The sequence below is a fragment of the Solanum verrucosum genome, unplaced genomic scaffold (genome assembly GCF_900185275.1).
Source record: "Solanum verrucosum unplaced genomic scaffold, falcon-dt-bn FXZP01000060.1, whole genome shotgun sequence".
Classification (NCBI taxonomy): domain Eukaryota; kingdom Viridiplantae; phylum Streptophyta; class Magnoliopsida; order Solanales; family Solanaceae; genus Solanum; species Solanum verrucosum.
The window spans coordinates 606163-749699 of record NW_026020129.1 but is presented as its reverse complement, the minus strand read 5'-3'; the positions used below and the strand labels follow the sequence as shown (position 1 = coordinate 749699).

At 33.3% G+C, this 143537-nt stretch overlaps 15 protein-coding genes and 1 pseudogene across 17 annotated transcripts; 7 read left to right on the top strand and 9 right to left on the bottom strand.

Moving 5' to 3' along the window:
- Nucleotides 1-12232: 12232 nt before the first annotated feature.
- LOC125826097 (trifunctional UDP-glucose 4,6-dehydratase/UDP-4-keto-6-deoxy-D-glucose 3,5-epimerase/UDP-4-keto-L-rhamnose-reductase RHM1-like) lies at nt 12233-15459 on the bottom strand. Its single transcript, XM_049505400.1, has 3 exons — nt 15292-15459; nt 12845-14393; nt 12233-12765 (listed from the first exon to the last, which is right to left on the bottom strand). Exons 2-3 carry the CDS (start codon nt 14363-14365, stop codon nt 12322-12324), a joined length of 1965 nt encoding a protein of 654 aa, XP_049361357.1. The 5' UTR covers nt 14366-14393; nt 15292-15459; the 3' UTR covers nt 12233-12321.
- A 3329-nt stretch (nt 15460-18788) lies between these two features.
- On the bottom strand, nt 18789-21311 carry LOC125826096 (exocyst complex component EXO70A1-like). Its single transcript, XM_049505398.1, has one exon. It carries the CDS (start codon nt 21007-21009, stop codon nt 18994-18996), a length of 2016 nt encoding a protein of 671 aa, XP_049361355.1. The 5' UTR covers nt 21010-21311; the 3' UTR covers nt 18789-18993.
- A 2362-nt stretch (nt 21312-23673) lies between these two features.
- Nucleotides 23674-24651, top strand: LOC125826260 (mitogen-activated protein kinase kinase kinase 20-like). Its single transcript, XM_049505578.1, has one exon. The coding sequence runs from the start codon at nt 23674-23676 to the stop codon at nt 24649-24651; it is 978 nt and encodes a 325-aa protein (XP_049361535.1).
- Nucleotides 24652-28642: 3991 nt separating this feature from the next.
- LOC125826259 (uncharacterized protein At4g14342-like) lies at nt 28643-31875 on the top strand. The gene is made up of 4 exons (XM_049505576.1): nt 28643-28648; nt 28917-29071; nt 29164-29287; nt 31623-31875. The coding sequence occupies exons 1-4, from the start codon at nt 28643-28645 to the stop codon at nt 31668-31670; spliced, it is 333 nt and encodes a 110-aa protein (XP_049361533.1). The 3' UTR covers nt 31671-31875.
- Nucleotides 31876-33797: 1922 nt separating this feature from the next.
- LOC125826258 (mitogen-activated protein kinase kinase kinase 20-like) lies at nt 33798-34775 on the bottom strand. Its single transcript, XM_049505575.1, has one exon. The coding sequence runs from the start codon at nt 34773-34775 to the stop codon at nt 33798-33800; it is 978 nt and encodes a 325-aa protein (XP_049361532.1).
- A 6159-nt stretch (nt 34776-40934) lies between these two features.
- LOC125826257 (mitogen-activated protein kinase kinase kinase 20-like) lies at nt 40935-41988 on the bottom strand (annotated as a pseudogene).
- Nucleotides 41989-45124: 3136 nt separating this feature from the next.
- LOC125826112 (beta-1,3-galactosyltransferase 7-like) lies at nt 45125-50272 on the bottom strand. The gene is made up of 11 exons (XM_049505416.1): nt 50046-50272; nt 49704-49812; nt 49553-49599; nt 49105-49316; nt 48957-49020; nt 47101-47173; nt 46902-47022; nt 46703-46790; nt 46469-46594; nt 45750-45859; nt 45125-45663 (listed from the first exon to the last, which is right to left on the bottom strand). Exons 1-11 carry the CDS (start codon nt 50135-50137, stop codon nt 45515-45517), a joined length of 1191 nt encoding a protein of 396 aa, XP_049361373.1. The 5' UTR covers nt 50138-50272; the 3' UTR covers nt 45125-45514.
- A 4555-nt stretch (nt 50273-54827) lies between these two features.
- On the top strand, nt 54828-63835 carry LOC125826092 (ubiquitin carboxyl-terminal hydrolase 18-like). The gene is made up of 11 exons (XM_049505392.1): nt 54828-55278; nt 56945-57107; nt 57186-57274; nt 57371-57456; nt 57552-57714; nt 57869-57992; nt 58890-59047; nt 59521-59605; nt 60829-61041; nt 62144-62205; nt 62308-63835. Exons 1-11 carry the CDS (start codon nt 55019-55021, stop codon nt 63194-63196), a joined length of 2292 nt encoding a protein of 763 aa, XP_049361349.1. The 5' UTR covers nt 54828-55018; the 3' UTR covers nt 63197-63835.
- A 387-nt stretch (nt 63836-64222) lies between these two features.
- On the bottom strand, nt 64223-65996 carry LOC125826115 (peroxidase 45-like). Its single transcript, XM_049505418.1, has 4 exons — nt 65385-65996; nt 65045-65245; nt 64785-64950; nt 64223-64710 (listed from the first exon to the last, which is right to left on the bottom strand). The coding sequence occupies exons 1-4, from the start codon at nt 65619-65621 to the stop codon at nt 64304-64306; spliced, it is 1011 nt and encodes a 336-aa protein (XP_049361375.1). The 5' UTR covers nt 65622-65996; the 3' UTR covers nt 64223-64303.
- A 2454-nt stretch (nt 65997-68450) lies between these two features.
- On the bottom strand, nt 68451-84714 carry LOC125826108 (delta-aminolevulinic acid dehydratase, chloroplastic). The gene is made up of 13 exons (XM_049505413.1): nt 84666-84714; nt 83676-84001; nt 82436-82547; nt 82286-82359; nt 80838-80906; nt 80672-80755; nt 80502-80571; nt 72360-72415; nt 71020-71141; nt 70523-70594; nt 70346-70427; nt 70161-70238; nt 68451-69034 (listed from the first exon to the last, which is right to left on the bottom strand). The coding sequence occupies exons 2-13, from the start codon at nt 83979-83981 to the stop codon at nt 68867-68869; spliced, it is 1293 nt and encodes a 430-aa protein (XP_049361370.1). The 5' UTR covers nt 83982-84001; nt 84666-84714; the 3' UTR covers nt 68451-68866.
- A 1537-nt stretch (nt 84715-86251) lies between these two features.
- LOC125826102 (uncharacterized) lies at nt 86252-89866 on the bottom strand. Of its 2 annotated transcripts, none has more exons than XM_049505406.1 (6): nt 89807-89866; nt 87577-88765; nt 87433-87483; nt 87257-87355; nt 86889-87053; nt 86252-86682 (listed from the first exon to the last, which is right to left on the bottom strand). In XM_049505406.1, the coding sequence occupies exons 2-6, from the start codon at nt 88741-88743 to the stop codon at nt 86527-86529; spliced, it is 1638 nt and encodes a 545-aa protein (XP_049361363.1). In that variant the 5' UTR covers nt 88744-88765; nt 89807-89866; the 3' UTR covers nt 86252-86526. The 2 variants fall into 2 exon arrangements, with proteins under 2 accessions (XP_049361363.1, XP_049361364.1); XM_049505407.1 differs by having other exon boundaries at nt 87257-87352.
- Nucleotides 89867-94291: 4425 nt separating this feature from the next.
- Nucleotides 94292-95734, top strand: LOC125826111 (uncharacterized). Its single transcript, XM_049505415.1, has one exon. The coding sequence runs from the start codon at nt 94333-94335 to the stop codon at nt 95602-95604; it is 1272 nt and encodes a 423-aa protein (XP_049361372.1). The 5' UTR covers nt 94292-94332; the 3' UTR covers nt 95605-95734.
- Nucleotides 95735-96589: 855 nt separating this feature from the next.
- LOC125826099 (pentatricopeptide repeat-containing protein At5g10690) lies at nt 96590-114100 on the bottom strand. Of its 2 annotated transcripts, none has more exons than XM_049505402.1 (12): nt 113714-114100; nt 112189-112371; nt 111928-112060; nt 108147-108244; nt 107870-108031; nt 107701-107769; nt 107209-107344; nt 104035-104267; nt 102122-102199; nt 100940-101008; nt 100190-100366; nt 96590-97024 (listed from the first exon to the last, which is right to left on the bottom strand). In XM_049505402.1, the coding sequence occupies exons 1-12, from the start codon at nt 114008-114010 to the stop codon at nt 96749-96751; spliced, it is 1911 nt and encodes a 636-aa protein (XP_049361359.1). In that variant the 5' UTR covers nt 114011-114100; the 3' UTR covers nt 96590-96748. The 2 variants fall into 2 exon arrangements, with proteins under 2 accessions (XP_049361359.1, XP_049361360.1); XM_049505403.1 differs by having other exon boundaries at nt 111955-112060.
- A 2303-nt stretch (nt 114101-116403) lies between these two features.
- On the top strand, nt 116404-124217 carry LOC125826106 (uncharacterized). Its single transcript, XM_049505411.1, has 4 exons — nt 116404-117863; nt 120867-120946; nt 123225-123489; nt 123581-124217. The coding sequence occupies exons 1-4, from the start codon at nt 117107-117109 to the stop codon at nt 123850-123852; spliced, it is 1374 nt and encodes a 457-aa protein (XP_049361368.1). The 5' UTR covers nt 116404-117106; the 3' UTR covers nt 123853-124217.
- Nucleotides 124218-126262: 2045 nt separating this feature from the next.
- On the top strand, nt 126263-127337 carry LOC125826127 (pathogenesis-related protein PRB1-3). Its single transcript, XM_049505433.1, has 2 exons — nt 126263-126528; nt 126975-127337. Exons 1-2 carry the CDS (start codon nt 126277-126279, stop codon nt 127266-127268), a joined length of 546 nt encoding a protein of 181 aa, XP_049361390.1. The 5' UTR covers nt 126263-126276; the 3' UTR covers nt 127269-127337.
- An 8394-nt stretch (nt 127338-135731) lies between these two features.
- LOC125826129 (protein OXIDATIVE STRESS 3 LIKE 2-like) lies at nt 135732-136602 on the top strand. The gene is made up of 2 exons (XM_049505435.1): nt 135732-135961; nt 136308-136602. Exons 1-2 carry the CDS (start codon nt 135732-135734, stop codon nt 136600-136602), a joined length of 525 nt encoding a protein of 174 aa, XP_049361392.1.
- The last annotated feature ends 6935 nt before the right edge of the window (nt 136603-143537 follow it).

Sequence of the window (143537 nt, the reverse complement as noted above, 5' to 3'; positions counted from 1 at the left end):
AAGGAAGTGTAATTTGAGCGTATCATCTTACGTTCACAATACAGTACCACAAAGCAAAGAACAAAAAACAAAAAAAATATCAACAAAGTTAAGAGAAAGTATGACAAATTGAAAAAATAATATCCAGTACTATCACATTGAAGTAATTAATTACTACAACTTTTATAGGATTAAAGATACTAAGATTTGTACTCATTTAATGTACAAGTATTATCAAGTAATTATAAAAAAAATGCTGAGAATCAGTTAATTTGCACCAATTCTCGTCATTTTTTTTTCATTTAATGCAATGTGATCTTACTGAAATAATTCGAATCTTTAAATTATTATAATCCAATTCGATCACATTTCATTAAATGAAAAAAAAAATATGAGAGTTAGTGCAAATTAATCCTTAGTAATATTGAGGATTTGAACTAACTCTCATCATTTTTGTATAATCACTCAATAGTGATAATACTTGTACATCAAACGAGTACTAATTCTTAGTATCTTTTATCCTATAAAACGTTAATTAATTACTTCAACTCTATTTCTTGTTTCAGAATAACTCGTGAATAGAGTTTGAAGATTCAAACAATCTTATTATTATGATATAGTGTGAAAATTAGAATTGATTAATTAAATTTATTATACAACCTTTTTAAATTGTTGCTTCTATTAATTTATATATTTTGTTACGAGTACCTTTTGTTTACAGACTTGTTTACCTTTTAAATAACATTAGTAAAATCAAACTAACTATGGACATTTAACATGAAGCACGCATATGTAGTGATTGTACTTGTATTCACATATAAATACGATTACAATAGCGTTAGAAGTAAAAAAATTGACGAGAATCAGTGCATATTTATCCTTGATAATTTTTAAGGATTTGAACTAACACCCATCATTTCATTATTTTTCTATTTAACGGTATTGTGATCACAACATGCGTGGTTCCTATTTTAAAACTAATTTTAACAAAATAAAAATAAAAAGTTTAATGTATTTTCAAATTAAAATACTTTTTATTTTTCTATTAAATTTTTTTATTACAATATTTATTAACTCTGTTATAAAATTGTCAAGTGGCTTTTCAAAAGCTTGTCAATTGGCCTAACCACATTGCAAATTACTCTCTTTTATCATACAACTGTTATCATTTTTTTGATTCTATTACTTCATAGCACTTACAATTACATATTTTTTTATCGTTCAAGTAAAGTAAATAAATTCAAATTAAATATCGTCATACAACACAACCTACACACGTAGTGATTGTAACCTTATTCTCTTATAAGTACAAGGAATATCAATTGAGCGTTAAATTTAACAAAAAATGACGAGAGTTGACCTAAACTAATCCTTAGTCCTTTTTAACGTTTTGAACTAAGTCTCATCATTTCTTATGCTTTAGCACTCAATTGTGATCATATTCGTAGAATCTTTTACTATATCATTTTTTTTTATAAAAAAAAACAATAGTATGTATAATAGACATGTAATCAACTTCTTTAACTCTATTTCTTGATTTTCAATAACTTCTGTATGCAATTTGAATATTCAAATTATTATAATCCAGTTCGATCACACTTCATTATATGAAAAAAATGATGAGAATTAGTGCAAATTAATCCTTAGTAATATGAAGGATTTGAACTAACTCTCGTCATTTTTTTATAATCACTCAATAGTATCTTTTACTCAATAGTATTTTTTACCCTACAAAAACGTAGTAATTAATTACTTCAACTCTATTTCTTATTTTAGAATAACTCGTGAATACAGTTTGAAGATTCAAACAATCTTATTATTATGATATTGTGTGAAAATTAGAATTGATTAATCAAATTTATTATACAACCCTTTTAAATATTTGCTTCTATTAATTTATCCATATTTATTACAACATTTATTCACTCTGTCATAAAATTATCAAGTGATTTTTCAATAGCTTGCCACTTGGACTAACCACATTGCAAACTACTTTACTTTATTATACGACTCTTATATATCTTTGATTCAATTACTTCATCCAATTTCGTTCCAACACTTACATTTATAGATTTTTTGTCTTTTAAGTCAAGTAAATAAATTTAAATTAAGGGAAAAAGGACAAATATATCCCCAAACTTTGATAGATGGTACGTCTATGCCCCCGTTATACTTTTCGTCCATATCAGCCCCTGCCGTCCAATTATCGGTGCACACATGTCCCTCTCACTAACGGCCCCCTCATTCTGTACACGTGTCCAAATCCTAAGCAACTACCCATTTAACCATTATTTTTAACCCATAAACTAATAACACGCCCCATAACTCAATTCCGACCAAATTCCAACCTGATTCCCTCTAAAATATCCTAATGAGTATTTATCAATAAACCCATTATACTCTGTGAATTCCCATTTGATCAATTTTTCACAAAGAATAATCAAATTGGTAAAAAGGGGTTGCTTTAATTTATTGAAATTGTAGAATTTTAGTGTTTTCTTGGTATTTTCGAAGCTTTTTCAATTCTGGGTGTGTTTTATTTTTTGTGGGTTTGAGTATTTCATCAATGGCTGCTAGTGCTGAAGAAGTGTCTGGTGAGACAACAGTGGTTGAAGCTCCTGTTGTTCAGTCTTTATCATCACCAAATACTGATAACACCAACAATAATTCTGAATTTAATGGTATTAAGGATTCATCCGATTCAATTGCAAATGTGAAATCAGTTAAGTAAATTCGGGTGGGTTTGGGTTTTGATAAATACTCATCAGGATATTTAGAGGGAATCAGGTGGGAATTGGGTTATGGGGCGGGTTATTAGTTTATGGGTTAAAAACAATGGTCAAACGGGTAGTTGCTTAGGATTTAGACACGTGTACAGAATGAGGGGCCGTTGGTGAGAGGGGCATGTATGTACGATAATTGGACTACAGGGGCTGGTATGGACGAAAAGTATAACGGAGGTCATAGACATACCATTTATCAAAGTTTGGGGATATAATTGTCCTTTTTCCCTTAAATTAAATATTGTCATACAAGAGAGACAGATAGATTGGTCGTTAAAGAAGCATTCACTATCTTAAAATTTTGGATCTCTATGCATACATATATATAATAATAATTAATTAATAATACTATTTTATAAGTGGAAAGTTTACAAGTTAAAATCTTTAGGAAAATACCTTAAAAATTAAAGGCTAAAATTATCTGTTACCTAAAAGTAAAATTACTTTTTATTATATAATTTTATATGCTACTTAATGTCTCTATACTACTTAAATGGAAAGAGCTTTCCATCTTCTGCTAGTTATTTCTACAAATGTGATCATTTTGCCATATTGGAAAGATAAAAATGAAAATTTTAAGATGTAGTTCAGTCCATCTAGAATGGTGGAAATTGAAAGTCAGCAATCCAACTAATATCCAAATGAATTGTATATAATAAATTTTAAAAAGAGATAAATAATTTCATCAAATCTTATAAAATGGTAAATAATGATTACATTAAATTGATACTTGAATTTTTTTTTATCTTATTAATCCATTAAATTTGCTCAATGATCAGCTTATATAAATGGATTTATAGGTCAAGAATATGCATAATCCTAACCATTTGAAGAAACAATAGAAAGAACTTACAAATTTACCGGTAAGTTCATTTTCCTTTGTTATTTTATTTCTACAAGTTCTCATAAAAATGTTTTTATAAGGCAAGTTTTTAGTGAAATGTTTGACATAGTGAAAACATTCATACATGATTACTTAAAAATTATCGGATTATCAAAGAGATATCTATAAATAAGCTATCTTAAAACATGAGTTTGATATGTCATTTTAAAAACATTATAATTTTAAAAATGATTCATAACGTATTTGAAAACTAGCACATATATATATGCATATATATGGGAGATTACTGACCTCCGAGAAAGCCAACTGAATGTTATGTATAAACAAGTTCCTTCAAATTTGAAATCATAGAACCTGAAAAGACAAGTATCAGAGAAACTAATAGAAGTGATACAGAAAATGAAAACAAATTAACCCAAGGGAGCGGGGTTTATGTTGGTATTTTAATAAAGAAATAAAGAAAATAACAGAGAAAAACTTTGAGAGAAAAATACTGCAGTTTTATCAAAGAGAATTATTTTATTAATAATTCAGAGACTTGCATTCATAGATATAATTCTTAACTAAAAATAGAAAAATAAGATACTAACTTATCAACTTAATTCAAATAACAAATAAAAAGAACTAACTCCTAAATATAAGTTAAATAGGACTCTAATAACATAATTTTAAAATCCTAAAAATAGATAATTGTTTTATTTCTGCAATATCCTGAGACATATTCTCAACACTCCTTTTTTGATCATGAATTGTAGATTGTAGTCTCATTTGAAATTGACCTTGTGAACAAATCTGTTAATTCATCATTTGTCTTGCAAGGCTTGTGTGCATCTTCTGTTGGATTAAATGAGAAGCTCTAACCTCTCATTTCAACTTGTAAAATCTCTTGCTTAGTAGAATAAAAAATTCGACAATATTTGTCTCCAAATAATAATTTAAATCATTTTTCTATTAACTGACCAACACTAAACAAACTTTTATCAATATCAGGCACATAAAGAACCTCTGAAATTATTTTTGTACCTGAATTTATTTTAATTGAAACAGACCCTTTTCCTTTTGCAGGAATACAATCACCATTCCCAATTCTGACTTTCTTATTTTCCATAGGAATGAACTCTTTAAAAAGATTTCTTTCATATGTCATGTGGTTTGTACAACCACTATCAATCATCCAAAAATCAAATTTTTTGGTTGAAAAACAAGTTGCCACAAATAAGTGGTCTTCTTCTTTTTCTTCTTCAGTAGTGACTTGGGAAACTGTTTCATCTTTTTGAAATTTGTTTTTGCAAATCACAGCTTCATGACCAAGTTGTTTGCAGTTCTTGCACTGTGTATCTGGTCTTTTCCAACATTTATATGGAGGATGTCCACTTTTTCCACAGTGCTGACAAGGTGGGTAATTTTCCAAAAATTTACCCTTGCTTTGAGTTTTGTGACTGGCTACTAATGCTACTTCAACCATGCCATCTTGCCTCATAAGTCTCCTTTGTTCCTGAGCCTGCAAAGAATTTAACAATTCTGCCAAGGTAATTTTGGACAGATCTTGTGTGTTTTCCAAGGTAGTTATACATGCTTCATATCTTTCGGGCACTGTAACAAGAACTTTTTCAACAATTTTTGTATCTTTAAATTCAGTGCCTAGTAATCTTACCTTGTTGACAATACCAAGCAATTTGTCAGAGTATTCCTTGACTGTTTTTGACTCTTTCATTCTCTGCAATTCGAATTCCCTCATTAAATTTAATACCTTCATTCCTCGTATTCTTTCATCTCCAACATATTCTTTCTTCAGATAATTTCAAATATTTTTTGGTGATGTGAGAGTCATGATTTTCGTGAAAACAGTTGTCGAAACAGCAGCAAACAAAGTTTGCTTTTGCCTTCGACTTAATGGTTTTCTTTTGCTTGTGACTCTTAATCTGGGCCACAGTGGGATTATTTGACAGCGGATTAATTTCATAATCCTCTTCCACGGCTTCCCAAAGATCAAGAGCCTCCAAGTAAGTTTCCATTCTCACAGCTCATAATTGATAATTCTCACCATAAAAAATAGGAAGAGCCATTCATGAAAAACTATTTTCAAAATCCATTTTTCTACTCACAGGTCCCTCAAGAAGAAGACTCTGATACCAATTGTTGGTTTTTTAATAAACAAATAAAGAAAATAACATAGAGAGACTTTGAGAGAAAAAAATACTGCAGTATTATTAAAGAGAATTATTTTATTAATAATTCAGAGACTTGCATTTATAGATATAATTCATAACTAAAAATAGAAAAATAAGATACTAACTTATCAACTTAATTCAAATAACAAATAAAAAGAACTAACTCCTAAATATAAGTCAAATAGGACTATAATAACATAATTTAAAAATCCTTAAAATAGCTAACTGTTTTATTTTTGCATGAGACATATTCTCAACAGTTTACATGTTCCTGTATCGATTTGACAAAAATTCGCCGGAACTATAGAGATTAAGTTCGCCTGTCCCTTGCCAGAGATGTAGACTTCGCCGGAGCTATAGAGATTAAGTTCGCCTTGGAACTTTGCTTACAGAAAACGCTAATGAAAATGGGAAAGAAACAAAAGAGAATAAAAAATATGAAAAAATACAAATCAACAACAAAAAAAATCAAATTGCAAAGATACACTAACCAGATTTTGTAAGACCCAAAGGTAGATGTGAACTAATAGATTCTTATTTTTCTTACTTGTGATACAATGGGAGAGAAGTGAAGTAAAAAGTGACAAGAAATGAAAAGTTAATGAGAGGTGAAAATGGGGAAGTAGCCATTAGGGGAACATCAAATAAATGAATAGGTCCATGAGTTTGTTCTGATTAGAAAGTTTTACTAAGGGAGAATACCAATATGTAAGAAGAAAACTACTAAAAAGGTGTAAACATTCAAATCAAATCAAATAGAATTTCTACAAATTATTATCCTTACAGCAATTCAACAACAAAAAAAAAGAATTCCAAAAATTAATGCTTTATTTTAACCAGTAAATTCAACTTGCTCTGTTTGAAAAGATGTGTTGTGGTGAAAAAAATATTATGCAGAAGATAGCTATCTAAAAATTAGAAACTTCATCCATTTGAATTGATATGATATATATTTCATTTTAAGCATCTCAAAAAGAGTAATGTATTTTGATATTTAGTACTGTCCTAATTTATGTGACACTTTTCGTTTTTTGAGAGTGAATAGTTTACGTTTGACCAGCAATTTACACATGAAATCTTCAAATTTTTTGAAATGAAATTTATATATTTATAAACTATGTAAAAAGTATTATAAATCACAATAATTGACAATTTGAAATATTTACAAGATGTATGAAAAAGTTACAGTCAAAGATAAACTTGTTTGATTCTCAAAATTCGAAAAGTGTTGCATAGATTAAGATGGAGTGAGTAATAATCTAACTTTGAAATGCATATCAGATGATTTATGATCGCGCAAACACTTATTACTTACCACAAGTTTTTAAACATCTTTCTTTTTAAAACTTGATATCAAATAAATCTACATTATATAAATCTAAAAAAAGCAATTGATATCTTAATGTAAATTATTAATGACAATTGGACCACATATCTAATTTGAGAATTCTTTTAGCCTTACAAATTAAAATTGACTCTTGATAGCTACAACATATAAATTAAAATAAAGAAAGTAATTGATATCTTAATGTAATTTATTAATGAAAATGGGGCCACATATCTAATTTGAGAATTCTATCGTACAAATTACAATTGATTCTTGACAATGAAAATCCTCTCGTGAGTGAATATGACATATTGGAATAACTAGAAAAATGCCTTCGAGGTAATTAGTAAGAAATAAAATTTCTCAAAATTAATAAAAAATGTTTTTTGATGATCGAACAACTATTGTTGGTTATTTTTTTCTTACGAGGCATAAAATGAATAGTAAACACTTATTTTAAGACGAAGGAATATATGTCAAATTTTAGTACTACTCCACACACCAACAACTAACGGGCCGAGCTTTTATATAAATTATTTTTCTCATTAATTCCTCTTAAATATCTAATTAGCATTTTAGAATAACAGATGTACACCTTAATATTCCCTCCGTTTGAATTTACTTGTTAAATTGATTTGACAATGGAACCTTCAAAAATAGCAAATACTTAAAATATAATGAGGCAAAATAGCTAATCTTGAAACATACTGTGAAGGAGCTTGGAAAATGCACCAATGCGCCTTAATTCTGTTAGTTAGTTATTAGCTAATTATGTAAAGAGTGTGATTAGTTAGTCAGTTAGTGCACATTTAGTTAGAATTGATTCTCTTTTCTTTGTATAAAAATAACATATTTGAGTTCATAATGAGCAAGCAAGATATTTTCCCAAATGATGTAGATTACATTTTCTCTGCAATTATCCCATTCCCTTTCATCAGTTCTTCTTCTTTCTTAGTTAATCAACATGGTATCAGAGCAATTACTGCTGCAAAGCTATACGATTGTGATGATTCTAGTAGAACTGTAATTCGTTACTTTGAAAGTTTTTTTTTCTTTTTCTGATCCATTTCAATGGCGATTCCCTCAACTGGAGTAAATTCTACAAATACAGTTACATCAATCACGATTGATCATCATCATGCTTTATATTTGCATCCTTCTGATGCACCTGGTTCCTTGACTGTGAGAATCACACTCACAAGATCTGATAATTACACATTGTGGAGTAGGGCAATGAAGTTAGCTCTACTTGGTAAGAACAAATTGGGATTCATTGACGGATCTGCCCAGCGTGATCAATTTGCAGGAGATTTGGCACGACGGTGGGATCGGTGTAATGCAATTGTTGTATAATGGATTATGAGCAATGTAAGCAAGGATCTATTAAGAGGTATTCTTTTATGCTCAAACTCTTTTTTTATTTGAGAATATTTATGTGAAAGATTTGACAAAATCAATAGTTCTAGGACCTTTCAATTGCATAAGGAGATTTTCACCTCTGTTCAAGGCGTTTCATCTGTTTTTGTTTACTATTCTAAACTCAAGAGCTTGTGGGATGAGTATGATTTGATAATTCCTCCACCGTCTTGCAATTGCTCTAAATCGAGAGAATTTAGTGAACATTTGCAATATCAAAGAGTGCTTCAGTTTCTGATGGGATTGAATGATCATTATAGTCAAGCTAGGAGCCAAATTTTAAAAACAAATCAGCCTTTGAGTTGTTATACAACAAAGTTCCCTCATTGCTTCACATGAGAGTGATAGGGTGTCTTTGCTTTGCTACTTGTCTAACTCAGAAAGATAAGTTCAAACCAAGAGCCATTAAAGTTGTATTGGTTGGGTATAGTGCTTCACAGAAAGGTTATAAATTGTATGATCTTGAAAATAAGTTGTTCTTTATTAGCAGGGATGCCACATTCATAAAGACTATATTTCCTTTCAAGGATCAGATGCCAGTTCAACAAAGTAGTGTGAAATCACAAGATTTATTATGCTATGATGAGTTGACTGCTCAGAATAGCTTAGAAGTTTAGACTCAACTATAGACTGAGAGTTCCCCTGTTCATCCTGTACCAGAAGTAGCTGAAGAAATCAATGAGTCAACATCTACAACACCACTTATACTTTCCTCAAATATTGCAGCTTTGCCTATGAGACATTCCACCAGAAATTCTAGGCCACCTATTTGGCATAAAGACTATGTAACAAAAGCTAGTTCATCTAAATGTTTGTTCTCAATTGCATCAAGTGTAAACTATTCAGGATTGTCAGCAAAGTATCAAAGTTTTCTTTCAAAACTCTCAGTAGATGTGGAACCAAAGAGCTATGTAGAAGCAACTGGTGATCTAAGGTGGGAACAGGCCATGCAAGCTGAGTTGCAAGCCTTGGAAGATAACAGTACTTGGGTGCTTGTTACACTTCCAAAAGACAAGAAACCCATAGGATGTAAGTGGGTGTACAAGATTAAGTACAGGGCAGATGGAGAAATTGAAAGGTTCAAGGCAAGGTTAGTAGCTAAGGGATACAATCAGAAGGAAGGATTGGGTTATCAGGAGACCTTCTCACCTTCTCACCTTCTCACCAGTTGTTAAAATAGTAATTGTGAGAACAGTGATGTCACTTGCTACATCTAAATAGTGGATCATGAACCAAATGGATGTTTACAATGCTTTTCTTCAAGGTGATTTATTTGAAGAAGTGTTCATGACTATTCCAGATGGTATAAAAAGGACTAAGGCTAACAGTGGGAAGGTGTGCAGATTGTTAAAATCTTTGTATGGTTTGAAGCAGGACTCTAGGTAATGGAACATCAAATTGACATCAACACTAGTAAGAACAGGTTTTCAGTAAAGTACTAGAGACTACTCTATATTCACAGAGAAGGAGAATGGGAACATAGTCATAGTCTTGGTATATATGGACGACTTATTATTAATAGGCAGTGATTCAGTCATGCTCCATGAGACTAAGGAAACACTGCACAAAGCTTTCAAAATGAAATACTTAGGAGAGGTCAAGGATTTCCTTGGAATAGAGTTTACTAGACACAAAGATGACATTTTAATGCATTAAAGAAAGTATGCTCTGGAATTGATATCAGATATAAGTATGACATGCGCTAAACCAGTTACAACACCTATGGAGATGAATCAGAAGCTTACTACGTTATTTTTTTTACCAACATGTGGTTTCTACACATGAAGACAAACCCCTAAAAGACCCCACTGAGTATCAAATGTTGATTGAGAGGTTGTTATACCTAACTACTACTAGACCGGATATAGCATTTGCAGTCCAATGTCTTAGTCAATTCATGCCCTTACCCAAGACTACTCATATAGAGGCAACAATAAGGGTAGTGAAGTATCTCAAACATGCACCAGGTTTGGGGATGTTAATGTCAGCAAAGAAGGGGGCACAATTACAAGTCTTTTGTGATGCAGATTGGGGATCATGTGTGAATAGTCACAAGTTCATTACAGGTTATCTAGTGCAGTATGATACTTCTCCTATATCCTGGAAATCAAAGAAACAAGTGACTGTCTCTAGAAGTTCAGTAGAAATTGAATATAGAGCAATGACATCCTCAACTGCTGAGGTGGTCTGGTTAACTGGTTTGTTTAAGGAACTTGGTGTAGAGTTGGTCACTCCAGTTCCCTTGTTTACTGATAGCAAGTCAACCTTGCAAATTGCAGCCAACCCAGTATTTCACAAAAGAACCAAATATCTAGACATTGACTGCCATTTTACTAGAGAAAAGATACAAGATGGATTGATTATGACTGCTTATTGGTGCTCAACAGAACAACCAACAGATATATTCACTAAAGCTCTTGGAAGAGGTTCACATGATCATCTCATATCCAAGCTAGGCATGAAGAATATCTTCATAGCTCCTAGCTTGAGAGAGGGTGTGAAGGAGCTTGGAAAATGCACTAAAGTGCCTTAATTCTGTTAGTTAGTTATTAGCTAATTATGTAAAGAAGTGTGATTAGTTAGTCGGTTAGTGCACAGTTAGTTAGAATTGATTCTCTTTTCTTTGTATAAATGTAACAGATCTGAGTCCATAATGAGCAAGCAAGATATTTTCCTAAATCATGTAGATCACATTTTCTCTGCAACTAGCCCCTTCCCTTTCATCAGTTCTTCTTCTTTCTCCTTCTTCTTCAGTTAATCAACAAATACCACTTAAAATCTTAAATTAATTAGTCGCAAAAATTACCAAACTTATTGTCATTTAACTTAATTTATTATTATTATTATTATTTCTTCATATTGAATATTCACAATAATTTGTAAAATGTGTCCAGTTAAGTCAGTAATACTGTGTGTCTCAACATATAAATCTCACAAGTACTAATTTAATAAAAAAAATCAGGAGAGCTACATAATGTCAATATATTTTGTTCTCTTGTGCTATCATGATTATTTTTTAAAAATAATATTAATCGCACTTGTTTTGTCACTGTGACTTTTTCTTTCTGCAAGAACAGAATATATTTCTATTTTTAAAAAAATATCTTTACATCAATAGGTTCAAAAATCAAATGTTAGTATTGACTTACTAAAAATCTCAACAAAAAAATCTCTTTATAAAATAAAATTTTACGACAATATTTAGAGCTAATAATTGTTGCATAATTTATTCAAACTTTAATTATTATTATTATTTATAAAGTCTGAACTGATAAATGCTCAAACTTTGTGAATTTTTCATGAAATTTAACCGGTAGAAAGTTTTTGAACTTCAAGATGTTGTTTTAGAATTTAAGTTACAAAAATTAGAAGTCTTGAAATTCTATAACGCAAAAAAGAGTTAAATTGTACTATTTTTAACTTAATATTGCATTTATATAAAAAGTAGCTACATTTGTATCGATTTTGAAACTATGACTTATTTTAAATAAAAAAATCATCATAAAAGTGATTCTTTCGTGAATTTTACCCTTAGAATGTCACTATATATAGTCATAATTGACATAAAAATCTTCCAAGTACTAATCTAAAGTTTTATTCTTTTAAACAAAAAAAAAAGGCATTGCTACTTCTAAAAGAATTGTTAGATACTTGCAACATTAATAGTTAATACATTAAACTTGTTTATATCAAGAAAAGGAAAATTAGAAGTTCTTAAACTGCAATCTCAAGTAACTGTGACAGTGAGATTGATGAAAAGAAAAAGAAAAACTATCCAAAAAAATACAATTTTTTGAAAGTTTATGTCTTTTTGTTAGGTCCGAAGACATACTTGATGATTGAATCTTTGATTGATAGCAATTCTGGAAACTCTTTTTTCAGCTTTGTCATGTCAAGCTCGTTGTTACTTCGCGGTGCAACGATCACTTTGGCTTGTTCTTGAAGATCGAAATTCTGCCATTTGAATTTGGGATCCATGTAGTCTTTATACATCTCTAGAATCTCATTGTGGCTTACAACTCCCGGATTAGTGAAGTTCCATATCCCTCTACAGTTTCTCTTTGCCATTTCAATAGAGATTGGTAGTAACTCATCTAAAACTGTCATGCTATTTGGGATGTTTACCACTTTATCATAACACGTTATCTTTGTAATGAAGTTTCTCGGGTTACTAAGGTCTGATGATATTGGCATTCTTACTCTGAGAGTGCAAACATTATCATATTCTTTTAGAAGCTCTTCAACCTGCATTATATTAAGCTATGAGAAACTAAAAATGTGAGTGAAATATAAGACGAATAGCCAATGGAAATGAACTAGTTACCATGGCTTTGGTCTTCGAGTAAAAGGATCCTGTAAAATTTGGTTTGTCTTCCTCTTTGAATCCAATGCCTGAGCCTAGTGGATGCCTCTCATCATACTCAAATATGCAACCTGTCGCGAAATTCATCACTAAGATATCTGCTTCTCTGCAGATATCAGCTAAAGTTAGTGTACCAGCAACGTTCGTTCTAATTGTCTCTGCTTTATGTGATTCACACCAATCCACATTAGGCCTCCCAGTAACACCAGCCGCGTTGAATACATGAGTTGGCTTTACTCTTATCATGTCTTGCATTAGAGAACTCCTATCCTGTAGTCGTCCTAACCCATACTCGTATGATATTCCACGTTCTTCACAAATCTTTCCTAACAACCCTCCAATCCAACCTGTTTTTCCATAAATCAAGAACTTCAAGTCTGAGCCACAACCTTTGTTGCTTCTTTTTACAAGCTGCAACAGACACCCTTCATCATGTGAAGGCACAATGTTTGAAATTCTCGGATGTGGGTGAAGGGCTCCGGTTATATCACCCCACCAATCGGGATTTTTGGTGTACCAATCGAGTGTCATCTTTAGTCCTGCCTCCCAAGTAGTCCTTTCTTGCCACCCTAACTTCTTAAGCTTTTGATCATCCAGGAAATACCTTTGGTCATTAAAAGGCCTATCTTGGACAAGCTCGATAACTTCTTGAGCATTCTTTCCGAATAATTTGCATATGTCTGCAGCCACGTCCAAAACTGCCCTCTCTTTCTTAGTGCCAATGTTATACACATGTCCAATAACCCCTTTATGCAGTATCACATCAAATGCCTCAGCAACATCAGCAGAGTACAAATAGCTCCTAACATTTGTTCCATCGCCATGAATTGGCAAACGCTCACCCTTCATTGCTAGAATAATGAACTTTGGAATCAACTTCTCAGGGAACTGATTTGGGCCATACACGTTATTCCCTCGAGTAGTGATTGTTGGTAGGCCATAAGACCTGTTATAAGCCATGACAAGCATTTCAGCTCCAGCTTTAGTCGCGGAATATGGATTAGTAGGAAGGAGTTGAGAAGCTTCAGGATTGCCAATGTCAGTCTCCAAATCAGTTTCGCCATACACTTCATCCGTACTGACATGAATGAATCTTTTGATGGATTTCGTCAACTTACAAGCCTCGAGAAGCACATGAGTACCATAAATATTATTGATGGTGAACTCGAACGAGTTTCCAAATGAATTATCCACATGAGTCTGTGCTGCAAAATGCATAATTGTGTCAATCTTCTCCTCAACCAAAAGATGGTTGATAAGATCAGCACTCGTAATATCAGCCTTGACAAATTTGAAATTCGGACATGAGTAACTTGGCTCCAAATTCTTTAGACTCGAACAATAATCGAGCTTGTCAAGAGCAACAATCCTGTAGTTAGGATAAAGCTTAGTCAATCTATTGGTTACATGAGAGGGAATGAAGCCTGCTGCACCCGTTATGAGGACATTTTTGGGTACATAAGGAGCTGGTTCGGACGACATCCTAATTTTTTGTTGCTATTTCAATACACTGTTACAAAATGATAGAAAAGAACATGTTAGGTGATTGCATAACATGAAAAACAGAACAACAAATTATGTACTTTGTTACATCTAAAGAAATCTTCACGGATTGAACAAGACACATATATCCTACGTGACATAATACACATAGACGCCACGTAGGACACTTATTAGCCAAGTAGGACGCCACCTATGATGCAAATTGGTCAAACACATATGTCTACTTGTTCAACTTTATACAAGTTTAAGTATCCTCGAGGGATTAAATATGGTGAAACACTGGCAAATTGAATCTAGTATTCTGAATATGATTGAATTTGGCTTCTTAGCAAGCAATTTTGGTAGAAAGTCCCAACATTTTTGAACAATATATATGTGAAAAAACACTAAATTTTGACAATTATTAAATTCAGAAAATTTCTCTAGTACAATATGTTTAAAGCTAAGAAACTTAAGAGATTGAACATTTCTCCAGAGATTATTGATCATAGGCTAAAACTATTCAATATCATAAATTTGTACAGAAGATCAAATTTATTATTCGTAATCTTTTGTACTTTAATTGTAAGATGGTCATTTGGTAGCCGGTTAGAATTATGCGGTTAGTAATGTAGAGATTAGTTCCACCTTCTATACTGCATAATATAATATACACATTCTCTCATATCTTATACATGTTTTAGTTATAGAAACCAAACATCTTATATGCTATTAATTTTATAGATGACTAACTTATTTTTTATCTACCTATCAAACATCGCATAAATTAATACATGGATAACTTGTTTCTTATCCAGCAATCAAACGACCCCTAAGTAACATGGTAGTAATTAACAAAATCAACAAGAGTAACCACAAATAGATCACAATACCATAAACCAAAAGAAAAAGAAAAAAAGACTTACATTTTCACTTCATGGAATTTTCAGAATAGTTTTGGTGGGAAATTATAAAGATTGCAGACGTAAGAATAAAAGAAGAATTAAAGTCAGAGCAATTCATACATTTTTTGGCAAATGCATCAATTTAGTGAAAATAATTAAAGAGGATTAATTAATGGGAGAGAAAAGCTTAACAAAAAGCTGTAGTGAAAAGGGATAAGAATGGCTGTTGATGCGTGATTATAGCAAAAGTAGTAGAGATTAACCCTTTTTTTAGTTCCTTCTTTTCAGCCTAATCTATAGATTACACTTTCACAATTATGACCGCTAGTCAAATATATATAAAAAAGATATACTACATCATTTCAATTTGTTTATTCTATTTTTCCTTTTTAGACCATTTAAAAGAATAATGAATTAATTATATACATAAAATTACATAAACAATCAAATATTATTTTGGTGAACGATAATATTGATAGACCGTATTGATTTGTTGAAAGTATAATATCACACTTTTAAAATATTGAACTCTAGAAATATACAAAGAAAAGAACTTTAAATATAATTAAAATTTGAAAGCTTGACCAAATCGACATTAAATCCTTCGTAGTATATCTACGTGCGTTGCTATTATACGTCCCTTAAGGACGAGATTTGATTATCTTTTTCATTGCTAATTACATGATGTTTCTTTACTTTTAGTTGCATTGAATATATAGATTTGTTGCAGTTTCGATAGGTAAAAAGGAGTAAGATTAGACTTTACCTATAACCTAATAGTTGTCGAATTCGAAATTGGTAACAAACTAAAGCTTAATCTTTTAACACAGCGAAGTGAGATACATCAAAGAATGAACTTAGCCTTCAACTAAAGATCCTTAAGACCACCGATTGTCCATTTGCTTCTGATGAGAAATAATAAAATGAATAGATAAAATTTCTTTTCAATAATAATACGCGAGGTGAAACTTGATTTTCAAAATATTTTGAAAAGGTCAAATGGTAAGATCCTCCTTTGACCTTTCAAATGTTATTTCTTTGTTTAACAATTGAATTTTTAAATGACATTATTTCAAGATTCTTTTATCAATTTAAAAATAATATTTCAAGGCTTATTTGGCAAATTAAAGAAATTAATGTAAATTAAAAGTGGTCATCAATATGAATATTGAATATTACTAGGCAATCACCAATCTTATTACTCGTGCTAAGAATTATTTTGCTTTTTTTTTTTAAAATGTCATTACAGACAATATATTGTTTTTATTAATCAATACTCCTATGATATTAAATATTGACAGCTAGCGCTTATGAAATGCTGCCTTTATGTAGGTTAGGGCCTAGAATATTTTCATAAAATCTATGATAGGGATGAAATTTATTTAGCATAAACTCTCTCCGTCTAATAATAATGGTTTATTATACTAACTATAGTTGTTCAACAATTCAATTTAGAAAATCAAGAGACAATTTACATTTTGTGTCTATTTTACCCTTGTTATTAAATACTCTCTCTGTTTCTTTTTATCTGTCATCCCTTTCTATAAATAATTGGTTCATAATACTTGTCATTTAATAAAATCAATGCATAAATTACCATATTGTTCCTTTTTTACCCTTGTGAGTTATTAACCTTGAAAATATACATTTGACCAACTTAGAAAAGCTAAGTAAATTATTCATGTTCATTGGTTAAATTAATTAATCAAAATAAATCAATTCATGTTCATTGATTGAAAACTTGAGTTTCAAATAAATTAAATAAGGGTAGAATAGTAAACTTACTCAGTTTCTTAATGCACGTGAAATCCAAAATGGTGACATATAAATAGGAACAGAGGAAGTATTATTTATCATCTAACACATTTTTCAAAACATTAAATTTAACAAAGTCAAAAGATAATATAATTATGTTATCCCTATTATTTATTATTCTTTAAATGATGTGTCAAATCAATAATGAACAACTATTATTGTTTGAAAGATGGAGTATCTAGCACTAGCAAAAGTGTGCACAATCTGTATTGGGATAATTCATTTAATGGGATATTTCAATGCATGATATAATTTTATCGATTCCATTCTCAGTATCAAACAATCTCATATATGATTCAGTGATCAATAAAATGAGTGAAATGTTTTTGAAAAAAAATACAAAACAAAATCCCAAAAGCTAATGGAGATTATTAGGGGTGACAAAATCAGTTCATAGAATCATGATCCACTCAATTCCTTTAGATTTAGCAGATTACTAATCCACTTACTTCTTTAATTAGATTCATTTTGATATGTTTAGTTCAATTTATTTTCAAAATGGATTGACATGCAACTCAGATTGACCAATGAAAATATTGTCAAAATATTTTTTTAATTTGATATATTTCATGTAGTCATAATATAACAATTTTTTTAAATTATTAGATATTCAAATAAATTATAAGAAAACAAACTTTAAATTTTAAGCTTAATAAAAATTGAACGGATTAAATTATGACTCACTTTTTAACTTATCTCAAGCAGCACGTAACATTTAAATGGGTCATTGATCCGCCTATTTTAACATTTTCAAATTTCGTTCAATCCGCCCATTTGACATCCTCCGAGGAAGAAGCTTACAGGAAAGAATGTGATATATTTCATATAGTCGTAATATAACAATTTTTTTTTTTAATTACTAGGTATTCAAAAAAATTATAAGAAATCAAACTTTGAATTTAAAACTTAACAAAAATTGAACGGATTAAATTATGACTCACTTTTTAACTTGTCTCAATCAGCAAGTAACATTTAAATGGGTCATTGATCCTCCCATTTTAACATTTTCAAATTTAGTTCAATCCGCCCATTTGACATCCTCGGAGGAAGATGCTTAGAGGAAAGAATGATTTCAATAATCACATGAGACAGGACATATATCATTTGCTATCTATCATTTCCTTCTTTTCCTAGAAAACGCCCAAAACAACATGCTACAAAACTACCGAGCTAATACGATGCATAATTTTGAGTGTGATCAGACAACCAAAAATCAAACAATGACAGAGCGGCATACCAGAAAAAGAAGAAACAAGAAATAGGAACGAAGAAAAAAACTTTACAACAACTTTTTCGTAATCACCATCCTTTCTACTGTGTTTATTTCCTTCTATGCTAAATGATTAGAAAATAAATCACACAAATTCTCCCAAAATTTCACTGCTGGTAATATCTCATGTAACAATAAGGTCGATCAAATAACCAAATACACTCCTATTAGTTCCACTTTTTTCATCGCGATCCCTGTACTTCACGGGGCGATTTCATCTTAATTTTAGTCTTGGTCCAAATATTCATATTCATATATGCCTGAAACACAAGTACTTTGTTCAACTCGGCCATCAAGTTGCTACATATGCTCGATCAACAGTCAAAGGGGTTCAAAATAGTGCATTTTAACTACTATACATGTATCGATAAAACCTTGTGAGTTAGGAGGATATGAGATCACAGAACAAGACAAGTAGATGAGTCTATTTTGCTACTCGGCCAAACAAAAATGATATAATCGTCTCATTATAAAGAAACATTGTACAGTTGCTAATCCATTGTACAAGACAGCTACAACAATTCAGGAGACGGTACTAATGCTTAGTTTGTGAATAAATGAATGAGTAAATACATAAGCAAAACGAATAGGTCTAATTGACAAGTCCTTTATCGTCTTGAGGATTAAAAAACTCACAGTTACTTAACGATTGCAGTTTGATTCTGATCTGCAACGCTATTGTTGAACTTTCCACTAGGTACTCGAACTTTGAAACTACCCTGTCTTGTGGGCTTTGGAACAAAAAGAGAATTCAACATTTTCTCCAAAGACTGAACAGTGTATTTTGCATATTTGGAATTTCCTTCTTGTTCAACCAACGGCCCATAGTTCTGCATGTAACTCCGATATACAGGTACAATCGCCTGAATGATGAGCTGGCATGTCTTTTCTCTTAGCTCTTTGTCAAGTATGATCCAATTGGACTGCTTCTTATACATGTCATCAAAAGCTTCATTAAAAGCTTTTAATCTTTTCTTAACAAGATCGCGAGCAGTGGCACGCCCACCAGAGAAGAGAATAAGACCTTCCCGGCTTAATAGAGCTGGAAGCTTAGCCCAGCTCTCTTTCAAGAAAACAGCAGAATAGTACTCCTTGTACTGTTCATGTTCTCTCAACCAAGAATCTCCCAAAAGAATACCAAGCTTTGTGCCTTTCAGATCCTTGTAAAGATGACAATGATTGTTCATCAAGAACACGCATGACAAGGTATCATCTTTGTATCCCTTGGACCATGTCTCTAGATTAAGCTGAACAGCTCTCATAATATTCAGTAGCTCATCAAAGAGAAGCCGCTCTTGAAATATTTCACGCTTCCAACTTCTTTCAATTACCAAAACTTGGGTGAGCATTGGCTTATAATCATCTCCAAGTAGCTTATTGCAGTAGTCGGTGATAAAGATGATAAGTTTCGGGACACCACCATCTGGAGGAGGTGGTATTTGCCTCTGCAATTCAACTTGAACCTGAAGTTCCCAGAAGAGTTCACTAGCCCCATCAATCACCCTCTTGATGAGATCCCTCGTCAACCTCTGGATTTCAGCACATGCAGCTCCACCGAAGAGACGATTGAAATCCAATCTCAGTTTGTTTAAAGATGCAAAGATATCTAACAGTTTTAACATCTTAATTGGATCCTTCTTACTCTCCGTAACAGTTTTTCCAAACTTAAGGAATGCAAGAATACCTGCCTGGGAAGCTATTTTAGCGAAACAACCCATCCACACATCCAATCCTAATCTATCAAAGACATCATTACAGAGTTTATACTCAGCCTCTAAAAGATGTTTCACAGCAAACTCTAGATGCTTACCCCAATTAGCAATGTGGCCCTCTATGCTCTGCACGTCATTGAACTCGGAGACTGAAATCTCAAGGTAATCCAAACTAAGTGCCTGCAAACTTTCCCTGACATTAGAACTCCGTACCTCAACATAGATTGACACACACTTTTCAAGCCTGTTATTGGCAACCAATCTGCCAAGTATACTCTGTAGCTTCTTTATAACAGCCACAGGCAAAAGGGATGGAGCTATGCAGGCTTGTTCACCTGGTAAGTCCGAAGTAGACATAGGCAACGGAACACTATTTTCAGTCAGTAACCGCCTAAATTCATTTTCCAATCTATCCAACGCAACCTCAAGAAGTCCTCCATCAAGACAACTCCCATCCTCCCCACTATGCAACTCCCTCAGAGCAGTCAACGCCTCCTTTAAACTAGAAATAAACTTGCCATCAGCAACATTATGATCCTCCAGATACTCCACAATGTCCGCCAACCACTGAATCGCCATGTCACAATTCTCCCCCAAAAATCGTAATGCCTCCTTAAGCCTCTTGAGCACACCAAAGTACCCAGGGAGGTCAGATTCAGGATCAGACAACGAGTTCTCAAGCCCATGAATAGCATCAAAAACCTTAAGAACAGCAGCAGCAGGTACCACAGCACGATTAATATGCCCAACGACAGCCCCAAGAGCATCTTGATCAGCCCTAATTGGCCTAATCGCAGCCTCCAAAGAAGGCAATCTCTGATTAATCTCAACTAATCTTGGCCTAGCTTTTTCAAGAGACAAACCTATGTCTTTAGATTTCTCTAAATTAACCCTCATAGATTTCCTAGCAGATATCAAATGTTCAACACCTTTTTCCATCATCAAATTAATCAAAATTGCAAAAACCAACTGAAAACACAATCCCCACCACTGAATTTCAAATCTCAAACCACTTCCACAACCAAAAATTTATTGTGCATCCCTTTTGGGCATATATGCAATGCACACAATAAACTAAAAGAACAAAAAATCAATCTGGATTCTTGTAGAAGTAAACTTCCATTGTTTGCTTCAGCAAACTTTCAACAATCCAAAACAGTAAGCAGCAGAAACAACAAACTACTAACAACTAGTTGTAAAATCAAGAAAAGAAAAAGTTATCAAACAAGAAACAGCAAAGATGTATATGGCTTCCAAGAACTCACCGAAATTGTCGGCAACCCAAAACAGAGGTTAAAAATACAATCTTGACGGAGACCAAGAACAAATATGTATAGATGGAATCAAATTCGAAAAATGTTTGAAATCCGAGCAAGAATGGATGACCTAAAGCCAAAATTGGGAATTGCCCCCTTTTTCACACTAGAAAGTGCAACTGATTTACAGCAAATACAATAAGTTTTGTTAGTGCTGATATTAAAGAGAACAAAAAAATTAATACTGGGATGATTCTACTTTGTCTTCTTCTTATAAAAAACATTAGGGATTGTTTGGCTTGTCAAACAAGTTGGGCACCATTAAGTAATATTTCATTGGTTTATTTTTACTTTTTCATTGTATTAAAAATAGATGTTCATTTTCAATAGTTATTGATTGTATTGTCTAATCTCTTTGTTTTTTTCCCCGGATGGATCTACACATTTTTTTTCGATATTTTCTTCAGGTTGCTAACTTAATGGTAGAGTATTTGGCTTTTCAATGCAGCTAATGTCTTTTACACATATGGATGAAGTGAGGGAGTCGTGCATATTCTGTAAAGTTTGAAAGACTGCAACTGATCACTTAGTTCCCCTAATTAAATGCCGATCAATTATTTGAATAGGTATAAAACTATTCTTCATTCATACTAATACCCCTAACGTTAACCTTTTAATTCAAAAATACCCTTTATTATATTCAAAAAGCGATATAATTAATTGTCATTCTTAAGGAGTGCACCAAATTAATAATGCACAAGAAAAAATGACGGAGGGAGTAATTGTAAAGTAGATATTAATAATGTTTCGATTGTAATGTAGAACTTCATGTAAAGATTTATTTATTAGTCATTACGTATGAATTACTCTTTTTGTTCAAATTTATTTGTTTAATATTGACTTGACACAATTCTTAAAAATAAATATAAAGATCATAGTAATTTTATTGTAACACTTCCATTCTATTTAGTATAACGTGGAAAATAAATAAATTGGAAATAAGTAGTACTTAATGATTAATAAGAGTAATGGGTGGTGACTTGTTTGATTTGGTGAGAGAGCACTTCTATACAAAGAATAAAAAGATAGGGAACATAGGGTCTCCTTGGCGTAGACCTCTGGAGGGTTGGAAGAAGTCAATACGAGTCCCGTCTATTAGAATAACATTTTTACTTGTGCAAATACAAGACATAATGAGGTTAATGATGTTCATAGGAAAGTTGTAATATTGAAGGGTGTGTCTTATGAATGACCATTCAATTCTATCGAAAGCTTTCTTTAGGTGAATTTTTATCATGAGAACCCTTTTTTTTTCCTTTCATCTTCCTGAAATGTGATATAACTTTATGCACGATGATAGCATTATATGTTGCTTGTCGATTCTTGAGGAAGTTCATTTGACAGGGCCCAATCAGGATATCTATGAACTTCCTAAGGCGTCTAGAGATGATCTTAGTGATAATTTTGTAGGAAGTGTTACAAAGACTAATGGGACGGAAGTTCTTTAGGGAAGAGGCATTTCTTATTTTATTTGTGTAATTCTATATCACAATATCCCGAAAATTACTACATCACGATACATCTCCTATAAAATTACGTTTTCCCATGGGTAACACTATTATAAGAAATATGAATGGGTGCAGAGGACCACAATTTTGGTTAAAATTGTTGAGATATCTAAATGTTCTCGTTTTTAGCATTGTTTGTTTACTAAGATTGCTTCCTCGATGGTATCCTAATTTTATTAATTAAGTTTATTATATTGGCTATTTGTGAAAGTTTTCATTTATATTTGATTTTATTTATGTAATTCCAAATTGTTGGGATAATATTTTTTCTACAATTTTTCCGTGACATGTATCAAATTTAAAACATTCATTAGTGACAAAAAAAAATGAGGCCTAAACGTCCTACTAACATTTTAAGACTTTAAACTAAAGACAACAGCCAACAAATGTACTCATACTAAAAATAATGAAAATTTCTTTTTGAATGAAAAATACGCGTAGAACTAATTCAACTAATAAATATATTATATTTATTATTTATTATTTAATTTAAAGTCTTAAATATGAAATATTTTATACTTACTAAATTTTTATACTAAGACAATAACACAATTGGTCGGTAAAGAAAATAATAACCAACTACATTTTCAACTAGAAAAAGATTAGGAAAAAAGTTACTAAAAAATACGTTAATCCGAAGTAGATTAAGATTATGAGGGGAAAAAAGCATTATGAATCTTATAAATACTTACTTTGAGAAGCCAATTAAGTATTCACAAACTAAAGTACTCATCAAAATCAAAATCAAAATCCATCGATCATCTAAAACAAATTTGTCAAGTATGATGTGGAAAAAGCTTAAGGTGTTGGGAGCTGGTTCTTACGGAACTGTGTCTCTTGCAACGCCGTTACCACAATACTATTCGGGCACTGCAGTATATGGAGCTGTTAAATCAGCTGAAGTTGCTCATTCGACTTCGCTCCGAGTAGAAGGAAAAATATTGGATGAGTTGAAAGGGTCTGATTATGTAGTTGAATGTATCGGAGAAGATGTGAGCATAGAAAACGATAACCACACTTATAACCTCATGCTTGAGTATGCGGCCGGTGGAACTTTGCATGATTTAATTCATAACCCGTTGAATTTGATTATGGGGGAATCAGAGGCTGCTTACTACAGTTTTCAAATCTTAACCGGAATTTCTCATATTCATCATAATGGTTACATCCATTGCGATCTGAAACCAGCTAATATACTTGTTTTTCCTCGTGCACAAATTGATGTTCCAGATTTGAAGTTGGCTGATTTTGGATTGTCGTTGAGAACAGCTGAATCACTTACATATAGGGCAGAACGTTCGAAGAATAGTAGCTATCATAGCCATAGAGGAACTCTGATATACGCAGCCCCTGAATGTTTAGTGAATGGGATTCACGGTAGAGCTGTTGATATTTGGGCACTTGGCTGCATTGTGGTGGAGATGCTTACTGGGAAGCGGTTATGGCCTGTACATAAAAACAAGGATGAATTAATGTTCATGATTGCGCATCAAAAACCAGAGATTCCAAAAAATATATCAGATGAAGCCAAGGACTTTTTAAGCAAGTGTTTGGAAAAAGATAACTGTTTGAGATATAGTGCTAATTTGTTGCTTGATCATCCATTCATCAAGAACAGTTGCTATAAGAAGCTGATGGAAGATCGATTAATGTATCCTTATGTTCGTCTAGGATGCAGAGATTGGGTTTCTTCGGAGCACTTGTTTTCGACAATTAGTCCTCGTGACTGCAACTTGAGAGGATCAATGTCTGCTATGTAAGAGGGGCCTCGAATTGAATTTGAGAGACTTACATGTATATTATTAATTCGTGAATCTCTAACAAAACTGATTGATAGCTTAGTGGTAATGAATGGGTCGTGGAAATGCTTGTTGTTCTTTTAACTCGATGAAATTGTGCTTCTGATCTGCAAGGACATTTTTTGGAATTAACTTTTCTACCAATTGGAGGCCTTCTTCCAGTTATGTTTAGATTTATATTTGAAGTTATAAATTTTTATTTTATAGGTTTTAATGTGATCTTCTAATTTATGCAATTGTAGTTGGTTTGATGAAATGAAGAGTGTAAGGTAGATATGGCTTTTGATAATGTTGACTTTGATCTATAATTTTATGTCTTTTATTAACCTACATATACATTAATTTTGCCTTATTAGTGAACATAAAAAGGAATGGCTATAATTGGTAACTACTTAATAGTTATTGCAGTCATTTGGTATGAAAAATATGCATTTAGGAATTAAGTTATTCAAATATATACAATAATGTATACAACGTTAGTGTTGTAATGACAAATATACTTGTTTCCTATCGGACATAAATAACTAGGGCGGTTCAAAACTGAACCGAAACCGATAATCCGAATTGGAAAAAAATTATTGATTTATTAGTATTGGATTATTGATTTAGCGGTTTTGATAACGGTTTTGATTTTTTTTATCGGGTTATCGGTTATTAACGGTTTGAGGTTTTTTCTTAACGGGTTAACCGATAACCCGATAGTAAATTAAATAATTATATTTATATCATTTTGTATATAAAGTCCTTGACTTAGAGTTTGGTTTCCTACTTTTATTTCTGGTTGTCTCAAACACTTGGTTATTCTACAATGTAAAAATGTTTGTTTTTGAGTAAGATGTAACTAGTGAACTCATGTGCATGGTTCATTTGGTTTGTCACTTTGTTTCTAAGTGATTATCAATGTTTTTTGTGTGTCAAATTTTAACGGTTAAACCGATAACGATCAAAAACCGATAAGCCAATATCTTAATGGTTCGATAATAGTTTAGCATCTCTACAAACCGATAACCAATAAGCCAAACCTAACTTCAAAACCGAACCGAACGATACGCAACCCTATATATAACTACAGTAAAACCTCATTAAACTATTATATGTGAACTATTAAATAATATTATTTTGTAGAGGTATTATTTAATCGATAAATTAATATTTATTAATTTAAGGAGGATTTCGACACCACAAAGTTCGTTCAGGGATGAAAATCTCAGAGAATTTGAATGAACAAACTTATGATAACATTATTCATGAACTTGATGTCATGATTAATGATTTCTATTACCGCAATAAAATAGACATCAATAACCTGTTGGATGGGTGAAAATGATACAAGTTTAGAGGTCTAGAGCTTTAAAAAATTGTGGATATATACCATTAGAAAAAATGTTGATGATAAAGTTGAAGATGATACAATACCTTTGAAATGAGTTACGCGTAAGGAAGCACTTATCGCATCTAGAAATTTTCACAATTTTATGGTGCAGTTCGAAAAGATAACAGTGATACAATAAGAAAAGTTATAGATGAACTTCAACTAGATTTAAATTTTAACCAAAAACAGAAAACAATAGAATCAAATTTCACTAAATTGTCTTAGGTATATTTGTACATTTAAAGAATTATTAATTTATAATATTAATGGGACCATATATTTATATAGGGATCTTTTGAAAATATATTATCTTATCGAAATAAGTGATTTTTCATAGCACTTGAATCAATTCAACAATATTTATCTGTATTACCAAAACATCTAATACCTAATAACTAAACTCATCGTTCAATTTTACGTATTCAGTTTTAATTACGTACGAATGAACTTTATAATATATAGTAATGAGAAAATGGTCAAAGCCCCCCCCCAACCTATAACCGGATTTTCAACTACACACTCATACTTTACGGGGGTCATATTACTCCCTGAACATTTTCAAAGTAGAATATATAACCCCTTAATAACTCACCACAGATTCGTATTAAGTAGTGCTGGACACGCGCCCACCACGTAATATATATTTTTTTAATGTATAAAAATCAATTATTTTGTTTTCTTTCATCTCCAGGCATGGCATCAGCCACCGGCCGGAGATTTTTCATCCATTTTCATCCAAATTTCTCTGATTCAACCTTCAAAAATCCCCACTTTTTTTCAATAATCGCCTACTTACCCTTCAAAATCTCAATTTCTACACCATTTCTTGTTTTTCTCTCGATATTGATGAAATTTCATTCAAAATCATTAACAATTTAATGCTCCAAAAAGTCGATCAATTTTGGGGATTAAATTTTTAGATGCAATTAGTTTAGTTTAGTTGGGTTGAAATCTTTAAAATGAAGATATTGTAAGATTTTTGTACTATTCGATATTTATTGTAGATTTGATAGTCAAAGTTTTATCAGATCTGAAATAGGAAGGTAGATGTAATACCTACCTACTTAAATTTTGTGTTTATGCTGGAATCTGCATCTCCTACTTTAAAAATCTTGAAGCTACAAAGGAAGTGGCAATGGTGATTCACAACAAAATTGATGGTTGATGGGTGATGGGTCTTTTCTCACATAATGGAAGGCCGATGAAGACGAAGAATTGGTGGTGGATGAGTGAAGTTCACATGGTGCCGCCACCACTACAGCCCATGTTGTTGTTGCTGGTGTTTCTTGTTAAAGAGAAAGAAGAAAAGGTTGTTGGTGTTTCTTGTTAAATAGAAAGAAGAAAAGGAACGTTAAAAGTAAAATAAATAAAATGAAAGGAAACATAAAAAAAGAAAAGAAAATTAATAATGAAATAAAAGAAACACTTATAAAGTTAAAGTTTTATTATTTGATTTTGCTCTCACTCTCTCAAAGAGTGAACTACACATTTCTTGCCACCTCAACACATAGAGAGCAAATAACTCTATTTTAAAATAGTTTAAAGGGAGTAATAAAAACATCATAAAGTATGAATGTGTAGTTGAAAATCCGACTATAGATTGGAGGACTTTTGACTATTTTCTCTACAGTAATATATGAAAGAAACACTTTTAGCTTTGGTCCATTCTATTGAAAAGAGTTAATAGTTCATGATTTTTAGAGTTAACAATTAAAATCCCCCCCGCGTCACCCACCTAGATTTGACATACTTTATTAAATGTATACGTAAATCATGAGAAGTCTTAATTACCTCTTAACATGAATTTTTGGAATTACTACCCTCCTAATATGCCACATGACACAAAAAATATTTTATCTTAATTTAATCTGGCCAAACACATATGCAGACCCTTAAATTTATCCCTAAATTTTATTTTGGCACTCCAACTTAACCTTGTTCCAGTACTCTATTTCTTCAAATGTTTGATAGTTAGAGTAATATTCTGTCAAACTATGAATCAATGGTCGAAAAGTGTTGAACAAAGTAAATTACAAATATTCTTTTATTTCTTCGTAACTTTTCATATTAAAGTAGGGTATACCAAGTTATCAACTTTTTAAATCAAATTTATGATTCTAACTTTTTTCTTTATTTAAAATTTATCAACTTATTACTTATAAACTATATTATCGATTCATATAATAATTGTCTCAATAAAATAATGTTTTTCAATGTTGAATTGATAAAATCTTACTTAAAAATAATAATTAAAAAAAAGTATTTGAAAAAATCATTTATAAAAAAGATATTAAAGTAATAATTTACATCTAAAAATTAGAAAAATAAATAAATACAAATAAAATTTATTTAGATTTTAGACCTCTAATTAAAATTTCGTTTTAGGTTTCGAATTATGTTGAGTTGCGGACCAAAATTACTGTTTTCCGTAATTATATTGTCGACTTTTGCCGCCCATATATAAATGTACCTGAAAGCCTGACCCGCTTCACTTCCCGTCTTCTCCAGTATATATAAGTAGTCCACATCGCTCTCTGTTGTATCTTCCTCATCTCCTTCAATCTTCTCACTGTACAAAAAATGCAGGTAAATTAACATCAATTTCGATTATTATCTCCTTTTCGATCAATTTCGCTCCCCTTTCTTAACCAAAATCCTAATATGTTTTTCCTCTTTGGTGTATATGTTTTCAATTTCGATTTTTATGTCCTTTAGTAATTTTTAATTTCATGTGCAACTTACGTTTGTTTGTGAATTATTTTTTTTATCTTCATATTCAAATTTGATTATAATCTTCCAGATCTCCACGAACACCCGAATTTTTCTTCCCATAACCCTAATTTATTTTGTGTAGCTCAGTGTACATGCTACTGTAATTTTTCTCTGTTCATCGAATATACAGTTGATTAATGCGTGTATACAGGCTAGTGACAGGTTCAATATCAACTCCCAGCTTGAGCACTTGCAAGCTAAATATGTTGGAACAGGACATGCCGATTTGACTAGATTGTAAGTTGCCTACTTTTGCATTTTTTGGAATTGATCTTATTTATTGTTAAACCATAATAACTGATGTTTTGGATATTCTTTATTTGGTTTAGTGAGTGGGCGGTAAACATTCAGCGGGACAGCTATGCATCCTATGTTGGGCACTATCCAATGTTGGCGTATTTTGCCATTGCAGAAAATGAATCAATTGGAAGAGAACGTTACAATTTTATGCAGGTTTGTGCTTTGTTGAAAATGTTTCTCTTGTTTTGCAATTTGGTGGTTATTTTGTTTTCTTAGATCTTAATGTGCTGGATTGTGGAAGGAATTGTTTTCAGTTTTCTGGTTGACTTGCATAATGAGTGAACTAAGTGCTATTAGTGTACTTTCGTGTGTTCCTTTACCGACTAGATGATTGAACTTGCTGCTGCTTTGATGTTAAGATTATAGGTTGTGCAAGAGCATTGTCTTTTGTTGAAAAAATGAATTATTTGCACTAATAAGTTGTAGCACCTTCATGTTGCCCTTTTTTTTTTTCCGATTAAAATATTACCAGTAAGAAAAACTTGTACTATTTCCAAACCAAATATCAAACTGGCAAGGTTTCTTGTAAATGAGTGTGTAAGAAGGATGGTTGTCAATCTTAGTGTGGTTTTTCCCTATTTATAACTTTTTGTCATCCGTCTGTGGGGTGGGGGTGGGGGTGGGGGGTTGAATAAACAAGGATTTCGTGATGTTGGATCAAATTTGAGTTGAGGCTCCAAAAGAAATTACCAAGGATCTGAACTAACAAAAAAATTGGAGTAGATGCTAAGACCATGAAATTGGAATGCACATGCAGTTTCTGGGGAGCTTTTGATTGGTCAATCTAGGATATTATGCTAAGTTGCCAGTGTAGAAAATGTAGACAAGAGACTTCATGATATGTTTAATCATCAATGAGGGTTGGAACATGTATACCTGTAGTTTAAGGGTATGTCAAGGAATTAGTATTGTCATGAGCTTTGCCACCTTTTTGATGTATTCTTTATCCTTTTGCTATATGCTTGCTAGACTTGAGTGAGTTAGCTCTAACTATAGCTAGTTTGTCTATTTTCTGAGTAAACCTGCCACTTGAAGCCATTCCACTTCATCGGCTAGAAAATATGATTTCTAGACTTTAGCTCTACCTAAAGCAAGTGTGTCATTTTTGTGAGTAAACCAAGAACTTGAAACCATTCAACTTCATCCGCTAGAGGAAGATGCATACGACGACATCATATTCATTGTTGAATGTCCCCTAGCGGTTCACCACTTTTCAGTGCTAAAGTGTATGAGTGTATGCCTTTAAATTTTAAATTGCATAGAGCTAGAGGGAACTGTTTGGGTACTAGTTTAATGTTGAGCTCCATTTGGCCCTTTATATAAAGGTGTACCTACACTCTGTCATGCTGATTGTATCTGCATTCTGGTCATGCAAAGACCAGTCTTTGTGGATTCCCAAATCTTCCTCTGGTTTGAATCGTTTCAGGTCAAGCTCTGCTGAAAGAATTGAAAGGGAAGATGTATTTCTTGAACCTTCCTGTAGGGACTGCTAGTAATCACTGTTTTGCTTCCAACATATAAAGGACATCCCAACAATAATTTTATTTCCTTACCACAGAGGGTGGTAGGTAGATGGAAGTTAACATTTTTGAAAAGGAGGAGAACATGAAGTCCTTTGACTGAAACATTAACAAATGGAGTTTTTGTGACTATATACTAGAAGGTTGTCGCACTTCTTCGAATAGAAACTTCCAAAACAGTTCTCCCTCCGTCCCAATTTTTGTGGCGATTTTTGATTGAGCACGGAGTTAAGAAAGAAAAATTTGTGTTCTAAAACAAGCTATAGACATTTGTGTGGCTATAAATCGTCTCATTAATGGTAAAATTAGAAGTTTAAAGTTACATTGTTTCTAAATAAGGAAGTATGACATTCCTTTTTGAACATACTAAAAATGAAAGTATTCCACATAAATTGGGATGGAGGGAGTAACTATTTTTGTGAATTTAGAAGTCTTAAAGTCTGTGATGTGCTACGGTTAGACTTGCCTGTAGTTATTTGTCGTGGTTAAACCTTGCTAAGCCCAACAACCATTGCTATGTTGCCACTTAAATATTTTTATAGGCTAGAGGTAAGTCAAATAACATTAAGAAAGCAGACTTATCTCCAATGTGTATGCCTTTTGGAAAGGCTATAGTAGATATGCAGTTAGTCGTCATCTCAACATGATCCCACTCGTGGATTTTTGTATGACCACCTGTTAAATGCAATAATTTTAAAGCTGCTTATCTGGAGAGCCAGCTACTTCCTTAATAATTTCAGTGTTGATGAACGGGTTAGCTGGTTCACGTGGAAGAGAGAACGTTTGAATTTATTTATCACCGGCCATGGAAAGATTACAACTATTCTTTCCATTTTATAAGATAGAACAAGCAAAAGTATTGAATTTCTATATCATCAGACGTATATATGATAGATTGTGAATATACATCCTTGATTTGGTCTTATACTATTATTACTAACAATGCATTGTTGCTTGTGCTTGTGCAGAAAATGCTTTTGCCGTGTGGCCTTCCACCTGAAAGAGAAGATGACTAAGAGTTGCAATAAATAAAGGCAAGATGCAAGGACCATAAACCATATGTTTTCGTTATTTTTAGCTTCCTTGCATTCTTTTCATGTCTTGTCAACCCTACATTGAACTCAATTTGAAGTGTAAATGGTCAATTTGGTAGGCCATTTATGGATGCTGTTTCAACCTTGGGAAATATTAAGCTTTTACATTTGATCACTCTATCCACAACCTCTTTGCGATGTGTCGATTTCAAATCATCATTCGTTTTTCTTTTCTTGGATGTGTATCAAGAGCACACATACTAATTGATCAATGGGAAAGATTAGCATTATTTGATGTGCATTAGCGGGTCAAAATGGACTGAAATAGATAGTTGTGGTAGTTGTTTATATTTTTGTATTGGGGGGGGGGGGGGGGGGGGTGTTGATGATTCTAAATTTGCTCTTCTACAAAGACACCATCATAGGAAAAAACTTTTATTATAATCAATTAATGCACAATCTTGGCGCAATATTGAGCTCATCAACACACAATCTGCATGCATTGAATAGTGATTAACGTTGAATCCATATGACAGGAAATATCAACCAATCAATTGAAATTTGTTTAATAACTAATACAAAATTAATAACCTAGATTTTAGTGTTGATAAATCGTTTATAATTTGCATATCGTTTTCTGTTGAGAATATAATTAATTAATAAAAGTGTGTTATTTCTAATAGCTTAAGCTTTTAGATGAGATGGTTACACACTTCAACATGGTACCAGAGTTAGGCTCATCCAAATTTGTTGTTCACCGATGATGGTCCCCATTTAGAAGTGTTCACGCTCCAATTGAAGTCTGGGCGTGCGGGGGAATATTAAGATGTCTCACATCGGTAGAGGGATGAGAATTTGGTCTCCTTATATGGACTTGGACAAACCTCCCCTCATGAGCTAGTTTTTGGGTTGAGTTAAGCCTATGTGTCATATTTTTACATGGTGTTGAGAAAATAATTAATTAATAAAAGTATGTTCTCTCTAACAACTTAAACTTTTAAATGAGATGCTTACACACTTTAACATTTTCTAAGGCATGTTCTTGCTTGGAAAACAAAACTCAAAATATTTAGGCTTTCTCTATCTCATAAACTAATCAAAATTCAGTCACCCTATCCAGCCCCTTATCCTTATTCCTGATATAGTTTGGCTAGATATAATAAGATTTAAGAAATATGAAAAGATTTGATAATGTTTCAAAAAATATTCTTAAATTAAATGAAATTTTAAATAGAAGGTACATCTTTGTGGACCTTTTTGCCAAATAAGTGGGACTTAACATGGATAAAATGTTTAATTAAAAATCCTCAGCGAGTGTTTCGTTGGTGTTCTTAGTCTCAATGTGATCTTGATGGTTAACAAGGGGATCAAAATCCTCAACGTGTTCTGGTTCCATACTCAAATTTGACTCCGATCATTGTCTTTTGTCTACTCAAGATGGATTTGACTTCGTTGATTCACCATTTGAAAATTGAGAGAACAGGGTATCACTATTAGTTTCGATTCAGTAAGATGTAGTAAATACTAACGCTAAATGTATAAATCTTGAATTAAAAATTCGCTCGCTAGACATGATCGTATATATAAAAGATCGCTAGCAAAACTTATTTCCTAAATGCATATTTTTCATACCAAATGACTGCAATAACTATTAAGTAGTTACCAATTATAAACAGAGAAACAATTTTAAGAAATTAAGCATTCCTTTTTATGTTCACTAATAAGGCAAAATTAATGTATATGTAGGTTAATAAAAGACATAAAATTATAGATCAAAGTCAACATTATCAAAAGCCATATCTACCTTACACTCTTCATTTCATCAAACCAACTACAATTGCATAAATTAGAAGATCACATTTAAACCTATAAAATAAAAATTTATAACTTCAAATATAAATCTAAACATAACTGGAAGAAGGCCTCCAATTGGTAGAAAAGTTAATCCCAAAAAATGTCCTTGCAGATCAGAAGAACAATTTCATCGAGTTAAAAGAACAACAAGCATTTCCACGACCCATTCATTACCACTAAGTTATCAATCAGTTTTGTTAGAGATTCACATAATAATATACATGTAAGTCTCTCAAATTCAATTCGAGGCCTCTCTTACATAGCAGACATTGATCCTCTCAAGTTGCAGTCACGAGGACTAATTGTCGAAAACAAGTGCTCCGAAGAAACCCAATCTCTGCATCCTAGACGAACATAAGGATACATTAATCGATCTTCCATCAGCTTCTTATAACAACTGTTCTTGATGAATGGATGATCAAGCAACAAATCAGCACTATATCTCAAACAGTTATCCTTTTCCAAACACTTGCTTAAAAAGTCCTTGGCTTCATCTGATATATTTTTTGGAATCTCTGGTTTTTGATGCGCAATCATGAACATTAATTCATCCTTGTTTTTATGTACAGGCCATAACCGCTTCCCAGTAAGCATCTCCACCACAATGCAGCCAAGTGCCCAAATATCAACAGCTCTACCGTGAATCCCATACACTAAACATTCAGGGGCTGCGTATATCAGAGTTCCTCTGTGGCTATGATAGCTACTATTCTTCGAACGTTCTCCCCTATATGTAAGTGATTCATCTGTTCTCAACGACAATCCAAAATCAGCCAACTTCAAATCTGGAACATCAAATTGTGCACGAGGAAAAACAAGTATATTAGCCGGTTTCAGATCGCAATGTATGTAACCATTACGATGAATATGAGAAATTCCGGTTAAGATTTGAAAACTGTAGTAAGCAGCCTCTGATTCCCCCATAATCAAATTCAACGGGTTATGAATTAAATCATGCAAAGTTCCACCGGCCGCATACTCAAGCATGAGGTTATAAGTGTGGTTATCGTTTTCTATGCTCACATCTTCTCCGATACATTCAACTACATAATCAGACCCTTTCAACTCATCCAATATTTTTCCTTCTACTCGGAGCGAAGACGAATGAGCAACTTCAGCTGATTTAACAGCTCCATAAATTGCAGTTCCCGAATAGTATTGTGGTAATGGCGTTGCAAGAGACACAGTTCCGTAAGAACCAGCTCCCAACACCTTAAGCTTTTTCCACATCATACTTGACGAATTTTTTTAGATGATCGATGGATTTTGATGAGTAGTTTATTTGTGAATGCTTAATGGCTTCTCAAAGTAAGTATTTATAATGCTTTTTTCCCCTCCTAATCTTATTCTACTTCGGATTAACGTATTTTTTAGTAACTTTTTTCTGGGATTAAGGATTAAACGTGCTTTTAGTAACTTTTTTCCTAATCTTTTTCGAGTAAATTGTATGCAAATAATAATTTTAGTAAGAATTTTGAGGGCACTGAGATTTAATGGCTACTTATAATTAATAGGAAAAAAATTAACTTCAAATATAAATCCTAATCAAATTTGGGAAGTTTATTGCGATTAGCTTTCTCTTTTCCCATTTCCATTCTACTTGGGAATTTTATTCGTTATATTATTCCTAGCTTGTAGTACTGGAAAAAGCTTCCTAATAAGTACACATTATTTTGCCAATTCAATTAAACCTAAGATGGTTAGATGGACAATGCACACACAACCACTGCAATAATAATAATAATACGGAGAAAAAATACTCTTATGTCCAGGGCCGACTCAACAACATTGGAGGCCTAAAGCGAAACTGAAGAGAGGGGCCTTAATATTTTATTTTTTTCATCATATATACTTTTATTTAAAATCAATTTTTCTATATATTTTAGATGCGAAGTCATTAGATACTGTTTTATAATCAATTTGTTTTAATAATTCTTTTTCAAATGGTAATATAGCTAATATATTCAATCTCTTTTGAGACATTGTTGATCTTAAAGAAAATTTAATCAATTTTAATTTCGAAAAAACTTCTTTCAGCCGATGCAACGGTTACAAGAACTGTTAACAGTATTATAAGTAATATGTGTATTTGGAAAAGAATTAAGTCTTTTTATTTGTTGAGTATCTTCATTAGATCATTATAATCTTCTACTTGTATTATTTCTCTTAACACTTTTAATTCAAAAAATAAATCTAAACCATCTATTACATGTTAAAGAAAGTTCAAGGTTAAGACAATATTTTTAAAATTCTCATCATCTAGTGATCTCAATATTTTACCACTAAATAAGAAATCAAAAATATTTCCATATGCTTCAATTGGTTCAAATCTATGTAGAAGTGCAAAAATAGTTTGATCTACCCTACATATATAAAACAATAAACTCTAAAAGATTCTTCGAGGGACTTAGTGATTTCGCTATCTATATTTTCATCAAATTGTTTCTTACGAAATTCAAGTTTATTTTCATCTCATATGCAATTTTCTTAGCATAAATCATAACACTCATAGTACATATAATTTATTTTTACAAAAAAAAAAACATATATAAGTAATTATTTTTTTCAAAAATGGGGGCCTCAAAATATATGGGGCCCCAAGCGATGGCTTTAGTGGCCTAGGGGTTAAGACGGCCCTGCTTATGTCTAACGGATCATACTCATTAGGTGGATGGAGGGTAATATTGTACCAAATCTCATAGTTTAAGGGCATTTTAGGCCCTTTCCGTTAAAACAATTTGAAATTACTTAATATATAAGCTCACATGATTGGCTTGATTTTGAATTTCATAGTAAATTTAAAATTATAAAAAGGTTAGACATCTACACTCTCTATACTCCTCCCTCCCCGGGCCTTCACTTCCTATCTCTTCCAAAAAAAATCTATTTGGATCTTGTCTACCATTTTATTTTTTAATTTTTTTTTTATGACAAACAAGAGAGAAAAAAAGGAGGAAAATAACGATGCATTCATATAGAAATAATTAGTTCAATAAAAGATGACTTAATTAAGCAAATATGTACAAATATTATATATATTTTTTGTGTGTACCCAAAATAAAAATAATCATTTCTCTTATCCCCACCCTCATCCCATCATGACATTAATACTAATTAAAAGAAGATAAATATGTGAGTTCATTTCAAGTTTGAGTCCCGGATATCCTAATTAAGAATAAGAGATTAAAAAGGGGAATAAAAGATGAACAAGACATTTGGATAATTGAGAGAAAATTTTATATTAATGAAAATAATAATTTTTTTAGATGAACAATCCGTCGGGGTAAGTATCGATTTTAGTTGGATCCCCATTTATGAATTGGGTTACATTATAATAAATTGGGGTTGATTTAAAATAGGTCAATAGGAAGATATCATGAAATTAATTATTTTTTCAATATTATTTTCAAGTGTATCGGGTCAAAATATGAATCATAAGTGGTTTTATAGAAAAAAATATTTTTTTAAAATATCATTTTTATTATTTATTTGAGAAGGGTTTAAATTTGGACCAATCACATTAAGCAATATAATAAATAAATATTTAATAATTTTACTTTAAGGGAGTTATTAAAAACTTTAAGGGAGCTATTAAAAATAAGGAAAATATGAGTCAAAGGATTAACATCGAGGTATTTTTGAGCCGAAAGGTGGATGTTAGGGGTATTTTAGGGCCGATAGGTGGATGCAGGGTAGTTTTGTACCAATTCAAATACTTGAGGGGCATTTTAGACCCTTCTCCGATAATAATATTTTCTATCATGGTTAATATTATCATTTGAAATAGATGATAATTTGAAACAATTTTCAAAACTTGAACATCTCCGTAGGCCGTACCTTTATTTAGTCATTCAGTATATACTTTCTCCGTCTCAATTTATGTGGTGTCTTTTGAATTTGAAATTCAAGCAAATCTATTTTTTATCGTAATTTTCATATTACATTTTGAATTGTCAATTATTATGATACTAGGTAAATTACTTGTGCTTCGTACGGGATTGAGCTTTTTTATTAAGCTTACATATGATCATTCGGTAATATCTGTATTTTTGATACATACACTACATTGTTAAGAACATTTTATCTAAAGGCGAAGCGTTCCTCTTAATCTAAAGTGCTATATTTTTTAATTATCTTTTTAGTTGCAAAAAAATTATGAGTCATACAAAGATTTTAAGTATAAGAAATAAGTCTATGAAAATCTTCATGGAAATAGTTGGTCAGAAATATAAACAATCAGACGTTAATGAAGAGACCAACAAGCCTCGAACAACAACACTCTCTAGTAAAGTTGAACATCACGTCCATACAAGAACAAACTAACTAAATTCATATGGAGGACCTTCGGCTCCTTTTGTATGAACCTCCATCAATCTCTTTTTTATTATAGTATGTCGCATCATGTACATGTTAAAAATGACCCTAAAATTGTTAACATAAAAGGTGTCCCTCATTGTTTCAGAATAGTCAGTACTATTTTTTATGTTGCATTCAAAGCCCCCAAATTATTTGGAATGAACCATAGTTATTGTTCTGGTTATAATATGCAATTACAAAGTTACTTTCCTAACAATCAAGAAAAAAAAGACATGCTGCTAACATATTTTTTAAAAGATAGTTTGTCGGGTTGTATCCAAGTTTACAGTTCACAAATTTAATTGAAAGAAGACAAAAGAAAGAGATAGCACTACAACAAAAATGATCTTTAATGACAATTAATAGCTAAATTGCTGCTAAATATGTATTTTAAGATGAAATTAGTACTCTCTATAAATTTCCCTAAAGTCTACAGCAACATTTAATCTAATGACAATTAATTAATATCGGCAAAGGCTCTAGCACTCTTTTATATAGTACCATTTAAACAGAAAATATTAAATTTATGATTTCTTCATTTTTATTTATGTTCTTCATTTCAACTTTTTCATTTTAAAAATCAATGTCATATCTAGTTTGTTTTTTTAAAATAATGGATGAACATCAATTTTTTTTAAAGAATATTTTTTTTAGAGTTTCTATACATTATTGTGTGAAAAATAATCGACGAAAGTGTGTTGGTTTTCTTTTTGAAACAATTAATTAAATTAAATAACACCACATATTTTTTTTTTTCATATCTAATCTATTTGGACTAACTCAAATATCAGCTTTCTAATTTTTCATTCAACTAAATACGAGTAACAAAAAACCTCATGTTCATTGCTAATTAATAACACTTTAAAAAATATTGAAACTCGATAGATTTCGTTGGGTTGTCATTGATTTTCTTAAGAAAGAAAATCAACTCACTTTCGTCGGTTATTTTTCACGCAAAAATATAGGGAAACTCTCAAAAGAAAATGTTACTTTTAAAAAAAATAAAAAATCAATGATCATCCGTCAATTTTAATTTGTTATAATAACTAACAGATGAACGACGATTTTTAAAATGCAAAATTGTAGTTGAAGAGAATATATTAAAATAAAGAAATCATAAAATTAATAGTTTGTGTTGAAATGGTACATTAAAAAAAAATAGAGTTGAAGGGTTAATCTTTTATTATTATTTTTTAAAATACTTTTTTTTGTCTGTCACTCTCTTAGAGAAAGTGTGTTGCACACACTCTTCCACATCAGGAGTGCTTAAATGAAACATAAAAATTGAAGTTAAAGGGTTAAAATATTGAAGGAGTTAAAAATGATAAATAATGTGAGTGTTAGCAAAGAAAATATAATATATATATACTTTTTATTATAAATAATTAATTTTTCTCATAAAAAATTAAACATGATTTTTTATTTATAGAAATTTGAGTTGGGGGCCTTAGGCATTGGCCTAAAAATTTATAGGCAAGAGCCGACACTGTTTTGGTCCTTGATTTATGTAAAGAAAATTTTATTTTCGTGTGTGTTAACTCGAGGATGAAATTACTACTATGATTCCATAGTATAATATCTTTAAAAATTACCATGAATTATTAGTAGTCTTAATTACAATTATGTGAGTTCTTTAATTTAGGTCCTGATGCTTAATACCAAATGATTTAGGAGCAATCCATCTTTGATCTTATTCTTTTGGAACTTTTCGTAGTATATATTTGCATGATACAAATTGAGATTGTATCATTTTCAATCTTTTCTTGTTTTTCTTAATTAAATTTGCCTTGAGATGACGAGGATTGACATGAATTCCTACATTGTATATTATCAAATCAAAAATAGAACACATGAAGAAAGGGGACGTAAAACCAAATAACCTCCTTGTAATTACTAAGCAAGTTAGGGACTTATGAAGTTAGGTAAGTGTCACATCTGTAACGACATAAAGAATGAAGCTAATAGAGAAAATATTGATCAGCTGATAATAATGTCTTTCTAGAGATCCAAACATACAAAGTGAATTAATTTGACAACTATATTTATTAATATTACTATAGGATAAAGATCATATTAGCCTTTCTTAGATTTTAAAAAAAAAACATTTTAAGCACAGGCATCGACAACTTTCTAAGAAGAGCTTCTTCTTGCCTGCCAAATTGTTATCAACGCGCACAAACCACGTATTGAGCTATGTTAAATGTAATGTTTTGACGATTGACAAATACTATATAAGAATTAACTTTCAAACATGTCTTAAATAAGGAACTCATAGTATTTATGATAGACAAATAGCTATCGAAATACCAGACTCTTATCATGTCTATTGAAAGAACTGGATTATAGAAGTTCTACGGACAAAGTGAAGGAACCAAGTCCTTTGTAGTCTACTAGAGACGACCAACAATTAGCTAACGCAAAGAATATTACAAGTGTAAGAAGGATTACTTCTATTATATATAAGCAGAGGAAACTGAACTTCTTTTTATTTAAATTTTACGAAAGAGAAAAACTATGTGAAATTCTGTAACATACTAACATTCATAATTATCTTTCTACAAACTAGTGAGCTACTTCTCAAGGGATCTTTTAAAAGAGAAATACAAGTTAGCAATGTTTCAAAACTATCTTTAAAAGAGTACATATTTGTGGACTTTTTGTCAAATAAGTGGGATCTAACATAGATAAATATGATAGTGTCATGAAATATTTGATCAATAAGAAAATATGTTTAGTCTTACAAGTTCAGCCTAACCTAGTCGCTTTAGTTCAAATCTTGTATTAGTCTTGAGAGATTCATTGATTCATTGAACATGTATAAACTATTAATTTAGAACTCAGTAAATTAATAAAACTAGAAGTTTTAAATTCAGGCTCCTCCTCCTCCACCTTTGTGTGTTGTGAGGGAAAACTCACTAATTTTCAATAAACATATATTAGTTGAACACAGTTTTATAATTACAATAAATTCAATACCCAAAACTTTAAAAGTCGAACTCATCAAGTTAAATCTTCGATTGCTGATTTGAGAAATATTCATGCAAATAACAAGTTGATGAGGTCCCAAATCCCTAGTACAGAGTCTTCATCATTTGTTGTGTGTTGTGCCTTACTACTATTAGTCTCTGAAGAACTAATATTACTGCTTGATCCTCTTGAGGAGTTATGATGAGGATAATAGTTACTAATTGTTGAAAACAAGTGCTCCGTAGAAATCCAATTACATTTTAGAATCAGCACATCATCATCATCCATCTTCTTAACATTAACGTTTTTGATAATGAAAGGATGATTAAGTAGCATCTCCGCAGTCCATCTCTGATTATGATCTCTCTCCAAACACTTTCTCAAAAAGTCCTTCGCATCTTTAGTTATATTATACGGAATCTCCGGTTCTTCATGTGCTATCTTCAACGCTAATTCGTAATTACTTTTATATCCCGACCATACTCGTCTCCCAGCAATCATCTCTATAACAATGCATCCAAGTGCCCCAAATATCAACATCTTTAGCATAAATCTCACTCGTAACTGATTCCGGTGATGCATACACCAGAGTCCCTCTATGATGATTTGGATGCTTCTTCGAGCTGTCGCCGTCGTGTGTTTCAGTTGATTTCAACGACAACCCAAAATCAGCCAATTTGAGACGCATATATTTCTCAGTTGGCGGGAAAACAAGTATATTCGCAGGTTTCAAATCGCAATGAATAAACCCTTTATTATGAACATGAGAAATCCCTTCTAATAGCTGAAAAGCATAATACGCAGCCTCTGATTCTCTTAGGCTCGTATTCGATTTACAAATTAAATCATGCAAAGTTCCACCAGCAGCATACTCGAGCATGAGGTTATAAGTATTCTTACCGTTTTCGACACTCACATCTTCTCCAAAGCACTCAACTACATACTCCGACCCTCTCAACGCTTGCAATATTTTTCCTTCCTCTTGTAGCGAAGACGAACGAGCAACTTCCGCAGATTTCACTGCTGCATACATCGTAGACGAAGAGTCGACGTTCGTCGGCGCTGCAAGAGACACTGTACCGTAAGAACCCGAACCCAACACCTTAAGCTTTTTCCAGAGCATACTTTGTTGATCTATCGATGAATTTTTCTTAAATTTGATGAGTAGGTTTTGATGCCTTAATGGGATCGGAGTAAGTGTTTATATATAGAAAAAATTGAGATTTGCGTACTCTTTTCCTATTCATGTTCTATTTAGGAATATAATATAGTTGCTCGTTACAGATTGGGAATGCAGGATATATAGTAAGTATTACTTTTGTTAATTTTTTAATTATTTTTCATATCATTGTTTTATTCCATTAGAAATTAACAAATTTTCCATATCTATCTATATTAGTTACCTAATATTTAAAGATTTTTAAGTTATCAAAGTTTAAATTATCAAATATAGTAACTTATTAAAAGTATGTGATACACCAAATTTTTAAAGAAAGAAAAAAGGTTAAAGTCATATTAGGAAACACTGAACTTCTCCTTTTATGTTTATTTAGGACTAAATAATTAATACTTATCTTTTAGGATTCAATGATTCAAAAAAATAGTCTAATAATTCAACAATTGGCTAGTGTAACATTGCCGTTGAGTAAGCAAAAGGACAAAGAATATATATATATATATAAAGTCTTATTTTATGTTGAACTAACGTGTCTCAAATAATTAAGGAACTGATAGTATTTATAATAGACAAATAACTATAGAAGTATATATCAAATTGTTTTATGGATAAAGTGAAGGAACCAGGTCTACAAAGACCGACGATTAGCTGACGCAAAATAGATATGTAAGAACGATTCCTTCTATATATTACAAGTGTAGGAATGTATTTAGCTTCGGTGAGTTCATCTCCCCAAGGCTATGAATCAATATTATACTCTATACGTTTTAATTTATGTGATATAATTTAAGAAATATCAAAAGACTTTAGAAAAGATTTCTTTCTCGAATAAGAAAGAATGAACTTCATTTTCCTTTGCTTATATAATAGGACTGAAGCAAAATGTATTTAATTTCCTCATGCATTACCAAGGTTTACTTCTCTTGACTTTAGAATTCGCTGAGAAATCCCTTTCATGCAAAGAGTAAGCCCATATTATTGGAACACACAATATTGCATAGATGTCAACGAGGATTGTGGTGAGATGAATAGAATCTCTTTATTATTATATTAATTAGAGATCTCATGATTCGGTATGCTCTCCCTCTTAAATGGGCGGCACAAATCTTGATAATTAGTCAGGATCGACCCAATAAAGATATCTAACACCGAACAAAAAATATTCAAAACAGAAAAGAATAGGTGTTGATCCTAACCCACTAATATTTTTGACATATGTAGTGTAGTGTATTAAAGCGTACGAGTTTTTGTCTAACCTTATCGCAGTTCAAATCTTGTATTAATCTTAACTAAGAGATCCATTGAACATTCTAATACTAATTTGTATGTGTTAGTTAGCTAGTTATAAATTAACTTAATTAATTGAAGATGCAAGTGAAAACCAAATAATTATTAGCACAAACTTAATTTCTATTTTACACCAAATGACTAGATATCAAAGCTATACATTACCCAATGAACAAAAACATATTTAAGAAAGTGATCATTCACTATTGGAGACAAAAAAAAATCCCTCTCATCTCAATATATAATAAAACATACTTACATTATGAATATTCAGTGAGAATGTAAGATTTTATAGTGGAATGTATAATTATTGTTTTTACATCAATTGGCTGCCTATATATTAGCTTCCTATATATATATATATATTTATAGGGTCTCTGAAATATTCATCCAAATAAAAAGCTGATGAGGTCCCAAAACCCTAATACAGACTCTTCATGATCTGTTGTGTGATGTACCTTATAATTTTTAAGTCTCTAGAGAACTAATATTACTGTTTGATCCTCTTGAGCAGGAGGAGTTGTGATTAGGATAATAAGGACTAATTGTTGAAAACAAGTGCTTTGTAGAAATCCAATTACATTTGTGGATCAGTCCATATTTCATATTCTTAGCATTGATGTTCTTGATGAAAGGATGATTAAGTAACATCTCCGCAGTCCATCTCTGACTACTATCCCTCTCCAAACACTTTCTCAGAAAGTCCTTCGCATCATTAGATATGTTATACGGTATCTCCGGTACTAAACGTGCTATCTTCTATGCTAATTCGTTCTTACTTTTATATCCTGACCATATTCGCTTTCCAGTAATCATCTCAACCACTATGCATCCAAGAGACCAGATATCAACCTCTTTACCATAAACCCTTTGTTATGAACGTGAGAAATCCCCTTTAAGATCTGAAAAGCATAGTATGCATCCTCTGATTCTCCGAGCATCATCTTCAGCTTATGAAGTAAATCATGCAAAGTTCCTCTGTCAGCATACTCGAGCATGAGGTTATAAGTGTTCTTACCGTTTTCAACGCTCACATCTTCTCCAAAGCACTCAACAACATACTCCGATCCTCTCAATGCATTCAATATGTTTCCTTCCTCTCAGAGCGAAAACGAACGATTAACTTCTGCAGATTTCACTGCTGCATATATCATAGACGAACATACGTTCATCGGCCTTGCAAGAGACACCATACCGTAAGAACCCGAACCCGAACCCAACACCTTAACCTTTTTCCAGTGCATACTTTTTAAAAATAAATAAATCGCAGTAAGCAATATTAGGTAACTTTTTAGCATAGTTCAAATAAAATCGCAGTAGCCCTGCAAGAGACCTTAAAATCAATGTTTTTATCTTATTTAAATTATATAGTATAATTTGAACTAAGCAATATTAGACTAAAATCGCAGTAAGACTAAAAATATTTTTACACTTCTAGTATAGTTCAAATAAGGAAAAGGCTAAAGAAGCAAAATTTTAGTCTAAGTTCAAATTATTGAGGACACCTCTTATATGTTCACTGCTATAGGGAGGCCAATCAATATGTAGATTGGCTAAGCTAAAATGGCATTGAACACTCAAATGAGCAACAACTTCCTTATTAAATATTCTATCATACTTCTATAATAGTTACCAGTTTCATTCAGTGACATCCGTAAGATAAGGAAGTCATTTATTATTATACACACTTTATATCAAAATAGATTTGGATTCTTGAAATTGTGTGAAAACAAAATCGGAAACCTAAACTATAGGGATGCCAAGATTTCACAATGTGCAATAAGATATGAAAAGCTTGTGGAAATGAGGAAAATTTTATTTGGAATTATACCAAGAGCTCAACAAAAATATTTACCACAGTATACTGTGGAATTACAAATCTAATAGCTCTAACATCCAATCGGCTCTAATCTGTGCGGATAGAATTCTACTTAATGAAAACTACACTCTTCCTACTACTTATGCTCTCCTTCTGTCAACAATTTCTAGCAAGCAATACATATATTGTGTTTTTTCCCTTTTTTGCCGTATAAACAACAGAGCTAAGTTCTCCATCAAGATCTGCAATTATCGTTTGTAGCATCGGGTGATCTGTTCCTCGTAAATGATCAACAACTTACCTCTCTTCAAGTTGAGAGGATAGATATTATGTTTGAAGAATAGCTTCTGATAATGAGAAGGTTGACTAAATAAGAGCACCCCATAGAGTAGCAGGACTTTCGCTGCATTTAGCATGTACATGTTTGATTCTTTCGACTGATTTGCAAATTCCACTACAGCTCCAATCAAATGATGCCACACAAACATTACCTGCTTGTGCTTTCCATTCGCATTCTGTCACAGCAGAGGGATTAAAAGACTTTAGGTACTGAGATTTCAAGATACGTAGAACAAATGACATGTATTTAGGGAGTGCTAACCAGGCGGAGTTCCACAACACAGGTTCCGATCATCAATATGCTCAACTTCTAGACCAATCAACCATGCCCCGAGTGACACATCTTCATTAGCATACTTATGCAAAATAGGTCTGAAAATCACCACGGTATTCACTATGAGATGGACAAGCATTGATATCCACTCTCTGATTAGTGGGATTATACTAGAGAACTGAAAGTTTGAAACAGGAGCAATCCGCAATCTAGATAAATCTGTTGTACTCCCTCTGTCCCATATTAGTTGATCATCTTACTAAAAAATAGTTGTCCCATATTAGTTGTCCATCTTACTAAATCAAGAAAGCATTAATTAATTTTTTTCATATATTAGCCTTGCAATTAATTCTGTTTGAAAGTGTTCACATTTATTTGTAAAATTCTCAAGAAGTTTTTTGAAGGGGTTAATTAGTAAAATTAGCTTCTTATTTATGATTTCGTGTGAAAAAAATGATCAACTAATTTGGGACGGAGGGTGTAGCTGTTAGTGAGTGAGCAGGAATGCCCATTTTCCCCAATTTCAAGGGTATGTTCCCTTGTTATCATTTGCATAAACAGTTCCAACCGCAGAAGAACTTCAAAACTACAATCAGCATACAGCATATTCTACAAAGATCCGAGTGTAACATGTTCAAAATAGAATGCTATAGCAAGAGAACAGTTAGCCCAGTCTTTAAGGAAGCATATATGAACAAAAATCTCACCTGTTGTTGGCAACATATGTTGCCAATTCTTTCGAGATGGCATATATCTGTCCAGTTGCATGTCGGAAGTACTTATTCCCCGTCTCCCCGAATTTCCAGAACTCAGGTTCATGGTACTTAACACTCCTATCAAGGAAAAAATGGAAAAGATTCTATTAAATAAAAAATACTGAAATTTTGAACTTCAAAATATATAGTTACATCAGCTGGCCAGAATAGCTTCACAGAAGTTACTTTTGATAAAGAACTGGTCCAGATTTCATGCATCCTATATACACCCTGGGTTTCAACCTGTGCCTGGCAAGAGTTGCAGCTAGTGTACCTACAATACCATGGTGTGCTCAACTATTAATTTCCAAATAACTGAAAATCATCAGCTTTCAGTCGTCTGGAACTATAAGGTACATATGGCAGGAAAAAAAGGGAGATGTACCTAAATTGACATGAACATCATCATCAATCTTCACATAGAACTCAGCATCCCATTTTGCAACTGCAAGGGAGAAGAAAGCTTTCGTCTTTGCAGTTAACTCATGATAGCCTTCTATGTGATCCTGTAAAATAGTAATGAGATCAAACTCAAAAGATAAAACAACCAGATGGAAGCAAATCAGAGAACAATTTTTACTTACAAGTCGAAGAATGTCATTATGCTGAGCATCTTCACTATCAATGGCTCGATCTAAAATGCTATTCGATATTGCACTGTATTAAGGAGTATAAGAACTTTTAGACCACAGTCTATGGCATTTCAGATAATTATATTGGTGTAGGCTCAACACAACAACAACCAAAAAAAAAGTGAGAAAGTAAAAGAATAGGAAACATTTTCCTCGTATGAGTCTGTTGTAAACCTCAAACATAGAATTTCCTGGCTGCATGCTTGTAGAGAACTAGTGATCAGAATAGAAAAGATCCAGTTTGTTGGGTAATCCGGTTACTTTCATCAGTTTAGATGGCTTACTCCTCTTTTTGTCTGAACCTAAAGTGATGTTATTACTTGAACTTCTATTTTTGAACTTAGTACAAACTTCTTCAGGATTAAATTCAATAACATGATTTGAATACAATAAAGTGCACAGGAAGAAGAGATGGATCTTTTGGTGACTGAGCTTATCCCTCAAGCAGAAATGTAATTATCACTCAATTTACAGACACCTCGAAAATTAGGAAGTTGTAAACTGCCTCTAGAAGGATAGCAAGAACATTTGGCAGATTATTACAGGTGAGAAAATGTGCAACATACTGTGTCTGAATCTCTCATGGCTTATCTATGACTTAGTATCGTGGAAGATACAGTTTCCACAAGAGAACCAATCCCCCACATTTATATCCAAATGCACCATTTAGCCCCAGAAAAAAACCTTTCCTATTCTGATACAAAGTAAATTTTCATGCTGCTGTTTAAAATTTCAATTAAAAGAAACAAAAAGGAAGACAAAAGAAAACACTTATCCTGCACTTATTCTTATCATGTTGGGCATCAAGTTAAAGCCATACTCCTGGGCCCGTGATATATCTACCCAAGATTGAAAAGTATAGAAGCCATCAAACATGAAACTCATAAGGGATGTTATTATTTTGCCTTTTACATTTGCAATATCAGCAAAAATGCAATAACAGAGTAATTCACGTCCAACTAAATTGATTGCTGGAATGGTGTTCACAAGTAACAAGTAAGCAATTGAGAGGCACATCACACTGCTCATAGAAAGAAATTCACTCGTCTTGACCTTCTAAAGACAGAAGTAAATTGAAGCATTGAATGTCATTGATTCAAATCTACAACCTCAACAAAAGCTAATATCCTTTGCTTTGATCATTTTGAAGCTACAATAGGAAAATTAACATGGATCATCATAACTTATGCGACAAATGGCATTCCCAGTCCCGAAAGTCACGTCTTTCAGTAATGGGACTGAAGTAAGCACTTTCGAGTTGCTGCTCCTTCCGATTTAGTTAGAATACCAACTCTAAATACCTTTAGTATTTTGTTCTTAGAAATCCAGATAGAGTGGGATAACAACACACATTAGTTTATGAAGGCAAATATTGTTTTATAGAAGATTCAAAGTTCTTGCAAGTTCCTTTAAGCAGCAAAATGAACTTCTTACAGCTTCGTTCAAAAGTTGTATGCTGCACATAACCAGATAGAAAAGGAAAAAGGTGCCAGAATGCTAGATTACAGATGATTCTGTAATCACTCACTTGCAGTTCTCTATACCTTGTCTTAAATCTTTCCAGTCCATCTTTAGTAGTGAATTACTAACTCTTAACAAAGCTTCTAAATGATAATTTCCTTCGTATATCTCTTGAAAAGCTAATCATACATTCAACTTCTAAGTGAGACAGAGGATATTTAAAACAAAGAACAGGAAGCATATTATCACTCTTTTGGCAAGAAAGAATATGAGACTCCAGCAGAAACTCATTGATGAATGAGCATCTAGTTTGGCATGAAGAAGATATGGAGCAATGCAGATCATACCTGTGGCCTATCATGAAACGCACAACGATCCCCTTTTCTTGCTCTAATCTATGTAGCTTTGCACCTATGCAAACACACAGATGTTTTCAAAGGAGGAAGAAAATGAAATCGGACGAAGTATATACATCAATAATCTTATAATTAACACCTTGAGGCATCCAAGTCTCTCTAATAGAATCACGCCTTTTTCTACTACTGAAGGCCGTGTTTATCCCAATAACCATAAATGTCTTCTTTCTCCTCCCACTTCCTCCGGAATCTGCGCTCAAGGAAGGAACCTCTTCAGTTATCCGTGGAATTAGAGGATCCTTAGTTGAAGGCAGCTCACTTTGAATCTTAGCAATTGAATCATCCAACGATCTGTTCAATGCTCCGATAAAGAGAAGGACCATCAAGAACAGAACTAAGTAAAACATCATAAGTTTTGAACAACACTTCCTCTCTACTTCTCTTTTTAGCATAAGTTTGTAAAAACAAGGTCAAGCTCACAAACAAAAAAATTATAAACATATTTCTTATGTGGTATAACATATGTTGTCATGTTAAGTACAAAAAACAAAGTTTAAGGTAATCACATGAAAAACTCTGAAACTCACTGGATAGCTACTTGGGCTTTGTTAAACTCTCCCATCATCTCCTCCTTCTGCTCATAAAACATCATCCATATTTAGAAAACTGCAATAATAACTACAACAATGACAAAAAAAAAGTTTTATTCTTTGTTTGTTGGGGGGTGGGGGGTTGGACCTGACTATTTTTGGTTTCACAATCATCAGAAACAGAAGGCAAGTCTCTTTCTTGCGTCTGGCGCCTTCCAAATATGTTCCTTCCATCTGATTCTGGAGGAGTCCAAACTCTAATTATACAAAAAAAAAAATGATGAAGAAATGAAAAAAAAAAAAACAGAAAAATGCCCAATAAAAATCAAATCTTTTTCAGCAAAAAAACAAACATCTATTGCCTATTTCTAGAAAATCCAAAAAAATGATGACCCAAAATCTCTAAAGAAGATATAGATGAAAAAAGAGCTATTTTATTGAAACCCCATGAAAAATTCAAACCCCATAACCAAAAGAAAAAACCTTTTACCTGTTAGAGAAAAGCATACCAAGAACAAAGCTAAAAATGCAAAGAATAGCAATCCATTTAGTTGAAATTTTGCCTCTGTTTCGATTCTTCATGATTTTTCAGGGGACAAGGAAGGAAGGAGAGCGCGGGGTTTTCTTGTGTTTTTATTGAACCATCAAAGGAGAAGATTGTAGGGTGTGGGGGTGGGGGTGGGGTCCTTCTACCCTTTACCTGTATGTATATATTGAAATTAACGATTTTTGTTATTGGTTAGTTGAGTGATTAGATTTGCCCAAAATATAATAAACGAGCAAAATAATGCCAAATGGTAGAATCTTTTTTGATGTTTAGGAATTATATAATGCTGCTTGATAATAAATAAAGTGGGCAAAGAGTGGGCTAGCTGCATTAAAAAAAAAAAAGTTTTGGAACTAAAATATATAACATAATCGATGACAATCTCTTCCTCTTATATTTTAATTTCTAGTTGATTCACTGTATTCGAGTCGATGACTTTTAAAAAAGAAAATTTTTATTTTTATGAGATACTAATAGGATTAAGATTTCATAGGTTATTATTGCTTCTCTTTATATTGCATTAAGAAATTATAAATAAGATAGATAATTTTACTAATTTATCCTTCATTCACTTTTTAGAAGAAAAAAATTGGAACTTATAAACTTGTTTAGGTTTATAAAAAAATATTAATTATATGAGTAAAATAGAAAAAAAAATTAATTATCTTTTCTTGATTTAATAAATTTACAAGTAATTTAAAATAATAATTTATAATAAGATAGACGACTAGTAGATTTTCATCAAATCAATAAGTACAACTCAATTTTTTAGGAGATAAAACTCTTGGCTTTCAAGAAGATCCCTCTTAAATTGATTGTTAACATAATATATTCAAATGTCTGTGCATGGTAGTTTGGAAATGATACAAAATTATTTGCAACATGAATTATGTAAGTATACGTTTGATAAAAAAAAAAAAATTATTTGTAGTATACTTCCACAGTAAGGAAATCTTTGTCACATTTAAATATTCTTTTACATGGATAAAATAATATGATTGTGAAATAAAGCCAAAAATAATTATCAACAATCGTTTACGTTTAACACAAACAACAATAGCTAATGGAATCCACATAAATTGACATTCATAGTCTCTATACGCTTAATTGTAGTGTCAAATGTCAATAGAATTAAGTAGCACTTATTGATTGTTGACCAATAGAATGTATGAAAGAAAGGAAAAAGGTTTCAGCTTTTTGACTAAGGTTGGCGATTAAATTCAGTCTTTGAGACTTTATAAAATAAGAAAGGCATGGAGTGCATAAGTCCTTTAGAGATAGAGGCTTGACGACGTTCTTATGGTACTAATTGTGAATGAGTAGGCAGAGGGGTGGCAATCAAAAAGCTGGTAGCGAAACTAATCACAATTTTAGGAATAGATTAACTTTCTTTCATTTTTGTTATTGAAAGTAAAAGTTGTTTCGTGTAGTACCAAATTGCTTTACACTTTTCGGTATTTATTCATCTCGCACTAATTGAAATTCTTCAAAAATTGCGTTCGAAAATTTCTATCAAAAAATAATTATATTTAATGTCATTATCATGTTCTCCGTCACTATCATCACTATTGTCAGTCTCTACTACAAACCACCTCCACCATCACAACAACAAGAACCACCGCTAACTACCACAAACTACTAGCATTAATCAACTTCACCATCACAATCAATTGTCATACATTGATCATATGTGCTTTTAAATTTCAAATATCTTAATATTAGTGCAAACAAAAGGAGCTAATTCTACTCTAGCCCTTTTCTTTTTGGGAGGGGAAATGGCAAGGTAAAGGCCAGCCTAAAGAGAAGGACAATTTATTTTCCATCACAAGAAAAGGAATAAAATTGATGAAGTTACAACCTTATATGATTAAAATGAAAAAAATCAAAATAATTCTATAAATAAATTAAAAAATTAGTTAGTTTAATATTTATACTTCTAATTAAACCACATAAATTGAAACGAATAAATTATTTTAGACAATAAAAATGAGAAGGATAGCATATACATCCTCTTCCACATATAATTTCAAAGAAATATCTCTTCGAAATTATAAAATTAAAAAGTAGATATTAATAAACAATACCAGACAAGAAGTTAATTTAGATGGAAAACATGAAAATGAAAGGAAGCTAGAAAAATGCCGAGAAAGACAGCTAAGAAAAGTCAAAATTGGGTAAGTTATTCCGTGTTTGGATAGTCGCAAACGACTACTTTTAAGGTAAACGACGACTAAACAAACAATTCTTCTATTTCTATTCATTGAAACAATGCCGTGTCACTTGGGTTTTATTTGGCCAACTCATTTTTTCTTTTCTTGGTTTGTCGAGAGGTGTGCATAGGTTGGCTCGATTTATTTCTATTATTGATTTTTAAATAAGTTAAACTAATAATAAAATTAATTAGATTTTTTATCGATTTTTGATCCTTAACAGTTTGATTTTTTATTTAACCAATATAAAAAAATACTCATAAAACAGATATGAATAAATCAATAGCATTTTTTTCGATTTAATTTTTACATGCCTCTACATTTGTGTGCAAAGAAATTTTGATTGGGTATTGGTATTGGGTTTATGGTTTAATTTGGGCGATAATGCTACAATAATTTTGAGTGGAGAGATATATTGGGTGGATTTCGAAGGGAGGAAGGAGGTATATATCTATGAATATCTTCATGTATATTTGTGTATATTCATGTATAGATGTGTGATACACACGACATGCAATGTAAGAATGACATTTTTTCGTCTTGATTTCGACTCCAAGCCAGAATAAAATGCCCCACTTGAAAAAAGTAATAAAATTCAAATTTAACCTAAGCTATAAATTACTTTTAATATATGACCATATAAATTACATTACTTTACTTTACTACTACATATAAGAGAGGAAATGTGAGGAGCTTCTCGTCACCAGGAATTGACGGAAAAGTCCTTAGAGGCTGTTTTTGTAATTTCACATAAAAAAGGTAATTTAATTGATTAGCTAAATGAGTTATTGTAGCTGTCGTTCAGATTCTTGTATTGGACTAATTTGTCCTTTCAAAATACAAATACATTTTTTTTTGAAAATATGAGATATTTATCTTTTAGTTGCATGCCTTTGATTTATGATGACCACATGACTAATTTGGTGATATTTACTACGATCAATATTTTAATTTTAGCTCTCTATTTAATATTTACTTGAAATTAAGAAAATGACTGATAAAATTGCATGGTATATTTTTTTAGTTTACCTTTGCGGCTTCTAAAAATTGATGAACATGGAGGAAACTACATTTACAACACTGCGATTAATGACATCTCTCAAAAAGAAAGTGCAAGTTACAATGCTTAAGTTTAGTTTTTGAATATGAAAATTTTGATTCTAATAAATTAAGTTATCTAATTCAATTTAATTTTAAATATTAATCGAATTATCTTTCGAGAAACACAAAATGTCATATGTACTAAAATAAAGAGTAAAATTTTGGCGTTATATGAAGATTTTTGCCGGAAAATTTTAAACTACATTAAAAAATTAGGTCAATATAATTAATACATGTTTAGTTAAGTATAAACATCAACTTTTAATATATATATATATATTTATTTATGCAGTATTTTATATAATGAAAAGTATTGAAAACACCCTTAAACTTAACGTGAATGATTGGTTTCATCCCCGAACTATTGACAGCCTTAAAACACCCCTTTACTCGACTAGTTAAACTTAAATAAACTTTCGATCTTGCAACATGAGTGAAATACACCCCTAAATTCTTGCCAAAGTTTAGGACATTTTCAACACTTCTTTCAGCTTTTTAATAAGAGTTACATGCTCCTACAAGAGTTTGAGACTACTTGCTATGTCATGTGGTTGATCATGAGTGTATCTAAATTAAGTTTGTCAAATAAAAAAATATTTTTTAGAATGTCAATAATTTAAAGATAAAACTAATAATTCCTATCAAATTCAAAATGTTCTCAAGTACTTCTCTCTTTTTTATTTTATATTATTATAATTATTATGTATCATATATGTGATTGGAATTTAATTAAGAAACCAAATGAAAGAAAATTATTGAGAATGCTATTGGGCCCGTGCATCACACGAGACATTTACGGATGATGACAAATTGCTTTTGCAATAACTCTAGCCAATACCAATTACACTCCTAAAACTATCAACATCTTTTTTGGTTAAAAAAACAAAGCTCATTTTATATAGAAAAAATATTACTTTTATTTGCATTAACTCTAGCCAATACCAATTACTCCTAGAACTATCAACAATCTTTTTTGGTTAAAAAATAAAGCTCAATTTATATAGAAAAAATATTGCTTTTATTTTGCAAAGAATAAACAAAGACTATGCAATGACTAGTTTTTAAAAAGGAAAAAAAAATCATAATTAAAACTTGCTAGACACTTCTGGAAATAAGAAGAAGATTCCTACTTAATTAAGATTATTTCATTAGCTTTAAAGTTAAAGAAAAACACGACAAGAGGAAATTGCTCGAATAGTAAACATCCTTCACTTTCAATGATAAGATTATGAGTCTATTTAGGAAAGGAGTAATAAAAGAAAAACTAAAATTAATTCAAAACATAATCCTAAAATTATAAATAATATAAAAAATTATATTTACGGATATTTCATAAATAGGTCTTTTTTTTTTTTTGTTTTATTTATATTTTGAGAAGGTGCACATTAGCTTACTTGATAATCGAACAAAAAAAAAAAAAGGAAAAAAGTTATAAATTAGACCTTCCTTCTTTTTCCAGAAATTTAAATTCCATATGAGATTCCCCCAAATTAGTCCAATTCAATGGAGGAATTGAAACCCTAGGCTGCAATTTATGAGAGAGCGGTGTTTTCTGAGGAAGAAGAAAGTGTTTTTTCTCATAGTAGGAAAAAGTATAAATTTCTAATGCATGTAGCAGTGGATCTGAATTCCTACTTGCAATTTGTATTGACGGCCATAGCCGTCGTTGTAACACTACTTTACCTTGTTAAGAGCACCGCTTCTAAGTACTTTGTCGTTGACGACGACTCTAATTTTGAGTCTTCTGCTTCGCCGACGGCCGGTTTTGGTGATCGCAGAATGGACCCGGCAACGCCGGAAGGTTGCGCCGTATGCAGTAATGTCACCAAAAAACAATGCTCTCGTTGCAAGATGGTTAAGTACTGGTATGATAATTCCTAAACACAAATACAATGTGGTGATAATATCTATACAATTATTAATTTCTCTCACTTTTTTACTTTTTCTGCTAATACTAATGTTATTGGTGTTGACGGCAGCTGTACATATACACACACTTTGCTTCAATCCCTCATTTGGAACAAGAAAACAGTTCTTTACTAATTTAAAACCTGTATTTTGGTTGTTGGTACAAAACTTGCAGCACTTGATTTATGGATTAAGCTCTGCATTGCTGATACATTGTGTATTGTTTTATATGGGGGTAGAATATGGAAAAAGAATACATGTATTAACTACTAGACTGTTAGAAGAGGTAGTCCCTGCATAGCAATTCAAGTTTTATTAGTTACCATATGACAATCCGTACATTATTATTAACTTCATAATAATAATAATACTTTGTATGTTATTATTAACCACATAACAATTTACTACCTTATCAATGTTCTATCGTTCACACTCCACACCGGTCAATCTTTTGCGAGTCTGCAATTTGGTTGGTCATAAATGCATGATTATACTTTTCTGCTTTTTCTTCTATACTATTATATAGATCCCTGATCATATAAAATAACTTCTCGCCATTGTTGTCAAAAGCTCGGTTGAGGCGTGCTCAAGTCCTCAAGTTAGGTGCAAAGTAGGGTGTACGTGTTTGCCTCAAAAGAGAGTGGACTAAACTATAAGTAATTCACCTACATTTAGTTTTTTCTTTATTCTTTTGTCTATATAATCGTTATTTGGGTTTATAGTTACTATTTTTGAACTACATCTAGGTATTCATAATTTCTTCATTAGAGCCATGCTTTATTTGTGCGATGCACTTATTGCCTCAACAAGCTTAATTGTTTTTTGCCTCTCTTTTCACCTTTGACAGCACAACTTCCTGCTGCCACATATACACAATCTATGATAGCATGTCTCTCTCTCTCTCTTTATATATATATACAGGGATCTGAAGCCCAAACAGAGTTGGTTTTTTGTATGTTTACACAATCTACAATAATATCAATATCTTTACGAAGATTTTAATTTTGGATTCCATAAAATAACTTTTGCTTTATGGTGACAACAGTGACCAGTTATTGTGTCTAATTTTATAATGTAGCAATCTAGCACAATCTGCTATACTATTATACTAAATTGTAATATAGAGCCCCGACTTGATAGAGTAATTTGACTTCAATCAATTATTGTCCACAACGGTTACTTCTGTTTTTTTTTACAAAATCTTCTATTTTACAGTATAAACACAATATGTGACGATAAATTGGTAGAGATTTTTCTCTAACGGCAGGATTTGAATATATCCAAAGTATAACCAACTGTGACCTTGATCAATGTTGTCAATTTTTTTTTTATGACAGATCAATTTCTTTGATCAATTTTGTATAGTACAAGGAAATTTTTTCCCTTTTCCCTTTTTGTAATTTGACGTAACTTGTGCTCATCACTTCAAAAAAGTGTGTGTTGCACTTCTCGCTTAAAGCCCAATTGACCTTGTCGCTTTGCACGTGTCACTTCTAAAAACATTCCTCAGGGGTGACCATACTTTTTTTTTCCTTTTCCTTATATAGTCTGGACTCTGGAGTGCCGTGTTGGTTCACTACTGATTGGTTCTACTCTCTCTCTCTCTCTCTATTCCTCTCATAGCTCTGAAGCTTGCCAGAGATCTCATTGGAACTCAGGGCACAAATTTAAATGCAAGGATTTACAGTTATCTGGGAAAGGCAGTTCTTTGCAAGGGAGGAAATCTTCTGCTGTTTCACTGACTCATGCTAGTGGAACCTCTAAGATTCTAGACCATTCGAAGAAGGTATACGCCGTCTTAGTTAATTACACAACTATGCATTTATGTCACAACACCTGACCAAAGTTTGGTTAAATCGTTTAGGTACTTTTCCCATATGAGGAATTCTTGGAACTCTTTAACTGGGATAGCCCAGGTTTCCCACCTTGTGGGCTCCTTAATTGTGGAAACAGGTATTCCCTCAGTTACACTCCAGCCACCAAGAATTGTTTAATATGCCATCTGTTTTTTGTATCTATATTTTAAATGTATTTTTGGTTCTTGTGCAGTTGCTTTGCTAATGTGGTTCTACAATGTCTGACATATACTAAGCCACTTGTTGCCTACTTGTTGGAGAAAGGCCATCTGAGAGAATGTAAATCCATTTAGAAAGTATACAAGCTACCGCCTTTTTTTGAAGTAATTGGAATAGCTCTTTATGTTATGCACTTTTTTCCTCTCTTCCCTCAGGTAGGCGGAATGGTTGGTGCTTCCTTTGTGAATTTCAACACCATGTAGAACGGGCTAGTCGGAGTCAGCAGCCCTTCTCACCAATCAACATACTTTCACGGTTGCCTAATATTGGTGGTAATCTCGGGTATGGTAAGCAGGAGGATGCCCATGAATTTATGAGGTATGTTTCTTTTCATAAAGTAAATTTGATGAGTATCTTATAGGAAGTCTGATGTGTATTTTCTGCTATAGTGCTCACTGTGATATATAATCAGCCGTGTTTTATGTACGGAAGCTATGTTGCATAAAATAATGAAAGATTCTTTCTTTTGTAGGTTTGCTATTGACATGATGCAGTCTGTGTGCCTTGATGAATTCGGTGGAGAGAAGGCAGTTCCTCCTAACACACAGGAGACAACACTTATTCAGCACATATTTGGTGGTCACCTGCAATCTCAGGTAATTTTAATTTATGATAGAGAAGACATAAGCATGTCACTATCTAAAGTATCATAACCTCTTTCTATATTTATATACTTTATAAATGTTGCATCATCAAAATATTTTGCTAGTAACCAAATTACCCACCTAAACTAGGCACCGTTTATTCCGTGCACACCTAAACTATTCGTAGTCTTGATTACCCCATCTAGATTTGGTTATTTAATAGCCTTTAGCCCTGGACAATCTCATCCCATGGAAGTGACATACAAGTGTTGCTACGTGGCACTTTTCTTTAAAATGAAATATATCTTTTACCTTTTTTTAAGATCATCTTTTTCAGTATAAAATTGGTAAAAGAAATTAGTTGGAATTCTATTATTTAGACTAAAGTTTTTATTTGGCTAAAAATATTGGAGTTTGATCAAACTTCTTACACATTTGGGCATTTGGCCCGAAAAAGACGAAATGCATAGTTGAAACAAATAGTCATTGCATTGAGAAGTACATAGTTGGAATTATTTATTCTGGCTAGAACTTTTTATTTGGCTAAAAATAATGGAGCTCTTGCCAATACAGATTTGTGTCAAAAAGAAAAAAAGGAAATATTTGGAATATAGCCACTGCGTCTAACAAACAAATAGAAATAAATACACATTTGGAACCTATTATTTTGGCTAAACCTTTATTATTTGGCTAAAATAATGGAGTGCTAGCCAAGTCCAGGGTAACTGGGACTACAAAAAATTTAGGTATCCACCGAATCAACGGTGGCAAGTTTAAGGGGATGATTAGGTATTCTGCCAAGTAATTTGTGTTTTTTGATATGTCAAGCTGCATATGTGTTTTTGCTCTTATATTATTCTGATCTCTTCCCTTTCCTTCTCTTCCTAAATGAGTTATTTCTGTTTTTAGGTCATATGTACAGAATGCAGTAACGTTTCAAATCAGTTTGAAAATATGATGGATCTGACAGTAGAGATTCATGGGGATGCTGAATCTTTGGAGGAGTGCTTAGATCAATTCACAGCAAGAGAATGGCTTGATGGAGATAACTTGTATAAATGTGATGGGTGAGGTTTCCCATGCCAGTGATTAATTGCATCCTTTTTACAGTCTGGAATGCCATTTTTGTGTTCTTTGAGCAATGATGTATAGTTTAATGTTTACCTTACAATGCTGATTGATTCCATTCCCAGATTTTTATGTTCATCTGTATCTAATAGCATGGTGGATTAATACAGACATATGTCACTCTTCTGTCCTATTTCTTTGACTTAGTTATTATTTCGAGAGTATTTGAGGACAACTGTCACATACATCATAAAAAAATATTTTCCAAAATTGTGGTTGGATAGTAACTTTTATGTTAGTTTTCCAATTTATCCTATTCATTAATTCTATTGGATGGCATGCTTAATTTTACCATATGTGAGAGTTATTTAAAGTTCACTAGTTAAATTGCTGTTGGTTGACAACCAATCAAGGCACAGTTGATTGATAGTGCTACCTAATCGTTAATCAACAACTGCGGTTGGTCTTGCAGATGCAATGACTATGTCAAAGCATGGAAGCGCCTAATGGTCAGGAGGGCACCAAATATCTTAACAATTGCCTTGAAAAGGTTTCAGGTTGGTTTCATTTTGCTATTTATTGTGCTTCAATCATCTATGGTAAAGTGAACTATAAACTTTAGCCCTTAAACAAGTTTTCTTTTCCAAACATGTAAATGAATGATCCTTGATCTTTTTATAGGACCTATCCGTCTTTAGTTAGTGGTGAAAGACCTATATCTCTATTCTCTCCTGTGAAAAAAGTGAGTCATACTAGTCCTGCATGAACATGTTATCTATTACCAAAAATTCTTGAGAGAATTAGAAGAAAGGTTCATGTCCAATTTTCATCTCTCCAGCAAGTCATCCCCACATCAAGGTGATCCTCTTCCCTGGTGGGATTCTTTTGGCCATATTCCAATAACAGATGTTAGATACTACAAATAGTGGACTGCCTTTTAACTTTTCATTTAAGACAAATAGCCAACCGCATGGCAACTATGTAAAATTACTTCAAATGAGTTGAACCGTTTAAGGAATCCATTCAATCCTTAAAGTGAAAGATAGAAAAAAAAATGTGAACAGCAACCAGCAACAACTGGATTCTGAATCAATGAGTTGACCACAAGTTGATGGCAATCGAATGCATGCTAATCAACTAGTAGCTATCACCTAGATGATCTTTTTCTTCCATCGTGTTTAAGGAATCCATTCAATCCTTCAAGTGAAAGATAGAAAAAAAAGTGTGAACAGCAACCAGCAACAACCGGATTCTGAATCAATGAGTTGACCACAAGTTGATGGCAATCGGATGCATGCTAATCAACTAGTAGCTATCACCTAGATGATCTTTTTCTTCCATCGTGCCCTATCTTTAGTTCAGTTTGTATGGATACCAAGCATACCCTAGCTTGTAAAGCAAAAGGATAAGTGTAGTGTTTCTAATTGTTGTTATTATATTTTTTTTTTAGAACTGTGAAATAGAATTGCATTTCTCTATGGGATGAGTGAATTACAATAAATCAGGGATTTTCTCTCTCTTTTAACATTCCTCACCCCTAAGTTCTATTTTATTCTTGGGTGAATTACAATAACTGAGGGACTGTCTTTCTCTCTATTAACATTCGTCATCCCTAAATCCCATTTTATTCTTGGGTGAATTACAATAACTAAGGACTGTCTTTCTCTCTACTAACATTCCTCACCCCCTAAGTTCCATTTTATTCTTGGAAGCAACTCTGTGAGTTTGTGCTCTAAATTTCTGCTAGTTTTGTTTATTTATGTCCAAAATCTCTATGCAGAGTGGTAGGTTTGGCAAATTAAATAAGAGAGTGACTTTCCCCGAATCACTAGATCTCCATCCGTACATGAGTGAAACAGGAGACGGCAATGATATTTACAAGCTATATGCAGTTATTGTTCACGTGGATATGTTGAATGCGTCATTTTTCGGCCATTACATATGCTATATCAAGGATTTTCGTGGAAGTTGGTACCGGATCGATGACTGCAAGGTAGAAACATCTCATTTTCTCTACACCCTCTTGTTTATTGTTGTATGCTGTCCCAATGCACAAAATGCATTGGTTGGTTGCTGAATTTGGCATGTTGGACTTTCATTTATATTCTTTTGTGCTGATAATCTACACTGCATCTCTGAAGCTTTAAAATTTATATAAGTTGCTATATGCGGTGAAGTGTTATATTTGCCTCGATAGATCTGTTTGAACAATAAAAATATTACTACTTTCTCTTGAAGAAGCATTTTGGCTACAAGCTAGTTGTGTTCTCTCATATCTCAATTTTGTCTTATTTGTTGGCTCCTTCATTTACCTTGATGTACATGTGTCAGATGGGTGTGACATGCTTAGGGTATTTTGTGCATGCACTAAAAGTTATTTGAAACTGCCCACTCATATCATATACATGCCCATTCCCAAGATAATGTACTGTAAGTAAAAAATGAAGCTGTAGGAAACTTATGCTTCTTTTAGTTTTGTGCTTAGAGATTTAAGGCGGTTTAGTAGATGTATCTAATCTGAGAAATATACTGTGTCTATTCTTTAGATTGGAATCTACTCCATGTTTTTAGCTTGTATACAAACTTGCCTGGGTATATATGTATACACAAATAAAAAGCATGACCAACAGATAATATTGGCACCTCCCTTTGTTGTGCCACCTTTCAGAAATTGTCCGTGTCATGTAGTATGTGAGGATGTGACGCCATTTTCTCTATTTGGCTATTGAATCTCATGTTTTTTGAGTCTGCAACAAATAGTTAAGTGGAATTGTGTTATATCATTTTACTTTTGGTGTAAAGTACAATGTATAGAAGATACAGATGAGATTATAGGTGGTCTTTGTTCCCTTCTGTAATATGTTCTGTGTGCCTTTTGATGGTCTTTAGCACCCCTTAATGCTGAGGTATACAACAGTACCAATTTCAAAATAAATTAATAATGTCAAAGTGCATGAGCCTTAGTAAAGGTCATCACTTAATATTCTACCTCAAGCAGCATAATCCTTCATATAGACGATTTATTTTTCCTTTTCATATCTTTTCATTTATTACTTTAAATATTCATGTGCGACTTATTTTACAAATTTTGTTAGGTGGTTAATGTTGATTTGGATGAAGTGCTTTCTCAAGGAGCATACATGCTCTTATATAGCAGGTAACTTTCTTTAGACCATGATCTGATTGATCCGTCATCTTTATATCACGTCTATTTAACATGTTGTATTGAATGATCTTGATTCGCGTTTGCTTTTGACAGGATCTACCCTCGGCGAACATCCTTATTTCCTCTTGGACCTTTAGAGAAAGAAGACCAAGATACACTTACAGTGGAAGACAAACCGGGGTCCACAGACCAACATGTTGAATGTCTCAGTGAAACGGGGTCCCCGGCTACAGTTGTTAATTCTTTTTCACCGCCAACTCTTAATGGTTCAGAATCTAAGATCATTGGGGACAAAGAGGAGCTATTCTCCTTGACCAACCCCGAGGACAGAATGGAGGATCAGGAGGTAGATTTTGTGGCAAGTTCTCATGTCCAGCAGGAGCTGCAGGATGTTAAACCATACACTGCAGCTATAGGAACTTCTTTCCCTAGAGTGGTATCCAGTAGTTCCTTTGGGGGTAGTTTTTCGGCTGAAGCTGACATTCAAGAATGTGAAACAATATCCCCTGTTTCTGACAGTAAAGATGATACTGAACCATGTCAAAGAACCACCAATGACTGTCTTTTGAATTCTTCTTTTAAGGAGGATTCTGTAGCTACAAATGGTGAAATTCTGGATGATGCTTCATCCTCTGCGTCAATAGCTAACCAGAAAGAAAAAAAATCATCTCATGGAATCCACAATGTGGTCCTGAAATCACGTGGAGGGAGTTTCTCTGGAGCAAAGTCGAAGCCACTGTTTTCCCCTGGGTTTCTTGGGAAACGTCCATTGAACCAATGTGCCAAGAAAGATGTCTCACGGAAAGTTTGCAATAGCACACTTAATGGTCTGACAAATGCCTGTACCAAGCCTGAATTGTCTGGTGAAAACCACATGGATATGGATGACCAAGATACTAATGTGGAAATAAAAAATTCCGAGTCTAGTAATGTGTCAATTGAACAAGCTGCAATTTCTCTTAATGAGACTAACCATTTGTAAATCTGGGGAATCAAGTCACCTTGGGAATGGAGATTCTGCTGTCCCTGTTGAATGTGATTGGAGCAACAATCAGCTATCAGCAATAGCTAGAGCCTGGGCTTAGATAGTAAATCTTATGGATGAGCTGAAATAGAACCTCTTAAGTGTCAAGGAAGAAGTTGGATAACTCCTACAAGAATTCAGAGAAGATTACTTGTGTCAAAATTATATATTATGATTGTTTTCCCATTTAGCCCCTTTTTAAGTTTTCTAGAGGTCTAATTCTTTACCACAAGGGGACACTGCATAGCTTTCTCTTTCAACATTGTCAGAGAGCTTCTTCAGATGTTGACAATAAACTGGAAAAAATCATCGTACCCCCCTCGTCACAATAGAACAAGCTGGGAGTTTTTTCCAGGGTTTCAATATTTGAAGGAATCTTGGATAAACTTGTGTCCTTTTGGCTGGGTTCATCTAGCGAGAAGGAATTGTCCACAATACATTTGTGGCATGGATAGAAGTGCCATAATTTTGAGAAGTTCCATTAATTGGATGCTGTTATTGGTGCCTAAGCATCTGTTGTAAATGCTAATTCTTTTGTTCTTATAGTTGTTCAACACTGGGTGCTGTAGTTTAGAATGATAATTCTTGTTTACTTCTCATTTAGCAGCAAAGTTTAGAAGATTGCGGGGTGGGATTTGGTTAAGGGGATGGAAGTGGTACAGCTAGTTGTAAGTCGTTTGTCAGGTCTGCCATCTTTCACATGTCTTAGGTTCGACTTTCACTGAACTTACTCATATAGTCATTTGTTCTCTAAGATTGAGAAAACACTGTTTAAATCATTTATACTGGTCCATTTGGTTATTGAATGTATCTTTTCGATCTCAGTTTTAAGTTTTACATGGTGATGAGGAGAGACCTCGTGTGTGTGTTTTCCTTTCTTTTTTCCTGTGTGGGGTTGCAGCAGTTGTAGGTGCTTCTGTGAGGGGCAAGGGAAAGCTGCAAGTAAGTCAGTTTTTACCTACTTAGAATCTTCATTAACCAGATATTAAACCTTATTGTGAAATTATTGGAATTTGAAACAAGTGATGCACAATGGTCCTAGAATCTACTCTATATTCTGTTTACTTAGTTCACTACAGCACAATCTTTTCGAATTTCACCAAGATTTCCAGTTTTGACCCCGAACCTTCCAAGCTTTGTCATGGCAGCAATGAAGACCCTTTCAAAAGCTGTCTTGTTTGATGCAAACAAATTGACTATATTCCTTGATCCCCTTTTAGTATACAGTGTCTGGTCTGAAGTGAACAACCCTTTCCCCCTCTGAAGATTCTTGAAATACATGTTATCGAAAACTTGAGGGGTATCTGGATCTAAGGGGATAACTACTCCAGGAGATGCATTCTGTGGGCACATTTCTTGGAGTTCCTTAGCATAGACTTGATCAATTGTTGGATCAACCTTGCGTTTGCTGTTAAAGCTGTATATCCTGCTTGAGAACTGGTTGCAATGTGAAAATCCTAGTGTATGTGCTCCTGCATAAATCGTGATAGTTTTTTAGTATCTTTTGCCAATGAAGAAAGAAGAAATAGGAAGATGGGTAATGTACCAGAGAGGGCAATCAAATGTCTGATAGAGAGACCACGAGAGGCAAACATAGGAAGGAGCTTCTTCAAGTGAAACTCAGAGTGAGGTAAATTGTTAGGTACACTATTTTTTGAAGAAACTCTGCCATCCCTTCTTCCTAATTCAACAGCATAATGTGGTCCTCCTGCCTACACATACATCCAATGCTCAACTATTAGCTAGATTATTCGTCTTTGAGTATAGTCACATCTAAGAAACACAAGTAAAGAGTGTATAGTTTACCAATGCAACAACATCTCTAGTAGCCATGGCTAAAATATCAGCACATGATACTTTGTTCTTGCAAGCAGGAACATTATCAACTGCAGCTTTAGCTTTAATAACAGTGTCATATCCATCTCCAGCAAGTGATATATTGTCTGGATGATCCTTTTCTGCTGTGTTATTTCCTGAGGATCTCAGTATGATCGAAGCATCACAACCCTGACATTATCATACACACTATTAATTCATACTATTACAAGTGTAATCTCACAAGTCGCGTCTGGGAGGGTGGTGCATACATAACGGTTTGTTACAAAGACGCAATAAAATGAACCTATTTTTTTTAATTTATATATACCTGAATAAAACAATCATGGAAGAAGAGTCTAAGAGTTGCAGCTGCTGTAACAATGGTCTGTCTGTACTTCTGTTCAACTGCTGATCGGACGATGGACTCTACGTTCGGACACGAATTCCGATAAAAATCGCGATGGAGCTGAGCATTAATACAACTTTTATTGGACACGATAGAGAGTAGAAGAAGAAGGAGAAGGATTAAGTGAAGAAACTGACTTCTACTGATCAACCTATCCATTATTTCTTATGTTATTTCTTTTGAAAGTTTTAGTGAGACTTTATATAAATAGTAGTACTAATTAATTTCACTTAAACTATTTCAAATGGACTAATATTTAATTTGTGAAGTGACAGTAAATTTTTCACCAAATCAATTCACTGAAAAATACATGATGGAAACAGATTTTCATTGAAATACTGAAATGTGAAAACACTACTATTTTTTCCTTTCTCATCAATTCAATAAATAGTACTTAATTTTTATTGTTGTGTTGTAGAAGTAAAAGTAATCTAAATCTTGTATTTATTCCAACATGGCATACAAATCTCTAATTAAATTTATAATATTCCCCCAAAGAAGCAAAAAGTGAATTGGGATTGTTATAAAGACAACACAAAATAAACATTCAATTTGACATAAAAAAAATAAAAGTAGTAAAAAGGCAAAAACAAATATAGGAAGTTGTTAGTTAGTGACTAGGGATGAAGAAAGCACTAAAGAAGTCACATGCATGCACCACTATAATAAAAACATCAAATGACAGCATATCTCCTCTAATTTGTGCCCTACACTTGTTTGGAAAATGAATTGACATCATCTTTTTATAATTGTGGGAGAATCTTACATAAGATTGAGAAGTACTAATAACTAATTAGAAGAAATTCATATTACAAAACGACATAAGAAAGGGGATTATAATTTTTCTAACTACCACACTACATATGGGCATATGGCCATATATGTTTTGTCCATTAATTTGATGTTTTTGTTGCTATTTGGATTCTAGTTCGATAGCTAATATAAGTATTTAAGTCTGATTAAACTTAACTTCAAGTACTATCGTAATTTAAAAGGTTATATAAGTATTTGATTTCTTGCTCGATATTTGTAGCTTTTTCTTATGATTTTAAAGGGAAAAAAAAATACTTTTTGAAAATTAAAATTATTCTTGTCACATCAAACTAACTAATCTGATCTTGTCATACCATAATTATTCTTTAACATGATTATTTTATCCTATGAGGTACGATTGAAGGAATGGGCTTGAACAATTTTTCTGGATTAAAAATATAATACTATATTATTAATTAATCCTATTCATAATTTTGTATTTTCTCATTATAATAATTCAAGATTGTTAATATAATCCACGTCTCTAAATGCACTATTATTCAATTTAATAAAATAATATAGTCTACGTCATCTTAGAATTAACTTTAACATTTATACTTGTTTTATTATTTTCCCCATCCTCTCCCCTTCCCCTCCATTTCCTCTTTTCAACAAAGTAATTGGAAATCAGGAATATGGAATGGAGGAGGAAAAAAAAGAAGAATTAAAAAAAAAGTTTTAACTTTTACATATTGATGGTGTAATTTTTTATTTTCTTTTTACATTATTAAATTACTTAAAAAATTACTACAACAATTCTAATTAATAAGGCACAGGGGAAGCATCATCCTTATAAGACTGTTGCTAAACAAAAGAAATTCTTTTTCACATTCAACCATGAGAGGGCAACTTGAGCAATCAAAGCTACGCCCTCTTCCACTGCTGACTATGAACAGTTGACAGCTAATGATTTCTACTTTACTAAGCCAGTTCGGTAAGTTAAGGTCCATGCTTGAAACGAAAAAAAAGAGGAAGGGGAGGGGGTCGCCCAAAGCTGTGGAGATAGGGTGGAAGATAAAAAAGCTATATTTATAATAATAAAGAGAATCTATTCAAATTCATATTCGAAAATGGGATTATCAACTATACTTGACTGGAAAAACCAGCCAATCTACTCTCTTGGTCTCCCCCCTGTAACTTGAGAAATCATAAGAGAAGAAGAAATCGTTGCGTAGAAAGTCGTGCTTACTATCTCCTCCATCGTTGTTATGTAAGAGGAAAAGAGCGAAAAGCTTACTTTTAGGTAGTGGCCTAAGCGCTAAGAAGTGAACATCATGCTACTCAGACTATATGCTTAACACATGCAAGTCGAACCTTGGTTTTCGGAGTTCGAAAGAGAAGGGGAAGAAGCGGGGTAGAGGATTCATACCTACAAAAACAAATTACAAGTAATAAAGAAAAAAAGTCCCGAAAAATTCTTGGTAGGGAGCGCTTCCCCAGAATAGGCCTATGCGGTGCAAATTCAGAATATCAAATTCCAACGTAGATATCGGACACGGGAAAGGAAAAAGGTCCCAACATGTTGAAATAGTGAGGCACACATGTATGTACTTGGTTTTCTGCATTTTTTTGTTTGTATTATCTCATTCTCATGGCCTTGTTTTTGGCTGTCACAAGTGAACAATAAATATCAATCCATAATCTCTAAAAGTGATCTTTAATGTGCCTGCATGTGACAATCATACATAACACAACAAATTAAGCATATTCAACAAGAGTATATATCCTACGTCTCAAATTAAATTATTTTCTCACAATATTCTCGAAAAAGTTGCAGGGATGATTTTTAGATATTTGTGACAAAATTGGTGAATTCCCACATCGGTGAGCGGTGGATTATTTGATCTTCTCGTATGTTCTTGAATAATTCTCACCTCATGAACCAACTTTTGGGATTGAATTACATCCGCGTGATTCATAATATCAAAGTAAGGTCCATCCCAATTTATGATTTATATCAACCTTTTATCAACAATAAAAGAAGAAAGGAGCCAAAACACAAAAGCCTATGGAATTTACTGATTTGCTGTTGAATTATGTCCATTTCTAATATCAAGTTAAAGGTGTGGAGCATCATGACAACCTAGAAAAGTAAACAATTGACTTTAAGGAAACTTATCAAAATATGGTAGCACTGCCAATGTGGGGAAAACAACAACAACAACATACCATGTGTGGAGGTTGAAACAATTAACTGATCTTTTTTGATTTTTTATTAATAACTTCAAATGTTGAGCTAGGAAATGAACAAAATGGTTACAAAGAGAACAAATTCTCCTCTAAATCAAGCTCACATCAAATAATCTAAATAAATTTACCTCATGAGTAACCAAGAAAATTAGACAATAGAGACGCAACGTAATCAATTACAACAACATACCCAGTGTAGTCCCACAAGTGGGGGTCTGGGGAGGGTAGGATGTACGCAGACCTTGCCCTACCTTTGTGAGGTAGAGAGGTTGTTTCCATTGACCCTCGACTAACATAAGTTGTTCTGCTACTTTTTTAAATCAAAGCTCACATCAACTAATTTACAAAGTTCACTAGAAAATCTTCTTCGTACAAGAATTCCTTTTATGATCCGGCTAGCTTTACCTCTTCTCTCCACACATGCATCTACCGGCTTGCAGAGCAAAATAGGTCAAAATGATGTCAGCACCAGCTCGCCGAAGGCACATCAATGATTCCATCATAACCCTTTCTTCATCAATCATTTTCAGAACCCCTCCTGCTTTAATCATTGAGTATTCACCTGAAACCTGTGAAGAAAGAAACCCGAGAAACTGTAGAAGACGATAGCGTAGAAATGAAGGCGAAAACTAGTGTTCAAGGATATTGGCAGAAATTCATTTTCAGATACCAGAAACTGTAAAAGAAGATGATGATAGGGTATCATATAAAGAATATGGAAATGAGTTTCTAATGAAGATATGTCATGTCACAAGTTCCATTTTTTGTTTAATAGACTCCCAATTTGCATGACGATTGAAAGATGCCTTCTCTATGATGGTTGATGATGTGTGAATTAGTCCACTAGCAAGTATATTCAATACACCAGTGCTACTTTATCAAACTGTTATATTTAACCGAACTGAACAATTCAACAGTTCTGCAAAAACAAAATCTTAAACTCTTAATGCATCATTCATTAAAATCATTCACCTGGCAAAGCATTTAGATCTATTTGGAAGCAAGGGCCATTTATCAAGAAAAAGAGCTTTCTTTACCCTCAGAGTCCCTTATGCTTGTAAACAAACGGGCAAGAGTCAGAAATACTAAGTGCAGCGTTGACGAAAAATACTGAGAGCATAGAGCCCCAGAAATCTTCCTGAATTCTGCAGAGCAATAACTCAAGTCTAGACTGTACAAAGGTTTCAGATTCCAAAATTCGTGACAAATATATTGTTCAAGAAAGAAAATAACGTGCAAGTAAATTGAAGAGATCTCAAATCTGTCACACAGAAGCATCGGAAGCCTTGAGTGAACTTGTTGGACTTATTATTGCAACTCATCTAAATGACAATGCTGAATATGAAGTAACTCTTCTTTTTTTTTGAGAATTGTTATATGAAGTAACTCTTCTTAAGCACAAACTAGAGTTCCATTGCATCCCTCAAGCCATTTGGTGGACTTTTGGCTTGAAAGAACTTTTGAAGGCCATAGGAGAAATTTACATTGCCTTAAACAAAGATATTCAGTATTATTTTGCTAGTTTTTTGGTGCAACCTGGTTATTGTACAGGATGTTGATGCAATTTTAGATACAAGAGGGGATCTGCACAATCAGTAGCTATGTTTGCTCGCACTGGCTAGTGCAAACATTTATAAAATCTTTGATTACTTATAAAAAGATGATGAAAAACAAACGAAATGAACATCTGAGTACCTGATAGGCAGCTATGGGCAAAGGAGATTTATCCCGAAGAAGCCTAATAATATCCAAATAAGGCAAACCTGGTTTCACCTGATATGCAAAAAAAAAAAAAAAAAAAAGAAGAAGAAGAAGAAGCAGCAGCTTTAGAAGAATAGTATATTTCCAAATTTCTGCAGAACAACAAATGAGTTACTAACAAGAAGAATATCAGCTCCTTCAGATTCATCTGCTTGCAGCTCAACTAATGCTTCTCTGTAATTTGCGGGGTTCATCTGATAACTGCATGTGAAAACCAAGTTCACAGACACTCATTTTGTCTACATAATGAATGATATTTGATAAAAGGAAAATAATAATAGTCTGTTGTTCAGTACGTTTTCTTGTCTCCAAAACGTGGATTTGAATCTAAAGCCTCTCTGAAAGGTCCATAAAAGGAGCTTGCATACCTGCAAATATAATTCAAGCTAACAAGTCAAAAAAAGAGATGGAAGTTGAGTTTCAATATCAAAGAATCCATAAAAGCAAAAAAATAAAAATAAACAAAGCTCGAGTTCTAAGTTGTTAGACCACTAATGTCCGGAACCATTGGAGAGACTGATCATCAAATTCTCTTACATGAAAAGAACCAGATCTTAAGCTACCTCTGAGTGCTTACATTAAAAAATAAAATGAGAAGTCACCATATGATGCTGCTAACCCATTTAGGCTTGATCTAAGATGTAAGATATACTTCTCAATATACAAGAGGGGTAAAGCACAAACATAGAAAAATTGCCTCATTGAATACTGAATCTATATGCAAACAACTAAATATTTCCAGGACTTATATATAATATCTACATTGACAGAACTTATGAGTTTTGAAAATTACTTTGCCGTATAGGACATGATCGACACATGCTGAAATCCTTCAGCATCAAGAGCTGCTCGAATTGCTCCGACACGACCATCCATCATGTCACTCGGACTGACAACATCTGCTCCTGCTCTGGCCTACGATAAAAGAAGAGGAAATAACAAGATCAGACACTACATTTTGATAAAAAAAATTATCAACAAAATGCATGCAAGCATAAAAGAGCAAAGGGAAAATGAACAGACACCTGATTTATACCTGCTTTTAATTTAGAAAAGCTTTATATTCATTATTCTCAACGACAAACCAAGTTCAAGAGCTAGCATCATCAATTGGAAAGATTACTGAACTAAATCATATTTTAGGATATTTTATTCAATGTTGTAATTTGGTTACTCCTGTTTTTTTCTTAAAAGTAAGAAGGCAGTGTTTTTTCGCAGCTAGTTTCTTCTTTTCTGTTGTTTGAGGTCCTACTGGGCTTCTATGATGATATATTGAACTTGCAAGTTGTGGTTCAGATTCTTGTGGATACGCAGACAAACAAGTATACATAAGAGCAGTAATTGAGAACCCTAGAAGTGTTATTACCACCTGGTTTGACTGACAACGAAATGACTTAGTTTGCAAGCTAATGGCCTAGTTATTGAAGATTCGAGAGTAGTATTCAGACAGACACTCCCCTGTGAAGTTATTAACATGGCACTGTTTGAAAGTTAATTTCAGAGTGACATCCAGTACTACATGTGGTACCGCTTAAAATAAAACTAAATGGTGTTTTTTTCCCAATTTTCACCCTAATACAATACCCCCACCCACCCACCCACCCACCCAAATCTGCAGCGTCATTGCCTTCAACCTATTACACCCACTCTGGCTGGTTTTCCTGCATGACCAGCATTACTCCATCAATGTTGCTGTATCCCCACTTGGGATGAATTAACCTTTTTGGGATTGCAAACTTCTATACTTAGTAATCATAATGACTACAATCACGTTCAGTCTTAAAAGAAACAGAAGTAGGTAAAGAAAGGAATAAAAACAATAAAAAGAAAGAGAACCAGGCCATCAATAATAATTGTTCTTCAACTAGATATATATCCATCAGCCTCTGAATCCAGCAAAAGACATGTGGAATAGTTTTCTCGGTAAGGTCACACTACTTGCAAAAGTAAGAAAAATATCTCAACTTCTCAAGTCAATAACTCAGCCAGCACTATAGAAATTATTCTCAAAGAACACGAAAAATGGTGCATCAACAAAGGTCAAAATGAAAATATGTATACAAGCAAGAGTAGAAACAGTGATGGAAGCTTGTCTGTTGTGAAGAAACATTATCATATGAAATAGAAGATAACCTGAGCAACTGCCTGCTTGCACAACTGATGCACAGTCTCGTCATTCATGATAACTCCTGCAGCCATTTCAGAAGACCAAAACCAAACTTAAGTACTCAAAAAGTCAACATTAACTCTGTACATTTGTGGTCATTCAATTTTTAAGAAACCACATAAAGGCAAATATTTTTGTGTTTGTTTGTCTTTAAACATTGTCTTTGTTCAACCTCTATTAACAAGGAAATTGTTGAATGTAGTGATAGTGTAGAAGCTTCCATACGAGTTAGTTACATTGTGAACAGTAATGTCATGAAGTTAGTTAGTAATTCTGTTACAAAGATAACTATGGTTAAGTTAGAATTAACTAAGTGAGTTAGTTAGAGTTCACACTATAAATATGGTTGTATTGATACTCTGTAAAGATTGATTCAGTGAGGATTATTGAATACAATTTCTTCTTTCTTCTTTCTTCTTCTCTCATATTTGAGCTTAGTCTTCATGGTATCAGAGCTCAAGGAGTTTTGTTGAAGATCTCACTGCTTCTCAGTGCATCTGGAAGATTGTTGCATTGTTCACTTAGCAGTTCAGATCGTGTATAACAATTTCAGCTTACAGGTCTTCATCAATGGCACCTGATCAAAACTCAGAGATTCCTACCAACACAGCTCAGAGTGGTACAATGGTGATTGATGCACATCATCCACTATATCTCCAAGCTTGTGATACACCAGGTAGCTCTCTAGTTTCTATTCAACTCACTGGATCTGAAAATTACTCCTTATGGAGCAGATCAATGAAAATAGGCTTATTAGGCAAAGGCAAGTTAGGGTTTGTTGATGGAAGGTACTCAAAAACTCTGTTCCCAGCCTCTCAACATGATCTCTGGGAGAAGTGTAATGCAATAGTTCTCTCCTGGATTATGATATCTGTTAGTAGGGAGCTTCTTAGTGGAATAGTATATGCTAGTAGTGCTCATCAAGTTTGGGTTGATCTCAAAGAGAGGTTCAACAAAGTTGATGGATCTAGAATTTTTTTTCTACACAAGGAAATTGCTACATTGACTCAAGGAGTCTCATCTGTAGCTAGCTATTTTTCTAGGCTTAAGGAGCTTTGGATGGAAATTGATTCTCTTATGCCCTGTCCTAGTTGTGAATGTGAAGTGTCGAAAACCTATGCTATTCATTTTGAGTATCAGAGGTTGATGCAATTTCTCCTTGGATTGAATGAATCATACAATCAATGTAGAAGTCAGATTATGATGATGGATCCTACACCAAGTGTGAACAAGGCTTATTCCTTAGTGATGGCTGAAGAATGTCAAAGAGTTCTTGGGAAATCCAATATGATCAGTACTGAGACTACTCACTCTGGACAGCTACCCGATGCCATGGCTTTTTTCAGTCATGGGAGGGATTCCTACTCTGCATCTGCAACAGGCCATTCACCTCACTCAGGATCCAATTTCAAACCTCAAAAACAGTCTACCAGTAATCTGTATTGTGACTATTGTAACTGGAAGGGTCACACTAGAGCTGTTTGTTTTAGGTTACATGGTTATCCAACCAATTGGAAGGGCAAGAGAAGAACTAGCCCTGGACCTATTACAGCTGCTAACCTTGCAAGGGGAGTCTCTAATCAGCATAATGGAGGTCACATGGATTTTCCATCTGGTTCAGTGGTTGATGGCCAGGGTCCTTTCACAACTGGTATTGGTGATACAAACGCAGGCAGATCTCAGATGCAGCAGAGATCTTCTCAACCAAGTTCCAGTACTGGTATGTTTTACCCTGGTTCTTCTCCTGCTCTTATGACTAATCTGCAGCCATATCCATATCCATCCACACCGTGGGCATATCCTCCTACTCCTCAACAATACATGCAGTCCTCGCAGTCCATTGATCAGGAGAATGGAAGGACTAACACTAACACCACTATGAAGGCAACAGGTATGACCAACAGTCCTACTCAAGTTCCTGTTGATGCTAAATGGATTATAGATTCTGGAGCATCTAAACACATGGTCAATAACTCTAACCTGCTAACCAAATTTACATCAATCCATGCCTCACAAGAAGGGAGAGTTCATTTGCCAACTGGTAGTTTAGCTACGGTTGTTAACACTGGTTCTTCACAGATTTTGGGAGGGGTTGGTATACATAATGTACTTCATATTCCTGAGTTCAAGTACAACCTGCTGTCTGTACCAAAGTTAACAAGGGAATTAAACTGTGGTGTGCTATTTTATCCTGACTTTTGTATATTTCAGGACCTCTCCAGTGGGAAGGTGAGGGGGATTGGCAAGTTGGAGGATGATCTATATGTTCTTCAGGTTGATTGTCAGCTGAAGTCACAAGTAGCTCCATTGAAGTCCTCTATAGCTAATGTAGTAGCTGTTTCTAAGTCTGATTCTGTAATACCTGCTAACAGTAGCAATTTGTCTCTTTGGCATAGGAGACTTGGTCATGTACCAATAGCTACTCTAAAAAAACTTGGTTGTTTTCACAATGTATCTTGTAAGTCTGATGTATCCTGCACTGTATGTCCATTAGCTAAACAATCCAGACTTTCTTTTCCATTGAGTCATACCACAACTTCTACTTGTTTTCATACTTTACATGCTGATGTCTGGGGTCCCTACAGAGTGCCTACTCATGATGGAAAGAGATTTTTTCTAACCATAGTTGATGATTGTTCTAGATATACTTGGTTAATCTTACTCAATTCTAAATCAGAGGTGATTGTAGCTCTCAAGGATTTTCTTACTATGGTCAGTAATGTGTTCACAGCAACAGTAAAGATTCTGAGGACAGATAATGGTTGTGAATTTTTCAATTCACAGGTAGATACTTTATTACTGTCCCTAGGCATTCTTCATCAAAGTTCTTGTGTCTATACTCCACAGCAAAATGGAGTGGTTGAGAGAAAACACAGACACATCCTAAACACTGCCAGAGCATTAAGGTTTCAAGCAAGTCTGCCACTCAAGTTTTGGGGTGAATGTGTCCTTACAAGTGTGTATCTTATAAACAGAATTCCTTCTACTGTACTTACAGGGAAAACTCCATACAATGTTCTGTTTAAAACTGCTGCTCCTTTAACTCATTTAAAGGTATTTGGTTGTTTGGCTTTTGCTACAGAAGTAAGGAAGGTAGATAAGTTTGCCTCCAGGGCTATTCCAGCTGTGTTTCTCGGCTATTCAGCCTTACAAAAGGGGTACAAATTATGGTCTTTACACACACATGAGTTTCTAGTCAGCAGGGATGTGATGTTTCATGAAGATATTTTCCCATTCCAGCATATTAACTCTACTGTTTCTCCTATATTTCCTGTCCTCAAGTTTTCAGAATTGTATGCTGATTCTCTTCCTACTGTTGTTCTTCCTACAACCCCTTCTTGTCCTATTTCTGAGTCTACGTGTATCCCTGATGTCCCTCCTCCTGTTAGGAGATCTTCCAGGACCAGTAGACCTCCTATATGGATGCAAGATTTCCTTACTTCTCAGCCCATAACTAGCTGTGTTTATCCAGTATCCAATCATGTCAGCTATGCCAATCTTTCACCTGCCTATGGTCATGCCTTAGCTGCTTATTCCAGCATTGTTGAACCTACATCCTTTACTGAAGCTGCTTCTGATCCTCTTTGGGTGGAAGCTATGAAATCAGAGATATCTGCTCTAGAGGACAATCAGACATGGACCATTACTGATCTACCCCCAGGCAAGCATCCTATTGGTTGTAAATGGGTGTTTAAGGTTAAGTATCTAGCTTCAGGGGCTGTTGAGAGGTATAAAGCTAGGCTTGTGGCCAAAGGGTTCAATCAGAAAGAAGGGTTGGATTATTCAGAGACTTTTTCTCCGGTTGCAAAGATGGTCACTGTCAGATCAGTATTGGCTATTGCTGCTGCTAAGCACTGGCCTATATTTCAAATGGATGTGCACAATGCTTTTTTACAAGGTGATCTTCCTGAGGAGGTGTATATGGTTATTCCTCCTGGATTTTGCAGGCAGGCGGAGTCTGGGAAAGTCTGCAAACTCCATAAGTCACTTTATGGTTTGAAGCAAGCGCCAAGGTGTTGGAATATTAAGTTGACTGAAGCTTTAGTTCAATTAGGCTTTGTTCAAAGTCACTATGATTACTCTCTTTTTACTAAGAATGTAGATCAAAACCTGATAGTAGTGCTGGTATATGTTGATGATCTCTTAGTGACTGGTAGTTGCAATGATCTGATAATTCAAACTAGAAATGACTTGAAGCTTAAGTTCAAAATGAAGGATTTGGGGGAACTGAAATTCTTCCTTGGGATTGAATTTTCTAGGTCTCAGGAAGGGTATGTGATGAGCCAAAGAAAATATGCTTTGGAATTGATCTCTGAGATGGGGTTGAGTGGAGCCAAACCAGTCTATACACCTTTGGATCCAAGTTCCAAGCTCACATCAATTGAGTTTGACTCTCACGTGCAAGGATCCAAATCTACAGAAGAAGACATGCCCTTAGAAGATATTGGAAGGTACCAAAGGCTAGTAGGGAGGCTACTATATCTAACAATGACCAGGGTGGATATCTCATTTGCAGTACAAACTCTAAGTCAGTTTATGCATGCTCCCAAACAGTCACATATGGAGGCTGCTCTTAGAGTGGTCAAGTATATCAAGTCAGCACCTGGTTTAGGTTTGTTTATGCCAGCTCAAAGCTCAGGAAACTTAACAATCTATTGTGACTCTGACTGGGGAACTTGTGTGCAAACAAGAAAGTCAGTCACAGGTTATTTGGCAAAATTTGGAGAAGCAATTATTACTTGGAAATCAAAGAAACAGGAAACAGTTGCAAGGAGCTCTGCTGAAGCTGAATTCAGGAGTATGGCTTCAGCAGTTGCAGAAATAACTTGGCTTATTGGAATTTATAAAGAATTAGGAGTAACTATCAAGCAACCAGTGAATCTATTCTGTGATAGCAAGGCTGCTATACAGATTGCAGCTAATCCGATATTTCATGAACGAACTAAACATTTTGACATTGATTGTTATTTTGTGCGAGAAAAAATACTACAGGGAATGGTCAAGACTCATCATGTATCAACTAAAGACCAGCTAGCTGATCTGCTCACAAAAGGTCTATGGAAAGCTCCTCACTCACACTTGATGTCCAAGCTAAGTCTGAAAGATATTTTCCAGCCGTCAGCTTGAGGAAGGGTGTTGAATGTAGTGATAGTGTAGAAGCTTCCATACGAGTTAGTTACATTGTGAACAGTAATGTCATGAAGTTAGTTAGTAATTCTGTTACAAAGATAACTATGGTTAAGTTAGAATTAACTAAGTGAGTTAGTTAGAGTTCACACTATAAATATGGTTGTATTGATACTCTGTAAAGATTGATTCAGTGAGGATTATTGAATACAATTTCTTCTTTCTTCTTCTCTCATATTTGAGCTTAGTCTTCAGAAATTCATCCAATTCTATTCCTTTTATGGAAAAGAAAATATCATTGATGCAAAAGAGGAGATACACAATTAACAACAGAGGAAACAAGTACAAATGTCACCAACAAAACTTTGACAAACATTCATAACTAAGGCCATGCTAAAGCTATCAACTGTTGGAAGCCTTTCTCAAACACATACAAACTGCAGTATTGGAACTTTGAAAGAGAGTTAGGTGTTACTAAAAAACAAACCAAATTGACTGAAATAACTTGTCCTTTGACTTGTATCAATTGGATTTTGTATAATTCCATACACATAGATATCAATTTTTAGATATTCTTTTAGAACTTTATATAGTTTTAACAACAACAAAAATTGTAAATTTGTCTTAACATGTTCGTGATGCTTGCTTGATTTTTCTGTTCACATATAATGAAGTTATTTAGGCGTGATTTGTATATTATTTTTAAATCATTAAGGTTAGTTAATTTTGGCAGCATAGATGGATGTAAATTTGTTTTATTAATTTTTGTTAGTGGATAATTATCATGTCTCACGGTGAACTTCTCATATGTGGATGTTTCAATAGATGATAAGTTAATCTACCTGCTTGATTATTTCTAAACATATATTGACATTTGAGAGATTTTAACTTTTGCTATGAATTGAATTTGTGTTTCACGTGACTAAAAAAATCGAAGAAAAAAAAAACAAAACTGAAAAAAAACATTTGATTTAGTTTGGTTTGTATATTTATCAAACCAACATAGTTGGTTGGTTTCCTTTTAGGATAAAACTAAATCAAACAGAACAGCAGATATTCCTAATTGAGAGTGGTATTACCCAAAAATAAAAAAAAATATACGGTGCTTTAGGAATCCTACAGCGGCTAAACAAAGATTTCTATTCTGCAACAGGAATTAAAAGCATTCCCAATTTTTCCAAATAAAGGCCTTTGTTATCCATATCTTTATTTTAAAAAAATATATATAGAAAGAGAAAACAAGAAAAAAGGTTTATCTATCATAAGCTCTTAAAAAGCCCAATATAAGGTATTTTCTCCTCATCTTCACAGCAAATATTTTCTATAAAATTATTAGCAATGATAAATGCAGCTTTAATTCCTTTTTGATAAATATAACGGAAAAGGGTCAAACTTGCCCCTGAACTATGTGAAATAGACCACTTATACCCTCCATTACATTTTGGGATCAAAAATACCCCGCCGTTATCTTAAGAGACCACAAATACCCTCAAGAGTTAACAGTAGTGATGTGGCACGCCACATGACACTAATTCCGCCACCTAAGCTTGCCAACTAGGATACCCACTAAATTTTGACCCAATTTATAATTCAAACTATAACCCATTTTTGCTAGATCCGACCCACTAAAATTAAGAGGCAAACATCATCTTTTCACCTCATTTTCGTTATTCAATTCAATAGACCAGCGACTAGGATATTTTGAAGAACACAATTGGCTTAAAGAATTTCAATTTAGAAGAACCCACTAAACTTCTCCATCAAAGAATTTAGTTTCAATTGGGACTCAGCCCCCCGCTGACAGTGCTCCGCCACCCTAGAAAATAAGTTATATTCATACTAGACTTTTTCATAAATCTCAAACCAGAGATGTAAAGAGATTTTAAGAGACATAAATTTCATTACCATAGCATTTTATTACATTAATTATTTAATTAGTTCTGTGAACAACAAACATAATTGGCAATTCCAACCAACCCTGATTAATTAGAGTACAATGTAAAGGAAACATAAATTATTTCAGATCTCAATTTCTAGAGGATAGTACAATAAGAAATTGCTTTAGATTCTCCGATTTTGTCGTTGTAGACATCGCCGGAGCAGATGTTGCCGGATATGTTTGCCTCTTAATTAAAATGGGTCGGATCTAGCAAGAATGGGTGAGGGTTTGGATTCTATATAAATTGGGTCAAAATTTAGTGGGTATCCTAGTTGACAAGCTTAGGTGGTGGAATTTGTGTCATGTGGTGTGCCACATCATAGCTGTTAACTCTAGAGGATATTTGTGGTACCTTAAGATAACGGTAGGGGTATTTTTGATCCCAAAATGCAATGGAGATGGTCTATTTCGCATTGTTCAGGGGTAATTTTGACCCTTTTCCGTAAATATAACTTGCATTTATATTTCGGATTGCAATCCAGGGAAGCATCCATGATAGAGATGAAGTGTCATCAAGAATCAGTACAGTTTCAAAAGCTATCAGTTATTATCTTACAAATAGGAGTCACAAAAGTAAGATGTATGAAGTTTTCATGTTTGATGAACTGAAAAGTTATATGAAGTAAATGATTTCAACAAGAAAGTATGATTTTTTGTTGAAGAGGAATTTTGCTACTAGTGGTCTATGCTTTATAGTGACCCAAAATGATGAAAGAAAAGATCATTATCCAAATATTCCAGTGCAAAAGACAACTTCCTCCTTCATACAATAACTCAGGAAGCTAAAAACCGAAGTACACTAACTGCTATCACCATAACCAAGAAAGAGAACTTACCTCATTGCATCAGCATCAATTCAAAGTTAACAGAGATAATAAACATAGCTACAATAATAGGATGTGCTATATGAGATAGAATTTACAGAATGGATTCCATGGGTTCATGTGTATTATATCTATTAGAACTGCTTCTTAATTTTTATGTAATTCAACAATAAAAGGTTTTCCCATTAGGCTGGTACGAACACAAAAGTATGTCTTACCATCTTCTCTGACAATGCCATCATGCCCATCAGATGAATATGGATCCAAAGCAACATCAGTGTAGATAACCTATTGAAAACACATCAAACATCAGAGGAAGCGCCAGGGTTTTCCCACAGAAAAGTTGTTTAAGCAGATAAAAGAAACCAGATGACATGTATCTACATACAAGATCAGGGTATTTGTCTTTCAGCAAACGTATTGTTCGGGGCACTAATCCATTGTCATTGTAAGCTTCATCTCCTGTAGAGGTCTGAAGTTGCAGGAAACAAGTTATATAATCTGAAGTCAGATGGTACATGGAAATTTATGCTGGTAGATGTCTAGAAGAGGACCTTTAAAGCATCTGGAACTTTTGGGAAGAGCACAATGCTGTTGACTCCAACATCCCTTGCCTTTGCGACCTGCATAAGAAAAAGTAAATCCACTTGCTCAAAAGAATGCACAGAAGTATTACAAAGGTGCTATGATCGCAGTTGAATCACTAAATATGATCTAGATGTATCTTTAACCAAGCCATATTTGTTAAGTACTGAAAATCATGTGTCATGGACTGCAAGATTGGAACCAAATCATTGACAAGATTTATATGAGCCCTCTAAAAGCATATGACAGTAAGTGTCAAGAATGATCATATTCTGGAAGCTGGTAAAATTCTAGAAATGTTCCAGTTCCATTTGGTATTTACTTCTCAATCAGAGGCGGCAACTACAGATGAGCAATTGAGTGCAGCCTACAAACCCATCTATAGCCTACCCATTTATCATCCACTGGATTTTAACCTGCCCTTTTTTCACCCTTTTTAGCACCTCAATTCTTATTTAGGAGACTCCAATTTTGTTACAACAGATTTACAGCAACTAATTTTAGCTTACAAGTACTTTGTTTGATTTCTGTTCAAGCAAATGTAGGTTTCCTTGAATATTGTACATGAGGTCTGTCAATAACATGGACAATAAGAATTGTAAAAGTACCAATTATCGCCAAAAGTACTTCTTAGCCTCCAAGGTGATTTCCTCCATTAAAAGAGTCATCCTATACATTCTCAACCTATTAGCAAATAAGTATATACATGAGATACACATGGTAGCTTGTCTGATCCCCAAATTTGCTTGGGATTGAGGTGTAGTAGTAAATTGTGATAGTTGTTGTATGCGTTTCTTTTTTTTTTCTCTGTTTATTGCTCTTTCCTTTTTCCTGATATCTACACTTAAACCTGTACCTAGGACGTGCAAAGATTTCCTTTTTACCAAACCAGTATTTAACTATCATCTTCCAGTGAATAAATCAGTCTCTTTTAAGATGGAAAAAAAAGACAGATTTTTGCACTGTAAGATTATAATTAAATACTGTTTTGGTAAAAAAAGGAAATCTTTGCAGGTCTTTCATTATTTAAAAAAAATGATGTCTTTCATCCTACCCAACCTCGCAAAGTGACAATGAATATTCAGACCTGAATTCCAAAATTATACGTTGTTCTGGTAGCTGTAATTGAAGTCTTGTATATATTTAAAATACTGAATAACATGTCCAGCACGCACACCTCTCTTATTACACACAGCGAGTGACTCAGAGGAATCTGACAGCACAGTTCTTGACAGTGTTATTTTAATTATTTTTGCCAGACAAGAGCACAGTCAGAATCTAGACAAGCATGTCGTTGATAATCCTAACAAGAGTGAGTGATACCCATATTGAATTAAGGAATCAAAATGCTGAAACTTTGATCTAAGAATGCAAAGTCATTATAGAGGACGAAGAATCCCAGGGATAGCTCACGGACCTCTTCAACAAGACCATGCCTCCATCCAAGCCTATAACATCCAGGCATTGCTCCAATAGGTGTGTCCTCTTCACCTGCAAGTGTGCAATTTGTAAGAACAGATTGATACAGGTTATAAGCAGAGAGGAAGTAACTCAGACAAGTACTCACCTTCATGAATAAATAGTGGATATACAAGATTCGCAGGGCTTATATTTGTTTCCTGGAATGCAGCTCTTGCTACTGACGACCTACGATTACGGCGTGGTCTCCTATTAATTGGCTATACAAGCAACATCTAGTCATTAGCTAGGCACATAGCAAATCAATCTATCAACTTCTGATGCAGTATTGAGTCTACATTAAAGCATTATCACCAAAAAATCTTTATACAGTTCAACAATTCAACCAAGATGCTATCATATACACAAACTAAACAAGTTAACACTATTACTTACAAAATAATAAATGTAGTACCCACTGACAGCCTACAAGAAGAGTAGAAGTTGAAGGATATTTTTTTCCAGAAGTTGAAGGATAAAACATTAATTACACCATCTTCAGAGTCAAGTATTCATAGGAATGTCTAACAATGATCGCTGATCATCTTGTGTAAATGGAATAAAGACCCTCAATGTTTCTAAAAATACAAGAAATACACTATAAGTAAATATCATGTAATTTGCAAGTATCAAATTCAAGATTCTGCATCCTCCTTCCAGATAAGAATAGTCAAAGATGTTCAAAGAAGTTATTGTTAGACCTTATCTGTCAACTTCAAGATTTTATAGTCCGGTGTAATTTTCTCAAAGTATGGTCACTTTCCTTTATAAGGCTTTCGCCTTTCTGTACTAGAACTCTTGAAAAATGTTTTAAAGAATCTTGAATTCAAAATGTAATAACACCCATCGACAATAGCTAAGCAGTCCTCCAATACAGTACTAGCATTTTATGAAATTTTTGCCTCAATTCAGTAGATGAATCCATTTTTTATATCCTAAGTCAGTTATCATTTATTGAGATGCCTATACTCAATTGTGACCAAGTTGTCAGAGCAATTTGTTCTCCACTGCTTCTGCTATTTTAACAGTTGGTAAGTTACTTGTCATTCAGAAACATTGTGAATTACATGTAAGTACACCATAGTAACCAACTTACATCTGGCCAGTTCAATTAAAAATAAATCAAACACTCTGGACTCATGAAACATCTAATTCCTGTAACAATTTGATATGGAGATAGGGAAATAATATTTAGCAGATTAGAAAATATGCCACCAAAACCAAAGTCAAAAAGCAATCAAAACACTCCTCCAAAACTAATGAAAAAGGTGGTCCACTTAGAACACTTCCTCGCCATCTCTAAAATGGCAAATTGACATAATTACAAATAATGATGTCTCAAAACTAACCAGTGAAGACACAAGAGGGGTACCGGCAGGTGCAGCCGGCTTTGGTGGAACCGGAGGAGCTTCAGGCACATTTCCGGCAACTACAGCAGCCTCACACTCCTCATCACTCAAGCCCATCTTTCTCAAGGGCCCTGAACTAGACCCATTATCATGCCCTTCCTTGCTAGCTCTAATGGTCAACACCCTCCTTCGATTCAACTTAACAGAAGGCCGTGCACAAAACAAATTTGGTGATGGCTTCAGTTTCACCTCAAACTTTACAGCTCCAATATTACAAGGTGCGTTCAACATTGCCACAGAAGCCATGATTGCTCAGATAAGCAGCACTACAATATGAGGGAAAGTGCATATATTACAATTTGAAATCCCATAATATGCACACAAATCGAAATCCCATACCCGAAAAGATCATATTTTACAGATGGAATTTTGAGCTTTACAAAGCATAATTTAGCTACAAATGCGATTTCTTAGAACTTTCAAATGCATCATTTTATTGCAGCAAATCCACACGCACAAAAAAAAAACACACACACAAAAATCAATACATCACAAAATTGGAATTTGACCATCCAATACATAATTGAGCATAAGATGTAATTTTCTCAAAAAAATTGACCCAAAACCAGAATTTTTCTAATGATTCTGTTAATAAAACCAATAACAACAAGAACCTAGAAAAACTTTCATTGCAAGACTAGAAATTTTAGCATTTGTAAGCACAATGGAGATGAATATGTGATTTCTTGAGCTATTTGGAGAAAACCCAAAAAAGATAGGAACTTTCAAATTCATCTATCCAACTGAAGCAAATCCAATATCAGAAACAACCCCCACCCACCCAAAAGAGACTGCATAACAAGAATTGATTTTTAGCATTCCAAACCATAATTGAGCTTAACATATAATTTTCTCAATCAATTGGCAAAATAAAAGTGAATTCAAAATGTACGAATGAACTAGAGTAAAACCGAAAGAGCTTTATATTACAAGAATTGACAATTTGAGGTATTGAAAAGTAAAATTGAGCCAAAGATGTGATTTTTCTCAAGTAATTTTACAGAACACCAAGAAAAAGAGGAGCAAAATTTAACCTGTGGAGGAAGGGAGGGAGAAGAAGGAGAGTTCAATAATCTTATCTGAAGATCAATAAGATGGCGAATTCAGAGAAGAAGACAGATTTCAGTACAAAATTTGTCCAGTCAAATGTCGTATGCTTCTTGTTGGGCCCCTCTTTGGTTTAGTTGTTACCAACCCTATTATTTATTAAAATAATTAAAAAAGTAATCTTGAATTTAGGAATATAAGCTTTGAATTATTTTCTTTAATCTTGATATTTGGTGTGAATTTCTTTCACATGTAATTATTTACCTAAATTGTAAAATTCTCATTTTTTCCTCTTTGTTTTTTTGTACACATGAAAAGTGAGAAAAGGGGGAGAGAATGCTAAGTAAATCGTCATTTCATTAATTAATTAAGCAATTAAATTTTAAGTCGAATTTTTAAAAAATATTGGTATGTAGTTGAAACTATTTCATAAATAAAATCAGTTTAATCACTAGAGCAGCACGAAAGACCCTTTTAAAAGCTTGTGCCTCTCAGTAACCAATGATCAGGCGAGGCAGAAATTGTTAGGTTCGGATTTTTAACAGCAGTGATATATGAGGTTTGGTGTGAAAAATGTCTGAATATTCCAGCGAGTTACCAAAGCAAAAGAGACCTTGCTTCATACAATAAAGACAAACACATGTATAAGAGTGAGGGGCAATAGGAAGCTGTTTGAAGCTATATGTTCATTATAGGATCTCTGTTTTTTTAGATTTCTTAGGCTGCTATAAGGATATCATGAGGAGAAACCAGGGTATTAATTTACTCGGATTTGTATATATCACTTGGTGATTAATAAAACAGTCAGTTAATTGCAAAAAAAATAAATCATTTTAATAACTAAACAATTTAATGATTTTAATAAAAGCATTTATCAATAAGTGGCCTTTTAAATAAGTTCGTTAGTTAAGACTAAATCGTTTATTAATAATAAACCATTTTTTCTAGATATATCTGCAAAAATCTTTGCTTTTAGGACTTCAAAGGCACGCAGCCACGCACATTCCATTAAAGCGGCTCAATTCGTAAGCACGTTTAAGTCATGAAAACAATCACCAATATTTGTATTAGAATATATCATATTCTGAGTGTAGAAAAAGCTTATATTGTGATAAATTGTCTACATCACATCTCAAAATGTAGACTTTCTCCAAATCTTACCAACGAGGAATGTTTTATACACCAAAGTGTGTGTTTTCATTTAAAAGAGTTGCTTTAATCAATCAATGTTACAAAGATTATGAGGTGTTTTCGTGCTTGGGAAGTTGTACGAGAGGCTGTGGACGTGGGATGTACCCATTGGAAAGTTAGTTACACATTTAGCCAATACATTAGTTTTGTAGTATTACTTTTGAGTCCTTTGGAGGTTAGTTGAGCAAAAGGACCAGCTCATCCTCTTTCATTTTCCATCTACGAGCTTTACAACCGGAACAAGAAACCTTTACAACCGAAATAAAGTACCTTCGAACCATGTCATGGCTTTAGTTAGTAGCTTACTTATATCCTTGTAATTCATTCTTAATAAAAACCTGAGCTTACAGCTTAAAATGTCAAATATTTACAAGTGAAACACAAAATGTACAAGAATCAAGGAAAAAGGAGAAAAATAAAATGCTAGAACCAACCATCTGGATGAACTTGTACAGTAAGGAAACAATTCAGCTTCCCCACATCTGGAATTTTGGTGTCTAAATTTATTTTTATTTTATTTTTTCGTCGGATTTGGTGTTTGAATTGATCTAAACTAAGATGGTGCTGTTGTTAGCTTTGATGAAGCTGCTGCTGATGTCTTGCAGATTGGGCACCAATTCTTGTGCTTTAACCATTGTTGTACACATTCCATGTGATAACCATGCTTGCATTCCAACTTTCCAATTTCATCTCCAATCACATAATCCTCCTGCAAAACATTATGTGCTTAGTGTCTGAAAGTACGCTGTCATCTAGATAGAGCATCCTAAAAGCTTAAGAAACAACGTCAAGGATGGCAAGATCCGACTCTTATTAGGTCTAAGCACACGTTTTCTGGCTCCTACATGTTTTCAGAGACGAGATGTAACATAAAGAATCGTCCACTTCAGTAAATATAAAAATAGGTAAATGTACCTGACAAATACTGCATTTGATCTCAGCTTCATCCCCATCACCTCCAAATGCCCCTAGTTCCGAGTGCATGCCTTGATAAATGCTTCTTTGAAGACACTTTGATACTGCTTCCTCCGGCAGAGCTGTGCTGACAGTGCCCATCCTCTCTTCAAGAGCTAGTAATTCCTGTTCACAAGCAATAAATCATGACCTGGAAGCTATAGAATCATACTATACCGGGAGAAAAGCTATTCTTTTACCCCCCAAGGAATAGTACTCTAACTTGAGAAGATTTCAGCTAGAAAATGACTTTCTTAGATTGTTGATATAAGAATGAATACTTTTTTAAATACTCAGTACTCATAAAGTATCAGAACTGCAAAACAGACCTCATAGGACATGCTATCTATATCCAGTCTCATGTCCCTATGCTGGTCATAGAAGTTAAGGCCGCTAAACAGCAAGTTCGTCTCCAATGCAAGCAGCTGCTGTAAACAGAAAACAATAGTTCCATTGATAAATCCAGATAGGACATTGTCAGGCGGTCTGAAGTACTAAAATATACCTCATATGTTAACTCTTCATCTGCTTCCATTCTCTCAAGTGCCAATAATACCTGTAAAGTGAAGCAGTAAGCAAATCAAATATCTTAAACAAAAATCATGTAAATTTTGGGAAACAGAATAATTTAGATTCGTCTGGTAAATACCTGAGCAACTCCATCCATGTTATATCGCTGTAAGGTCTGGTGGTTCATTAATCGGTTAATACCTAGTTCGGCAGAAGTGAAGGGCACTACACTGGGTAAATCATCAATATCATTTCCAGGAAAACTATAAGAACTAAAATCACTTGATGAAGAGCCATCTGTGAACAATTGGCTTGATGACTCCAGATTGAGATCTGGCATTTCAGGCCGATGTAAACTTTGGACTAAGCCAGAGGACTCAGTTTGCAATGAATCTTGTACTGGACCCCTAAACCTAGAATTCACATTCATTGACCTGCGGGTCTGAACTGACAAAGCATGATTATTCACACTATAATCCAAATTTCTGCCACTTCTTGACTCAGAGATGGAGATTCCATGAGTTTGACGAGTGACATGCTTTTCTCTCTGTGAAGCCTTGGTATTTTTCTTCCCTTTAGCAGATGAACTGCTTTCACCTTCGGTATTTCTCCTTTTTACCATGTCCCTTCTACTAAATCTTGATTCCAACGTTGAACAATTATTTGGGAGGACATCTGATATGGACTTACATTTTAGATTTCTCAACCCATATCCAGCCCCACTGCTACAGGGCCGCTTTCCAGAATCAATGGCTTTAGATTGTGAAGAAACAGAGGCATGCATTGGAGTATGTTGATTGTAAGAACCAGACTTGTGACAAACTATTTTACGAGGTTTACCACTGGATGTTCCACTAGAGTGTCCTGCTTCTGTCGATCTAGCTTTGCTTGATCTAGTGTCTCTCGCTGCTGAACTAATATTGAATTGATACTCTGGCGAAGACTGAATTTGTTCTGTAACTTCTGGCACACCATTCAAAGAGCTAATTTCTGACTGATCATTTCCAACTTGAGAGAAAGATTTTATGTGAGATTCCTCGCGTGCGTTTCTTACACTCAGCACTGAAGATGTCCTAGATGAACTCCCAACCACATCCTTCCCATTCGAAGCATTAAAAGTAGGTTTAAATGATCTGGATTTCTCTTTAGTTCCAACACAGCTGCTCTTCAAATGGTTGAGCCGGCAACTGCATTCAAGCCGCGAGAGCAGCTGAACATCTTCATCTCTGCTATCAGCAGTATCCCTTAAACCTCTTCTGGGCACGACAAGCCCATTTTTAGCTCTTTTGCCAGAATATACATCCATTGATTACACTAACCACCAAATCCTGTCAAACCACATACAATAATTAGCATCAACAATGCCATATGTTTACAAAATTAAATGATAGAAAATGACTAATACCCTTAAGCAGGTCAAGTCAGAACTTAAAAGCTGTTTTCCAAAACATAGTATGACAATCTCCAAGGCTTCAAGAACAATGAAGTTCAAAAGCTCTGCACCTTGGAGAACTCACATTCATTTTACATGTAGAAATTTCAAGAATAATTAACTTGTAGGTTTCCAACAATTCATTGACAGCTAAAACTACTTGAACCTCATATACGCCATTAAAACTGACACAAGAGATATCTACAGAAGTTCATTGACTTCTCGTTACAAGAATTAAACTACTGATTATTCAATCCTTCAGAATGTCGTAGATTTTTAGAAGATAAACATAAATAACAGCATAAACAAGGCAGTAACTGTTGAGCACAGCTACCCCAGCTGATGAACAGAAACATAGAATCCCCCAAAAAGCTGATCATAACAGAAACAAATTCTTTTTGATAACCGATACCTGCTACCTCCCACCAACACAGATACCGTGTATCTATCCACCAAGTCACAACACGAAACAATCAAAACTTCAAAAACTCAAGAAAATGAAAAAAGAAATACCATGAGAGTTAATCAGAAAACTCAAAAGGACATCAAAACAATATGAAAACCCCTATCAGGAAAATCAAAACTTATATACAATCAAAAACCTCCAAACCCATATCAACTTACAGTTGACTAAGATTATTGAATATCAAATATTTGTATTACTACTCCATACAAGAAATAACAAGAAAAGCTCAACCAAAAACTTACAAAATTATCAACAAAAAAAAAGAAGTTAACTTTCTTACTTTTGAATTCTAACAAGAAAAATGACTTAATAATCAATCAGTTGACCCAAATAGAAGGAAACTCTTATTTGAATTTTGGGCAAAAAAAAAATTGTATTACACAGTTGACAAAATTGAATTGATAATGATCAATGATGAGTCAAAACAATTAATTATAATAAAAATTGAAATATTGTTGATTGTTCAACTACCTTCTTCTTCTTCTTCTTCTCTACCCAAAAAGGAAAAGTATTGTTCAAATAAAATGGTGCAAAAGAAAAAGAACTTTAGAGAGAGAGAGATACGCGTAAAGTATGAACTATATAGGAAGGATCCGACGCAGATTGAAAGGAGGACTAAAATAGTGTCAGCCGTTGGATCAGCCAATTGTTTGAGGAAAGTCAAAGATCGACGGCTGTTCCTTCAACTTTACCGGCGATACGTCATGTTCCACTACAAGTTAAACTAAAGCTCGGTGCGGTGGTTAGATTGCTCCATTCTTTTATCAGAAATTTCAGATTTAAGTTTGGGATATGGAGAAAATTCACCTATTCACTTTATCCCAATTTAGTTGGATCTCTAATGTAAACTCGGAACATCAAAAAATTAATATTAATTTATGATAAACAATTTGTTGTACTTTTATTTAGTTTTTGAATATCTAAATTTTTTTGTTTAAAATATAGTAATCTAATTTAATTTTAAAAATTATTTAAATTGACTTTTAAAAAACTATTCATGACAATTAAAAGGGAGCGGAGGGTATAAAATAGTACATACATTAAGTTAATGCAAATATTAAATAATGTCGCTAATCAAAGGTTGTATTAGTTATGTAGTAATTATTATTTCCTTCGTTCAATAGTAGTTGTATACTATATTATTTTGTGATTTCTAATAATATTTATCTATTTTATGAAATTAATGGGTAATTTTACACTTAATTCCTAATTTATTCTTATCACTAATTATAGTCATTTCTCTATTACATTTTTTAAGACATTGTATTTATTATATTTAAAAGATGATATAATAAAATTATACCTCTATTTATACTTTCTTAAAAAAGTATATAAATTCACAAGTAAACAAATAATATTGGACAAAGGGAGTAGTAATATTATTTAGGCTGTCAACCAAATACACAATAAATACATGCACATGAGTGGTCTGACTAAATGGATTCAATGAATGTTCCTAATTACTTGTCTACTTTTTATTTTTTAGTTGTCTCTATTGACTTGTTCAATTTGACAAATCAAGAAAGGACAAATTTTTTTATTATATTATATCCTCAATTAATTACTTTGAAAAATGTAAAACTTCTTGAAAATCCTAAGTTTTCAATTCATCAACTTCATAATTAATAGAGATAAAATGGTAAACTTACTATGTCAATTATTGTTTTCTAAATAGGTGTGTCAATACAAAGTGGACAAGTAATTAGGGACATAGGGAGTATGTGCAACTCTATTTTAAAACATGTTCAATAATGATAATACATTTCCTAATTGAAAATATATGAGTTTTTGGCTAAAATCATCCTTAAACCATACTCAAATTTTAACTACATCTTTAAAGTATCATTTTTAGCAGAAAACATCTTTCAAGTATTTGAAAGTGAACAATTTTCATCCTTCTACTTAAATTTATCAGAAAAGTAACAGATCCCACAAAAATCAAGTCATCCCTTCATAATTATTATTCTTAGACACGCCAAAAATACTATCATGAACTTTTTCAGTAATTGAGTTTAGCATTATGCAAAATCTTTTAATTTGACAGTTCTTTTTCATTTATTTTCATGTAATTTGGTATTAAAAATATTATTAGTTGAAATATGTTTCTTCTCAATTGAATATGCTAGAAGCGGCGTTTGTTGGAAACTTCCGTTTCTAATAATGTAGAATGAAACTCAAATGCGAGACATAATCAATATTTTAATCACTTCAATATCAGATTGACCCAAAAATTTCTTGATCTAAATACAGTTTGAAAACGGTAAAGATAATTAAGCTCCAGCTTCTTTCCGTTACTAAATGAAAAAAAGAGCAAATCATGTCTCCTCGTACCTTCCAAACATTTTTATTTCAGTAAGCAATGGCGCGTAAGATTTTTAATATTTTTTTCAGGAACTTCTTATAGCGGGTAATGAAATTATGCAGAAATTTTTTTTGTTGATAGTCACGTGTACTACTCATGTTTTTGTAAGATCCCCTGGTTTTTTGACAATATCTAATAGAAGGATGAAAATTATTAACTTTTAAATACTTAGAGGATGTTTTTTGCCAAAAAAAAAGATATTTTAAGAATGTAGTTTAAATTTGGGTATAGTTTAAGGATGTTTTTGACCAAAAACTCAAAAAATATATTGTAATAACATATATTATGAATAACAGAAGTATATATAAATGATCAAAAGTTAAACTGTATGCTCAAAAACTTAAAAAAGAAGGTAATAAAGTTCTAATTATTTTACTATGATAAAACTAAAGCAAAAAAAAAAGACAAGAAATATAGAAGATGAAAGCAATAGAAATAGTGAGACAAGAGATGCATGAGAGCTTTTCTTATTCTTTCAAGTGTGTACAATATGAACTCTTATTATGCCTCTATTTATAATGTAATATAGAGACATACAAAAGGTTAGTTATAAACTTGACATTAATCAACAATATAATGGAGGAGATTATGGAGGTGTAAGGTTACAAAAATAATGGTATAAAGTTGGAGATTATCTTCATAATGAAGGGAAGTAATGTAGATAATCTGTGAGAGTAATTTCTTGATGTAGTGCACATCCACACCATAGTATTTTATAACACTTATTGTGTCTTTAGAGGGTAAAAATTAGCAATTGTGCTTGACGATTTAGGTAAATAGTTTATGGATTGTTTTAGACAATTTTAGGTTGTCCATAATTTACGCACGAAATATAACAACCAAACTTCAAAAAATGCGTAAATATTTTTTCCCTTTGTAATCAACTCTTTTTCTCCTTCCTTTCTTTCATTTTCTTCCTTGTTTAAGCTCGTTTACTCCCATTTACCTGAGTTTGTTTTTCCCTAACAATTAAAAAGAAAAAAAAAAACTATGATAAAGGCTTTTCATAATCTCATTTCATCCAAAAAGGTGTGTTTTTCTCCTTGTTTAATTTCATGAATTTTATGATATTTCTTTCTAAATGAATAACCAATTGAAGCATCTTTTACATTGTTTAATTCATACAACTTTTCTTAAAGCATTCAAAAATATTGTTGGTTACTATTTTTTTAAATGTCTTTTTCTTCTTTTTTGGATGGGGTAGATAGGTTTATATGGGGATGGCGGATCAGTAGACAATAGATAAATAAAGGGGAATTGATTTAACCAATGGTCTATTAGAAATGTTGTCTATCAAAAATGGTTTCTTTATCTTATAAAAATAGAACCACTAGTACTATTACATTGAATATGTTTTAGTGTTATTCGTATAGGATAGGAAAAATGAATTGAGAAGGTTAGAATTATGATAAGTCTTTTTTTAAGATTTAAAGTGCATGAAAGAAAGAAAGAAAAAGATGCACTTTTCCATTTTGAAGATGTGGCTGAGAAGGTAAAAGAGATCTTTTTGTCATCAATTATTAAAGTGTATTTTCTGCTTGTTGCAATTAATACTTATATTTGTAACTAGATACAAAAGCTTGGACAAGTTCGGCCCAATATATATTATTTTATATATTTTAATTTTATAATTTTACTGTCATTTATTTTTATAATATTTTAAATGTACTTTTTAAATAATATATGTGGCACATGTGATATTTTGAAAATCTAATTTGCAAACAGCCATCATATACTTAAAATGACTAAATTATTCTCAAACTTAGTGGATATTTCCGGGAAGCAAACATGTCGATCGAGACGTGTGTGCTTATTCCCACTTATAAATTAGTAGTGGATGTGCACAAGTAAATATATATATTTTCAAAGTAGTAGTTTTTTTTTTTGAGAAGGTAACAACTTGTATTCTATTTCCACAAAAACAGAGACCTGCCACAACAAGTTACAGGTTTCCTAATACATATATTAGTAGTTGAATATTGCATTCCCTCTTTCTTTCTTTTTTTAAAGCTTTGGTTAATAATTATAGAAGATTCGTAAAAGTAACCATTTTACATGAATTGGGGACAAAATAAATAAATGAAAAAGAAGCATTTACCTAAGCTAATCCTAAGACTTGTGTAAGATTGTCTATTAGATACGATTGAAGTGTTCGATAGATATAAACCTTAGTTCAGACAGAAGGAGACTCAAGATTTGAGTCGGTCCAAAAGTGCCTAAAGGGCTTGACGGCCAGATTCCCCAATCCAGTAGACATGTTTTGAAGGCTCCTACACCAATCCAGTAGACATGATAGTTTTTCAAAGGTTAAGTGCACATGCACCCTAATAAGATAGGTCCGCCCAAGAGTTCATATGTCCAAGGGAAAATCCTCAATAAGTTTAAGCAGCTGTGCATGTATTCAACATATTATCTTCTAGGTCACTTGATCGACTAAATATTTTATATATCGTTATTGAATAAAAGTTTATTTCTTAATTTCCCACCCAGTGTTCACATTGGAACTCCGACTAAATCTGGATCCCGCTCTGCAGGGCCCATTTGAGGGTGGCGACTCCCAACATTATTATTGAATAAACGTTACATCTCTTTTGTTTTGCAGATATAAAATCAATTCTAGACGAAGGCAAAAAGAATGGCAACAAGAGCAAGAGAGACAGCTCCTGCAGGGAAGGAGAAGAGAGGAACATCACCAATACATCACCAAAGAAGTATAACAAACACATCAAAAACATCACCTGTTAGAAAACAAGTTGATCCAACATCAACAACTAGTTCTTTAAACAAGAATGTTCCTAGCTACCTCAAACCAACAATTACTCAAGCTAAGAAGTCTGCATCTTCAAGTGACCTGCACAACACTCACAGTACCAAAACTTCTAATCTAGCTCGAAGAAGATCATTCGATAATAAGCCTCCCCTGCATTCTTCCTCACCAAAAACCAGAATTTCCCCTAGTCCTAAGGAGAGAATTCCTTGCTCATCGTCTTCTTTATCAACCAAGACTTCCACTTCTCAGAAACCCCTTTTGGATAGATTATCAAAAACTACTACTAGTAGGGATGCCATTGGCAAACAACGCGGTGCTGGCCTGAATTCTAGGCCAGTGACCAAAAAGAAGACGACCACAACCACAACCACAACCAGGAAGCATGATAGTGCTAGTGGTTCAACTACAAAAGCATCAGTAACAGCAAATTCTCCAGATATAGCTCAGAATGTCATTTCTCATGAGGGTGAACAGTCAGAGCCAGAGGATCATCAAGAACTAACAACTCACGAAACTGAAAAGGAAATGACCATAAGTGACAATGAAATGATTGCTGATTCTGATGGAGGAGAGCATGAGAATGAGAATGAGAATGAAAATGAAAATGATTCAGCCACAGAGGATCATATTGAAGAGCTTAGTAATGAAAATGTAAACAGTGCTGAATTGGAGGACATCAACGCTCCAGATGAATCAGCCACACTAGTGGAAAATCCAGAAATCAAAATTGAAGAAACAGAAGAAATCAACAATGAGCCTAGCGAACCTGATTCATCAGATAAGGAAAAAGAAGAAACCATTATAAATGCAACAGAGGAGAATCAAGAATCGAAAGAGGAGGATGAAGAAACAAACCAAGAGAAAGAACCTCCCATGGTAGAAGAAACTGAAAATCTCAGTCCCAATCAAGTTGAAGTCGGTGTAGAAGAAAGTACAGAAGCAGAACCAGTGAAAAATACGAATGTTGCATCATCAAAATCTCTACATCATGTGGTGCAAGGTAAGTATATTGAATCTGTGGTTTCAAATAATGTAATTGAAGAGACTGCAAGCAAACTTAGGGAGCAAAGGAAGAACAAAGTGAGAGCACTGGCTGGTGCTTTTGAAACTGTCATCTCCCGGCAAGACCACAAATGAGTTCTCATCTATTGTTTTAGTTTGTGAATCGTCCCTTGTTGTATGCTTGTTATAGTTTTCCAAAAGCAATACTGTACTGCATTGAAGTCTTTAAGTTGGAGTTGTAATTATTTTTCATACATGATGTGAAATAGTGAGCAATAATTATTTTCTATGCTAGTTTTCTAAGTTTAACACCATCTATATACATGATTATCACAAAATAGGGCAGCAAGAGACAAATTTGTTATGCAATGTCTTGGAAGGCAGAGAAAACCTTGCCTACTAACACATCATTGACTGATACATGTATTTCTTCATTAGCAATTTATGGCATGAGCTCTTTTATTTACAACAGACACAATATAACATGAGTAACCGCAGCAGCCCGCAGATTTTTATTATTCAATAGACACTTTAGAAACTATAGGTAACATGCTCATAATAAGTGGAACTAATAACTTGAAAAATCAGAAACATATGTTGAAATCCATTTACAATACCTGTTGTAGGCTCTTTGAAGAAATTTTCTGATCTTGGTGATACATTGAATATCAGGATGTGAACTGGAAGAAATTTGAACAAGATATTGAAGTGGAAGTTCTAGCAATTAGGCTTATAATTCGACCAGCGGTAAATACATAAGCAAAACTGTCATCACAAGTGGTTTTTCATTAATATATACTATTGAGAAATACATAAACGTGCATGAAAAGAACAAAAAAAGAAATAGAAGGGTGATAAATACATAAGTTGAATTTTCAACTTCTTTGTAGTGTTTTTAATTTTCAAATTTATATACTTTGATGGCTGTTCTGATAACATATTGAATTTAGGGATCATCTCATTTTAAAAAGCACGATGAGGAACCTGTTTTCCATAAATGCTGGTACAGTCAAAGCTCATCCATACCCACAGACGGAACACATTTAGTTTTTTAGTTGTCTCAACAACTCCAAAATTTCCATATACTGTGAATATTTCTGTCAGACCCTGCACCAACATCATAAAAAGTTGAACAGATACTCAAACCATTCATAGTCAATAGTATTGCAATCTAGCACGCGATAAGTGACACACGAAAAACTCAGCAGCCCAAAGAAATGATAGCCTACTCTACAGTGGAAAAAGAATAAGTTCATGCAAATTTCCTTCTCAAGGTATACTATCTACAAATTTCAATAGGTTCTCTACAGGCAGAAGAATATTGAACGCTTAGCTCTGATGAAGTTGGAGCAAGCTTATATAGCTGTTCAGACGTAAAAACTCCGACAGCCTTTACACTGGAGCTGTAAAACATTCCGCGCACATTTTCGTATTTTGCGACGATAACCATTTTGTACTTCTTCTCTAGCATTAGATCAATAACACGACCAATGGATGTTGAGGTTGTCACAGAAGGAGGTGGACTTCTCATCATGGCTGAAAGTGGCGCATCCAGCTGCAACAATAGGCATAAAAACATTAGAAGAACTCCGCAACCCAAGTGTGTCATCTCTGAGCAGACAACCAAATTAACTACTCAATAAAGCAATGGACACAGGAATTTAGAATATTAGCTTCTGTTTTTATTTTTCTTTTACATTTCACAATGAACTCGGGCAATTTTTCTGAGACAACAAGTTCAGATCAATTTCACATGAACAGCAAACAGAATGAAGGATGAGAAATAGTCCATGCAGTCTGAAGTTAAACAAAGGCGTGGAACTGAGAAAATGCCAACCACATAGCAGTGTCTTTGCTCTAGGATTGCTGTCTTTATATTTAACTCTTAGTAATCTGATGGTCATTGGCCAGAGGTGGATGGTCATTGGTCATTTATCTTCTACCTGGTGTCAGAGAGATTAGAAATAAAGCCCAAATTTGTGAAGTGGCTTTGCAACACTCTTGTTAGTTTTCTCAGCTTCATTGCACAGTAAACACCTAGATGCTATACGGAATCCTCTCCTTTATAACCTTCACGGAGTGATGCAAGCTCTCCTCCCTACCAACCACGTAAAACATGTTACCTTGTTTGGGGCCAGGCTTTTTCCAGACCTGTTTCCAGGGGCCTGATTTGTAGCCTGGCTGCACCTTCAGTTCCTTCCTATACAGCCTGTTAATAGTGAATTTACCATCACTGTCATGCTTCCGCTTTATAGTATCAGGTTCTGGGAAACACCTGCAAACCCACTTCAGTTTTGCAAAAGCTCTGCCACTCTCTCCACTTCCCAGTCATTCACGTGTCTTTTACAAGAGATGTTCCAACCTTAGGGGGACCTCATGTCAGCAACTGTTGCATCTGAATTGGTAGAGAGGGAGAAACGTTCTGGATACGTACTCATTAAACTCTCTTGTCCAATCTATATCTCTTTCCAGAAGACAATCCTGTTGACATTCACAACACTACCTTAGTTGCTATTTTTCTTCAGATTCAAATCTTAACTATGGCCCACACATTAATGATGTTTCTGCATATCTTCTTCACATTGAACTAGCTGCACTCTTTGAACCTGTGCATTGAGCAGTAGATATCTATTCTAATATGTCACAATCTTAAGCAGCTTTCATCGTCTGATCCACTATTGAACTCTCTCATATACTAGTCTTCTGGAGTTTGATGTCATGTAGAAGCAGGTAACTCCATCTCTGAGTTAATATCTCAAAAGGTCATTGAAGTATGAGAATTTAACTAGCAAAGTCATTGAACTTTGTTTTGTTTCAATAAAATCACTCAACTTAACACCTTTATCTTCAAAAATCACTCAACTACATTAATCATTAAAAATAAATTTGACATAATAAAATAAATTATTTTTTATTTCATATAATCATAGACTCCACGAATAAACAAAATTTAAAAAAACAAACTAAAAATGGTGCGGATTTTGACCTTTTTTTGAAAAAAAGAAAATGTTGCAAAATAAAAAATAATGTAAAAAGTGGTGAATTTTAGATTCGTTAATCCTCTGTGGATTGTTCTAGTTCGGTGAGTCCACTAGAGGTTCACACTTTCTTTCTGTGTAAAAAATATATATTTTGAGAAAATGGGAATTGTTTGAAAAAATTTAAAATTATTCAAAATGTAATAGAAATTACATTCAATGGGAGAAGGTGCCTGGAAATGGTGCAGATTCAGTTTTTTCAAGAAGTAAAATAAAATTGTAAAATAAAAAATAATGTGGGAACTCGTTTTTATATGGTATAAAATAATTTATTTTGCCATGTCAATTTGATTTTAAAGATAAATGTACTTGAGTGATTTTTAAAGATAAAAGTGTTAAGTTAAGTGATTTTATTGATACAAAATAAAGTTTAATGACTTTGTTAGTTAAATTCTCATAGTTCAATGACCTTTTGAGATATTAACTCCATCTCTATGTGAGGTAGATTGATAATTGCTTGAAATGAAGACCAATACTTCCCACCTTAGTTACTTCTATTTTTTTCAAACTGTCTGGATAAGATCAACCAGTCATTTTCAAGTAGGTTGACTTCATCTGTCAGGACTGACCATAATTTCCTCTCCGTTGAAGTTGGAGAAAATGTAAGGATGAACAATGCAGAATTAAATAGAGGTGCTTCTGCTTTCCTGCTTAGTTCCTTGGGTTAGAAAAATGACAATTCCTTGGCTTGTGTTCTATTAGTATCCAGAGAAAGGCTCTCGTCAGTCTGCAAGGATGTCATTGACTGGATGAAGTCGTTTAGGAAGGAGTCACTTAAGCAGTAACTGGGAACCGTGCACCATCTTGAAAAAATGTCCTATGACTTGCTAATTGAGACATAGTAGGGGCATTGAATTAAAAGAGCCTTTTGAAGCTGCTTTTATTTCAGAGTCTAAAACTAAAGTTTTAAAAATTGGGTAGGAGGGACTCTTTTTTAATTAGAGTACTAATGACACATATTTTTAAAATCCCAAAATTTTCTTATTTACTGTAAAGATATGGCACCTGGGCCTAACTCAACCCCAAAAGCTAGCTCATGAGGGGAGGATTGCCCAAGTCCATATAAAGAGACCACACATCCATTCCCCAACCAATGTGGGACTTTACCCACTCTAACACCCTCCTTCACGCCCAGACCCGATTGGAACGTGGACCAGGAGTCCAAATAGGGATGGACCTGGCTCTGATACCATGTAAAGATATGGCACCTGGGCCTAACTCAACCCCAAAAGCTAGCTCATGAGGGGAGGATTGCCCAAGTCCATATAAGGAGACCACCAGTTCATTCCCCAACCAATGTGGGACTTTTACCCACTCTAACATTTACATAAACCCCTTTTCAGCTAATTCAATCCCTGCCCACAGCTAATTCAATCACTCATCACTAAAAACTCTATGTTCTTAAGGATATATAATCTTATTATCTGGCATGAACATGGTAGTAATCAGATTGCCACATCAGGGATAAAATTCACAAGCAAGCTGCTAATAGATAAATAATCTCTACAACACCTCAAACATACAATGTCAATGCAACCAAATGATAAAGATATTACGAAGGTAGAGTTGTAGCGGTAGAAGAGTGTATAATGTTTCAGAAGCACACCGAGACAAACTAGAGGATAGAGTCATGCAGTTAATAAAGATAGCCAAATAGATCATAGAGATCGAAGATAAAGTACCTCATTGCAGTCTTCACAATGCAGTATTCCAACACAACTTCCCCAATCATCTATGACTGGAACAGTCGAATCCTTGAAGAAACGCATGACGACTTGCTTTAGTTTCAGGGTAGCTTGCAGAGGCTGTGCTTCAGTAAATGGAACCATGATATGCTCAATAGTATCACGTACTGACACCTGTAGCAGGAAAAAGACGAAATTGTCCTATCAATAGTTCATATTACAACAACATACTCAAACGTGATCTCACAAGTGAGGTCTAGGGAAGGCAGAGTGTCCGTAGACTTTACCCATACCTTGTGAGGCTGTTTCTGATAGACCCTCCCCTCAAGAAAAATATTTCAAAACAGGTTCAAAAAATACAAGGTGAAAGAAGCTCTAGTGAAAATACTAAGAAAAGAGAAATATTGACAGCAAAAATAGTGAAATATAAGTAACCAGTAGTTAATATACATATAAACCAAATAATACCAAACAACACTACGATCAGACTGAACATGGTCAACTTCTATTATTTTTAGAGCAATCTATGGCACAAACTCAGCTTCTACTGCACTTACCTAATTCTCCACACAAACTCAGTCTCAGAGCAGAAAAGCAAATATTACAAATACCATAGTGATGAGTATTTGAAACAGAAGATGTAATGAAAGCTCATCTCTACCATAAGTAGAAATACAGTGCTTGCCTGGCAAACAAAGGAATTAGTTGACATCAATGGTTCTGAGAGTGCAAAATGGGATTGTGTACCTGTGGTAGTATGCAAGGACTAAATATAGAAACACTGCAACCAAGTAATGCTTCAATTCGCAGAGCAACCTGCAATAGTATTAAACTGTAATATAGGTAGGTGGCATGAAAGATATGAAACAGATATCAATAGGAAGTCCAAGGATCAAAACAAGTACCATGTGAAACATCAAACAGAAGGAACACCTGAAACTAAAGGGAGAAAAGGAACAACAAAAAAAAAGAAGCTATTTGATGTCTCTAAGCTTCTGGTTGCCTGGTTTGCTTGAAATCTACACACTCTTACCCTAGTTTATGTGAATATATCTTATGGATTCTAAGATACTGCATAAGATCTAAAGATTAGAAAGAAAAAAAGAACCCATCTCTGATTCAATTGACAAATCTCTATACCAAGGAATGACAGGAGAATTAATCGCTCAAAAAAATATGACAAAGATCCTTCAATATTGGCAAACTAATGTGTTTAAAATATAAAAGCTTTTAATCCTAAACTACCTGAAAGCATTAGAAACTACAGCTTGAATGAGAAAGTATTGTGTATCTAGCACTTCGACGTATCTCAGCTTCTCTTATGAGGCAGAGAAGAACTTGGAAGTCGTAGAATCTTAGTCCTCTCAATCAATGTATCAGGATAGTTGTTTATGATCTTGCCTCAATTCTACGTGGACTTCATGAACCTCTCCATATGTTATATTTCGCTCCCCTGTTTCAAGATGTGGGTCCAGGGAAGAGGGGTGGCGTACTTGTTGCACAGTGGTCACTTCTCACAGGTTGCTGGAAACCCCAGTTTCATACTGGCCCCAACATAGGTTTGTTAGAGATGACAGCCAAAAAGATTCCAAGGGAACAAAGTTACAGCTCCAGACAGATTTACTGTGATTTTTTTAACTCTAAGTTTCTTTTTTATGTGGAGAGCTGTCAAGGATGACATGTACAATACCATCTACCACTATATAGATATGATTGCTTGGATAAATCCCAGTGCCATTTCTAGAGCCCTTAGTTTGGAAAGGTTGGCACTACATGTGCCTCATGAAGTTGAAAAACGTAAGCTTAAGCACAAATCAAATCTAGTATATCATAAAGGAGCCAAGTAAATTGGGTTATCAAGAAAAAAGGAGCAAAGTAATTGTATTATTGAAACTCAAATAAATGAAATTATTAGAGACTAAGGCTTACCATTCCACCCCGACTAGCCCATGGTATTTGCTTCCATTTCTCAACATTGCCTTTCATGTATTGTAGGGCCAAATCCAACTGAAAAAGGACAGTTGAGCAACAATTAGCATAGATACTCATTGGGAAAAAATTAGCAAAGGTATTTATAATTAAAAAAAATTATATACAATATGGTGGATCCAAGACATGAGAAGTGCTCTTTTTGAAACATATTTAAACTTTAAAGATAAGATATAACAAGTAGAATAGCTGACTGATCTCATAAAAACATGTAAATTATATTGATGCAAGGTTGTTGCAAGTCAAATGGGTGGAAATACAGTGTTGCAAACCTAAAATATTTATATACAAGTTTAGATTTTTAGATAAAGTGCTTCATACAATCCAACTTGATACCGTTACGAACAGAGGTCCTAAATTCAAGTCTAACTGCTAACCCATCAATAAAAATATTTTCACGTGCTTGATTCAAGGGAAAGAAATAGGTCACAAGAGGCGTGTTGCAGACCTAAGGAAAATATATAAACTGATCATTCTTCAACGATTAAATCATTTAGATGAGACAGTTCACAGAATTGAACAAAAAACAAAAGGCATAAAAAGTAGAAGCATATTATTTTAAAAGTTACCATTATCAAAAAAGAAGAATAGTATTTTAATATCAGTTTGAGCAACCAACCAAAAAGCCAATCAATGAAAAACCAGAATGTATAATAGAGGAAGAACAACGATAAATTCATGCCGAAACAAATAAATGAGCTTCTGCGAACACTTCATGTAGCAACTGCTTGTTGTTACCACTCATGATTTTTGAAAGAAAAAATGGATTATTTAATGACAAAAAGGGTTTAGACATTAAGAGAAATAACCAGATAATAGTATCCACTATCTGCTCAAGTTAAGTAGAAAACGTCTAGGTTTAGACATTAAGAGAAAACCAGTTAATAGGATCCATTATTTGCTCGGGTTAAGTTAGAAAATGCCTACACGATGGTCAGAAAATTACTAAAACTGATTTAGCCCAGAAAGAAAAAAGAGAAATAAATTACTGTTATTTAGTTGCTATCTCAGACAATCTTGAAAGTTGCAATACTGAAGGTATTACCACTATCATAACGAAGAACTTGTTTAAACATGAAACCCAAAGGTCAAAGGGATGAAAGAAGCTTGAACCACGGCGGTAGTCCTAGTACTAAATACTAGATACTACATAAACCGGCCAGTCACGAGTGACATAATATCCTTATCTGCTTGTACATGGATAGAGTCTCGCTTCTGTCCAAGAAGTGATTGCTTCATTGAAGTTGCGTTGCCTAACACCCTAGAAGCGCTACTTGCTTGCCTCACCTTGCTTTAAGCAGTGAAGCGGCCACTTTCTAACTGCTTTTCACTCCATTGGATGATGGTCTTCCTTCAATGTTTCCAAGCTAACCATAATACAGTAGATACGTGTGTTGTCAAAAGCTCGTTTAAGGTGCCATAAGTCTTGAAACTCAGTAATAGAAGCAGTGCAAGGGGGGACTCTGCAAGCAATCTCTGAGACGGAGAAAGCAAGGGAGGAAAACTCTAATGAAAAACTGGGAATTGAAAGCAGGATCTTCAATTCTGGCCAAAAATCAATGATTCCGGCAGAAAAATCTGGGAGGGATTATCCTCCTTTCACCTCCACAAAATTCGATTTCTCCAATTTATTTTGCCTAGTTTTCAATTGATAAAGTAATTTTGTCCACAGCACCAAGTGCAACCTCTTTCATAAATCAAGAACAATGTCAATGATTTCCACAAAAGTGGAACATATAGAACAGTCCAGTAAGATGATTTCCAGGGAAAGTGGAACATATATTGTTGTCCAGACTTACTTGAGCTGGTGTATAAGAACGTCAAGATCAAGACCAAGTGTATACAGAAAGTACCTGTCCATTGCTCAATGCTGCCTCCATTAGGAGATGATCAGCCTCTTCATTAACTTTAGAGGTGATTGTTCCGGATGAATCCAGCCACATGCGTCCATGCAGTTTTTTAACCATTTCATACTCTCCTCTAACAGCAAAAGCGCGCATCAGAGCAAGAAAAAGATGAGGCTTTGGCCTCAAGCTAGAATCTTCTCCAGCTTTCTTTAGTAGTTCCCCATACACAGTCAGAGCGCCTATCATATTGTGCACAAATATTCAATATACAAAGTGACAGTGGAGGTAGCAGAAAATCCATCAACGCTGTATAGTGTTTTCTTGAGAATAATCAACACAGTTATTAGTTATAACTTACATACTCTTTTCTTTAATTAGTTAAAATTGCACATTATAATGACGAAAGCAAATTTTGATGGTACGAGATTATTGATCAAGTTGCACTGTAAATCTACTTTTTTTCTTTCTTTTGAACTATCAAAATCTACTTTCTTTCTTTTATTGAAGTCATCCATGCATCGGAAAATATAAGATGGATAACTATAATGCAGGACACAAAGGAGAACACGTATATTCATGAGTGAGATTCAGGATAGTGAGTACGGATAAATTAAGCAAGGGATTTACAACTTGCAGGTCCAGTCATTCAAGGAGGAATTTAAGCCTTATCAGCAAAAACAATACCGTATAAGCTACTTGGAAGAGAATTAAACAACACGACAGTGCACATTGATTTCTGCATTGCGTATGAATCCCCACAAAAATGGAGATCTTCAACTTCATAAGAGATGGATATGCTGCATATTCATACTACAGAAAACATACTTCATTAAGAGATTAATTCGCCCAACTGGAGTAATTTTGTGCTTCAATTTGTTTAGCAATCTAAACACATAAACCAATTAATGCTGACAAAAAGTCATTAGTCTAGAGGTATAGGAATTTAGGAATACTTTCCAGATTCCTATGGGTTTTTTCTTTCCTGCGCGAGAAAAAAAAAGGAATTTGGCATATATTCCAAAATTGATTTACATGAACCCATAATACCAATAACAAGAAATACCTAAGCAATTACTAATTCTTTCAAAATGGACAATACTCAATACTATAAATGATGATAGATTGTAATGGACTGCATCTATTTGCAATATGAGAGGTATTACTAGAGTTGCCCACTATTGTTAGTTTTTCCATTATGTAAGGCACTTCTGTGGACTGACATTCTCCTCGCTCTTATGAAGGTGTTAATTACACTTCAGTTAACTTATTAATATGGGACAGTCCCCAGATATCAGCCTGCCAATGGAATGAGCTGTGGTCAAGACTTATACTTTCTTCTGTATATAGTAATGGTTGACCTGTGACAGCCAGGAGGCCTAGCAACAAGCACCATGTACATGTCTGGTATATTGTTGTTATTACTAGATCAAGAAAAATGTCTGATGTATTGTTGTGTGAGAGGTGATACTCTCCATTTCAGCCCAGATTCCAATTGGGCTCACAGTTTTGTTCTTCTAAGTACAACCTTGATGCGGACAGAAGCCTCACTGTCATAAATGCTTTAGACTTGTCACAGAGTTAACCATTGTAGAAAGAATCTTGCCAACAAAACTTAACAATGTTTCCTGCACTCTAGCAAGTTTTTCATACTTATCAAAACCTTAGCACAGTTCTTTTTCTCGATACTGAATGAATTAAAAATGTGAAATCGCTTACTGATATCACCAAATAAACAGCAGATCTATTGTCTATCTGCATTTTTCAGTGACATGTTATATGAAGTTAACATTCTTAATGGAACATTGGAGTTTGTCCAACCTTTCTTGTGAAGGTTCTTAAGATCCCATTTCATGTTCCCTGATCTGCCCACTAACAGCCTTTTAGCTACATTATTTAAAACCCATGCTTCTTAAACTGAAAGCTCATTATTTGACTAGATAACTTTTCAAGACGGATACACAGATCTGAATTCTAAACCACTAAGCCTCTTTGACTTCTAGAAACTCTGAAACTTAAATGTGGTCTGATTGTCAGAAAATCAAATAGGAAAAAACAATGATGAAAAGGTTCCATTTTTCAAGCACTGATGTTTTAGAGAAACCACTTTCAAAGACTTAAACATAGACCAGGGAAGCACTGAACTCAAATAATGGACTCCTCTCAACAGATCACTGAATATGTTTGGCCAGTAAGGGCTTAAGGCAGAGACAGGAGGAGGTAAACTGATAAAAGTCAAATAGGAAAGATACTCTTCTTTCTTTTATCAGTTGTATTTCTACATTTTTTGTCTTGTTTATTTTTCACTTGTCCTCTCAACCCACAAATTAGAGGTAAGGTCGTGTACACCCCACCCTCCCCAGACCCCACTTGTGGGAATATACTGGGTATGTTGTTATTTTTCACTTGTCATAGAAACAAATGCATATTTAAGGCGACTTAAGGGATAGGCACTGTATCCTATTTTACTGGACCTACGAAAGGTCAAACAAATTTCTCTTCTACCACCAACTTTTCAAATAGTTCTTGAAAGTTTCTCAATGCTAAAACTTGTGGTAATAGTGCTCTGTACATAATTTCTGTAAAACTACGACAACTCAGTCCCAACAAAGTTGTGGTCGGTTATATGGAATTTCTGTAACCATTCTGCCTTATTCATGTCCATATTATTGCATACTACTCTAGTAAAAATAATTTCAGGCGAATTAGGGAATTTCTAAGAAGGATGTTCACCAAATGTCACACTTATCCCAACATTGGCATATAGTCCCCGGTAAGTTTATATGTCACTTCTAAATCTATAAATTTTGTTTCAAAAGACTTAGAAATTAACTAATAAAGTTGATTTCCAAACTGAACATTTTGGTCTTTGTGACCTGAATCAGTTTATCAAATTGTAAGTGGAGGAAACTCAAAGAAAGCTGATATACTTGTACATAGATAGAAGAATTCACATGACATACATAGTAAATTTCTTGTGGAAGCAATTAGTATCCATGCCTTTTAGAACCTTATCTGTAGATGCTAAGATTCAATATGGACAATGTTGTGTTAAATGTTACTTCAGTTTCACCATTGATAGCCACCATATGTTAATTATTATTTGGACTTGACATGAGTTTTTTTAATAGACTTCATAACCCTGAGTTGTAGAAGTATTAGAAATATCTGCATAAAGCATACCTTTTATTGTCCCACAGTTCAAGAAGGCATCAATGATTGCAGTGTAAGCAACTCGATCAATATGCACGTTGTTGGATAATTTCATTTCTATGACAATCTTTTGAACTGAAAGAAGATCCTGGGCATGACCAAAACCCTGCAAAAAGGAGCAGAAATTCTAAACACTAATAAGAAATGACAGTAGAGAGCCTAATTCATCAATATTAAATGAAAGACTGTACAGGTTTCTGGCAAAGTTTCAATTGAATCTCTTTCGTTAAAACCATATACTTATATGGTGAAATAATTACTACACTGTAAATTTAATGGAAAAGATAGTATACGTGAAGATATATAACTTCATAAGAATAAAGAGGAATTAAGATCAATAGCACAACATCTCAGACTCTCAACTATTGTTCACTTTATCTGAGACCTATTTATCTCATTTCCATAGTACGAGTTCCAAAAGATGATTTTTAACTGTATACAAAATGCATCATGCACACGCACCTTCAGCAACGTAGTGTAGGTAACTGCATCCGGTAAAATGTCATCATCATCAACAGTTTGTGCTCTGTCCTGCACCAGTCAAATATACATTTCAGATTACAATTATGTGTGCAACATCATCTGAGCAATAATGAGCTCTAAACTGGCCTTTTGAGTTCAGAGATGAAACCTTCATGCCCTCAAAGAACTGCATTGCAACATCCAACTTTCCAGACTCCACACATGCTAGGATTAGTGTATTATATGTGAGCTTGTCAAGGTTCAGTCCATGTCTTAGTATTTCATCATGCAAACGTAGTGCTACCTCAGGACAACCTGTGTTTATGTACCCCTGAAATTTAGGAAGTGACTCTGAGAAATAATTTGATGTATGATTTTTTTATAAAGAATGATAAATGCAGAGATCCAACAAATCCAGAAGTTAAACTTGTGGGTAAGCAGAAGACCTTCATCAGTAAGTTGTAGACCAAGACTGATGGATATCCACCCTCGTGAAATACAAAACCATATCGTGCAAGAAGACCATTAGCACGGCGTAGATCCCCTGCACTAGAAAGGCAGAAGTAAAGGAGGTATTAAGTAAGCCAAGACATAAATCTTGACACAAACAACTATATCCAATAATAAAGCACCACCTGACATTTGTGTGGAAAGCATTCAAGAAGAAAGAAGGGAGATAAAAATGACAAGTTAGTATAGAAAGTAAAGAATGATAAAGAGTCTTTCCTCTTGTTTTATTTTCTTCCACAAACTACAACGAGGCTAGTGCTAGAAAAACCATCTCAGATTTTTATTTTTTTTACAATTGGGAAGTAGTATTCTTCAGCATTGAGGAAATGCTGGCCACCATCAAAAAAGATTACAACCATGACCCAAACAAAATTTACAAGCTTCCTATCAGTTCTATTATTTGATCTACATCATCTATACATAATTGTTTACACCAAAAACAATTATGTATAGATGATGTAAAGATGCTAAACAATTCCAAAAATCAATGACAGACCTAATTTCAGTTTGGCCAAAAGGTCAGGAATGCTAATTGAAGGAATGAAATAACAAGACCTTTGGGAATCATCAAAAAAGAAAAATGACATCCTTCAAGGTTACTGGATTTATATAGGTTGGCAGAAAGTAGAGAATTGAAGGAAGAAGAATTCTCTCAAAGAACAGGGACGCAGGCTAGAGATGGAGTTACACAAGGTGAAAGGATGTGAAGAAATCTCCTGAAGAAAAAAATTGAAGTGTCTGTGACTAAAGTAATGTCACAAAAATTAGTTTCTTTCCAAAGATGGGCAATATCCACAGAAGACATAACCACATTGACAAACTATTGTGAGAAATATAGGAAAAGAATATTATTGAATTGTTGTTGTTTTTTACATTATTACATTGAGATCCTATTTATAGACACTAGAATACAATCCTTTACCAAGTAGGATACTATTTCCTATTCCTATTCCTATTCCTATTTGTATTCCTATTCCTATTCTAAATAGGATTGTATAAACCTATTCCTATTCTAATAGGATTGTATAAACCTATTCCTATTATAACACTCCCCCTCAAGCTAGTGCATACAATTCATGTACCTAGCTTGTTACATATGTAATTAATACGAGGACCAATGAGGGGCTTGGTGAGATATCTGCAAGTTGATCAGTCGACTTCACAAAATTGACAGTCAATCTCAATGTGCTTGTCTTCTCATTAAATACTGGATTTGATGCATAATGTCAGTCAATCTCAATGTGCTTAATTTTCTCATGAAATATTGAATTTGATGCATAATACCGATAAAACACAAAGTGATTTACAGTGTTGAACTTCCCAAACCAAACTTGCAAAGACTATTTCAGACCATAGAGTGACTCACATAATCAATATACAAGCTACTAAACTCCCCCTGAGCAACAAAATTAGGTGGTTGCTCCATATAGACTTCTTCACAATGCAGCGGTCGTTGTAAGTGCTCAAAATCTAGTATAAAGTATATGGATCATGTTGAAATCAATAGACGAGTCGATATCAAACAAGTCACCGAAAAACTAGCCAGAACATGCTCATATGCTGGAGTATTAGATTTGATGGCTAAAAGTGGTCACAATCTAAGAAATAAAATTATATGGGTAGGGTCGGAATGATGTCACAACCCAACTAGAAAATAGAAATAATATAGGATAGTTCGAATTGATGGAACGATCCCATTGAAAAAGATAAATAATATGGGTAGGGTCGGAATGATGGCATGACCCTGCTGAAAAAGAACAATTATACGGGTAGGGTTGGAATGATGGCACAACCCTATGCAAATCAGATTTAAGGAGTAACCGGAAAGACGAATGGAACTATGCAAATCAAATCTGAGGAGTCACTGAAAAGACACATGATGCTATGCTACTCAGATATGAGAAACAGTTCGGAAAAATCCACGGTACTACACAAATTAATTATGAAAAGTAGTCCGGAGAGATGCACGGTGCTACGCAAATCAGATATGCAAAAAAAGGTAGTCATCGGAAGGATGGCACGGTGCTACACAAATTATATATGAAAAAGTAGTCACTGGAATGATGGTACAGTGCTACACAAACTAGATATGAAAAAGTAGTCACTGGAATGATGGCACGGTGCTACACAAATTAAATATGAAAAAGCAGTCACCGGAATGATGGCACGGCGCTACAAAAATTAGATATAAGAAAGTAGTCACTAGAATGATGCATAGTGACCCAACTTTTGCTAACATAATCATTGGCTAGACGGGCAGCATATATGGGTGCCACCCGCCGGCAGCAGAAGCTCTTTAATTCTCTACCAAGTTCGTAGAGGCTCTGATACCATGTAAGAAATATAGGAAAAGAATATTATTGAATTGTTGTTGTTTTTTACATTATTAAATTGAGATCCTATTTATAGACACCAGAATACAATCCTTTACCAAGTAGGATACTATTTCCTATTCCTATTCCTATTCCTATTTGTATTCCTATTCCTATTCTAAATAGGATTGTACAAACTTATTCCTATTCTAATAGGATTGTGTAAACCTATTCCTATTCTAACATTGACAAACTATAAATGGAAAAAGGTGCCCTAGAAGTCAAAGGGCATGTCCTAGAACTTATTTATGAATTTGCACAAGGGACTAGAGATAAGAAGACCAACTTTCAAGACCCCAAATCTTCCGCATATTTTAGAAGAGGAAAATTTTGGTGCAAAATGCAGAATGTTTATGATGTATGTAGCTTTCTAAGATTTCCTAAGTTTACCCTCAATGTAGACTAGATAGGAACTGAAGTTTTTTTGGAAGGTTCCTCGATACAGAATCTATTTCTTTTTGTAAGGATCCAGATGTAAGCTACAGCACAATTTGTGTGCTTCTATATTTCAACAAAATGTTCGACTTACTTATAACAACCACAACTACGCCTCAGTGACCTTGATATTATCAATGAAATCACTTAACTGATCCAAAAAAAAAAAAACTACACTTCAGTTTCAACCAAGTTGGGGTCAACTATATGAATCCCTATTTTTCATTTAAGCTCATGTCATATCATCATCAAACTAAACAAAAAATAAAAGTGAAAAATAAGTTAAATACATAAATAATAATAATAATTTTTATCAAGAATAATTTTTAAAAAATATATAAATTCACTAACAATAATATTATTAGAAGTTCTCTAACAAGTCTAAAACCTATCCTCAACTAGTAGTTATCACCTATATGGATCTTTTACTTCCATCATGTTCAATCTTTAGCTAAGTTTGTATTGATGCCAAGCATTTGTAGGTCTTTTGAGATCACTTCCTTCTGTGTAATTTTAGGTTTACCCATCTCCTAACACCTTCACTTGCCATAGTTCCACACCTATGGACCGATGCATTTTTGGGACAGCAGAATTCATATGTTCACTTACTTATCAAAAAAACTCCAATCACAATCTCATTTGAACTTGATACCTTTGGTTAGGAAAATCTAACAATCAACTAGAAAGAGAAAAGCATTGGTTCAGAAACATATGATATGGTAATACAAATCCGCTACAATTTTATAGCTCAGATGTCGTGGAATTACCATCCTTCTTTAAGTAGTGATATCCAATATCGATAAGGGGTTAGTCCTACTCCTACAACCTCCAAATATTTCACCAGCAATATAATCTCGGAGAACAATAAAAGCATGTAATGAAATTCCATTTACTCCAAGAACAAACTAACCTGCTTCAATTAGAGAATTCAGTAGACCTCTAACAAGGGGCGGCGAAAGTTTTGGACTTCCTGCAGCAGTACCTTGTTCAACAGCCTCAAGTAATTGAAATGCTTGATCGATTCTTCGGGCATCACCCAAACCCTACCAGGAAACATATTAAACATGCATAGATATGTTGAATACTTCAATTTCCACTATTACAGGCTATAACCAACTCACAGGCTACAGCTTTTAAAATAAATATACGGAAACCACCGTGTTACAAATACCTTTAGAAGTGTAGCATAAGTGATATTATCAACACCACAACCCTCTGGGCCTGACATTTCATCAAAGACCCTCAAGGCAGATTCTATATCAGCACAATGAACACAAGCCTGCATCACTGCATTCATAACAATGGTATTCAACTGTCCATGTCGCTTCTTCGCAATCTCAATTTCCACAAAAATCTAGAGATCAATGAGCAATTTTGAGAGTTAAAACAAGTTGTTTGAAAATCAAGTATGTCAATTAACAGTTCAATTTAGTTTTGTACTACGGCATTGTTTTACATTTTCTTGGTGACCTGTCAGTACATAAAGGTGCATACAAAGCAAGGAGACACTAATTATGCTTCATAAAAGAAATCAAACATTCAAGCTACAAAAAGATAATAATTTATACCCAAGATAATGCTTCAGGTAGATTTAAGTCCGAGTGCCAATGAATTGTTAGTCTAATGATTAAAAAGTTGAGGTAAAGACAGAGGCGTATGCAGGAGGGGGTCACCGGGTTCATGTGAACCCAATCTCCCCTCCCGAAATCATATATAGTAGCGTTATATTTTTAATTTTTTTGTTAAATAAAAATGTGTGAACCCACACTCGAAGTATCATATAATGCGATGATGATTGGGTAAACCTCTCAGTGAGGTTAGAAATTTGACTTTTATATCTATCTTGTTTTATTTTTCTTTCTAAAATTGGGTAACACATCCCTAAGTGGTTATTGATAGTACTTTTGGCGTTTTAATTAATTAAATATTTCAATTTTGGACCTATAATTTTAAAATTTTAACTGTTTTCAATGATAAGAACCTAAATGTCAAACCAATTAGATCCACATTTTCATAATAGTGCACTCATCATCCTGCAATCCTGGATACGCTTCTGTAATAAAAAGATGCTAAGACTGCCAACATTTTAAAAGACAGGTTAGAACTCCCTTAGTGTAGCGTGGGCTCTAAACCTTCTAAGTCGATTATGGGGAAAAAGTTCAAACTTTAGATAGATCTTCATGCACGTTTTATGTAACGGACATCTGTCCGGTAAATCTTTAAAATGCCTTGGGACATCTCGCACATAACTCTCCAAATTATCAGCTGAGTGGCACTTGAGAATCTGCCACTTGAAGATTGAAATGTTTGGAGTGGTAGAAGATAGTTTAGGATTATGTACTACAAAATCTAGGCATAACCATAGGAGAAGAAAACAACAGTAGCTGATGTTATCGTGCTATAGGCTGCTTGTCAAAGTTTTAAAACAGGGTAGAACTGCAACACAACAATGATAAGTCTTATCAATTCTAGCATTAAGAAGTACTTCTACTGTGAAAGCATTTCTTCTTAGTACTTGGACTAGCAGTATATCCACTCTTTGAAAGAAGCAAATGTTTTGACCAACTTGTTTTGAAATTAATACAAATATTAAGTAGTCTCCATAAATTTTTTCTCTAATTTAAAGTTAAAGGCATTTCTTCAATTAAAACAGTAAATTGAGGAAAAATAACCCTATGTTCTAATTCGAGAGAGACCTGATGGAGTTGCCTTCTGCGAGTGAGATCAACAATACGGGAAGTGAGTGGTTTTAGATTAGGTTCAGAACGGAAGCGTCTTTTGAATCTGCCCAAATAATACCTTCTGGACTGACGGCCAGAGACCGGCGAGGAAGAAGAAGAAGACAATGCCGGTCTCTGAAAATGGTGTTGTTTCTGTTGCTGCCAGCATTTTCTGGAAGGAAACAGTACAACCATATCTCCATGAATATGAGCAGGTAAGGCTTGAAACTGATGCATCTTTGAACGACTTTGGTTCACAGGAAGACTAACCATTGCTCCACATTTGATCGGCGGCTGAAATTCTGGGAGAAATCGGAGGTTGGGTTGGTGTGTGAGAGGTTTTAGAAGGAATTGGGGATTAATGGATAATGTGGAAGAGAGAAGGACAATTGGCGGGTAAATGGAGGATTCCCAATATTTTATATCATCTACATATCCATTACTTTTTATTTCTTTCCTTTTGGCTTATTCCCTTTGTACATTTTCTATAGTATGTTAAAGTTAACTCGTTCTTTTCATTTAACTTAGTTTTCGAACTACTCACATTCTTACAAATATTCATCTACTTGATTAACTAATTTTAGATATATACTCCCTTCGTCTCATTTTACGTGAGGTAGTTTGTATGACTGTAAATCATTTTATTAAACTTATGTGAGGTATATATGTGCTCACGTGGACACGTTACTATTTATAATGATACAATATTTATGATGTCCACGTGGACACATATATGTCTTTAAAATACACTATTAAATAGTGCAGGGGATAAAAGGTCTTTTTCAAAGTTCGATATTGTTATAACAATTTCGATCAAAGTTCAAATATATTTCAAACCTTTTTCCCTAGATTAAATATAAACGTCAAACTTTTGCACCAAAAATACTTGAGAATCAGAATCTTGTTAAATTATATTTCCACAAAATAACCGTACTTTGTCATTCATGTATACGCAAAAGTAAAAATCCAAAGCCTAGATGCTTTTTAGGTCCCATCAAATTGCACAAACAAATGCCAAGAAATAGAGACCATTGGTTAGATTTGTTTGTCCCTCATTATCAGTGGCGGATCCAGGATTTAAAATATGTGGGTGTCAAATAGATTTATCGATTAAATTAATTTTATATTTGATTGACTTATTCGTCTTTTCGATATATATCATAAATCAATCAATAAAATATAAATAATAAGATATTACACTTTTATTGAGTATTTAATCAAATAAAAGAAAAGTCAAAAGAGTAATAATGTAATTAATTTAATTTAAGTCAATAACAATTATAAAAAAAATAAAAAATTGTGCCAGTTGTTTTTCCTTAAAACGTGCTTGGAGCTTCTTTTTTTTCCTTAAAAAACGTATGCAGCAAAATTCTCAAAAAAATAGGTACAAATGGGATTCAAACCCGCAACATCAGCCTTCTAAAGTTGCCCTCCTACCGTGGCACCACAAGCCAATTTTGTTCTGTGGGTGGCACGCTTTATATTTATATAAATATTATATATATATAGAGTTTCCGTCAAAATTCGGGGTTCGCGTGGCACCCCACAGCCCTTCATAGATCCGCCACTGCTCATTATTGTCAAATGTTTTGAATTTATTTCAAATCATAGATTTTTTTAAATAAAAATTTTAAAAATTATGTGCCTGACTAAATAATATCACAAAAAGATCTCCGGAAGATTGATTGAGACTTTCACAAAAGAAATTACAAGTACTTTAGCTCTATGTCTCTTATTGTTGAAGTTCTTTTTTCACTAATAACTTTTTTTCAAAAACAAACGTTGATTATTCTTATGTGGATGATAAGCAGGCCAATATTTTTTTATTTTAATAGGACTCCTTATGAACGTTCATACTTTGTTCTATTTAATACTATCTAAAAATAATTAAGTTATTAGTGACTGGACAAAATCAAATCAATTGAGTATTCTATCTTTTAAAGTCTAATTTATGCAGTTTTTATAAAGTTTCCAATTTTTATATGTTTAGACAACAAAAAATAAATTCAAAATTAAATTGATTAATTATTTTAAAATTAAAATATAAAGTAAAAATACAAATATAATTATAATATCCTTAATCATCATGATAGAAAGTAGATATTAGTTCCCTACCAGTTTTATCTGTTAGTTCCCTATCAATTATAATTTGTAAATGTTACTTTATTTTTCCATAATAATCTTGAAAATGATAAGGATAAATAATTTATCAGTTTCAATTATTTTTATTTTTATTTTGCTTTTCCACCTGATATTCAGTATTCATATTAGAGTCAGATTATTCTAGATTTCCGTCAAGTAAGCCCCCATTCAGAAAAATTCTCTCTATCAAGAATTTTTTTTATATACACAATTCGAACACGAGCCCTCCAGCCTCATCCGCGTCACCACATAAAGTAATGCAGTTATCATTCCATTTTAACTGAAGCTCCGCTAAAAAATTACCTATTCAATAAATCCACTTTAACTTCCTTCTCAGCATTACAAGAAGGAAGCAGAAAATTCAGCAACCGCATTCTATGGAACACAGGCTAGAAATGCGGTATCTCTTCTGTGTTTTAAATTTTATATTTTGGGTGGGTGAACATACAAATTGGGTTGCTACTGGGCAACACTTATCTTTAAAATAATCAAGAAAATGTTAAAAAATTCAACTGACAATCGCAGGTGAGGACAGAAATAACAAGAACCTTCAAAGAAACTTCCCAATATCTTGAAAAGTCATTGTCTTTATCTGACCAATTGATCCTTTCTTGTTTTCTCCGCTAATCTTTTTTGTCAATTCTTGATTGTTTGTTACAAGAATCTTACAGAAATCATTTTCTTTGGGCCTATATTGTTCATTTTTCATCCCTTACCCAAACAGATGTGTTTTTGGGTGACCCCAATTAGCTTGGATTTGAACTGTAGTTGTGTTTGATTGTGTTAATCCGTGTGTGTCTTTATTGAGGATATCTTTAACAAGGTGAAGCTTTTGTCTTTGAGGGTGTATGTAATTTCTTCTCAGATCATGGATGCAATGGGATAATGAGGTATTGGGGTGATTATGCTTATTATTCTTGGTGAGCCTGTGATGAGATTGAATTCTAAATTTGCATGAATTCCTTAGAGGTTAATGTGGTTAGCCTTATTTTTCCTTTTTGGGGGAAAAAACTGATAGTGCTGTTTTCATGAGTTCTCTACATTTCTGCCTATCTTGATTTGGGTCATTATTGCTGGTTTAGTTCCTTGTGTCCGAATTGTTTCTGGGAAAAATGTATATAAAGTCGGAAATTTTAGGGAGTTTAAGTAGGTATCCATATTGAAATTGTTTAGGCTATAGAGAATTGTTTCATCATTAGCTAAATTAAACAAGTTGGGTAAGGAGTGATGGATCTTAGTCGCAAAGATCTAAATATAGAAGGAGAAGGCGAGGAAATGGATAGAGAAACGACCTCACGGGCACATAGTAGAGACAATGGTTACAATAACTCCCGATATTCTGGTGCTGTGAGGCAAAAAGCTTATATCTTTGATGGAGAAGGGAATTATTTTAATAAAGAATGGGATTTAACTGAGGGTAGAGGCAAAGAATTTTGTTGGTACCATGTTGAGCTTCCAAAGTGGAACCAGAGACTCTCAGAGTCTGCACAATATCTTATTGATGTACTCTGTCCTCCTATGAAGCTTCAAGACATTTTGTCACTTGTTAGCAATGGACCCTTTTGTGGGCATGTAGATGGGGCACTTGTGTTTCGAGTTAATTCACCTGGCCCTGCATCCAGCAAATTTACATTTAGAATTGCAGCAAGAGTTACTGAGAATTCAGTGATCACCGTGTCATTAGGCCGTGTTCCGAGATTGGGTTTCTCCCCGGTAAATCAGTCCCTTCTCTCAGAGGTTCCCATTGTGGAAAGTCCAAGTTCTGGTGGTGGAGAAATGAAGGAAAGGGGTGGGACTGTAATCAGGGAGCATGTTCTTGATTTTCTATTGATGATGAATCATTCTGAGGAAGGTGATAATCCTGTACCTAAATCTGTGTCTAATTTGGTTGTTCACATCATAGACACACATGTGGATCACCTTCAAGATGTTGTGACGAAGCTGGAGATTGAGTTGGACTCAATGGAGCTGGAAATTGACAAAGGTACATCTCTCCCTCCCTATCTCTCTATATATTTGTGGTCATAGACAAGGTGACTTGGCAGTTGGAACCTCTCATTGGCCAAGATACACTTTTTTTTCCTTCTGTTTTTGCTTTTTCCTCATTAATTTTAGGTTTCTTAATTTAAAAAATCAAAAAGTGCCTAGGTATTTACTCAATTAAAGGGGCAAAGTGATTACTCAAGGAAAAAAAATAAAATGAAAATACAGTAGTTTTCAAGACGTTGCATTTTCAGACACTTCATATTCTATAACTCCTGCCTTTTTAGTGGAAGTTATTCTCTGCAATTATGTTTTACGGGGTCATGAATTTTGCATGTGCTTTGTAAAGGTTGCTTCTTAAGATGTGTTAAAGTCTTGTGCTTATATATGTTACCGTATATGCAGAGCAATTCATGCACGCTGTTTGCTCGACAGTGTTTTGGTGCTGGCTTGTTTTAAGAGTTATCTGTGAAATGAAATTTATGTTGAAGAGCTGAATTGATTGGATGTTTTATTTCTCTTTTAGCGAAGCTATGTAAGGAGTAGTCAATGTATGTCAGGAAGTTTTTTCCCTCTCCTCTTGAGGAATCTTATTGAGACTTGTAGGTAACTCTTATGCCTGGTTTACTACAACTGTATGCTATAGAAGTAATGAAAATAATTGCTTAGGCAATATGTTTTATCTATATATTGTAGTCGAGTATTTTTGGTATACCCAACCAATTTGTGTTTATAATTTCAGACTTATATGATCCAGTTTTGTTGACATGTTAATTTGCAGCCATCTAGGCTCTTAATAAAGTGACTGAAAAACAAGTAGTCATTGTTTAGTTAAGTAGCTATTGGCTATGAGACTATTGGTTTGAAAATATTGTTGTTTCCAGTGATGTATTCTATGATTATGCATCTATTATCACCTTAATTCTCCAAACAGATACAACTGCTTTGGAATTTCAAGATCTGATAATTTACTTCCAGGAACTGGTTTCTATGTTATCTTCTTTTTATCTTTTTTCATCATATTTTGTGCTCCCGATTTCTTGATGTCTGAAGTTGGAGGAAGGTAGTGGGATCTCTATTCATGACATTACGGTTCTCAGTTTTCATTCTCAAGCACTATACGCTGGTTAGTTATCTGGTTAATAAAAAATGCTTACTTATTTCATTGATATAACCAAGGTCAAACACAATGGTAATGGTTCAAAATTAACCTTAGAAAGTAGATAGATCAACATATTTCAAATAATTACGTCGGATATGATTGATCCAAATTAAAGGCTAATAACATGATAGTTTCATCATATCGTTTGTTTACTATTGATATTTTGTTGCAAATTACCACTTCTATGAAAAATATATGTTGTTTTTGTTTAAACATGTGGCTTTTTGTTGTGTTTGTATATGCTATTTCTTTATTCATTTTATATATTTTAAAAAGTTGATGCACCATTATAACTTACACTTCTTCATCTCCATAACTTCCACTTATAATAACACCCATAACTATTCTGTGCCTTTTATGTCTATAACTCCCAAATATTGTGCTTTAAGTTTATGACACCTATGATGTTCCTCCATGTATGCTTATATAATTTCATTTGAGTAATTCTATGTTTCCCACTTTACGTCTCTTTCACTCCTTTTTTTTCTTCTTCTTTTTTCCTGGTTTATTCCTGTTGTTTGGACTTCTGTGACAAATACTTCTCTCCACCTTCATCTATATTTTGTTTTAGGCCTTTTGGTCTTGATAACTTAGGACTAACTATCTCAACTTTGTATGTTGTCTCCAAAACTTGAAGCTCTTAGTTCTTTAATCATTTAATGAGGATAAAAATCAAATGGTAGAGATGTTTTGGTATTGTTAGAAGAGAGAACAATTGAAATAGTTTGGAAGGAGGACCAAAGTAGATGAAAGAGGTCAGTAGGCAAACAAGGAGAAGACGACACTCTTAATTAATCTCGAAATAAAAAGAGATTTTTCTAGAATCCGTCAAGTAATAAATGTTGTCGGTTGCTAATGTGAAACTATGTGTGCAGAGAGTGTTGGAGCTAATCAGAAAAGTAATTTGTGATTTAATCTATTCACAAATTAAGTTTTGTATGCATACATGAAATTAATTGTCTTGACCAATTTACAAAAAAAATTAAGTATTTTGACATTTATAGTATTTTTTCTGCGGACAACTTGACTAGAGCTAAAGATTGTTTCAATTTTTGTGATTTTCCTTTTCCTTTCGTGTAATACGAAATTATCATTTCATTCTGCGTTTGGAGATAAAAAAACACATTACATGGCATAAGGTCCAGGGAATATTTGTAACCTAACAGAATATTGTCAACTAGTGATGCCCGTCATCATGATGAATGATTCAGTTTGATGGACACTCCATGTTAAACTTGTTGAAGTAATCCTTGTTTCAGATTTCAACCCTCATTTTAATTCTATTTGGAAGCTACTTGCACATTCATATGTGCAGTAGGAGTAAAAAAATCAAATACCAGTGCACATATATATTGGGATCAGGAGACTAGAATTTTAATTGAGTTCAAAAAAGATAAAGAAGTTTTCCTGAATTACATTATGAGGGATAGCCTAATGGTAAAGACTCTTCACCTCTAACCAAGGTTGGGAGTTAGAATTACCAAGGGAGCAAAAATGAGAACGAGACACTATTTGGCTCCTGAGTGCGAGAGGTTTGGGGGGAGGTGGGTTTACCATATCAACTAAAGGTGACTAGGAAATATCACAACCATTACTTCCTAAAATGTAGATTCTAAAATCACACATGAAATTGCTTCTTCATTTTACTCTCTCACCCCAATGCACAAATGCACCATTATTCCAGAATTGCATTTTCTTTTTGCTTTGATTTTTTGTGGGTTTGTGATGCTTTGTGCTGAAAAAAATTCCTGATGTATTTAATTCCTCAAGCCTTCTTATTTTATTAATTTTGTTTAAGTTCATTGTAGATTGTGAATGACTTCTTTTCTTCTTTGGCTGCAGGCGGTTTTGCTTTAAAGAAACAATTGCTGGATGATAGAAGATTTCCGAAGATGCATCTTGACCTGCAGCGCCTCCTCCAGGTAGTTCTACATTTCCTATCAATCTGACATGATGGGGAAAGAAACGAGTAGCTTTTTCTTCCTGTTTGCATTTACCTTCATTAATAATTTATTTTCAATTACCAAAAGGTGGACTTAGTTATGACTAAAAAGAGTAGTACACTTTCTTAACTAGCACAAAATGTTCTCCGTTTTGTTAGCTGTTAACAATTATTGAGGAAGATTTAAGTTTGGATTGGTTTAATATGATCCTCTCTGTTTTCCTATTGCTTTTTGCCTAGTAGATTCTTGCATTCCTTCATGCATTTTGTTCTTTTTCTTTATTTACTGCATTTTCCTTTGTTTAAGAAATCGCTAATCCTAGTAAACAACTAATTTCATGTCGATACTTCCAAGTGTGGTGGGTGGGTGAAGGGGATGAGGAACGTTGTCAGGTTCCTTGACTTGGGATGGAAAAGTGGATTAATGTTTAAGGAGACAGAAGAAAGACATTACACACCATCCAAAGCTAGTACTTAATAAAGTCAAGGGTGAGAAATAGACGAGTAGAAGTAAAAGAGGCAGGTTTGATTGTTCCAGTTTCTTCTCCCATATGTGATCACTTCTTTATAACTCGAAGCCTTTGTTGCAGATTCTATTCAAATATAGGTTTTGTTGTACATTGTTTTCTTGATGCTCCATTTCCTTTTTCTTTAGTTTCCTTCTTCACCATTTCCTTACATATTGATCAAACGCAATCAAATGAAAGAAAATCCAAGTACAGAACATAAGTGTTGCAAGAAGAATCACAAAAAGAAAAAGTGGCACAAATGCATTCTGAAAATGAGGAGATAAGAGGCAAAGTATATTTCATGATATTAGGTTTTATTTCTTTTGCTATGTGCATGCCACTCCTTGCTTGTTGAGCAGCATACCAGCGATTTGTTCCTGTAAGAGTGGGTTAGAGTTCAACATGGTTAGGAACACGGTGATCTCCTTATATGGACTTGGGCAATCCTCCCTTCAAATGATAACTTTTGGTTTTGAGTTAGGCTCAAGTACCATATCTTACATGGTGTCAAAGCCAGGTCCATTCCTGTTTGGGACTCCATGTTATGTCGTCCACGCTCCCTTTGGTGGTCTGGGCATGCAGAGGGTGTTAGAGTGAGTTAGAGGCTCACATTGGTTGGGGAACGGGCTGATGGTCTTCTTATCTGGACTTGGACAATCCTATCCGTAAGAGCTGGTTTTTGGAGTTGAGTTAGGCCCAAATGCCATATCTTGTAGGGCAACAGAAGAATGACATTCTTGACTGCAGTTTGCCATGACGAAAAAAGTCAGTTCTTTTGAACTTATGTAAGAGGACAGAAAGACTAAGGATGTCTTACACTTCTTTTAAGAAGAAAAAAATTTTACACTTCAATTATTGGTGAACCTTTTTTGTGAAGTTTGTAGGTGTTGATTTTTAAACAACTTTACCGACTGGGATAGCAAATGATGATGGGGTCAAAGAAAAAAAGTAAAACATTGTGCCTATCACGTATATAGGCATTTGAGATCCAGTTTCATATATTCTTCTTTAACCCATATCGGTGAGTGCTCTGCTTTCTGATCATTGACTCCCTGCATCACAAACACATGCACTAAAAAAACTATTCTGAAAGAACAAGTAACGCCGAAGCAAATAGAATGAATCAAAGCAAGATAGAAGAGTTGCAGAAAGAGTAATACAGTAGTGCTAGAAGGAACTTTTATGACTATTAGCTGAAGGAAAAAATTAGTTAGTTTAAGGCCGACACTGCCAACGTTAGGCTAGATAAGGATTTACAGGCACAACAGGATAAGCTGACCACCTCCACCAAGCTGCACAACCAACCGAAAGTACACTATTGCCATCATCAAGATATATATATATGACACCTGATTAGGTGGGAGTAATGAACCGTGAGACTGGAATACAAAAGAGGTTAAGAATTTGATATTGGCCCTTGCTAGAGGGAACATAGACTTTAACCCCAGTCACTAGCATCTTGCTATGAGCCAAAGACTTCTGTAGGTTTCCGAGCATGAACTATTATCTTCTCACATTTCCTGTATTTCTTGTCGTTTTCTTGATTTAGTTCCATTAAGGAAGGCAATAGTTTAATCAAAGAGTACTTTGTTCATCCATCTAAAAAAAAAGTACCTTGCTTGCTCATTTTGGTCATGTAATTGGCAGTAAAATTCCTTATACTATATCTATTAATTCTCCTATTCATGAGATTTCAGATGTATAATCTTAGATTCTAAAGACATTTAATCTTAATCACTCTTGTTGCAGGTGATTGCACATGGGGAGCAAGTATTTCCACGAGTCAAGGAGAAATGTTCTTCAAAAGGTTGGTTTGCCAGCGATGACGTCAACTCACTTGAAGAGTTAATTGGTCGGCTGAGAAGACTGAAGGAGAATGTCGGATTTATCGCCAATCGTGTCACAGCAATTCAGGCAGGTCTTGACAGTTGGCAGTCTGAGCAGATAAATAAAAAACTTTACTATCTTTCCTTCCTCTCCATCGTCTTTCTTCCCTTGTCGGTAGTAACTGGAGGTAAGGAACTTGCTTCATAAAGTCCAAGTCATTTTTGCCATTTCATAGTTGAAAATCATCTGACATCTCTACATTGTCTGCTATGTTATAGTGTTCGGGATGAATGTTGGAGGCGTTCCTTGGACCAACCAAAGAGAACCTGAGTTGAAGGAAGGGTTCCGCAATGTTATGATGTTGTGTGTGGTTCTGCTGCTGTTGGTTCTCCTCTGCTTCCTTTTTCCAGCACTTTATAGTCATATAATGGCTTGGAAGAGAAGGCGAGACATGAAAAGAAATTGGTCTCTCAACCGGAGATCCTTCCTTAGAAGAAGTACAGGCGTTAGGGAAAGAAATGAAAGGGGAGGTTACTTGAGACTATACTGAGATGAAAGTGGTAGACAAATCGAAACTGCAGTTGTTTTCTGCTTCTTCCTTCATCTCTATCTTGGCTATAATTCTGGCTTGGTAAGATTTCTCCTTTCGCGAGATGCATGCACTCTTCAAGCTAGTCCTTATTGTTCCTTGAAAACACAAATTCCCGCACGATTATAATGTTACTTTGAAATGCCATCGATGCAATAGCAAGTTGAAGGAAATGCCAATGTTTTGCCACTTCCTTTGTTTTACCAACTCTTGTGCTTGTATAGAGAATTCTTTTGTTATTTATTACAATGTGACTGTTCTTTCTTTCTGATCTTTTTCTCATTACCTTTTTTGTTCTAATTCATCTATAAATGTATAAGTTTATCCATTTGCAACGTTAGAACAATTACCACTTCAGCTGATCGATCCAGTGGCAACACACAATTTTGTGCCTGTATTATATTAGGATGATTCATGTGCAATGGAGTCAAAGATCTGGTTGAAGACAATAGGAGGAGACATCGAGCATTTCTCAGTCATAAACTAGGAATAGGGGTGACAATTGGGCGGGTGATAATGGATTAAGGCAACAATCAGGTCAAGATCCAACCCAACACAAATTTGCTTGAGTCAAAACGGATTAGATAATAGGTTATATAATTGGTCAAGACTCAACTCAACTTAATTTTTACTAAGCTTAATTGTTTTATTTGTTCCTTTACACTGTTTTAGTGCCTAATAAGATGTTTCTTCTTCTTTATTATGACTACATATAACATATCAAATTAAAAAAAAAGCTCTTTAAAAATATTTTGATAAGAATTCTCATGAGTCAATTCGAGTTACATATCAACCCAATTTTTGATGGGTTGAAATAATGAATGAGCAAGTCAACAACCCGCCGAAACTTAAACAAGTTGGGCCGGTTAGGCAGATTGGATTTGATTTTGCAATAGAATTATATCAGGGACCAACCCTTGCTCCGTTTTTATTGGATGAACTGACATGGATTATCTGAAGAAGATGGTCAATGGAGCTGAGGAGACTTTCTTGTTGTTTCCAGATTTCTTTCCTTTTCTGATTTATGACAGTGCCATTTTGGCATTTTCTGATCTAGGCCACTTTTGGGCATTCCATGATATATGTTATTTGCAGATTATATAGTATTGATTGATGAGACACGCAACAAAACTAATAACATGGTAGAGGTTTGGAGACATATTTTAGTGAGTCTAAAAGGTTCAGGTTGAGCAGGATTAAAATAAAATACTCAGAAGTGCACGTTCAACGACATAACTCACAAGGCAAATGTGGAAGTGAGGATTGATACACAAGTCATCTTCAAGAGAGGAAGTTTCAAGTATCTTGAATCAATAATTTAAAAAAATAAGGAGATTGACGATAATATTACACATCGTATTGAAATGCGGTTCATGAAATTGAAACTTGCATCCAATGTTTTGTATTAGAAAAATATGTTATCAAGACTTAAAAGTAAATTTTATGAAGTTATTAGTACTTTAGATATTCTCCTATAACAATAGTTAGATAAATTATGGCACACAATGATTTTATATGTAAATTAGAAGTGGAATTTTTTTAAGTTAATCTTTTTCTAAGTAAAAATGGCTAGCAGAGTTTGTTGGTCACATGCCAATGATTGGAACCATTTTCTGAAGTTATGCATTTTTTCACATTCATTAACGTGATTTTCCACCTCACCCTCAAGTGTCACATGTGATATGATTCCTTCACCACCTGTATTACTTTTTCTCTAGTAGTAGTAAAGTAATATGCACTTATAAATGTTATATTTATTTAATAATAAATATTGTCAGAGTTCTGAACTCTATTTATTAAAATAAGATATGCATAATCTATGTTATACCATGTGCATTTTATTTGAACACCAATATTCTAACATGATAAATAAGTCTAGTGATTTAACATTATTGATGACTCTCTTTTTCATGTATTCAGTGTTCATGATTTATTGATCCGATTAATTTAGATGTGATGTATACATTTTAATAAATAGATTTTATTAATTTTCAAGGTATAATTTATAAATAGATATTCAAATTTGAGTATGCATATTTATATATCTCATTTCATCTATATTGTGTCAATTGAGCATTTTAATTTACAAAATAATCATATAGGCACCTCTAAAATTTACGTGTCACGCCAGCATCAGGTGTCTACGGGACACAATAGGAACAAGTTGAAATATTATGTTTTTTTTTTTAATATCGGTTTATTTATTATGTTTTTTTCCAATCAAAAGATCAAACTATATTATTATTATAATAACATATACAATCTATAACACATATTTGCAACAAAAAAAAAAGTTGCAACTAGTCACCTATATAAACCATTAGATTCACTCATCCATCCATACAAACCCTCCTCCTCCTCTCACTTACCACAAAACTCCCCAAAATGGCATATTTGCAACCAAGACTCTTAGGAAAATTTAGTATTTTCTTTCTCCTTTGCATAGTTCAAACTTCATTTTCTTTTTCTTCCCATCAACATTTGTCCTCTAGACACCTTTTGACAACTACCCCAAGCAACATAGTCAAACAATACCTTACTCCCCACAACAAAGCTAGAGCAAAATTTGGACTTCCACCACTCAAATGGAGCAATAAACTAGCAAATTACGCAAGCTGGTGGGGACACCAACGACAGGTGAGTAAAGAATGTGGATTCAAAATTTAAATTCAATAAGTTCAAACTCTAATATAGTAACATTAGTAACTATATTTCTAAATTTTTTAAGTAAATATAAAATTAAAATAGAATACTCAATCATGAATAAATGTAGGCAAATATCATCTCCTTTTGCTATAATGTAAATAAAAAAAGTCGAGTTACCTATCACAAAGGAAAAAACTAGTGAAATACACTAGGTGTCTTATCGTTTTTTTCAAATTACTGCAACTGACTTAGAGTGAGAATCTAGTCCATAGCGTTACTTACTAGTTATATGTTGATTACCTTCTCTCCTATTACCTAAAGTTATCGACTAACTTAATATTTTTTAAAACTTTAATAAATTTCTCGTATATACATATGATTTTTTTTTTTGTGTGAATATTGAATTCAGTTGAACTCATCACTTTGCAGCCTTGCAGGTGAGTTGTGAGTTGGTTCATTCCCGTAGCAACTACGGGGAGAACCTCTTCTGGGGAAGCGGAAAGGATTGGAAGCCAAGCGATGCCGTCACGATGTGGGCGAAGGAAAGACCTTATTATGATTATAAGAGCAATTCTTGCAAGAAAAATGAGCAATGCTTGCATTATACACAGATTATTTGGAAACAGAGCACTAGAGTTGGCTGTGCAAAAGTTTTATGCAAAACAGGGGATACTTTGATTAGTTGCAACTATGATCCTCATGGTAATGTAGAAGGAGAAAAGCCCTTTTAACACAACATTTAGAATCTCATTCAATGATTGTTGGGTTTGTGTACTTTAAAGATAAGGTGTGAATTGAGATTTGAGAAATGTACATATAATGTGAATTGGGAAATGTGGGGAACTAAGTGAAAGGAAAACGAAAATTTGTTTCCCCCTCATTGGTAGAATCGAGGAAAAATTATGTCTTTATATTAAGAAACACTTCCTTTAGCTCTTAAAGGGTTAAGAAGACAGGACACTTCCAGTGGAGCCACATCATGAGCCGAGTGGCATTGTCGACACATTTCTATTGATCCCATGGAAGACTTTGACACATGTGCTATATGTACGACTGAGTTTGATGAGGTAAGGCTCTTACAAGTTCTTCCTTACGGCCACGTATATGACCATGACTGCATCCTTGAATAAGTGTTGACAAATGCTATTCAATGCTCATATTGTTGGTACGACAGAGTTACATAATTTAGGGAACATATTTTTATGTATAGCTAGTGGAAGAAATGTAACCCGCTTATGTACTACTCTAGGAGGTTATGCACTTGAAAACTTAATATAATTGTCTCTGTGTTTTTACAAGCTAAGTCAACATTTCTATTTTTGAAGCTTTCAAATAAAGGGTTCATTAGACCATTTCGTCTTAAAAAAAAATAATGTTGATTTTGAAGCTATGACTTTACTTGTCGGATCTGGCTTGAATGTGTAGCAAGTTCTTTTTTGTTTATTTGGATGCTTTTGGAGAAACCAATGTAGATCAAATCCTACATGACCTAAACTATACAAATCATATATTACTGCACCACAATGAGGGCAGTTGAGAGCCACAAACGTCTAGGGATGAAAATGGGGAGGGGCGGGGCAGGGCGGGGCGGGGCGGGATGGGTGGGATGCGGGGAGGGTTGAAGTGAGTTTTTTTAAAATTAATGTGGAGCGGGGCGGGTTGCGGGTATATGTGATTTCATGTGGGTTCAAACTTAATTTTAACTTGGGTGAACCCATCGACAGCCCTTAAAGTTGGCACTAACTTTCACTTAGATACGTCAAGTAAGCTTTGTTTATTTTGAACACTTTAAGTAGGAGTTCGTTGTGTCATTTTGACACTTTTTGCTGGCATGGCATAATGAGTGTATAACACTCGCTAACAGCGTGTCAGAACTTTATTTAGCCCTTTTTTTTAATTTCTTTTTTGTCTTGTCCTATTTTCAACTACCATTTTCATAAATTTAAACTCCTTCCATGGTGAAAAGTGTTGACATAAATTTTAGAGTTAAATATATATCTCACTGATTTAAATTTAATAGTCAAATTAGTTTATTATTTGTTTTTAAATCAGGACTCGTTTAAATTATGTGGTTCAAAATCATGATTGAAATTAATACAAACAATTTTGTTGCTTGATAGTTTAACCCTCATATTCATGTTAGATCTAATTCTCTCAAAAATTGCTTTTTATCTCTTTCTTAGATTCCATTCTGTATTTTATGCTCTAATTAGTCTCTAACTCTCCATGGGAAACGACACCTGCACTTAAGTTTCCAATGATGATATTGAAGATAAATTTTTTCATTTTGTTTGGTCCTAATTTTCTCAATTTTCTGTTTTTACTCCACTACAGATATAGAATAGGAATTATTTTTCACTCAAATCATTCAAATTCCATCGAATGCTGATTTTATAGGGAAGAGGATTTAATAAATTTTGAATCTTGAAAGAATAGAGAAAGCTCGGATATGGCTAAGAAGTCGAATGGGGTAGGGGTGGATTTGATTTTCGTGGAGAAGACGATTGGTGTTGGCGGGCAGGGGGGATAGGGGTCAAGGGTGGTTTGGTATTCTGCAAAACACTTCTTTTTAAAAGTGATTAAGTTTTCCTTTTGTAATTATTTGGGCAAAATGCCACGTGTCATCAATTCACTGGTTATCTTTTTGGTTTTACCAAAATTCATTGTTTAAGAATTATTTTGGGGGAAAATGACAATTGCCCTTATTTTATTGGGCACTTTACAGGTCACTTGTGAGTGTAATGCACACACATTATATATTTTTGCTTATTGAAAAAAAAGTGTCAAAATGACATAACGAAACCCTACATGAAGTGTCTAAAGTGAACATCGCCCAGTTGAGGTGTCTAAGTGAAAGTTCGTGCCAACTTTAGGGGGCCATCAATGGGTTTGGCCTTTTAACTTCTTACATGTCATAAGAGTGATAGACATTATTTATTAAAAAAATAATAATTTAAACTACTAAAATATTAAAGATAGTAAATGAAAATGGTTCAATAAAAAATAATACAATTTCTTACATGTTTTCAATCGACCTCTAAAAAATAAATTTTTCAGTCACTATCCTATTAAATTACTAATACAAATTAATGAAAAATGAATTTATCTTATGAATTTTATTGTTATTATCAAACTTAACTAGAAAAAGAAGATATTAAAAAAGTTGTGCGGGGCGGATCTATGCGGGGCGTGTTGAAAATGAAAAAAAATTGTTATGCAGGGTGAATTAAAAATTATGTGGGTTAACCTCAATCCGCCCCACCCCGCCCCGAACTGCCCCATTGCCATCCCTACAAACGTCATCCACTTCAATATGCAAATGATAGCAATGACTACAAGAAGGAAGAACTCGCACGAGCTGTCCGTCTTCATAGTCAAGCTGACATATCTCACACATGTTAATACATTCCTCCATAGAAATTCGACGGGCAGGAAATGTGTTAACTAGGATAGAGACCTCAGTATATTTCACCACGAAATGTCTCTCCATAGGAAGACTCTGTGGGTGTGAAGGTCTATCTTGTTGTCTCCCCACAGGAAGTGTCTGTGGAGGTGTTTCCGAGATGACCTCTCTCATCTCTAATTGCCCGCCATCTCTTATCACCCTTGTTTAGCTGCTTAGCTTCGACTTTGCTTAGGTTAATGCTTTTTCTCTTCCTTATTTAAAAAAAAAAAAAGGTTTTCTAGGTTCTGTAACTACTTTTAATGCTTTCAATCCGAAATTAAATGCTTGAGAGGGCTTTCAATTTCAGTTCGATGCATATGCTTTAGAGTGTTAGTTGATTATGGTAAGGTTTTCGGGGAATAAACAGTCACAAAACCCGAGTTTTTTAAGCTAATTTTTGTATGTGCCTTTCATATGTACAAGGGAAAAGACTCAAATATGACATTGAACTTTCAGAAAAGACTCATTTATACCATCCGTTATGTATCTGTATTTGAGAATGTATTGGTAGCAAAATACATGTATCAATGTGTGTAATTATTTCAAACTATAACAAAAAATTTAGTAACTATAATCGAAATATTTATGTAATTAAGTAGTTTTTTCCATTTTAAATACATTTAAAAATGACCCATAATGTACTACATTAACATTAGGAGTAACTTTGGGCTTCACCTCCACTTGATAGGCCGGACCACCAAAAATGGGCCAAGCCTAAGAGGCCCACATGTAAAACAATCCTTTTTTTTATGTTTTTTTTGGGAAAATTGTATGAAAATGTAAACCATTAATTCAAATTAAATGTTATAGCCATAGTTTATTTTATTTGTAATTCGCAACAAACATCTCATTTTTTTGTCATCTGGTTCGATATACAATTAGCCATTTTCAGTATACAATTACCCATTCGGTATATAAATGTATAAAATGCGTTTGTGTTTGTATAAAGCGAGAGAAAAGTGTATATACAAATACGAGTACATATATTTTCGTCCTATACACTTATAATTATACAAATACAGATCTTATTAGACAAATTACAATGTATAAATGAATTTATACAAAACTGAACAATTTGTATAAAATTGAATGTATCTAGCGAATTATACAAATCAAAAGCTCCATAGCAAACATAAAATTTGTTATGGACCGCAATTATACAAACTATAACTATAACATATAAATATGATTTTTATATTTGCTATATGTGAAAGTTGCTCTTTTATTTTTGCTAGAAATCGGAGCTACAAACGACAATCTTATAAAAGTTAAAAGTTTCAAAAATTTGGAAATTTTCTTTGGTCTAAACTTATATTTTTTATTTATTTATGTACATTTGTCGATTTTATAAATAGCTTTACCCTTTTCCATGAAATGTGTTTTACTTAATTATCTATTCCGATAATGCCTTTTTCAAGTGTGATACTACTGCTTCTGATAGGTTTTAAGACATGAAATTTTTGCGTTGCTAAAGCAATTTTAAATTAATATGTAATAAAAATTAGGTTTACAATTATAAATATAAAATTTTCTTCAGTTTCACGCATGTGATCAAGGACATTATTTTTGTCAGACCCAAGGGATTTATTTTCAGCTCTCTTTGCGTCTAATATCTCTCAAGCATTTGGGTTGATATTTTGTTTAATACGATTCGATTCAATTGATTAAATAGTATTTATTAAAGCATATTGACACCGGTAAATGTAGTGTAATAATCTGCTAACCACTTCATTAGAACTCATAAAATTTCTATTTAACTTTTGGCCTCTTAGCTGCTGGACTTTTATTTATTGGAAGTACTAAATGACCAGAAAATTTGATCAGAATTTGGCCAGAAAATTAAAAAAACTATAATATTTTTTTTATTTTAAAATAAAATGATCTTTTTTTTATTTTTTTGTTAAAAGGTATTAAAGTTATAAGGATAAAAATATTTAAAAAGGTAAAATAACATAGAAAAAATATCATTCTGGCCAAATTTTCTAGCAAAAAAGATTTTTCATTTATTTATTAGGCGAAAACATAAAATGCTCCTATTTATGATAGCAAAAATATGTAAAAATAAATTTGTACTTCAACCACATCGAATTTCAAAAATTTTGAGGCATTGATGAAAGTCTATGAAATCCGAGTACCAGACTATAAAAAGAGAAGTATATTAATTAATCGTGATTCATGAGTAATTTAGGAACGTATAATCAGGATATTATTACTGTTAGTTAATTTACTTTATGACATGAAAATTTGTGTCATATAATGATTTTTTGGCTAAAAACATTTTGAATGATACGATAAACTTAGTGTACATTTTTATAAGTATATACAAGTTTAATTTGCTAATGTTAACTTGTGCATATGGTCAGCTTCGTCTTTTATCAACACATGGAATGATTTTACAGCACTTTCTTTGGTAAAGATATGGAGGATATATATATAAAGTTGTTATTATTACAAAATCTTCTTTTGAAACACCAATTTTCAAGATTATGATTTTATATGCCTTCTAATTGGGAACTTGTTAGTTGAATTCATCACATTTTCAACCAAAATTTTTGAACTTGTTAGTTAGCCATATTATATATTATTAACCATCATCATAGCTATTATCTATCTCCCATGTAATTATCTATCACTTATCAATTATCACTATCAATTATTATTGTAAGTCACTATATTACTAACTACTGCCCACAGGCCACAATAGATAACTATGACCAATCGACACCATCCCCAATTGTTGACACACAATATTTATCGCTAGTCATTATCATCATCAATAACCATATAATATTTAAAAGTAGTTAATTAATTTAGTACTAGATTAATTTAACAATTCATTCAAATTATTTTTTTAAATATAGATTTTATTTTATATTTTTAGAAATTGAGTAAAACAAACAATTTTAATCAATGTATATTTGATATTTCAATCTATATATAAACAACATCTAAATATTCTACAATTCAGTGTGAGGCCAAAATCACTAGTAATCACCCGTCAGGCGTCAACCATGCAATAATAAATTTGTTCCGAGGCTAGTAATCACTCACACGAAAGTTGAACGTACAATTCTCGATGTTTTTTCTAGACAAATAACCGAACCCATAATATATTATATATATAATAATAATACAATAATTTTCATTGGTTTTCCTAGAGTTGTAATTGAGTTTTTTGACTTTCATAATTGCACAACTAATTTCTTGTTGTTTATTAAATCGTACGTGTCAATCAATAGGGACAACACATAGGTGAACTTAGGACAAATAATTTTCCCACCTTTTAATAGGATGAGACAAATATGATGAATGCCGCTAAAATTCATTTTTTTTTATTTATACAGACGGTATGTAAAATTTAAATTCATTTTAATTTATATATCGTGTGTATGACATGTTTAAGAGGAAAATATTTTTTACTAATTATTTTGTTTAGTTTCTCAAAATTCAAATGTGATATACGTTGGTGTGGTAGATACATATTCTTGAATATGTGAGTATACCATTCTCAATATGGAGAAGCAACACATATATATTACTGATGTAATTTAAATTGTTATATCAGATAATCTATCATTTCTAAAATGATTAATAAATACTTGTTGGATTAATAATTTACATATCAGTATATTCCAAGTGATTTTTTTTTAATAAAAAAAAGTGGAATGTTCAGTGTCATAATAAGTAATTTATTAGGAACATTGCGATCTCACTATGGAATATACTCGTTTCATCTCTCAATATTTTTCATCTAATTATATAATTAATACTCCCTCCATTTCATATTAAGTTAATTTTTGAGGCATTTTCCATTTTTCAAATTAACTTAATTGTTCAGTTTTCAAGACTACTTTTAGAGTGTTCTTCCAATTTTACCTTCATTAGTTAGTATTGGAATTAGTGATTAATTAATATTTAGTTATTTTAATCATAAATTTGACAATAATTAATAAGGGTAAAAATGAAAAACTAGGTTCAATTGATGTCTTAATCTCTTAAAGGGTGTGAAACACCTCAAAAATTAAGTTAATATGGAATGGAGGGAGTATTGATTTTGTTGGGTTTTAAAAGGTGTGAATGGAATATGAAGAGTTGTGATTTTCATGAAAAGTTACGACTTTTATGAAGAATTGTGACTTTAATGAAAAGTTGCGACTTTTATGAAAATATTGCGACTTTTATGAAAGGTTTTGATCTTTACAAAGGGTTGTAACTTTTCCAAAGAGTTGTGACCTTTCCGATAAGGCACAAAAAATATTTGTTCACACTATCCTTTGTTGTCTATAATTAAATAGAGGGATTTTCTCCCATTTTACAACAACAAATTTTTTGAACTTCTTCTCTTCTGCACAATTAAATATTCGTATACTTTGTTCCCATTGAATGACTAGCTGACACCATTGTTTTTGTATCAATACACTAATGAATAAAATCGTTCGATCCCGAAAGTATCTATTCCTTTAAACCTCGGATACTAGAGGGGAATAATTTCCTTAAAGAGACAATGTGCATTCAGTAGGCTCAATTTTTTTTAATTTTTTTTTCTGTTACATACTATAATTACAGATTCTGATATGTTTTTTTGAGTCATTAATTTCTATTCCTATGACGGTTCTGCTATCTGTAGTGGTCAACCTTAATCAATTGAGTGTTGGAATAATTAATATTGATAGAAATTATTTGAGAGTAATCGTCTGTGATTTCAGCACCCCTAAAGCTATAGTCATATTTTCTCCAAAATGTGAAATTTTAATTAATTGTTGAAAGCTCTAGTTCCATTGACTTCGTAAAAAGACAATGATTACACTATTAAAGTTGGTTTGATTTATTTCCCCTTTTTGGTATTAATTTTTCTTAGGAGAATAAGCATGTCCGATCATACATGAACGTCAAAACTCATGTAATATATATAAAAATACAAGAGTCAAATATATTTATAGTAAAATTTATTTCTTTCAAAAGTTTAATGAAGTAAAATAGAGTAATCAAATCTTTTCATAATGGTATTATTTCTCTAAATATTTTCATTTGCTAGATAAAATTATACTATTATAAAGATTTTAGCTTAAGACGTGTCAACACTATCCTTAAGAATATTCGTAATTATTCAACGTATCCTGAGATTCATAGTAGAAACAAATTTCAAGAAAGAAAATCCAGATTTGCTTAAAATAAAGGATAAGAAGGGAGCGTATAGAAAAAATTATCTCTATGTAATCAAAATTGGACATTCACTTGATTGATTTTCCCGTTACTGGAGTTTTTGCAAGAGCAGGGACTATACCCAGATGAATATATACTCAAGGCGAAGATTGACATGAGCTGCTTAATTAGAATAAAAAAAAAAAAGAATTAGATCAATTAATATTGGGTAATATTACTCAAATTTTCCAGTAATATTAATATAGTAAATAAAATTTAATGAGTTTTTCATTTTTGTTTAGTGTATTTAATTTTGGAGTGTAGGTAATTAGGTTGAGTGTGAAATGGCCTCTCTTATGCAATGTGGCAAAGGTCTTCTATAGAAGAAGACGATATTTTTATGACCTTATGTTATAAGTTCCAAATATTTCAGGTCAAGAATAAAATGACTTTAAATTCATCTTCTTCTCAACACTTACTAAGTTTAATCACCGCTATATCTATGTAATCCAAACCCCCACACACCGCTTCATTTCAATATAAAATCTCTACTTTCATTACACATATATATACACAAAAATAAGAAACGTAACTCTTTTAATCAATCATGTCTTCTCTTCCTGTTCAAGTTGATCAAAATGAAGTGGTTGATGATGACCTGACGAGTTCAGTTAAAAATGATGATGATGATACTAATTCCAAATCGTCTTCGATTGGTGTGTTGAGTCATGGAGATGGTGGTGATGATGAAGATGGCGAAGAAGCACAAAGCAAGGCTGTTGTTGAGGAAGGATCCCTCAATTCTTTGGCTACATTGGAAGCTGCTCTTCCTTTTAAGTCAGTTTTTTCTTTCTTTCTTTTTTAGCCCGTTTAATTAATTTTCCTTTAAAAAATTCTCCTAAAATCTGATTTAGACATTTCATGACGGAGACAAGAATTTTATCAAAGGAATTTATAGCAAAACTTTAACCTCATTTTTCATGTGTACTTTTTGTCAAATCTTTAGTTTTCAGTCAAATTTTATCTAAAAGGATTGACTGTACTAAGTCATCTCTAGTAAATGCTTTTAAAAGAATTTCAATAGATTTAATAATTTTTTGTGTATAATAAAAAGATTTTCTTTTGCTTATAAGCTAAGATTTCGTCTAATTTTTTGGTGATATGATTTTATTTTATTTTATAGACGGGGATTATCAGGATTTTATGAAGGAAAATCAAAGACATTCATGAATTTGGGTGATGTGAAAAGTATAGAGGATGTTGAAAAGGAAGAAAGCCCTTTGAACAAAAGGAGACGTTTGACCATGGCAACTACTTTGTATAAATGGGGTAGTAGCAGCTCAAGTTCAATGCCTCATTTGACACCTACTGATGGTGAAAACACACACAATGTTGAGGTTGAACAAGAGTACAAATCATCCACTAGCAGCACTAGCTTTAATTCCATCGATTCCACCACCAAGCCATCCATCAACTGATCGGTCAGATCATCTTCTGTGCACCTCAATGTCTAGTCGTGGTCGTCATGCGTTTTTTGTGTGACAAATGCATTTTGTAAAGTTTTTGTTTTAAATTTGTCTTTTCCTAATGGGTTGTGATGACGTTTTTTTAGTTCCAAAGGTTCTTTTTTATGTCTTTTTTCTCTCTTTTAAGTAAGTGGATATGCACAATTATTAGGGGCATTTATCTGAGCTTTCTTTGTTAAGCTTTGATCATTTTGTGTTATCAATGAAGTGTTTATTTAAGTGGCATGACTTTAATACTTATAAATCTTGTTGCTTTCTAAACTTTATGGTACTAGTTTGGAAAAAGTACATCAACATAAAAAGAATATAGTAAGATCTGAAGTGTTTAGTTATTCAATTGGTTAACTGATCGAATTTTCATCTTATTGATGAAGATTCGAGTCTTCTCCTTATAATTGTATTCTCGAAGAGAGAAATTAAAGGAAACATGGGGATATATATGTGAGGTGCAAAGTGAATTTTTTTTTTTCCCTTTTATATGTGTTGTCTGCATTTCAAGATGGATGGATATATGTTAACCCCTCTTTTTCTTCCATTAGTATTTTCACTTTGTTTTTGATCCACCAAGTGTTTTGTGTGTTTTTGCTAAAAAGTCACTTATACTCATTCAAGTTTCTTCAATTTATATGTGGGGGAAAATGCCTAAAAAGTGTTACTAGAACCCTTTAAAGCAACAAAAAACGGAAATTATATATGGAAAAGACAAAGGTGATTTGATGGTCTAATTTTTTTAAATTTTTTTATAATGATGATGTATATAATAAGTTATAATAGACATCTTAACTGCCATTATTTATTTTAGCAATGCGATTCTCATAATTAATATTTTGATATGTAATTGAGAACAATTAAATTTTTTTTTGCTTTATTTGTCAAATTGTCTCCAAATTGGTCTTTTTATCTTTTCAACTACCTTTATCATATAAATTTTGAGTTCGTTACAATATAGTAATACATGACCAATCACCAATGGTAGAAGGATATAATAAAGAGCTCAATTAAACTCTTCCGTTAAAATGTTCAATACCATAAACACAGCCGGAGTTCAATATTTATATATAAATATAAAAAATAATTTTAATCATATATAAATAGTATAATTTTTTGCACGAAAAGTGGCTATAAGTTGGCTACGCTCTTGTATACCAACAAAACGGTCGCACTAAATTTTCAAGTCAAAACACATTTTTAACATATATAAATTCGTATGAGATATTATGAATGCATTTCTAGTCCTAGATCTACAAGTAGGAAATATTTTCGTTTTAAATGCTATCATTTTTATAATTGAAAAATAGTCCAAATGAAGAGAAAAAAACTACATGTTGGGATAAACCTGTGTAATCTTATAAACTCTTGATCAATTTGCATAATTCGGATGAAAAGAACCTATATGCGAAATTATGTGTATAAACGATCTGATTAATGGTTAATGAAGTGGGTTCAGAATCGTGAAGTCTCAGGTTCAAATTCCAATAAAGATAAAAGGGAAAAAGGTCTGAAATATATCCGAACTTTGGCCGAAATTGCTGTTACGATACCGAACTTTGGAAAGGACCTTTTACCCCTGCACTATTTAATAGTGTATTTAAAGGTATATATGTGTCCACATGGACATCATAAATATTGTAATTATAAATAGTAACGTGTCCACGTGGGCACATATATACCTTTAAAATACCTATTAAATAGTGCAGGGGGGGCAAAAAGTCCTCCATAAAGTTTGGTATCGTAACAGCAATTTCGGCCAAAGTTAGAGTATTTTTCAGACCCTTTTCCCAAGATAAAAACATTGGGTGATTTCCTCGTATTTGCTTAAGCCTAAACAGAGTTAGCTGATACTTGTTGATAATGGAAACTAGGTGACATGTATCTAGTCATTAAATTAGTCGAGGCACACGCAAGCCAGCCTCTACAACACCTATAATGAAAAGAGACAAAGAACCGGGAGTTAATTGTTCCTCAATCACCCTAACACGAAGGGAAATGTTGTTTTACATAAAAATTGCAATGGAGGAGATCCCCCATAGTAGGCATAGCAATTTGAGCAAATGTACACAAGATTGAACTTTATCATTCCTTACTTTGTATCGGAGGTTAAAGATTATGTCCTCCTTCGTGTTATGTTACGTTTTGACTATGTACAAGTTGGTCATAGCCTAAACCCTCCACCAAGTTTGTGGTGCTTTAATTGAAAAATACTATTTAGAGCCTGTTTGGATGGGCTTTTAAGCTGGTCAAATTGGCTTAAAAGCCAGTTTTTGACTTATTAGAGTGTTTGACAATTATCAAAGTGAATTATTTTAAGTTAAAAATGACTTATTTTAAGCCAAAAGCTAAAAGCTAGGTGAGGGGAGTTTTTTTTTTTTTTAACTTAAAAACCCTTTTATGTTGACCAAGTATATTACCTTTTTGCCCTTAATTCTTTTATACAATTTCCAAATTGCCCATATTGAATTATTATTATTATTATTATTTTATTATTATCATTATTATTATTTTATTATTATCATTATTATTTTTTTATTATTATTATATTATTATTTTTTTATTTAATTATTATTATTATTTTATTATTATCATTATTATTTTATTATTTTATTATTATTATCATTATTATTTTATTATTATTATTATTATTTTATTATTATCATTATTAGTATTATTATTATTTTATTATTTTATCATTATTATCATTATTATTTTATTATTATTATTATTATTATCATTATTATTTTATTACTATTATTTTATTATTATTATCATTATTATTTTGATTATTATTATTATTTTATTATTATTATTATTATTATTTTATTATTTTATCATTATTATCATTATTATTTTATTATTATTATTATTATCATTATTATTTTATTATTATTATCATTATTATTTTGATTTTGATTATTATTTTATTATTATTATTATTTTATTTTTTTTTATTATTATTATTATTATTATTATTATTATTATTATTCCTCTTATAAATAATTTGTGGTGGTAAAGAAATATGTGAATGATAGGAAAATATTATTATTATTATTATTATTTTATTATCATTATTATTTTATTATTATTATTATTTTATTATTATCATTATTATTATTATTATTTTATATTATTATTATCTTATTATTATTATTCCTCTTATAAATAATTTGCGGTGGTAAAGAAATATGTGAATGATAGGAAAATATTATTACTTATGGATGTAAAATATAAATTAATTTTGTTGTAATTTTTTTTAAAGTATAAAAACCTTAAATTAATTAACTTTTCATCATGTTTATAACTTAAAGGGTATTTCAGACATTTTGATAAAAAAAGTGTTTACCAGCACTTATTTGCCAAACACATCAACAACTTTTTTTTCAACTGCAACACTTTTATCCAAACACATAACTACTTATTTTAAAAATAAGTTCCAGCACTTTAAAAAGTTACTTTTTAAAAGTCACTTTTTTTAAAAGTCAATCCAAACGGGCTCTTATTCAAATAAATAACAACTTCTTAAATTTGCCTCTCTTGATTTTGATCTATTTTCTCCTTATTTCTTAGACACTACTCATCGACCATGATGGAGATCTGTGATATGATATGCATCCATTTGTTTGCTATAAATAGTGTGTGCCAATATCTTTTTTTTTTTTATATATTTTATTATTACATCGGGGAAGTAGAGAAGGGGAACGGAGATGCTACATTACTAACGAATTTGAACTCTTCACCTTAACTATAGAATATAGTAAGCTCGCCAAGTGAGTTAAACCCTCAATCTCGTGTAAATAACTTTTTACTGCTATTTCTATGAATAAATAAGTATTCGGATCTTGAGATATTCAATTTCTTTTCGTAATTGTATGTTTCATTCTTTAAAATGGAGATTCTGAATCCTCTTATCAAGTATTAGAAAGATCCTTGTAAAAGAAATAATAAAGATATGTTAAAAACTAAAAAAAAAAGATCTAAAATGCATATCTAATATTTACACTACAAAAAGAAGCCAGTTGTCTCGTTTTATCTTATGCTAGCGTAAAACCGATAAATTTATCCAATGTCATCATAAAGACATAATAAATATATAAACGCACTTTAATGTCGATTAGTGACATAATTCTTTAAATAATCTACGATTTGACTTATACATAACTTGTCATTTTCCCTTTAGTTAAAGCCGTCAAAGAGTTTGTAAAGGCGGTGACGTAGGTCGTATTGTTAACGAAAGAGGCCAAACCTTACCGACTCTATATAATACCAAACATGGACTTGGATCTCCTCCAGTATAAAATCTTTTCGGTTGGTCCAATGCACCTCTAATTTTATTACACCCGTTAACTTTTGGTTCTAAGAATCAAGATTTATTTAATTTATAGTTAACCACCCCTTAAACCCTTGTTTATTGTCCCCAATTCATGCGGGATGTTGCATTTTATTTATCGTAGGAAACAAAAGAAGGGGGAGTGGAGGGTGTAAGCATGACTTCCTAAAATAACTGTATCAGTAGTTGAAGACAATTCATGATCTGTCCTATCAACCCATGAAGTGTATTCGAAAGAATTGCAAATTCACTCAAGTAGTCATTGTTATCTCATGTATTCAGGTTAGTCAAAAATACAGAAACAGGAAAAAGATGAGATTGACAGAATGACTTTTAATCTGAGTCCACAGAAACCACTGTGTTTTCTTAAGAAATTTAATCCCCTCACTGTACCCGAGGTTGCAGATTAATTCCTCCCAAGATAAAACGGATTAACCTGTTAAAGAAATAGCGGTACCTCAAACTTCAATAACTTTAGCGAACGCAAGAATAGCAACAAGAGCACACACAGACTCAGTCAATCGACAATTTTTATTTATGTAAGAAAATGTATGCAGAGAGGAAAAACTTTCAGTATATGAAAAAACGAAAAAGACCTCTTATTTATAGCCATTTGTAGCAAGGAACGCGTCTGTTCAGACCCGTTTTTTCTAGAACATTGTGTCCTTTGGGAAAAGTAACGACTTTTCGGAAGGATTACCGTTTGGGAAAAGTAACGACTTTTTGGAAGGATTACCGTTACACGTGAATTTCAAATAAATTCAGTTGCGCCAAATTAATTCTGTTATTTAATTAACATTTTGAATTAATTTGTAAGAGAAAGGAAATGATTTAACAAGATTGATTAAATAAATTTTGTCCAAAAATATTATCAATCAATCACTTGACAAATCAAAATCCGAAGCCGAAGCCGAAGCCGAAGCCGAGCGAGCGACGACGACGGCGCGAGGGAGCACCTTCTTCTTAACCCTTTAAGAACTAAATGAAGTGTTTCCTAATATAAGGACAACAATTTCCTTTCTTCTACCAATATGGTAAAAATGACCTTTCATTTGCCCTTTTGCAATGACTTTTCATTTTCCCTCCAAAATTGGTTCCCCCACTTTCATTGGTTCTTCCACTTTCCATTTTCTCTTTTTATTTCCCATTCACACCTTGCTAAACCCAACAATTCCCCACATGAATGGGGAATGGCTATTGTTAAAACATATGCATGAAAAACTTGTGTGTCTCGTAAGTAAGGGTTAATCGCATCTGGATAAGTAGGTTTCCCTTTAAACTTTCCGTAGTGAACATATATTGGATATACTCGGTCAATCGGTAGATTTGATATCTTTGAACCATCGAGCTTTAGTGTATACTTAGACAACATAAGTCACACAATCAACCCTTGAACTATTTTTGGGTCTCATTGTTTTGTTCGTTTCAGCCATGAGCACATCTCGGTTAATAAGTGCTTAGAGAACTGGCGTTACCGAATTCTCCTTAAAGCAGCTTACACTTCACACTTACATAGGTGGTTTCTAACTGTGTTATCCCGTAGATACACTATTTGATATACCTTGTATCAAACTTAGAAACCATTAAAAGGTCCTTATGCCTTTATCCTAGTTACTGAACATTGTCTCATCATGAGAATGGACCATCAAATATGTTTTGACAATGTTGAACCGTCATCTATGACTTTGTTTGATCTCCTTGAACCTAGATCTTGGGATCTCCAGTCTTCTAGGTAGAGTTACCGCCACGATGACTTGTTCTCGGCCATAGTCCCATTTCCGTCGATGATCTCTCAACTCCCTCTCTAGTTAGGCCTTTTGTAAGTGGATCCGACACATTATCCTTTGACTTTACATAGTCAATTGTGATAATTCCACTAGAGAGTAGTTGTCTAACAGAGTTATGTCTTTGTCTTATGTGAAGAGACTTCCCGTTATACATAACGCTCCAGCCCTTCCTATTGCAGCTTGACTATCGCAGTGTATGCATATAGGGGCCATTGGTTTGGGCCAAAAGGGAATATCTTCTAAGAAATTCCGGAGCCATTCAGCTTCTTCACCGGCCTTGTCTAAGGCGATGAATTCTGACTCCATTATAGAGCGAGCTATACATGTTTGTTTGGATGATTTCCAAGATATTGCTCCTCCACCAATAGTGAAAACATATCCACTCGTGGATTTCGTTTCAGTTGACCCAGTAATCCAATTTGCATCACTATATCCTTCAAGAACTGCTGGACATTTGTTGTAATGCAAAGCATAGTTTTGAGTATCTTCTAAGTACCCCAAAACTCTCTTCATTGCCAACCAATGATTTTGATTGAGATTACTTGTGTATCGACTCAGTTTACCGTTTGGGAAAAGTAACGACTTTTTGGAAGGATTACCGTTACACGTGAATTTCAAATAAATTCAGTTGCGCCAAATTAATTCTGTTATTTAATTAACATTCTGAATTAATTTATAAGAGAAAGGAAATGATTTAACAAGATTGATTAAATAAATTTTGTCCAAAAATATTATCATCCGAATCCGAGGCCGAGCGAGCGACGACAACGCGAGGGGGC

Excerpts from the sequence above, each read along its gene's own strand:
- LOC125826097 (XM_049505400.1), bottom strand. The coding sequence starts at position 14,365 with ATGTCGTCCGAACCAGCTCCTTATGTACCCAAAAATGTCCTCATAACG. Across the intron at positions 12,766-12,844 it reads ACTCGAAGACCAAAGCCATG|GTTGAAGAGCTTCTAAAAGA; the intron begins GTAACTAGTTCA and ends AATATAATGCAG.
- LOC125826096 (XM_049505398.1), bottom strand. The coding sequence starts at position 21,009 with ATGATGGAAAAAGGTGTTGAACATTTGATATCTGCTAGGAAATCTATG.
- LOC125826260 (XM_049505578.1), top strand. The coding sequence starts at position 23,674 with ATGATGTGGAAAAAGCTTAAGGTGTTGGGAGCTGGTTCTTACGGAACT.
- LOC125826259 (XM_049505576.1), top strand. Across the intron at positions 29,072-29,163 it reads CATGCCGATTTGACTAGATT|TGAGTGGGCGGTAAACATTC; the intron begins GTAAGTTGCCTA and ends TATTTGGTTTAG. Across the intron at positions 29,288-31,622 it reads AACGTTACAATTTTATGCAG|AAAATGCTTTTGCCGTGTGG; the intron begins GTTTGTGCTTTG and ends GTGCTTGTGCAG.
- LOC125826258 (XM_049505575.1), bottom strand. The coding sequence starts at position 34,775 with ATGATGTGGAAAAAGCTTAAGGTGTTGGGAGCTGGTTCTTACGGAACT.
- LOC125826112 (XM_049505416.1), bottom strand. The coding sequence starts at position 50,137 with ATGAAGAATCGAAACAGAGGCAAAATTTCAACTAAATGGATTGCTATT. Across the intron at positions 49,813-50,045 it reads GGTATGCTTTTCTCTAACAG|AGTTTGGACTCCTCCAGAAT; the intron begins GTAAAAGGTTTT and ends TTGTATAATTAG. Across the intron at positions 49,600-49,703 it reads GTGAAACCAAAAATAGTCAG|AAGGAGGAGATGATGGGAGA; the intron begins GTCCAACCCCCC and ends TTTTATGAGCAG.
- LOC125826092 (XM_049505392.1), top strand. The coding sequence starts at position 55,019 with ATGCATGTAGCAGTGGATCTGAATTCCTACTTGCAATTTGTATTGACG. Across the intron at positions 57,275-57,370 it reads CTCCTTAATTGTGGAAACAG|TTGCTTTGCTAATGTGGTTC; the intron begins GTATTCCCTCAG and ends GTTCTTGTGCAG. Across the intron at positions 57,715-57,868 it reads GATGCCCATGAATTTATGAG|GTTTGCTATTGACATGATGC; the intron begins GTATGTTTCTTT and ends TTTCTTTTGTAG.
- LOC125826115 (XM_049505418.1), bottom strand. The coding sequence starts at position 65,621 with ATGGATAGGTTGATCAGTAGAAGTCAGTTTCTTCACTTAATCCTTCTC. Across the intron at positions 64,951-65,044 it reads CTAGAGATGTTGTTGCATTG|GCAGGAGGACCACATTATGC; the intron begins GTAAACTATACA and ends ATGTATGTGTAG. Across the intron at positions 64,711-64,784 it reads ACATTTGATTGCCCTCTCTG|GAGCACATACACTAGGATTT; the intron begins GTACATTACCCA and ends CGATTTATGCAG.
- LOC125826108 (XM_049505413.1), bottom strand. The coding sequence starts at position 83,981 with ATGGCTTCTGTGGCAATGTTGAACGCACCTTGTAATATTGGAGCTGTA. Across the intron at positions 82,548-83,675 it reads CCCCTCTTGTGTCTTCACTG|CCAATTAATAGGAGACCACG; the intron begins GTTAGTTTTGAG and ends TTGCTTGTATAG. Across the intron at positions 70,595-71,019 it reads ATCATGTCCTATACGGCAAA|GTATGCAAGCTCCTTTTATG; the intron begins GTAATTTTCAAA and ends TTATATTTGCAG.
- LOC125826102 (XM_049505406.1), bottom strand. The coding sequence starts at position 88,743 with ATGGATGTATATTCTGGCAAAAGAGCTAAAAATGGGCTTGTCGTGCCC. Across the intron at positions 87,484-87,576 it reads ACATGGATGGAGTTGCTCAG|GTATTATTGGCACTTGAGAG; the intron begins GTATTTACCAGA and ends TTCACTTTACAG. Across the intron at positions 87,054-87,256 it reads TAGATAGCATGTCCTATGAG|GAATTACTAGCTCTTGAAGA; the intron begins GTCTGTTTTGCA and ends GCTTGTGAACAG.
- LOC125826111 (XM_049505415.1), top strand. The coding sequence starts at position 94,333 with ATGGCAACAAGAGCAAGAGAGACAGCTCCTGCAGGGAAGGAGAAGAGA.
- LOC125826099 (XM_049505402.1), bottom strand. The coding sequence starts at position 114,010 with ATGGTTAGTCTTCCTGTGAACCAAAGTCGTTCAAAGATGCATCAGTTT. Across the intron at positions 102,200-104,034 it reads CAGCATTGAGCAATGGACAG|TTGGATTTGGCCCTACAATA; the intron begins GTACTTTCTGTA and ends GTCCTTTTTCAG. Across the intron at positions 97,025-100,189 it reads ATTGTGAAGACTGCAATGAG|CTGGATGCGCCACTTTCAGC; the intron begins GTACTTTATCTT and ends CTATTGTTGCAG.
- LOC125826106 (XM_049505411.1), top strand. The coding sequence starts at position 117,107 with ATGGATCTTAGTCGCAAAGATCTAAATATAGAAGGAGAAGGCGAGGAA. Across the intron at positions 117,864-120,866 it reads GGAGCTGGAAATTGACAAAG|GCGGTTTTGCTTTAAAGAAA; the intron begins GTACATCTCTCC and ends CTTTGGCTGCAG. Across the intron at positions 120,947-123,224 it reads ACCTGCAGCGCCTCCTCCAG|GTGATTGCACATGGGGAGCA; the intron begins GTAGTTCTACAT and ends CTCTTGTTGCAG.
- LOC125826127 (XM_049505433.1), top strand. The coding sequence starts at position 126,277 with ATGGCATATTTGCAACCAAGACTCTTAGGAAAATTTAGTATTTTCTTT. Across the intron at positions 126,529-126,974 it reads GGTGGGGACACCAACGACAG|GTGAGTTGTGAGTTGGTTCA; the intron begins GTGAGTAAAGAA and ends GCAGCCTTGCAG.
- LOC125826129 (XM_049505435.1), top strand. The coding sequence starts at position 135,732 with ATGTCTTCTCTTCCTGTTCAAGTTGATCAAAATGAAGTGGTTGATGAT. Across the intron at positions 135,962-136,307 it reads GAAGCTGCTCTTCCTTTTAA|ACGGGGATTATCAGGATTTT; the intron begins GTCAGTTTTTTC and ends TTTATTTTATAG.